Below are 144179 nucleotides of genomic sequence, written 5' to 3'. Positions count from 1 at the left end.
AGTCTGGGTCGCCACCTATCTAACAGCCTATGTGCAGAAATCCCTGACGTTCATTCATTTAAATGGCTCACTGGTGGTGGTAATTAATAGGTCTGTCAGCAATAACCAGTGAGTCCTGGACCAATGTTCTCAGGACTTTTTTTCTGGAGTGACTCCCTCTCTTGAATCATGGAGTCATAGAGAGAGAGAGAGAGAGAGAGAGAGAGAGAGAGAGCGAGAGAGAGAGACCAACACAGGTTCTTCCAACCCTCTGGGTCCACACGGACCATCAACCACCCATTCACACTATAATCCTATCTTATTTTCCTGACATTTCCAACAATTCCGAATCAGGTATGACATGTGACGTGAAATTTGTTGTTTTGCGGGAGCAGTACAGTGCAAAGACATAAAGTTACTATGAATTACAAAGAGAAATAAATAGTGCAAAAAAAGAAATAACGAGGTAGTGTTCATGGGTTCATGGACCGTTCAGAAATCTGATGGCGGGGGGGGAGAAGCTGTTCCTGAAACATTGAGTGTGGGTCTTCAGGCTCCTGTACCTCCTCCCCGATGGTAGTAACGAGAAGAGGGCATGTCCCGGATTGTGGGGGTCCCTAGTGATGGATGCCGCCTTCTTGAGACACCGCCTCTTGAAGATGTCTTCGATGGTGTGGAGGGTTGTGCCCGTGATGGAGCTGGCTGAGTCTACAACCCTCTGCAGCCTCTTGCAATCCCATGCATTGGAGCCTCCATACCAGGTGGGCAGGCACGGTAGCGTAGCGGTTAGCATAACGCTATTACAACACCAGCAGCCTGGGTTCAATTCCGGCCACTGTCTGTAAGGAGTTTGTACGTTCTCCCCGTGTCTGCGTGGGTTTCCTCCGGGTGCTCTGGTTTCCTCCCACATTCCAAAGACGTACGGGTTAGGAAGTTGTGGGCATGCTATGTTGGTGCCGGAAGCGTGGCGACACTTGCGGGCTGCCCCCAGAACACTCTGCACAAAAGATGCATTTCACTGTGTGTTTCGATGTACATGTGACTAATAAAGAAATCTTATGTGCAGGCAGAAGGGATTAGGTGTCATTAGCTTAATTAGTTCAGCACAACTTCGTGGGCCAAAGGGCCTGTTCCTGTGCTGTACTGTTCCATGTTCTATGTTCTGAGATGATATTTAAGTGTGACTTTACCACTTGTGAGAATGTAAACCAAGACCCAGTACCCTACGTGTCGTTTGCAGTGAAGTGTTTGCAACTGAGAGGTTAAAACCATCAAAGTTGAAAATACATTTAAAAACCAACAAAGCATACAGAACTCACGGGAAGGCATCATGAATACTTCCAAAGGATGTAACGGCAACCAAGGTTATCGGTGCATATCCTCTGTCAGTCAGCCACCCTGACTGATGCAGCAGAACTGGCACCTCATTTGGTTTTGAAACAAGTGGGAAGAGAAAACGGCTTGCATGTTTGCTGAAGAGGTGACCTTCCAGTAACGCTGGATGTAGTACCTGCATAAGAGTCATTGAGTCATAGAGTCACAGCACCTCAGCCCAACTGGTCATAGTACACAGATAGAGCATAGAACAGTACAGCACAGAACAGGCCATTCGGCCCACAATGTTGTGCTGACATAGCGAATCCCTCCTACCTACAGAAGGCCCATGTCCCTCCATTTTCCTCTCATTCATGTCCCCATCCAAACCCCCCTTAAAAGCCCCCAATGAATTTGCCCCCACCACCCTATCAGGCAATGCATTCCAGTCCATGCCAACCTTGATGTCTGTCCCAGCTAGTTCCATCTGCCTCTGTTCAGCCCATATCCCTCTAAACCTTTCTTATCCATGTACCTGTCCAAATGACTTTTAAACGTTCCTTATACCCACCACTCTCTGTGTGATAAAGTGTCACCTCAGGCCCCTTTAAAATTTTTCCCCTCTCACCTTAAACCTATGCCCTCTCATTTTAGACTCCCCTACCCTGGGAAAAAGACTGTGCCGTCCACCTTACCTATGCCCCTCATGATTTTATAAACCTCTACAAGGTCACCCCTCAGCCTCCTACACTCCAGGAAAGAACAGTCCCAGCTTCTCCTTATAACTGAAACCCTTCAGTCCCAATACCATCCTCGTGAATCTTTCCTGCACCCTTTTCAGCTTAATGACATCTTTCCTATAGCTGGGCGACCAGAACTTCACGTGGTCCTCCAAGTGCGGTCTCACCAACAACTTGTAACGGGACGTCCCAACTCCTGTACTCAGTGCACTGACCGACGAAGGCAAGCAAGGCAGATCTTTGCTGAAAGATTGGGACGTATTTCTCCCAGCCATCGTGTGCTGTGGTGGAAGTACCGGAAGGCCAGCTGATTGCTCAGTTCCACTCAGCCTGGGACTTGGCAAGTCAGCTTATGAGGGCAGTGTTGCTTCGAACTGTTAGGTTATGTGAGATGGACGGTGGCATAACCTTACTGAGCATCAGCTTGTAATCTGAGTTCACCAACAGGAGGTACAGATGTTGTCAGCTCTGGATGATTGTGATCGGAAAATACAAACTGGAGCAAACTGGAATCACCAGTGACGGTGCTACAGGTCTGATGGGTGTAGTGTTGGTATTGGTGTCAGTGTAGTTGCTGGGACAGCTCCTACACTGTTTCTGCAATCACTGTCTCATTCTCCCAACAACATTGGCACCGCACCCGGGCTTTGTTCCCTGATCCGGTGAAGCGGATGCTGTGAGCTGGGAGTGGGAGGTGCTTGTTTGTCATCACTCTTAAGCTGGGATGCTTCCATGGGACAGGGTGACTCCCGGGGGATCAGCTCAGCATGAGAACCGTGCTTTCTCCGGAAGGGGTACGATGTAACCCGGCAAATTGTTTCGATGATGCCAGTGGTGAAGTAGACCTTTATTCTCAGCTGACACTTCCCCACAGGTTCATGGAGTCATGCAGAGCAGTAACAGGTCCTTCAGCCTACCATTGCACTTATCTGTACTAGTCCCATTGACCAGCTGGTGATCCATCGCCTTCTTTGCCTCAGCGATTTGAGTGCTTGTCTAGATGGTCCTGAAACATTGTGGGAGTCTCTGCCTCCACCACATCCTCAGACAGCATGTCCCAGAATCGAACCAGAAAAAATTCCCCCTTAGATCCTCTTTGAACCTCCTACTTCTCACTTTATGCCTTTGCCCTCTTGAAACCCTTACCAAGGGAAAATGGTTCCTACTACCTACTCCCCACATAACTTGGTGTACCTCTATAAACCTCTTCCACTCCAGGGAAAACAGACCCAGCCTGTCCACTCTTCCCAATTTTAAATGAACTGGATTTGAAGTTACAAAGCGGGGTACGATTTGTTTCCACGATCTGACTGGGTACAGACAATCCGGAGGTCATTGACACCGAAGCAAGCACAACAGGAAAGTAATCAGCCTGGTTATGACCTGTCCCCAACATGGTGGGACAGACTGCAGGTAAACCTGCGATAACACCCCGGAAACACAGCCAGAACTTGAGCAGCAGCCTCTTCAGATACACGAAGGAGGGGCTGCAACCTCTCACATTCCATGTACACGTGGTACACCGTCTCCTCCTGGCTGCAAAAGGGACAGGCGGCTGGGGTGTTGGTGATCTGGCTCAGAAAATGGTTGCGCGGCACCGCCCGGTACAGCACCCTCCACCCCCAGGTCCCCCATGTAAAGGGGGAGGACTCCCACAAAGAGAGACCTCCACCGGGGACCCCCCTCACCGCCCAACAGCAAGACGCTATCATATCTGCTTCCACCACCTCCCCTTGCGTCCCAGGCACCCATCACTCTCTGTGTGTAAAAAAACTTGCCTTGCACATCTCCTTTAAACTTGTTCCCTCTCACCTTAAACCTACCCCCTCCGGTATTTGACATGCTCAGCGTGGGAAGAGGAGACCGACCAACTACCCAATTTGTGCCTTTGATAATTTCAATCTATGGGAGCAAACTAAGGATTTAGTTGGGTTTAAACCCGCGGGGATCCAGGGGGAGGCAAATCGAAGTGGGACACTTGTGAACAATGCAGAGGAGTGCAGACTTGAGAGGACGGGGTCTTTGCGGCTCACAGCTTCAAGGTCAAGTCCAGGTTCAGTGCCTTGAGCTGGGTCACCCCCAGGCTAGAGGGTACGGCAGGAACAGGATGCCAAAGTACCGAAGTCCTCCAGCTGTGACCTGGACCGAGGCAAACTGTGCACATTAATCAGGATCAGGGAGGTCTCCTGTTCAAGAGTTAATCTTTTGGTGGGGTGGGGGCAGGGGGGAAGGTGTGAGGGGTTGTCACTGAGGAACTACCTGTATCTCACCCTGTCACTGGGCTTTTCCGAGATTCTCCTATTTCCTCATTTTTTCCTGATGTAGGAGACAATTTGCTTCATCAAATCCACTCTCAGGGAATCCCATCAGCCCCTCCCCCCAGTCACTTCCCTGGAAACTATTCCTTCTCACGCGCCCTCCTGTCACCCAACCCCGTCATGGATAGTTTGCAACCCCCCCATTAAACCACCGACACGCCTTTGGGACGTGGGAGGAAACTGGAGCACCCAGAGAAACACAGGGAGAACGTGCAAACTCCACACAGACAGCACTGGAGGTCGGGATTGAACCCGGGTCACTGGAGCTGTGAGGGAGCAGTGCTCCCTGTTGTGCCTCCATGACACCCTGTTCTCACATTCGCGTCTATATTTGACTCTTTCTTTCTCTCTACCCACATCCTAGGGGATGGGTGAGCAACCACTATCCATGACAAGCCACACAGGCTCCCAACTGCTACCCTGACAAACCTTCCTCCCACCCTGCTTCCCGCAAGGACTCCCTCCCCAGTTTTCTGCTGATGGCGCTTCCCACGCCGGCATTCCCAAGCTGCCGACCTTCTCCCTTAGCCATGGTTTTACCTGTGCCCTCAGCTTTCCCAGGGGAACAGGTCTTGGGTAGGGTGCGCAGTCTCCCACCACAGTTGGAGGAGCAGCCTGAAGGGGGCAGGCTTTTCCCTCTCATTCAGTGTCTGCCTCAAACACTCAGCCACTGCTGGGGATTAGCAGCGCAACGATCAGGAGGTTCTATAAAATCTGTGGCCCCAGCCTGTCACACACAAATGGCTTCTGCTGGCAGCTCAGTGTAGTCGAAGTTATAGTTAGACATTCCCCTTTAATCTCATTTAATACATTTCAGGAACAGCTGCCTCTCTAAATAGGCCACTGTCCTTTCAGGATTAATGGTGTTGTGCATCATGCTGAGCAGCTGTCCTCCACAGCAGCAGCGTCCCACTTCCAGGGACAAGATTCCCTGGTGCTCTTCCCCTTCAGATGACAGGCAGGGATCGCTGCCTCTCACCTCTCCCAAATCTCAGGCGAGTGTACCAACTCGCCACTCTGTCCTGAGCACAGTGTCCAGAATGGTACAATGGGTCCAGGGTGAGGGAGAGCTGTCCGTTCAGTGACGCCGTCTGTCAATGAAGGCTTGAAGCAAGGTCCGCGTTACCCACACAGGTCAACCTGTAAGATCCTGTGAAAGTTTTGGAAGCACAGCAGGGAGGTTGTCAGGGTGACCCTGGTCAGCAGAAAAGTTGTCCAGACACCATTTACTTCTTAAGCCATGGGAGCTTGCTGTGCAGAATCTTGCTAATGTAATTGCTACATTACAAAGCTCTTCAATGCTCTTCATTGGCCATGAAATGTCTTGAGACTTCTTTCCTGTTTTTATTTATTCATTCAAGGACTTCGCAGGCTAAGCCAGCATTTGATTACCCATCCCTAGTTCCCCTGAGAAGGTGGCAGTGAGCTGCCTTCTTGAACCGTTGCAGTCCTTGAGGTGTGGCTGTTCGGGAGTGAGTTCCAGGACTTTGACCCAGCTAGGGTGAAGGAACAGTGATATATTTCTAAGTCAGGATGGCGTGTGGCTTGGAGGGCAACTTCCAGGGGGGTGGTGTTCGCCGTGCTTTTCCTGCCCTTGTCCTTCTAGCTGGTGAGGTGGTGGGTTTGGAAGCTGCTGTGTAAGGAACCTTGGTGAGTTGCTGCAGTGCGTCCTGTGGACGGTATAAACTGCAGCTACTGTGCATCAGTGGTGGAGTGAGTAAGTGGTTGGGATGTGGTGCCTATCAAGCGGGCTCCTATGTCCTGTATGGTGTCGAGGTTCTTGAGTGTTGTTGAAGCTGCACTCATCCAGGCAAGTGGAGGTTGTTCCCTCACACTCCTGACTTGAGCCCTGTCAATAGTGGACAGGCTTTGGGGAGTTAAGAGGTGAGTTACTTACTGCAGGGTTCCTAGCCTCTGACCTGCTCTTGTAGCTACGTTGTGTATATGGCTTCTCCTGGTCAATGGGAACCCCCAGGATATTGATAGTGGGGGATTCAGCGGTGGTGATGCCGTTGAATGTCGGGGGGTGAGAGCTGGATTTTCTCACTGTTGGATAGCGTCATTGCCTGGCACTTGTGTGGTGTGAATGTTACCTGCCACCTCTCAGCCCAGGCCTGGATATTGGGACGCAGAATGGAGTGAACTCCCCAGTCCGTCACTGATAGTGTCACCAGGTTTACTGTGTCCGCCTGTTACTAGAACGTCTGATCTGAAATACCTGCCCGCCCACCTCAGTGACAATGAGATCCTCTCACCGTACTCAGCCTCATTTACGTGTTCATCCCCAGATCCTTAGCCTTCTGACCCAAAAGCTGGGAAGCAACCATTGAGCTGTGCTTGACCCTACAGAGTGTTGCCAAGACAGAAAGTTGAGATCTAAAATGGAAAGTACTGTTTGATTTGCACAGCATTTAGCCACACTGGGGATTTCTGTGTACGTTGGTGCACAACAACCATCACTCTAGTACACAATGCCACAATGGCCATCTCCTGTTACATTGTGATCATCCACTGATACACAGTGACCAATCCCCCAGTGTATAATCACCATCTTGTGCTGAACATTGATAAGATAAGATACCTTTATTAGTCACATGTACATCGAAACACACAGTGAAATGCATCTTTTGCGTAGAGTGTTCTGGGGGCAGCCCGCAAGTGTCGCCACGCTTCTGGCGCCAACATAGCATGCCCACAACTTCCTAACCCGTACGTCTTTGGAATGTGGGAGGAAACCGGAGCACCCGGAGGAGACCCACGCAGACACAGGGAGAACGCAGAAACTTCTTACAGACAGCGGCCGGAATTGAACCCGGGTTGCTGGCGCTGTAAAGCGTTACGCTAACTGCTACACTACCGTGTCCGCCTTGTACGTCATGACCACCTCCTGGTGCACCTTGTCCTGCTACTGGTACACTTTGACCACCTCCTGGTGCACAATGATCACATCCCAGGTAGGCTCTGGGTATTTTCTAGTGACCATCTGACTACGTTCTGACTCCCTTGCTGATGAGTCAAAGAAAACCACTGATGCCAGAAATATACCCGTGTAAAAAAAGCCCACAGATGCCAGAAGTACAAAATAAAAGCTGAAAATGGTAGAAATACTCAGCAAGTCACAGAGTTAATATTCCAGGTGAATGAAAGGTCATTAATCTAACTGGCTGCTTCATACATAATACACTCGTACTGTCTCCCAGCTATCAAATGCCAGCAGTTGGAATTAATTATAACTAATTAATGAAATGCTGAGCTAGATTTCCAGCGTCCACACTGTCCCAAGGTGTGTGACCGCTGTGGCTCAGTCTTTATTATACACTGCACAGCTCCCAGATGTAAATGAGCCAAAAGCAATGGAACAACACACAATCTGCTGGAGGAACTCAGTGGGTCAAGCAGCATCTTGGGGGGGGGGGGAAGGAATTGTTGATGTTTCAGGTCGAAACCTTGCATCAGGACTGAGAGTGGGGAGGGGAGATGGCTGGTTTAAAATGGACAGGGGCAGTGGGTGAGAAAGGGGCCAGAGGTGATCGGTGGACTGAGGAGGGGTGTTGGATGACGGGCAGATCGGGTGAGGTAGGGGAGGAGAGAGGGTGGAGTTGGGAGACGGAGGCAGGTGGATGATAGGTGGAGACGGACAAAAGAAGGAGGAAGCTGGATCCAGGATGGAGGGAGGGAGGATGAAAGTGGAGACAACAGCTGGAGCTCCATCCACCAATTGGTCCTGATGCAGGGGTCTCGACCTGAAACGTCAACGATTCCTCCTCTCCCCACAGAAGTTCCTCAACCCACTCAGTTCCTCCAGCAGTCCATTTGTTACTCCAGATCCCAGCATCTGCCGTCTCCTGGGTCAACATCGGAACAATAAATGGTTGCGTCACGTGGAGCTCAGCTGAGAATGGGGAGTGTATGATGCACGAGGTGTAGGAATTATGTAGGATGGTTTAGCGGGATTCCTCCATGGAACTGGCACTTGTGTTTCCAGCAGTGTGATGTTGCTTGGGCTTCAACAGTGATTGTCAAGCCTCCATTGTCATTGGTGTGGCCACTGATGAAGCACTGCCCTGCTGTTGTTCAACAGTATTCGAGGATCTTTATCGGAGTGAAAAACACTCTGATGCTGGAGGAACTCAACAGGCCAGGCAGCATCCGTGGGGAAAAGCAGGCGGTCAACGTTTCGGGTCAGGACCCTTCCTCAGGTCCTGAAGGTAGGAAAAGGGGAAGCCCAATATTTAGGAGGGAAAAGCCGAGCTGTGATAGGTGGACAGAAGAGGGGAGGCGGGGTGGGCACAGGGTGGTGATAGGTAGATGCAGGTAAGAGATAGTGATAGGCAGGTGTGGGGGAGGAGGGGAGAGCAGATCCTCCGGGGGATGGGTCAAAGGTAAGGAGAGAGAGGGGAAAAAAGAGAGGCTAGGAAAGGGAAGAAGAGAAGCACGGTGGGGGTGGGGGTGGGGTGGGGAAGGTGGGTGGGGATTACCTAAAGTGGGAGAATTCAATGTTCGTGTCGTTAGGCTGCAAGGTTCCCAGACGGAAAATGAGGTGCTGTTCCTCCAGTTTGCGCTTGGAATTCTCCTGGCGGTGAAGGAAGCCGAGGACTGACATATCAGTGATAGTGTGGGAGGGGGGAGTTGAAGTGACCGGCAACGGGGAGATGCAGATCGTGGTTACGGACGGAGCGCAGGCGTTCCGCGAAAGTGTCACCTAGTCTGCGTTTGGTCTCACCAATGTAGAGGAGGCCACACTTGGAGCACTGAATGCAGTAGATGATATTAGGGGAGGTGCAGGTGAATCTCTGTCTCACCTGAAAAGACTGTTTGGGTCCCTGGATGGAGGTGATGGGGGTGGTGTAGGGGCAGGTGTTGCACCTATGGTGGGGGCAGTGGAAAGTTCCTGGGGTGGGAGCAGGATGAGTGGGGGGAAGGGAGTATTATCGGAGTATTGGTTTACTATTGTCACATGTACCGAGATATTGTGAAAAATATTTATGCCATCCAGTCAGATCGTGATATACTTAAGTACATCGAGGTAAGAGGGTTGAGACCTTCAAATTCCTGGGAGTGAACATCACCAACATCCTGTCCTGGTCAAATCACATAGATGCCACAGCCAAGAAAGCTCACCAGCGCCTCTACTTCCTCAGGAGGCTAAAGAAATTCAGTTTGTCCACTTTGACACTCACCAACTTTTATCGATGCATCATAGAAAGCATCCTATCTGGATGTATCATGGCTTGGTACGGCAAATGATCTGCCCAGGACCACAAGAAACTGCAGAGAGTTGTGGACACTGCCCAGCGCATCACAAACACCAGCCTCCCCTCCTTGGACTCTGTCTTTACCTCTCGCTGCCTTGGCGAAGCAGCCAGCATAATCAAAGACCCCACCCACCCGGGTCATTCTCTCTTCTCCCCTCATCCATCAGACAGAAGATACAGGAGCCTGAGGGCGCGTACCACCAGACTTAAGGACAGCTTCTATCCCATGGTGATAAGACCATTGAACGGTTCCCTTATACGATGAGATGGACCCTTGACTTCACGATCTACCTTGTTGTGACCTTGCACCTTATTGCACTGCACTTTCTCTGTAGCTGTGACACTTTGTACTGTTATTGTTTTTACCCTGTACTACCTCAATGCACTCTGTACTAACTCAAAGTAACTGCACTGTGTAATGAATTGACCTGTATGATCAGTATGCAAGACAAGTTTTCCACTGTACCTCGGTACAAGTGACAATAATAAACCAATACCAATAGTAAAAAGAAAAACAGAATGCAGAATATAGTCTTGCAGCTACAGAGAAAGAGCATTGCAGATAGCATTGAAAAATGACTACAAGACATTGAAATCCCTATACAATAGATACACTAATAAAAAAATACAATGCTGGAAACACTCAACTTCTCAGAGAGCAGATCTACTGAGTACTTTCAGCATCTTCTGTTTTTATTTCAGATTTCTAGAACCTGTGATTTTGATTTTCATTTACAAGTTGCTGTCTTTATAACCCTGACTTGTGCTTGCCTCCTCCTGCCCCCACCACCCCCCTCCCCGCCGCCCACTGCTCCCCGAGGTGCATGCTGTGACTCGGTTCCCTGACCCAGGTGGAAGAGAACCGGGGTCCCAGCTCCATCCCGAGCTTCGGAAACCGACAGCCGCTTTCGAATTAAATGGGAGCAAGAGGATTGTGATATCTTGTGGATTACTGTCAAGTGGCTTCGTAGGAGGATAGAGCTGAACTTGACCTTGCTAATCAGATTAGGACACTGGTGATAAATTAGTGTAATTAGATGATAAATTTCCAACAGTCCTACCAGGCTTTTCGACTCATCCTTCTACAACTGCACCATGAGTTCTGTGTGAGAGCCTCACCGAGAGAAGACACCACCTTGGGGCTTCTGTCTACCTGTTTTGAAGAAAGTTTCTCTGGATTCTTTCAGGGAAGTCCTAAATCTCATAGGAGATCGATACAGGATGCAAGAAGGCCCTTCGGCCCGCTGAATCCATACTGACCACCAAGCACACTTTTTTACACTACCCCTACCCTAACCCATTTTATTTTCCCACATTCCCATCAAATCCCACCCCCCACCCTCCACCCTCCAGATTCTCCCACTCATCTGCACATAAGGTCAATTTACAGTGGCCAATTAACCTACCAACCCACACATTTTTGGGATTTGGGAGGAAACCGGAGCAGCTGGAGGAAACAGGGAGAATGTGTAAACTCCCCACAGGCAGGACTGAACCTGGGTCACTGGAGCCCCTTGCCTCTGAGGGCATAACCCAATTTTTCCTGAGCTTTGGATCAGATGGATGGGGTTTGCTGAGTCGCAGACCAATGTTTAATGTGGGCCAGTTGTAAGCCTGACCTTGGGGCTCGCTATAAACATTAACTGATCCCTCTACTCAACCCATTTATTCAGATACAAGGGCACCGTTCACCTTGCCAGGGAATACCACGGTATAAAGGAGGGGAGATATGTGTGCATATTCCTGTTAATGACAAGCAAGGACCAAAGATTCAGAACCCAACACTGAAATTAACCTCAATGAGCCCAAAACCTACCTTCCCCCAACAAATCACAGCTGGGTGTGGCTCCTGCTGTGTTAGAACCATGAGCTACAAGATATATGGAGATTCATAGTGTTATATCATACAGCATGAAAACAGGCCATTCAGCCCACAAATCCATGTTGGCCATCAACACCCATTAACCACCCCCATGTGCAAACAAGAGCCACAGTTCCAGCACTAAATCATCTCCAGTAGGTGATATTATCCCTTCAGCATTGAGCTTCCTGGCTTATCTCAGCTGCTGTATCTGAAGTGCCGTCAACATTCCCAAAGTTTGGACACTCAAGGACTGAGTCTTGATAACACTCAGAGGGAGATGCTCCAAAGCTAGACTGAAGATTTGAGTTGGTTCCTGGGAGAAGGAAAGACCTGGGGTGCAGAGACCAGCTGTGCCTCAGAGCAGCCTCGCTGATCCATCCTCGGCAATGGGACATTGGTGTTTAATGAGAAGTTTAAAACCTTTATTTTGAAACTGGTCTCACCCACACATTGTTCCCTTACAACATGGAAGGAGGCCATTTTGACCCATCTGTTGCCTCTGTTGTGTAGGTTGTCACAAACCAGCAACAAAAGAAACACACTGAGCATGATTCAGTGTTAAAAACTATTTTATTAATCACTACTTATGATAATATGTAAAATAAAAGTAAAAATGTTAGTATGTTAGAATTCAAAAATGTTAAACCTTGAACGTTAACCCCAAAACTAAACTCTTCGTGTGTGTGTGTGACAAAGTCCCAAACTCCAAGTTCCGGAATGGTTCTTAAAGTTCAGTTCCGCAAGCCATAAGGTGAAACATGAGCAAGGGCTTCTTCAACAACCACCGTTGTCTGAAGATAAGATGTAGACGTAGAGGAACATAGAGAGAGTAAATACGAAATCCAAATGTTCCACGATGGAACCCAAACGACACTCCAGTGTTTACTCGGTAGTGACTTCCTCACCCCGAAAAGTATCCGAATCGTGGTCGTCCACACACAAGTACCTGTTTCCTTCTACAGGTCAGTAATAAAGTGAACTCCACCGGATTACTTCCAACTTCCATACATGGATTTCAGTGGCAAACACAGTTATTGTTTCTCATCCATTGATAGAGAAAACTAGCAGGCTGGTGTCTCTCTCCCTTCTCTCTCTCTCTCTCCTTCTTCTTCTAACTTCAACAACGTCATTACGTCCTTTATCTTCTATTGACGTAAGCACGCCCCACACACACACGCGCGCACACACACACACACACACACACACACACACACACACACACACACACACACACACACACACACACACTCTATCTTAAAGGGACATTCACTGAGTCTGTAACAAGGTGAGGGGTAGATTCTGAGGGGATTGGATGTGAATGTACAGTTATAGAGTCATACAGCACGGAAACAGGCCCTTTGGCCCATCTTGTCCATGCCAACCAAGATGTCTACCTGAGCTAGTCCCATTTGCCTGCGTTTGGCCTATATCCCTCCACACCTTTTGGATCCACGTTCCTGGATAAATGTCAAAGTCAGAGTTTATTGTCATGTGCACAAGTCCATGTGTGCACAGGTGCAATGAAAAACTTACTTGCAGCAGCATCACAGTCTTTTAAACATTGTAATTGTAACCACCTCTACAGCTTTCTCTTGTTCCATGTATGTGAGGAGAATTGGTCACAGGGGATATTAGTGGGAAATGGTATTGATCTGTGAACTGAACATGTTGGAAAACTGCTGGAAATCCGAAATACAACAGAGAGTGCTGGAAAATCTCAGCAAGTCAGGCAGCATCTATGGAGGGAAACACAGCCCCGTTACTCTCTCCACGGACGCTGGCTGACCTACTGAGTATTCCCATCGTTTATATAGTGGTTTTCCTATCCTTTTTCAGAAGCACTCGTGCCTGGACTCTCTTCCTGGAGAAGTCATGGTTAGAAGCCTTTGGATCATTCCAGTTTTAGCGGCTGATTCCTTCCTCCTACCCCAGCTTGCTGTGCTCTGTGCCCTTCAGGAGTGAGTGCTCTCTCAGTCCCCTACAGCAGGGAATGCCCTGCACAGCGGGAAGGTGGACACGAGAAGTGTGGCTTCCTCTCGGTTCTGGGAGGGGGACACTGCCTTCAAGTGGGGCTCCCCTTAAGAACCCAGAGTCCCACATGATCAGAGGTCCTGTCGTTCTCAGAATGTACAGCTCCCCTGTGAGCCTGATGCTTCTCACGGACAAGGCCATGTGTTTGGGGAATCTTTAGGACTCTTTGTTGCCCACCTCTATCCCACTCTGTAATATCAGCGCTCACCCTCCGACTTTTCCACTTATCCAAAGTTAAATATCCTGGAAGAACGTTTTTAATCTCCTTGGACCTGAGGGCACAAGAGACGACCTGCTTCCTCCAGTGCTTTAGCCCATTCTCCTTGGGTTTTCCAAGACGTAGATTCAGGTACAACGTGAGCCAGTGATAAGCCTGACCCTGGGCCTGCAGGGTGCAATGGCTGGTCTCGACATCCAACTACAGACAAGAGCTATTCCTGCCCTATCTCAGTTGCCAGGTTGCATGGAGGTCTGGAGCCTGGGAACAAGGGCTCCCCACTCATTCCTTGCCCCCCTGATCACCAGAAATGGTTTAGTCATTCATCAATGGTTTATTCAAGGATCACTGGTTTAAATACATATTCTGGTATGGTTTATAGATCACTGATTTCATGCACAACGCTGTTTAGTCTACCCAGCACTGGTGTAAACACAAAGCTCTCATTCAGTTGCTGGTCACAGACTGAGCTACACAATGAGGGTCTAGTTGTGCACTGCTTGTTTAACTGCATATCACTGGTATAATTAAGTTGCTCTGGTTTATCACATTTCCATATTTCCTTATGACGTGGCCCATTGAGCCCATGCCAGCTCAGAAAACAATCCCATTTCCCACTAATTTTCCTTGTAACCAATGCTGTGTGACTAAACCATTGTGTATTTAGATCAGTGATGTGCAACTAAACTAGAATAAGCAGGTAAACTAGTAACCCGTTATTAAATCGTTGATGAATGACTAAACCAATGACATGCAACCAGACCTATGCTTCATGATTAACTAGTGCTGTGAGATTTTAGTCATAGAACACTGGTTTAATTGCACGTCACCGGTTTAGAATAAACATAAAAAAATTCTGGAAACACTCAGCAGGTCAGGCAGCATCGATGGAGGGAGAAACAGATTTCACATTACAGGTCAAAGATCCTTTATGAAAACTGGGGAAGACAGAAAACACACCAGGATTGAGTCGTAGAGAAAGTGGGGAGGGGTGGATAGGACAAAGGGAATATGTCTGCTAGGGTGAGGCCAGGGTTGCTGTGAGGATAAGTTGGTAGTTAATGGGTTAATAAGGGTAGCAAGAAAGTGAAACAAAATGGAACAAATGCTCCTAAGGTGGGTCAACTGGAGATTGGGAATACAGATACAGGAATGTGGGAAGGTGTGAGGGGCAGGGTTGTGGGACGAGCCCAGTGGGATAGGCTATGCTAATGGAGAGAAAGTCAAAGCCAGGAAGCCAGTATCACAGACAGATGACTTACCCCTCCCTCTCGGCTCCATCTCTTTCTCCAACCCCTATCAGTTCCTTCCCCTTCACTTCCCCTCCCTCCCTCCCCTTCTCTGCAAAATTTCAAGTCAAGTCGAGTTTATTGTCAGATGCACAAGTCCATGTGTGCACAGGTGCAATGAAAAACTTACTTGCAGCAGCATCACAGGCACATAGCATCAGAGATACAACATTCAAAAGAAAAACATAAATTAAACATAAATTATACAAAAATTATACAAGAAACAATACAATTAGACCAAATAGAATCAGAGTCCATTGTAGTGCAAATTGTGGTCTAGTATTGCTATGCTGAGGTAGTGATTAAGGTTGTGTAGGTTGGTTCAGGAAGTGAATGGTTGAAGGGAAGGAACTGTTCCTGAACCTGGTGGTGTGGGGACTTCAGGCTTCTGTACCTCCTGCCCGATGGTGGGTGTGAGAAGATGGCATGGCCCGGACTTGTTTCTCATGTTTCCAGCTCTGATGAAATGTTCTTCTCTCCACAGGCACTGCCTGACCCACTGAGTATCTCCAGCAGTTCCTGGTTTTATTTCAGTGTGGGCCTCCTTGACTGTGGGGATGTTAAGTCAGTATAGAGGGAGGGTTGGCATCATGAGCTGCTGTCTCTGCACAGCTCTGGGGGGATGAGAGTGCCACACACACTAGGTAGGGCTCCTCCCAAACAGCAGTAGGGACACGGAGAGAGTTCATGGCACAGCGCTGCTCAAACAGGATACAAATTGGACCTGCAGCATTGAGAGACTTGAAACACAGCCAAACATTGCAGTCCTGGGCTTAATCACACAGAGACCACGGGCTTATTGGGTTACACTGCTTTTAGATATGGCTGGCAATGAAATATTGTGAAGGAGATTAGAAAGGACACCATGAGTTTCTGAACACACCGTCTCCCCCTCTAAACTCATTCATTTTCCAGGCTCTCAGAGCTGGAGCCCTCCTTCTCTTCTTCATCTAGAACCCAAACAGGTCAAAGCTGGAGAAACAAAGGACTGCAGATGCCGGAATCTGAAGAAGGGTCCTGACCCGAAACATTGACCGCCTGCTTTTCTCCACGGATGCTGCCTGGCCTGCTGAGTTCCTCCAGGTCAAAGCTGACAGCAGGGAAGCTACAGCTGTGACCACAGCTGCAGTGCCAGTCACAGCTTCACCTTTTCAAAGAGATTTCCTGCCTCCAGCTTCAATGATGTCATTCGGCAACTGACTGTGAGGAGTCACTCTGTACTTTTAACTCTTTCTCTCCACTTTTAACTCTTTTTCTACCAAAGCGTTACCTCTTTATACATCATCGTGGCTTGACTCCACAGCAAGAGACAATACTATTCCTGAATGCACAGCGCAGGCTCACAAAAGACAAAGAATTTGTTAAATGACTCAGATTTCCAAAGCACCTTTTGTTTGCTCAGTCTTTGCCAATGCAGGACTTGTGCTGTTTCTCCCTCCTTGTTCCCACCCTGACCTTGCTGAGATCTTCTGTTTACGTTTCATATTACAGGTGATGTGGTGGGCTGATTCCGGTTTCAGTCCAGTAAAACTGGGCCTAATCGGATTAGGTCAGTCTAGTTGATTGGGTCATCATGGAAACACAAAAGTAGAGAAGATCAGAGCAGGAGGTCAGCCATTCGGCCCTTCAACACCATGATGCCTGATTATTCATTGGTCCTGCCCTCTCCCTTTGGCATTAAGAAATAAATCTGCCCCATTCTTGAAGATATTTAATGACAGCCTTCTGCGGTAGAGGATTCCACAGGTTCGACAATTCCTTCCCCCCTCCCTGCTCGACCCGATGAGTTCCTCCAACAGATTGCTTGTTGCTCCAAATTCCGGCATCTGCAGTCTCTTGGGCGTCTAGTCTCGGCTGTCCAGTCCTGTCGGTATGGATGCAATCAACCCAATCTCTCCTCCTGCCACCCCAGGAATCGGTCTGATCACTACCCATTGAACATGGGAGCCCAACGCCAGTGTCCAGATAAGGACACCACAACTGCACTGCACACAAAAACCCCAGCTGTAGTCTGAATGGCTGAAGACTTCTCATCACAAAGGGTCGTCAACCTGAAACATTAACTCTCTCTCCACAGATGCTGCCTGACCTGCTGAGTGTTTCCGGCACCTTCCGTGCTTATTTCAGATTTCCAGCAGTTCTGTAGTTCTTTTGATTTTTTATTTAACAACCTCTGAGTTAATCTATAAAACCAATAAAAGGAACTGTGGCCTATGAATCAGCCAGCTTCTCATTTGTTGACTGCCTTTAAAAAGTGCCCCTTTTTCTTTTTGACAGCAGTTCAGATCAGCCTTGTTATCAGTGTAAGCAAACAAGCTGAAAACATAAATGTCAAACATATTTATCAATTTGAAACTGAGTACGTTAATCTTCCTTTACAGTCCTTAATCCAGGTCGTTAGAACGTGCTCAGACATGTCCTGGGTATCTGGTTGCATCAGAGTTCTCTTGGATTTCCATTCACACTTTGGTTAAGCAGCTCAGGCGTGTCTATCTGAACTGAAAGATCCCAATCTTGATTCATGCTAAGGAAACTTGTTAACCAAGGTCAATTGGAACCTAAGGAGCTGGCCTCTGAACCCTGGTAGCACTGACCTTTCACCTACTCAGTGGGGAACTGCATGGAACATGGTCTATTGGGGCCTGAGGGAACTTGGTGAGGTCTTCGAGTGTGGAGGTAGTGCTGGTGGGGACGGAGTGGCTGGTGGAAGGCTTGGCAGTGTAGGTGGGGGGAGCAGAAGAGAAGTCAAAGAGCCCTCACTCTCTCTTCACTCCTCCTCTCTCTGCAACCTAAAATACATTTTGATTTTTAACTTTTCCCAGTTCAAATGCAAGGCCTTTGACCTCTACCCCGGCTGCTGCCCGACTTGCTGAGTGTTTCAGAGTCAGGTTTATTTTTGAATTTATATAACACCTTCAACAACTTTTTAGTGATCCTTTGAGGCAAATGGAATTAGTGTAGGTGGGCAAAATGGTCTCACCACTCTCTCTCACTTCTATATATTGCTATTTTCCCTCTACGCTCTTAGTCCTGATCTTGACTCGAAACATCGACCATCCCTTTGCCTCCATAGATGCTGCTCGACCCGCTGAGTTTAATTCTAGTCCGGGGGTGGATTGTATCCGTGTGGAACACCAGACTGGTCGTCTGGGTGATGTTGCCAGGGAAGCGAAGGAGGCTGAGGTCAGATCCACCCTGGAGAAGGCATGGATGAGCCACCATCTTCACCCGTTGTAGCCCTCCTGGTGAAGGCGCTCCCGCGATGCTGCTGGGGAGAGAATTCCAGGTTTTAGACCCAGTGACGAAGAAGGAATGTTTGTTTTTACAAGTCAGAGTGGTGAGTGATGTTGGTTTAGAGTCCAGATGGCTGTTTTTCTTGTTTTAGCTACCTTTACACTTGCTTATATGTTTTGTATACTCACCTGTTTGTCTGTAAACTTTTAGTAACTTCTAGTATATTTGGTTCTATACGCCTGTAGTTCCTCTGTCATTAAAATGGAAGTGTAACTCGGACAGTACCTCTTCAGAGGCTGTTATCAGAAGATTCCCTTATCTAACCAGTCAAACCAGGTTCCAATATAAAGGGAGAGCACGAGGCATGTTCCCTTTTTATTTCTTATTACTTGCCTTACTTGCTGTTACAAGTGGACACTGCAAGCTTGACCTGCACTGTGATGAACATCTAATAAAACGGCTTTAGCCATAAGATTTGCGCCTCATTCTTGGCTTCCAAAGAATCTTCTGGACAACATTGTCTCCAGATCCAACAAGGATTGGGAGGGGAACCTACAGGTGGTGGTGTTCAATAACAACAGAAGAATTTCGAAGAGGGGAGGAGAACATCTGACTTCTCAAACCTGCCTTACTGAGATTCCCTCATAATTCCCTCAATATCCAGAAATCAGCCAATCTGTTTAGGATGAACTCAGTGACAGCCCTCTTGGGCAGAGAATTTCACAAGCTCATCCTCCCACCATCCCCTCCCCCACCAACTCTGTGAGTGAAGAAGTTTCTTCTGAACTCATTCCTAAGTGCCCCCCACCCTACCCTCCCGCCATTCCGAGATTGCGACCCCTGGTTCTAGGTTCTCCAGCCAGGGGAAGCATCTTCCCTGAATCCAGGCCATGCAAGAATTCCCTGTGCCTCCTGCCTTCGTCCTTCCTGCTGGAAGAGGTGGTGGGTTTGGGAGGTGCAGTCAGAGCAGCCCCGGGGGAGTACCTGCAATGCGTGTTGGAGATGGTGAACACTGTCAGTGGTGGGAGCGAGGGGGTTGGGGGTGGAACGAAGGCTAAGGGCGATGGATGGAGTGCTGGTCAGTTGGTTGCTTTGCCCTGGATGAGGTTGAGCTTCTTGAGAGATGGAACTGCACTCACTAGACCAGTGAAGAGCACGCTATCATTTCTATTTGCATTTCAAAGTCAAAGTCCTGTTTATTGCTATATGCACAAGTCCATGTGTGCACGGGTACAGTGAAAAACTTGCAGCAGTGTCACAGGCACAGAGCATCAGACATGCAACGTTCACAAGAAAAACATAAATTATATACAATTTTTATAAGAAAGAACACAACTAGAACAAAATTGTAGTGCAAAGTGGTCATAGTGTTGCTATACTGAGGTAGTATTAGGGTTGTGCAGGTTGGTTCAATGAGCCAAATAAGTCAATAAGTCAAGTTCAATAAGTCAAAGTCGAGCATTGTCAGACGCACAAGTCCACGTGTGCACAGGTGCAACGAAAATGTTACTTGCAGCAGCATCACAGGCACAGAGCATCAGATAAACAGCATTCACAAGAAAAACATAAATTATACACAATTTTTACAAGAAAGAACACAATTAGAACAAAAAAAAACAAAGTCCATTTTAGTGCAAAGTGATCAAAGTGGTCATAGTGTTGCTAACCTGCAGTGATTAGGCTTCAAGAACCAAATGGTTGAAGGGAAGTAGCTGTTTTTGAACCTGGTGGTGTGGGACTTCAGGCTTCTGTACCTCCTGCCCGATGGGAGCTGTGAGAAGATGGCATGGCCTGGATGGTGGGGATCTCTGATGATGGATGTTGCCTTCTTGAGGCAGCGCCTCCTGTAGATACTCCTGATGGTGGGGAGGGATGTGCCCATGATGTATGGGGCTGAGTCCACTACTCTCTGCAGCTTCTTACGTTCCTGCGCATTCGAATTGCCGCACCAGACCATGATGCAACCAGCCAGGATATTTTCAACTGTAAAAGTTGTTATAAATAAAGTGTAACCGTGGTTTGAAAAGAGTGTGTCTATGCAGCTAAGTGCAGGTGAAAGAACAGGTGTAGCACAGAAGAGGGCTACTCAATTATAGACTAAAATAATTCACGTCCTTACAGGGGCACTGGGACTGAGTTGTCCCAATCACACATCTTGACTTCCTTAATTGTTGGCACAGGACGACAGCTGATGGCGAGCTCTGTGAGCCAGGCACTCCGTTGTGTGACGTAGAAGGTCATGGGGTGAAATCGCTGGTCAGCATGCAGAGCTGCTCAACTGGTACACGAGCCTGAGGAAATGGCACGGGTTGGGTGGAGGAAGTGTGACTGTCACTACAGACACAGCCAGCTCTCTCGTCCCAAGTGCGTTTCACCAGACAGTGAAGCAGAGCCCTCTGTAAATAGAGAACACTTCAATGAGCGGACAAGAAGCAGAGATTTGCCGTTCACACACAGCTTTGTTTTCACTACTTCCTGGAGGTGGAACAGACAGTTATTGCCTGTGCTTCTGTTCCCTGCCCTGGGACGGTCCAATGGGACAGCTTTACTCTAACATAGAACATAGGACAGTACAGCACAGGACTTTCAGCCCAGTGTGTCTGTGCATCAAACAACAAACAGTTAAAACATTACCCCCTTTGTCCAGGATGCACTCCAGCCCCTGCAGTGCCCACCTGTCCCGGAAGGGCTCCTGTGAGCAGGTGCTGCCCCTGCCCTGGGACGGTCCAATGGGTCAGTGCAGAGGGAACTTTACTCAGTATCCAACCTGTACTATCTCTGTCCTTGGACTGTTCAATGGGGCAGTCTAAAGGAAGATTTACCCTGTATCTAACATGCCCCTGCCCTAGGAGTGTGTGAGGGGGCAGTGTAGAGGGAGCTTTACTCTGTGTCCGTCCTGTGCCCTGGGAGTGTGCGATGGGGCAGCGTAGACAGAGCTCCCACATCAATCCGTTCCGATACTAGTTCAGGTTGTCACCTGGAATTCCCCACATCTCCCTGTTGTATCTTTTCCTGCACTTTGCTGATGAAGCAAGAGACGTCTGCAGGAAATCCTGAGCTGATGGAGCCAACCTGGAGGAGCTTCGGAAGTGTTCCACGGAGACGAGAGTGCTGGGCCAAGCTGCTGTTGAATTCACGACAAGATTCTTCATCCTTCCACTGCCCAACTCTGCCAAATGTCCCACCCGAACTCCATTGGATAAATTCCTCTGCCAGGGTTCTGGGGAAGGAAGGTATCATTCTCAATTGAATTATTAGGATTTCTTCTTTATTTCCTTTTGTTTCATCTGCTTTCCTTATTATTCAGAAAAGGCAAAGATACCTGTTAACTAATTGATAAACAAAGCGCTCTGACCCATTCTGAAAACCATTCTGACCCATTTGGAACTTTAACGTAGCGCTCTCACTTTTCCAGATTGGGTTTGGGGTTGAGCTTGCAGGTGGGGGCTTTCTAAATCAAGGCATGCAAATCTCAGCACTGGACCTTGGGCAGGGGACCAGGGGTCATGCCTCACTGGTAGACCGTGTTAAAGAGGAAACAGGCAAATTTCACAGGAAGCCTCAGATCTAACTCATACCCAGAGACCAAATCCACTCTCTGACAAAGGCAAACCTTGCAGACAGGCAGACTGAAACCAAAAGACTCCCATGTGGATGGACAGATGGAGGTAGACTCAGATGGAGTGATAGACTCAGGGGTGGTGAAATAGAGAGACACACAGGCACACAAAGAGACGGCAGAAAAAGACACACAAACTGATACACACGGGTGCATAGAAAGAGACAAACATCCAAAACGGTGGACTGACTGCGACCGGTGGGGTACTGCAGCGATTGGTACTTGGTCCCCAGCTGGTCACACTCAACATTCACAGTTTGGCTGTGGGGACAACATGTCCATGTTCCCACACTTGATGATGATTCCACACCAGGTGAGATTGTTGGTAGGGTGGACAATGTAAAGAGGGTTTGAAGAGAAAGAGACAAGCCAATGGGAGGGGAACATGGCAGATGGAATATCATGTTGGGAAATCGAGGTCGTCCACTCTGGTGGACAAAATTGAAAATCAACGTATTTGGTAAATGGTGACGGAGCCCCAGTGTCCTTGTACACAAGTCATTTGAAAACTAACATGCAGCAAGCACACACACACATGCACCCACACACACACACACACACACACACACACACACACACACACACACACACACACACGCGCGCGCGCGCAGACACACACACACACACACAAAAAATGTAGTGTGAGGGGGCTGGACACACTCCTGATGTTATATTGCCTTTACAATGAAAACCACGATGATGCGGGAGGAACTCAGCAGGCCAGGCAGCATCCGTGGAGAAAAGCAGGCGGTCAACGTTTCGGGTCAGGACCCTTCTTCAGGACTGAAGGTAGGAAAAGGGGAAGCCTGATATATAGGGGGGAAAAGCAGAGCAGTGATAGGTGGACAGAAGAGAGGAGGTGGGGTGGGCACAGGGTGGTGACAGGTAGATGCAGGTAAGAGATAGTGATGGGCAGGTGCGGGGGAGGAGGGGAGAGCAGATCCACTGGGGGATGGGTCACAGGTAAGGAGAGAGAGGGGAAATAAGGTAGAAAAAAAAGAGGTCAGGAGAGGGAAGAAGAGAAGAAGCCTGGTGGTGGTGGGGGGGGGGGGGGGGCAGGTGGGGAAGGGGAGTGGGGATTACCTAAAGTGGGAGAATTCAATGTTGATTTTGCCATTACAACCCTGGACACATTCTCAGAGCAGATACAAGCCTTACCTTCCACTTCAAAAGGGAGTCAAACCATCTACTCTGGACGTTCAATGGAATGAACATCGCCGAGTCCTCCACCATCAACGTGGGGTGCCACCACTGACCAGGAACAACTGGACCAGCTACAATAATGCAGTGGCTATGAGCAGAACTGTGGACACGTCTGCAGTGAGTGACTCAGCTCCCGAAACCCTACACATCAGGTGTGATTAAGTACTCTCCACTTGCCTGGATGAGTGCTGCTCTCAAAGCACTCAGGCATGACACCATCTAGGACAAGGTAGGTTGTTCAACAGCATCGACCATCTGAAGCATTCATTTGCTCCACTCCTTGTGAACTGTGGCTACAGTGTGCACCGTCTACAGTGCACAGCAATTACTCGCCCAGGCTTCCCTGATAGCACCCCCTAAAGCAACAACCTCTACCACCAAGAGTGGTGCAACCTACAGGCTTCCTTCCCAGTGGCACACTGTACTCACTGCCCCCCCAACCCAGCCCCTCTCCCTCCCATGCCCACCAGACAAGCTCCTTTGTGAACTCTCCATCCTTTCCAAAGCAACAGAAAACTCCCACAGTGCTGGGGCTCATTGGTGGCACAAAGTTCTACCTGCCCCTCTTGAGGCAGCTCTGGGACCTGAGGATAAGGTAGTAACGGCCAAGTCTCATTGGCCCATTGACCCGCAGACAAGAACGAGGTAACGACCGACCCACCTGGCAGGGCAGGCGCCTTGGTCTCTTACCCCATCTCCAGCCCCGCAGTCAGACCCACGCCGGGCCGTTGCTGTGGGCACTGCTGTGGACAAGCCTCAGACCCGTGACTTCCTGTCAAGAGTATAGTCACGGAGCCATGGCTGCCCATGGGCTGACGAGCTTGTGGCAGACATCCCCTCCTCCAACAGAGTACATTCTGCAGAAGCTGAACCGCTGCAGTACATCATGTGTTTTTCGACCTTAAGAGAGGTATTCCTTTGTTATTTTATCACGGGCACCTGCTCAATGTTTGCACAGTTGCCATGTTACACAATCCTTCTGTTTAATGACTGCTCCTCTGGCTTTACACAGACTGAAGGCACGCACAGGGCCCAATTGTACATAAAGGGCCCATACTGGAATGAGTTATAGCTCCTGGGGATCACCATGTAACCAGACCACCTAGTGTGGAGCTGGTCTTTACTGAGGAGAGGCTCAACAGGCAGCTCGATAAACAAACCGCCAGATACGAGGATAACCGAGGTTCAATGCGGTGGTATCAATCATCTCCGGCACAGTTATGTTGTAGACTCTTTTCACTTTTTATTCCAGCCCTCCTCTCCTTTTGATCAGACCCTTTGTAGTTGCACCGACTCTCCTTGTCAGTTTTGTATCTACAACAATGTGCACACAACCTGGTGGTGCAATGTTTAGATGTGCCAGATAAAAGCCATATGTTTAGGCATATAAATAAATAGCCAGCAATTCTCAGCGGGAGGGGGTCCTGTATCTCTGCTGGCTCTTCAAGGTTAGTGTTAGTTTGTGCACCGTGTGATAGGGAGATCAGCAGTGCTGGAATAGTTTTTCCATGACTTCCCTTTCCCTTCCTACTGAAATTATCTTAAAAGAAGCCTAACAATCCCTCCCCTCAGCCTCACCCTAACCGCTAAACCCAGATCCAGTCAAATTTCAAGAGGCAGGCAGTCCTAAGACCCCCAGAGCAAAATATTTTAATGAAAGGTCAGTGACTATCAGTGAGCAGGTAATCGCCCTGCCCCTGGGCTCTACATTAGCACTGCTACTTTTTGGTCCAGTTCATTGCCAATGGATCCTCACTGGTAATTCCCATGGTTATTTGGAATGTTGTGAGCAATTTTGGGCCCCTTATCGAAGTAAAGATGTGCTGGGCCTGGAGACAGTCCGGAGGAGGTTCACAGGAATGATCCTGGGAACGAAAGGCTTCGACATATAAGATATCTTTATTAGTCACATGTACGTCAAAACACACAGTGAAGTACATCTTTTTTGCATAGAGTGTGCTGGGGGGCAGCCCGCAAGTGTAGCCAGGCTTCCGGTGCCAACATAGCATGCCCATGACTTCCTAACCCCTACGTCTTTGGAAGGTGGGAGGAAACCGGAGCAACCGGAGGAAACCCACGCAGACACAGGGAGAATGTACAAACTCCTTACAGGCAGCGGCGGGAATTGAACCCAGGTCTCTGGCGCTGTAAAGCGTTATGAGGAGCGTTTAATGTCTCTGTGCCTGTACTCGATGGAGTTCAGAAGGATGAGGGGGACAGGGGGATCTCACTGAAACCTACAGGACACTAAAAGGCCTTGATACAGTGGACGTGGAAAGGATGTTTCCATCAGTTGGAGGATCTAGGATTCGAGGACACAGCCTCGGAATAAAGGGACGTCCCTTTAAAAGTGAGATGAGGAGGAATTTCTTCAGCCAGAGGGCGGTGAATCTGTGGAATTCATTGCCACAGCCGGCTGTGGAGGCCGAGTCGTTGGGTGTATTTAAAGCAGAGATTGACAGGTTCTCGATTGACAAGGGAGTAAAGGTTACGGGGAGAAGGCAGGAGAATGGGGTTGAAAAAAAACACAATGATTGAATGGCAGAGCAGACTCGATGGGCTGAATGGCCTAATTCTGCTCCTACATCATGGTCTTATGGTCAGGGATCATAAGAGATAGAAGCAGCACAGGCATTCAGCCCACCATACCTGCTCTGCTGAAAGGTCATGGCTGATCTGTTCCCCATTTTCCTTGATTGTCTTCATATTTAACAATCTGTCAAACATTGCTGGCACATTTCCCTGTTCACTGGCATGTGTGGGGGAAATATTTTGATACAATTCATTGGTATCTTAGATAATGGTAGCTAAAAGTGTAGTCTTACCTTGTAGAGCAGCAGGGACAATAGAACCTGTCCCTGTGGTAACACCTCAGTGGTAATCAGTGATGTTTTATTGGGTAACTTCAAGGATGGTTGATGCTTCAGGTCGAGACCCTGCATCAGGACCCGAAGTGTCGACCTGCCTCCACAGGCGCTGCCTGACCCGCTGATTTCCTCAGGCAGTTTGTTTTTTGCTCCAGGTTCCAGCGTCTGCGGCCTCATGTGTTTTCAGACATGCCTGGTGGGTCAGGCTGGGCGCTTCCTCCACTTCCAGAGAAATAAAAGGAAAGTAAATGAAAATAAAACAAACAAGCCCAGGGCACCAATGCTCAATACAAGAGGGCATGGCTTGAAAGTGATGGGTGGGAAGTTCAAGGGAGATATCAGAGGAAGGTTTTTCACCCAGAGAGTGGTTGGTGCATGGAATGTGCTGCCTGGGGTGGTGGTGGGAGGCTGATACGTTGGTCAAGTTCAAGAAATTGTTAGATAAGCATATGGACGAATTTAAAATAGGGGGATATGTGGGAGGAAGGGGTTAGATAATCTTAGGTGTGGTTTAAAGGTCAGCACAACATGGTGGGCCGAAGGGCCTGTATTGTGCTGTATTGTTTTATGTTCTATGTTCTATGGTAAGCTAAGCCAATGTCCCAGAAGGACGACTGATACAGACCGAGAAATCAGAGATTTACCAGGATGCTGCCTGGATTGGAGAGCATGTCTTATGAGGATAGGTCGAGCGAGCTAGGGCTTTTCTCTTGGAGAGAAGGAGGATGAGAGGTGATTTGATAGAGGTGTACAAGATGATAAGAGGCATAGATCGAGCGGACAGTCAGAGACTTTTTCCTAGGGTGACAATGGCTAAAACGAGGGGGCATAATTTTAAGGTGATTGGAGGAAGATATAAGGGGGATGTCAGAGGTAAGTTTTTTGCACAGAGAGTGGTGGGTGCATGGAACGCACTGCCGGCAGAGGTTGTGGGGGCAGTAACATTAGGGACATTTAAGATACTCTTAGATAGACACATGAATGATAGAGAAATGGGGGGCTATGTGGGAGGGGAAGAGTTAGATAGATCTTAGAGCAGGGTAAAATGTCAGCACAACATTGTGGGCAGAAGGCCCTGTACTGTGCTGTAGTGTTCTATGTTCTATATTAAGATTGATAGCTGCCTCCCAGCGACTGAGAACCTGGGGTTTTCAAGATTGGGATCAGCATTGCTTTGTCGGTTAAGGGATACAGTGCAAGAGTGGATACATGGATCTGAGGTGCAGGGCAGTCAGGATCTGAGAGGACAGCAGTACAGAGTTAAGGAGCTGAATGACCTCCTGCCTGTAAAGTCACAGAATCGTAGAACTGTAATGGCTGGTGAGGAGGCCATTTGGCCCATCAACTAGCCGAATGGGTCATGGGGGTCAAAGCTCCAGGAATGCATCCAATCAGAGTTGGCGCCCTTATTGTCTCTCACTCCACAACATTACACAGTTTCTGTGGTGTGCATGTCCCTCACAGCACCTTCACCGATCCTACGGTTCCTCCTGATGTTTGTGGAAAGCCGTTGTAAGCGGCCAACTTTGATGGATCAGGAACGTAATCCAAAACTGGAAAACATAAAGGAGATGGGGATCTCACTGCCAACTGTGACGAAAGGACTTGGTCTGGGAATACTAACTCTCTTTCTCATCCCACAGACAGTGTCTGGATAGAGCCTGTGGTAAGTTATTCCAGAAAACAAGAACTGAGGATGGTGATAGATTGAAAAAAAATAGAGAGATTTAGTGCTGGAAAATCTGCCAGGAGTTTTGATGTCATTGTGGGTGGGTTTGGATCAGTCTGGTGCAGAGCTCAACTGTCTCAAGATGTGGTCTTCACTAAAACCTCCAGCGCAGTTCTGGTACAAGTTGGAGACTGCAATCTAAAGGAGTAAAATGTTGCAGATGCTGTCAGTCTGAAATAAAACCAGAGAATGTAGCTGTGGGGGGAGAAAGATAGAGAGAGAGGGGGAGGGGGGAGAGAGGGGTGGGGGAGGAAGAGAGAGAGAGAGAGAGCAAGAGAGAGAGGGGGAGAGAGGGGGGAGAGAGAGAGAGAGGGAGGAAGGGGAGAGAGAGAGAGGGAGAGAGAGCGAGAGAGAGAGCGAGAGAGAGAGAGGGGGAGAGGGGGGGAGAGAGAGAGGGGGAGAGAGGGGGGGAGAGAGAGAGGGGGAGAGAGGGGGGAGAGAGAGAGGGGGGGAGAGAGAGAGAGAGGGAGGAAGGGGAGAGAGAGAGAGGGAGAGAGGGGGGAGAGAGAGAGGGGGAGAGAGGGGGGGAGAGAGAGAGGGGGAGAGGGGGGAGAGAAAGAGGGGGGAGAGAGAGATGGGGGAGAGAGAGAGGGGGGGAGAGAGAGAGAGGGAGCACATGTGCATATGCAAGAGAAGGAGAGAGAGAGTTAGTGGTTCAGGTCAACGACCTTCTATCGGGAACGGGAAAACTTAGAGATAAAAAAGCATTTAAAGTTGAAGAGAAGGTTGAGTGGACAAGGGGCCCAGTCCATGACAGGGTGGAGCCCATGAGATTCTAAGTGGCGTAAATGGTGGTGGTGGCTGGGGGAGGGAGGGATGGGAGAGGGTTTGGAGGGGGTAGGAGAGAGGTGGGAGAGAGGGAGAGGGGTGGGAGGGGGTGGGAGGTGTGGGAGATTGGTGGGTGGGGGTGGGAGCTGTGCTGGAGGGGGTGGGAGGTGTGGAGAGGGAGAGGGGTGGGAGAGGGTGGGAGCGGACTGGGAGTGGGAGTGAGGCGTAAATCTGAAATAAATGGAGAGGGAGAGAAGTCTGAATTGTGGAGGTGTGGGATACAAACTGAGGTGACTGCGCGTTGAGTCCCTGTGGCTGTTGTGGTTCCAGTCAGCGGTGTACGAGTGTAATCCCTCCCTTTCATGCAGTTAAATGCAGTTTCATTTCAGCGAAACTTCCCGTCGAAGCTCCTGTTTGATTGATAACATGAACCTGTTCAACCAACCACTGGAGTTGATAATCCTGTTTCTCATCCAGAACATGCCCAATGTTTGTTTTTTTGTGTACACTGCTAACAGATCTGCAGGTTTTAAATCCCTAAAAGGTATTACTGGACAATTAATCCTACAAACAAAACAAGGCCAGCTCAGGGGTGTCGCTTGGCAAACAGGGACACATCCTCTTGACCAAAGGTCCACGGCTGGTATCTTCAGCGTTGGTGTCGGGAGGGGAGGTGGGCAATGGTACCCCAATGTCTCCGTGCCTGCGCGGTGAGTGTTGCTCACAGTGAAGAGGGTGGGGAGGTCAGGGCTCACCCCCTGATCACTTTGTTTGATCAATGGCTTGCAACCATCCTGGATCAGGACAAACCAGTCACCTCTTCCAAACTGCTCCCTGCCGGTGCAGACATGTTCCCGGACTCTTAACTCTACCTCCCTTGGTTAGTCCATGATAGGCACCTTAGCATTTGGTTTTGCACTACAGATTGCACTACGTTGTGTTGTTTTGTGCTCATCGCTGTTTTTATTGTGTTTTTATTAACACGTACACTGTTTACTCTGTGAACATCACACGAGCAAAGAACTTCAATGCACCCTGGTGTAGGTGACAATAAACTAATCTAAACTAATAAGGCTGGAAATTGTCTTTGTAGGCTTTGAAAGTATCCTGACTAGTTGCATCACGGTCTGCTACGGCAATTTGAATGCGCTGGAGCGTAAGAAGCTGCAGAGAGTAGTGGACTCAGTGCATGCATCACGGGCACATCCCTCCCCACCATCAGTAGTATCTACGGGAGGTGCTGCCTCAAGAAGGCAATATCCATCGTCAAAGGTCCCCACCATCCAGGCCATGCTGTCTTCTTGCAGCTACCATTAGGCAGGAGTCTGCCCATAGCCTGAAGCCTGAAGTCCCTGAAGTCCCTTAGAAGCCTGAAGTCCCACACCACCAGGTTCAGGAACAGCTACTTCCCTTCAACCATACGGTAGCGTAGTGGTTAGTGCAACGTTATTACAGCGCCAGCGATTGGGGTTTGATTCCCGCCGCTGTCTGTAAGGAGTTTGTACGTTCTCCCGTGTCTGTGTGGGTTTCCTCTGGGTGCTCCGGTTTCCTCCTACGTTTGAAAGACGTACGGGTAGGTTAATTTGGGGGTTTAAAATGGGCGGCGCGGACTCGTTGGGCCGAAAGGCCCGTTACCACGGTGTAAAAAAAATTCTGCTCTTGAACCAACCAGGCACAACCCTAATCACTACAGTCGAGCAACACTTTGATCACTTTGCACTAAAATGGACCTTTTGTTTGTACTAATTGTGTTCTTTCTTGAATAGATTGTGTATAATTTATAATTAATTTATGTTTTTCTTGTGAATGCTGCTTATCTGATGCTATGTGCCTGTGATGCTGCTGTATGTAAGTTTCTCATTGTTCCTGTGCAGACAAGTACTTGTGCACATGGCAATAAACTTGACTTTGGATTAGGCCCAGTTGCCTTAGAGAGTGGATGCTGCTGGTTTCAGGAAGTCAGTTCTATCACTATGCTGTGAGTAAACGACGGGTTTCTCAAGGTGTTGCTGCTTCTGTACTCCCTCACACAACCTCCCCCACCCTCCCCCACCCCCAAAAGCCTCTCACTCAGCCTGGAGCATCTGCACCCTGTCCGGATGAAGGGTCTCAACCCCAAAACATTGACTGTCCCATTTCCCTCCACGGATGCTGCCTCACCCGCTGAGTTCCTCCAGTGCTTTGTGTGTTGCTCCAGATTCCAGCATCTGCAGTCTCATGTGACCCCCACTCTGACCCACCAACACTGCCCCCATTTGTTCAGCTAAATCTCCTGAACCCACCCCAACCATTCTACTTCCCCTCTTCAGTCCCCTTCGCACTCTCTCTCCGCTCCACAAATAATACAAATTCTCTTGTAAGGTGTGGGGCTGTTGAGACAACCACATTATGCAGAGATGGGATCTCCTGATGACTCAGGTTTCCAGGTGGAAATCTGGGTGAAGAGCCTCTTCTGTCTGATGACTACAACTGCTGAAACCCCACACGGCCCATTACCAAAGCCAAGCTGTGCAGGGAGCCCAGTCCATCAAGTGCAAGACAGGCACAATCCTCTGCACACCCCTTTTCTCCCTCTACAGAGGAGCCACTTACATGCCCAGGTCCTTTGGAGACCAATTACTTAAATTGAAGGAACTGTAATGTCCAGTTTAGATACTTGGGAAGTGACTGGGTGATGAATATCAGAAAATCGTGACAGGAAGCAGTTGCTGGTTATCCCTCTGCTGCCAAGATGAGGCAAGAGCTGGTCATTGACTTCCGAAAGGGGGGGGTGGGTGTGCACACCCTCAACGGTTTACGTCAACTGTGCTGAGGTCAAGAGGGTTGAAATCTTCAAGTTCCTAGGAGTGAACGTCACCAATAGCCTGTCCTGGTCCAACCACGTAGACACCACAGCCAAGAAAGCTCACCAACTCCTCTACTTCCTCAGGAGGCTAAAGAAATTTGGCATGTCCCCTTTGACCCTCACCAATTTGTATCAATGCACCATAGAAAGCATCCTATCTGGATGCATCACAGCTTGGTACAGCAACTGCTCTGTCCAGGACTGCAAGAAACTGCAGAGAGTTGTCGACACAGCCCAGCACATCACAGAAACCAGCCGCCCCTCCATGGACTCTGTCTACACTTCTCGCTGCCTCGGTGAAGCAGCCAACATAATCAAAGACCCCACCCACCCCATACATTCTCTCTTCTCCCCCCTCCCATCAGGCAGAAGATACAAAAGCCTGAAAGCACATACCACCAGGCTCAAGGACGGCTTCTATCCTGCTGTTAAAAGACTATTGAATGGTCCCCGAGTACAATAAAACTGAATCCTTGACCTCACAATCTACCTCGTCATGACCCTGCACCCTATACTCCCTGTAACTATAACACTTTACTCTGCGTTCTGTTATGGTTTTCCCTTGTACTACCTCAATGCACTGTTGTAATGAAATGATCAGTGTGGATTGCACGCAAAGCAAAGTTCCTCACTGTACCTGCGGTACATACGACAATAATAAATCAGTTCACCAATTTACACCAGGGCCTTGTACGATAGTTCCTGCACATCCACTCGCAGACACAGGCTTTCACCCGACGATTCCTTCACCTATGCCAACCCACCCCCACCACGCATTCCTCGCTGAAACTCATCCCCACTCCAACCCACTTCTCACCGACCAGCCCCCACACCAATCCATCCCCCACTCAACCCATCCCCATCCCAACTCACCCCTGACTAAACCCATATCCCACCCACCAAGCCATCTACCTCCACCCATCCCCCACCGATCTCCATTAACCTGGCACACCACCCTATCCCCACCCAACCCACCCCCACCATCCAGCCCACCAATCCCCTCTACCCTTCCCACAACACATACATTCCCCTCCAACCATTCCCCACCTCAGCACGTACCCCTCCGATTTCCCACAGCCCCACCCAGACCAAACTACACAGCAACACCCCCAGCCCCTGGCCCAACCCACTGCTCACAGCATCTCCCACCTTCCCCTCAAACCCAAAACAACGACAATCCCGCACTTGCCTCACCCAACCCACAATCAGCCCCCTCACGCCCCCCTCTTCCCTCTGCACCCCTAAATCTCCATACCCCACCCACTACTACCCGCCAACGACAAGCGGGAGGGGGGCAGGGACCAGGCGAGGGGAGGGGCTGGTGACCGGGGGCAGAGGTGGGGGGGGGGGAGGGACCAGTGAGCAGGCAGGGAGAGGTGTGGGGGACGGGGTAGTGAGTGGAGGAGGGGTCGGAGATCTGGAGTGGCTGGTGCCTGAGTCAGACGTCAGCAGGACGAGTGTTTCCGTGCGTTTGGTCCCTACCTCAGCTTCAAGCAATATCTCCTCAATAACGCGAGCTGGGACTTTATGTTGCAACTTTACAAAACACTGGTTAGACTGCACTTGGAGTATTGTGTGCGGTTCTGGTAGTTATACCGTAGGAAGGATGTGGTTGCCGTGGAGATTCACCAGGATTGGGGGACCTTAGTTATGGGGAGAGATTGGCCTTATTTTCCCTGGAGGGAAGGGGGTTGAGGGGTGACCTGATCGAGTATATAAGAGGCACCGATAGGGTAGATAGTCAGGATGGTTGGGGCTTAAAAAGGTTTAAGGTGAAAGGAAGGAGTTTTAAAAGGGATCTGAGGGGAAAGGCTTTGGTTGATATCAGGAACTCACTGCCAAATGAGGTGGTGGAATCAGATCCAATCAACACGTTTAAGAGACGGACGCTTAAATAGGTAAAGAAAGATATGGCCCTAATGTGGGCAAGTGGGATTAGTGTAGATGGGCAAAAAGGTCATCATGGATGTTGTAGGCCTCAGGGCCTATTTCTGAGCCTGTACAATTCTATGAGTCTTTGATAGTGGTTATTCACCATCCGCGCCCCCCCAACACACCCCCGTGTTAAGTCCAATGTGTTGACTACTTACAGCTGGATTCTGCCACTCACTAGTCTACACGCCCAGCACTCATGACCAAAAGGACCAGGAGCAGGCGTAGGCCATTTGGTTCATCGATCCTTCTCCACCAATCAATACAATCACGGCTGATCTACCTCAGTGCCATTTTTCTGCCCGAACCCCACATCAATTAATTCTCTCAATATCTAGAAATCCCCAGATCTCTGTTTTGAGTTAGCCTCTGCATGAAAGAATTCTGTTTTGACCCTTAAACATAATCACTGTATCTGTACGTTCCATCACTTCCTCTGTATCCGCCACTCACTGTGGTAAAAAAAACTTTCCCCTCAGATCCTCTTTAAAGTACCTTCTTCTCATTAAACCCGATGTCCTTTCAGAACATAGAACATGGAAAACTACAGCACAGTACAGGCCCTTCGGCCCACAATGTTGTGCCGCCATTTTATCCTGCTCTAAGATCTAACCCTTCCCTCCCACATAGCCCCCCATTTCCTCATCATTCATGTGTCTATCTAAAAATCTCTTAAATGTCCCTAATGTATCTGCCCCCACAACCTCTGCCGGCAGTTTTTGACACCATACTATTCTGACGATCTCCACTATCTATGTCTCTTATAATTAATACCCTGTCAGGTCACCCGTCAGCCTCCGTCACTCCCAGGAAAACAAGCCCACCTCTGAGTGAAGAAATTGCTTCCCCTCCTTCAGCCTTAAATAGTGTCACCCCTTATTCTGGGACAGTGAGCATTGATTCTCGACTCCTCAGCCAGGGGATGTGTATCCTAGCCAAGGTGCACTTGTTTCTGTGGGACTGGAAGGGCCCACACTCACTGGAGCCCAAGGGTACTGTGCCTCAGGCTGGCAACACGTCAGAGTCCATGAAGAAGGGCCTCATCACCCTCATCAGAAGGGGGAGAGGGAGGAGAGCAGAAATTGGTACCCCATCTCACTCCTTAATGTCCAAAGTCAACGCCAACTGAGTCAAGTCTGCACGGGGACAGGTGATCCTCCTGGGTCAGACCGGTACTGAAAAATCTCTGACATCCTTGCACCACTCAGGGAGATGCGACAGAGAGGGGAGACATTTAAGATCTCTTTATTAGTCACATGTACATCGAAACACACAGTGAAATGCATCTTTTGCGTAGGGTGTTCTGGGGGCAGCCTGCAAGTGTTGCCACACTTCCAGCGCCAACATAGCATGCCCACAACTTCCTAACCTGTATGTCTTTGGAATGTGGGAGGAAACCGGAGCACCCGGAGGAAACCCATGCAGTCACGGGGAGAACGTACAAACTCCTTACAGACAGCGGCCGGAATTGAACCCGGATCGCTGGCGCTGTCATAACGTTACGCTAACCGCTACACTACTGTGCCTACCTGGGCAGCTTGGAACAGGAGAAGGCATTTGACAGGGCATCGCACGTGTACATGATGGACGTGCTTTCCAAAGCGGGCTTTGGGGAGGGAATCAGGAATTGGATCCAACCTCCCTACACAGACGTCCAAATTAATAAGTGAGAATCAGAAAGCTTCCCCATCAAGTCTGGAGTCAGGCAAGGTTGTCCACTCTTCCCCAGTCTTGTTTGGGTGTTGTATTGAGCTCTTTGCCGAATCCATCAGGAAGCATGTGGGCATTAAGATCTCTTTATTAGTCACATGTACATCGAAACACACAGTGAAATGCCTCTTTTGTGTAGAGTGTTCTGGGGGGCAGCCCGTTAGTGGGATGTCCTCTGCTTGGACCCAGGGACAGTCTGCAGATTAACCAGTATCTGCGACCAGTTAAAATTGGCCTCAGGGCCAGAGTCAACCGCAGCACAAGCAAGGCCATATTCTTCTGTAACTGGTTTAAGAGATCTCTCGTTCCTTTTACCGTTCGGGTCCTTATTATCTGAAGGTGCTGGGAATCTGGTTTGGAGGAGTTTGGGCTTTGGTTTAGGAATATGGAGCAGATAACCAAGCTAAGAGTGAGGTTGGGAACGTGGGAACGGATGCCCCCTGGATGGCGGGCAAGAACCTGGTCATCAGGTGCTCTCAGTGTTGCTGTACGTGGCACAGATGTGGCCCATAACCCTGCTCCTACACTATGGCAGACACCTGAGCCATCTTCTGTTTCACAGGATGCATCATGTCTGTTCGATCATGATGTACAAGTCTCCAGAGAAAGGGGTGGGGGTGAAGTACCCTATATAGCCCTCACCCTGATGACCACCTCTGTGTGTGCCTGCATCGAGCAGTGTGTAGAACCAAAGTGTGCAAGTACCAAGCGTCACTGTGTGCTGAGGTTCTACCCGTCCCCAGCGTTGTGAAAGATGGGCCCGGCCTCGTTGTCGCACAACGTTCCACTCAGTTGGACCTTGCCGCACTGCATAGGGAAAGTTCCTTCAGAAAGGCACCTTTGACCACAAGTCCATCAGGCGGTGGTCAGCACAGAACGTCCTGCAGGCCTTGTGGGAGAGACAGTGGATCCTGTGGGACGGTTCCCCGAGAAGACCGTCGATGCCATTTGTCAGAATGCCTCATCGCCAGAACTCTCAAACAAGCACTAAGACATCGCTTGGCTGGTGGTGAGAACGACCCTCCCTATCGGATCCTTCCTGTACAACCGGACCCTCACTCCCACCGCACGCTGTCCTCGAGGTGGCTGCAGTGTGGATGGGACGGTTGCCCACCTCCGTGTGGACTGTGCGTTCGCTGAGAAGGCCTGGGAAGAGATGCAGTGGTCTTTGTCGAGGTTCATCCTGTGTGGCTGTGTAACCTCTGGTCTGTTCCCAGGGACACACACCGAGGCAAAAATTGACCGCTGCTGGAAGGTCATCGACTCGGTGAAAGTCACACCCTGCTCTGCCCAAAACTCGTTGGTCTTCACGCAGGAGGTGTCGACCGGCACATTCCAGGGTGCAGGGGTACATGCTGAGGGAATGCACTGGTTCAGCCGCCACAAAGGCTCTGTGGGGGCAGGACCACAGTCTGGGGTCCAGTCACCATAGAAAGAAACACCCTTCTTCCCATCAAGCTTGTGAGAATTTTGTTAGCTTCAATGAGACCGCTTCTTATTCTTCTAAACTCTGCAGAATACAGTCATGATCTACTCGAGCTCTGCGGGACAGATGATCAAAACAGTTGGCCACCCATCTCCCCCGGCAACAGCTCAGATGATTTGCGTGTCCCGTGATACAAACTGCACGGGGCGAGCACTGAGCAACTGGGCACTCGTGATAAGGAGTGAGTGAGGAGCTCTAACCCCTGACTCATCAACAATTCTTGGCGCTCGTGTGTTAACAAGCCCTCTGGTCGACATAGATGCCGGGTTGTGAGATGGCCAAGTGCCTCCTGATAACTCTCACTGTGCTTCTCCATCTGCATCCCATCCAGCCACTATCTTCAACCCGGAAAAGTGTGAAGTGATTCACTTTGGGAGATCAACTTTGAAGGCAGAATACAAGGTTAATGGCAGGACTCTTAGTAGTGTGGAGGAACAGAGGGATCTTGGGGTCCACGTCAATAGATCCCTCAAGGTTGCCACGCAGGTCGATAGGGTTGTTAAGAAGGCGTATGGAGTGTTGGCCTTCATTAGGTGGGGGTACTGAGGTCAAGAGCCACGAGGTGATGTTGCAGCTCTATAGAACTCTGGTCAGACCACACTTGGAGTATTGTGTTCAGTTCTGGTCACCTCATTATAGGAAGGATGTGGAAGCTTTAGAGAGGGTGCAGAGGAGATTTACCAGGATGTTGCCAGGATTGGAGAGCATGTCTTATGAGGATAGGTTGAGCAAACTAGGGCTCTTCTCTTTGGAGAGGAGGATGAGAGGTGACTTGATAGAGGTGCACAAGATGATAAGAGGCATAGATCGAGTGGACAGTCAGAGACTTTTTCCCAGGGCGACAATGGTTAAACATGAGGGGACATAATTTTAAGGTGATTAGAGGAAGGTATAAGGGGGATGTCAGAGGTAAGTTTTTTTTACACAGAGAGTGGTGGCTGCGTGGAAAGCACTGCCGGCAGAGTTGTGGGGGCAGATACATTAGGGACATTTAAGATACTCTTAGATAGACACATGAATGATAGAGAAATGGAGGGCTATGTGGGAGGGAAGGGTTAGATAGATCTTAGAGCAGGATAAAATGTCGGCACAGCATTGTGGGCTGAAGGGCCTGTACTGTGCTGTAATGTTCTACGTTCTATGCTCTTTCCTTCATCCTGGAATATATAAATCCGGCTACATTCCTACACGGTATTGGGAGTGCTGTCTGGTACCCGGACTGACAGTGATCCATCAGGAAACCACGACAGATTCCCCACTCATTACCGCATTGCTGTTTGTGGGATCTTGCAGGTTGGGGAGGGAACTGCCAGCCAGAACGTCACACACTGGGCCACAACCCTCACACCAAGGATGGAGCTCACTCTGCTCGGCGGTGGCCTCCCCTGATGTGGGGTGCTGCACTTAGCAAGGATATCCTGGAATGGTGTGAGGTTTCAAAGGCTGAAGTTCCAAGTGCCGGCTACATAATCCTGGCTGGTATTAAGACTGGGCTGATCTGAGGAAGGTTATATGAACATTGCACAAATATTTGAGAAACAAAGGACTGCAGATGCTGGAATCTAGATGAAAAACACGATGACGCTGGAGGAACTCAGCAGACCAGGCAGCATCCGTGGAGAAAAGCAGGCGGTCAACGTTTCGGGTCAGGACCCTTCTTCAGGACTGAAGATAGGAAAAGGGTAAGCCCAATGTATAGGAGGGAAAAGCAGAGCAGTGATAAGTGGACAAAAGAGGGGAGGCGGGGAGGGCACAGGGTGGTGATAGGTAGATGCAGGTAAAAGATAGTGATAGGCTTGAGTGGTTACAGTGAAACTATTTCCTCTGTTGGAGAATCAGCAATGAAGAGATATAATAAAATTTAGAGCTGGGATTATCCAGGAATAACTTCAGGAAGAACTTTGTCCACACAACAGCCAGAAGAAATGCAAAATCCTTTGAAAGGCTGTGAATGTGAGGGGTGGGTGTCAGCTTTCCAAGTAAGGGACTCAGGGACACACAGCTAACTGAGGGAATTGGGGGCCAGTGCACACTAGCTCCACTCTCCCCGAACACTGAAAAATCCAAGGCTCATGTGCGATGGACGATATCCGGGACTGGTGATGGGACGCTGTTACAAATCACGCAGCTTCATTCAGCATGGTATGGCCTGGGAGGGTCCGGAGGTTGTCTGCAGAGCCCAGAGCCGAGGAGGGAAGCAATTGACTGGCAGTCTATCCAGTAACAGGACACGGGACCTTAGTGTCTTCCAGTCATAGAAGCAGCATCAGAAGAAAAAGAAAAGGCAATTTGATGTTTTATGCTCTTTTAATATAACATTGAAAACATTTCTCCCAATACCAGCTACAGTCCAAACTGAATGTTGTTTTTATATAATTGTAGCTTTGAGCCCTAAAATACTTCTGCTTTTTTAAAAAACCTTCCTTTAAAAAAAAATTAAAAATTGCATTTATAACTTAAAATGTCTCATTCATTCCAGGTGGGTTTAAAACGTTTGATATCCAAATTTCAAACTTCTGGTCAGGTTGCTTCTCAGTGTAGGAGGTCTCCTTAAATAAGTCGTTTCAGTACCTTATTTGACATCGCATAGATTGCGATCATTAAAAATTACTGACCTTTTCACAGATAAGTAGATTTTTAAAAAATATATACCCAAGTTGAGATGATTTTAAGATTAATTACAAAATTAAGAAAATAGAACAGTGTTCTGACTACAGAAATATTGCTTCCCTTCCAAGTTTTTTTTTGCATATTGAAATTAGTTAGCGACCTATTAGTTTATGATTTACCAAGAAAAAATTTATACAATGGTAGCTGGACAACTAAACTTTGCATCCTCTTTCCCCAGGTTTTGAGCATAGATCATCACAATAAATATGAAAAAGTAGTTGCAATTTTTCTTCTCTGCAAGATGTTGATAAATAATACTTTTTTTTATACATCAAAAATAGCATTTAGCGTGTGTTCTTTTATCGTTCTGTTGCAATTCGTACCTTACAATGAACAATCTGCTACTCAGACATGGGGAGAAGGAGGGAATTGGGGAAGGCACGGGGGGCAGTACAGAAAGGCAGGAAGAGGATGAGAGGGAGGAGAGATAACTGCTTTCCTGACTTGATCAGTTCCCGTTTGGAGGAATTTCCTTCCAGCCATTCCTGTTCAGGTGCCAGGCTGCTCCCATCCCTGTTAACACTTGAAGCAGCTCTCCGCGTTGAGCCACTCAAAGATCCGATAGCAATATCCCATTTGTCACCCATGTGCCCATCCACCTCAGTCCTGAGCGGATGGTCTTCCTGCTTGGAGACGGAATCCTTTCTCCCTCCCTCCTGTTGCTTTACTGCAAGCGGTCAGGCTGCAGGGGCTGAGAGGGGTACTGGATGAACGCGGTGGCGGCAGCAGCGGTGGGGTTGCCTCCCTCCACGGGCTGTGGCACCGCCGAGTAGCTGAAGCCCAGGTAGCTGGCGGCGGGCGAGAGGGCGTACGGGTACTGCTCGTAGGCGGCGTACTGCGTGTAGGTGGCAGAGGCGGCGTAGTCAATGAGGGGAGAGGCCATCGAGTGAAGCTGAGTCGGCAGCACCAGGCCAGGCTGCACGATCGCCTGCGGGTAGAGATACTGGGCGGTGAGCCTGCAGAACACAGTGGCACAAGTTAGCACGGGAAAAGCATCAAGGCAGTGGAATCAAGCTACACAAACTGATAAGAAGAAACACTTCAGGTATCTGTTGGAAGAGTGGAGCAGATTATAATCAACTGCATTACTGAGAGGCTTTCTTCCAAATGAAAAACGCTGCAGATGACAAACATCTGAGATAAAATCGTAGTGTAGGGCAGGCACAGTAGCATAGCAGTTAGCGTAACGCTTTACAGCGCCAGTGACCCGGGTTCAATTCCGGCCGCTGTCTGTAAGGAGTTTGTACGTTCTCCCCGTGTCTGCATGGGTTTCCTCCGGGTACTCTGGTTTTCTCCCACATTCCAAAGAAGTATGGGTTAGGAAGTTGTGGGCATGCTATGTTGGCGCCAGAAGCGTGGCAACACTTGTGGGCTGCCGCCAGAACACTCTACGCAAAAGATGCATTTCACTGCATGTTTCGATGGACATGTGACTAATAAAGATATCTTATCTTATCTAGGGTCATACAGCCCGGACAGAGACTCTTCGGCCCAACTCGTTACCAAACTGCTCTCTGTGGATCTAAGATACGATATCTTTATTAGTCACATGGACAGTGAAATGCATCTTTTGCGCAGAGTGTTCTGGGGGCAGCCCGCAAGTGTCGCCACGCTTCCGGCACCAACACAGCATGCCCACAACTTCCTAACCCGCACGTCTTTGGAATGTGGGAGGAAACCAGAGCACCGGAGGAAACCCACGCAGTCATGGGGAGAACGTACAAACTCCTTACAGACAGTTGCCGGAATTGAAGCCGGCTCACTGCTGCTGTAACAGCGTTACACTAACTGCTACACTACCGTGCTGCCCCACGGTACTCATTACTTTTACTATAATTGTTCTACTCTTTTAAATCTAAATCCTATGTCTCTAAGAATTCTTTCCCTGTGGCTGTGACACTTTACTCTGCATTCTGTTTTACCCCTGTACTACCTCAATGCACTATATAATGAATTGATCTGTACGAAGGGTACGCAAGACAAGTTTTTCACTGTACAAGTGACAATAATAAACCAATTCCACCAATTGCCATTTGGCCCATATTCTTCTGAACCTTTCCTACCCACGGACCTGTCCAAGTGTCTTTTAAGTGTTATTGTACCTGCCTCAACCACTTCCTCTGGCAGCTCGTTCCACATACGCACCACCCTCTGCATGAAGAAGTTGCTCTTTTAAATCTTTCCCCCCTTACCTTAAATCTATGTCCTCCAGTTTTTGATTCCCTTTCCTTGGGGAAAAAAAGACTGTGCACATTCACCCTATCTGTGCCCCTTACGTGATTTTATTCAGGTCTGTAAGATCACCTCTCAGTCTTCTATGTTCCAAGGAATAAAGTCCAAATCGGCCCAATCTCTCCCTATAACTTGGGCCCTCAAAGTCCTGGCAATATCCTTATCATTCTTTTCCGCACTCTTTCCAGTTTAATGATGTCTTTCCTATAGCAGGGTGACCAAAACTGTACACAATACTTCAGGTGTAGCCTCACCAATGTTTTGCACAACTGCAATGTAACATCCCGACTCTTATACCCATTGCCCTGACTTATGAAGACCAGCGTGACAAACGCCTTCTTCAGAGAACGTTGGACGCAGAGAGACACAGTTCTGACTACCTGAAACATTCACTCCGTTTCTTTCCCCATTGACGCTGCCTGACTTGCTGAGGGGTTCCAGCATTCTCTGCCTTTGAATCTTGATTTCAACTTCCGGTTTTTAAAAAAACACAATTTCCGTCTATATTCTGCCTCAGAGTTTTCTTTCCAGTTGCAGAAATAACCAACTTGCATTTATACAACTGCCTTTCATGACCGCAAGACTGCCGGGGGCCACAGACAAGGTTCAGCAGGTGATTGACAACAGTCAGTTCAATGAACACCATCACTACAACTAGTGCAGAGAAGCAGCCAGTTGCTTTGGAGAAGTACTTAAGTGACTTCACCATCACAATGTGAAATTGGAACAGTTTACCTGGGACTTTACCCAGTCAGGTTGATGTATCTCAGTCTGGAGGCTAGACATCAATGTGGTGAAACCAGTTCCAGACACGGCTGACAATAACTTAAAGGCCTCACATCCAGAGAACGGCGTTGAGCTCCTATGTTCTAGGAACGGCTCAAAGTTATTCCAGAGAAGGCATCCTATCTGATGCATTGCGGCTTGGTACAGCAACTGCTCTGCCCAGGACCGCAAGAAACTGCAGAGAGTTGTGGACACAGCCCAGCGCGTCACGGACAACAGCCTCCCCTCCTTGGACTCTTGTCTTGGTGAAGCAGCCAGCATAATCAAAGACCCCACCCATCCAGGTCATTCTCTCTTCTCTCCTCTCCCATCAGGCAGAAGATACAGGAGCCTGAGGGCACGTACCACCAGGCTCAAGGACAGCTTCTACCCCACTGTGATAAGGCTATTGAACGGTTCCCTTATACAATGAGATGGACTCTTGACCTCACAATCTACCTTGTTATGACCTTGCACCTTATTGTCTACCTGCACTGCACTTCCTCTGTAGCTGTGACACTTTACTTTGTATTCTGTTATTGTTTTTACCCTGTACTACCTCAATGCACTGTGTAATGAATTGATCTGTACGATCAGTATGCAAGACAAGTTTTTCACTGTACCTCGGTACAAGTGACAATAATAAACGAATACCAATACCAATTCTTGCCCCAATGCTAACACAGTTGCAGCAACTTCGTGAGGAGGATAAATGGAATTGACTGATGCGCAACAGAAAGTATTTAGTTAATGTAATCACAATCTGAGCAGCAAACCTTGACTGGGCCAGAACTCTGAAGCAGAAATGCCACGGTCCCCATATACTATCATCAGTTACAGGCAATGGGTGGGTGCAGTCTACACCATTTGCTCCATGTGTTCTTACAAAACCACAGGCTGTGAGAAGAAATTCCCTCACTGTTTACTGGGAATACCCTTTGCTATTAAAGTTAGAGTCATACACTTGGTCCAACTCACACAGTTACTGCCAATCCTGGGTTCTAAAGCAACAGGGTGCAGAGGAGCCTAGTTGTCCTGTCACAGTATGATCATATCATTGTGAACCATTTATCAAACGAAGTGCAATTGCTGATGCTTGCTCTTTGTTACCTCAGGAGTCGTCTAATAAATTAGAGGAGAGAACAGTGGGACGGTAATTGCAGCTAAGGGCAATTACTTAAGGCAAAGGAAAGCAAACTTGAGTGAGTGGGAGAGTTAGTCCACCAGGCCACTGAGCAAGTGGGGGACTCAGCATAGAGACCTTGGTGGGGTAACCCAAGTGTGCCGTGCCTCACAGAAGTCTCCATGCCAGTCAGCTGACCAGAGCCAGCGACGGACTGTGGAAAGGTCATAGAACAGCGGTGGGTTAGACCAAGAGGCTGCAAGTCCTTCAACTTTGAGGAACTAATAGAACATCAGATACCAGTGCATGGCCAAAGAGATAGAGTCGACTGAGGAAGTCAGTCAACAGGCTGAATCTGTCGTGACCTATTTGTTTCAAAGAGGGACGAGTTCTGTACTATGACACATGGCACCTTAATCTTGTGTACATATAACAGTGGCTGCACATGTTGGTCTGCCTTCCTGTTACACAAGGTGAAGTCCACAGCCTTGTTGTGCAGATGTAGATATTACTGAGGCTGGAGCTCGTCAGAACATGACATTGTTAGATCTGATATAAATGCCCAGACGTACCGTTTCATTGCACTGAGAAATTTTTGCCTGCAGCTGTTGCTCATTTCACGGTCCCAGGGCTGCCCAAGCACTCTCTACTTCAGAGCATTTTTCTCCTCTGCTCTCCCCTCCCAAGATCTCTACACTTTCAATTTTAAATACAGATAAAAACAAATACATTTATAACTGTGTTTTTATTCTAACCTGACAGAGGCCCAACTCAGTTTGAAAACAAAGACAACATTCAATTAATTCTCTATTTCTTCCTAAAATTCAACAGTGCTTCCCCTAAATTCTCTTTTTGCTCTCCACAACTTCCTCATTGTTAATGTTCTCTTTGCTGGTCTTTACTCCAGTGAGTTTAACTCATATGTATCTTAATGAGCTGACCAAGAGTGTGAACTCCCTCAAATTCAGGCAGTGGTTTGACTCTCACCAACTTTTACTGATGCACCATAGAAAGCACCCTATCTGGATGCATCACGGCTTGGTATGGCAACTGCCCTGCCCAGGACCGCAAGAAACTGCAGAGAGTTGTGGACACAGCCCAGCACATTACAGACACCAGCCTCCCCTCCATGGACTCTGTCTATAACCTCTCGCTGCCTTGGTGAAGCAGCCAGCATAATCAGAGATCCCACCCACCCAGGATGTTCTCTCTTCTCCCCTCTCCCATCAGGCGGAGGATACAGGAGCCTGAGGGCACATACCACCAGGCTCAAGGACAGCTTCTATCCCATGGTGATAAGACTATTGAAGTTCCCTTATACGATGAGATGGACTGTTGACCTCACAATCTACCTTGTTTGACCTTGCACCTTATTGTCTACCTGCACTGCACTTCCCTGTAGCTGTGACACTTTACTCTGTATTCTGTTATTAGTTTTACCTGTACTACCTCAATGCACTCTGTACCAACTCAGTGTATCTGCACTGTGTAATGAATTGATCTGTACGAACGGTATGCAAGACAAGTTTTTCACTGTACCTCGGTACAAGTGACAATAGTAAACTAATACCAGTACCAAAGAGATTATAGTCAGGGTGGTAGGGCCCTAAGCACTACCAGTTCACCATACCACAACCAACTGTTAAATCCAAGGCCACTCACAATGTCCCACAGGACAGCATGAAGGAGACCACCTCGCAAGTTGGGATCTGCAAGGCATTGTGCACAGAGTGTCAAGGATGGGACAGTAGAAAGCTTGCACTTATGGTGACAATCAGACGTCCTTGCTTTAGAAGGTCAAAATGAGCTAAAGCTGGAACAACAACTAGAAGAGAGCGGAACTGCATTCAGTACAATAAAAGCAGGAGATCACACTGAGGCAACCTTGCTGGACAGAAATATTGAGATGTTTGCCCTCACAAGGTGCTGGTGAGGCCACATATTGAATACTTACACAATTCTGGTGCCCTTCAGGAAGGATGTACTAGCATTGGAGGCAGTCCAAAAGGGACTCACTGAGCTAATTCCTGGGGACAAGAAGATTATCTTATCAGAAGTGGCTAAAGAAATTATATATCGGCAGGCATGGTAGTGTAGCGGTTAGCATAACGCTATTACAGTGCCAGCGACCCGGGTTCAATTCCGGCCGCTGTCTGTAAGGAGTTTGTACGTTCTCCCCATGTCTGCGTGGGTTTCCTCCGGGTGCTCCGGTTTCCTCCCACATTCCAAAGACGTATGGGTTGGGAAGTTGTGGCCATGCTACGTTGGTGCCGGAAACAGGGCGACACTTGTGGGCTGCCCCCCAGAACATTCTACCCAAAAGATGCATTTCACTGTGTGTTTCAATGTACATGTGACTAATAAAGATATCTTATTCTTTGGAATTTAGATTGAAGTGCATAAGGTCCTTAAGGGATACGACAGGGTAGATGTTGAGATGTTTTCACCAGTGGGAGAATCTCAGATGAGGGAACAAGGTTACAAGATTCGGGAGAGGTCTTTCAAAACAGAGGTGCGTAGAAACTTCTTCTCACAGAGGGTAGCAGGTCTCTTGAATTCTCTTCCCCAGAAGACTGTGGAGGCTAGATCAATGGAGGTTTTTAAAGATAAAGGAGCAGATACATTTTTGAAAGATCGGGGTATTGAGAGCGATGGGTTACCGGTAAAGAAGAGGAGACGAAGGCTATGGGAGGTTTGAGGGGCCGAGTGGCCTACCCCTGTTCCTATCCTCTTGCGTTCTTGTGTTTCCACCTGATATAACGCCACCCCTTGCCCAGTGAGAGCTGCCACTGTCATCGCACTCAATGGTCAGCCACCTGGGGTCAAGACCCACTCCATCTTGGAGCAAAATCGATGATCTCTTGATGGGTGTCACAGAGCTGGCCCTCGGTCACCAACCCCTCACCACTTCTCAGCCCACAGCTAGCTTCTGGCACTCTCTCACCCACTCCTCCTCAGGGTCAAACAGCACCCTGTCCGCCTGGTCACTTCAGGGGCCATCGGTGCAGAGTGACGCAGGAGAAACCCTTCTTGCCCCTCTCAAGATGAGCTGACAGCAGCGCTGGGGAGAACGATGGAAACTAAAGATTGTAGATGGTGGAATCTGGAGCTGGAGGAGCTCAGTAGGTAGAGCAGCATCTACAGGGGCAGAGAGATGGTTGACATTTCTGGTCGAAACCCCGCATCAGGACCCGAAGCACTGGCCACCCCTGCCTCCACAGATGCTGCCTGATCCCTGGTGTTCTTCCAGCACCCTCGGTTTTTATTTCAGATTTCCAGCATCTGCAGTGTCTTGTTCTCTCTGGTCCCTCTGTCCCAACGAAGCAGCAGAAAAAAAAAAGTTCTCCTCACTTCTTTCAGCGCTTCGCACCCTGAGCTTTTCCCTCGCCCTCTCTTCAGCATGACTCCCTGAGGCGGGCCAGGAAGAACTAATAAAACTGCGGATGCTGGAAGCCAAACAATGCTGGGAGAACTCAGCCAGTCAAGCAAACATCTGCGGAAAGAGAAGCCAGTCAACGTTTCGGGTCAGGGGCCCTCTCTCTGAACTGTGAGGTGACAGGGAACCTTCCCAGAACAAGCTGGGGAACTTGGAGCTGTGTCAGTCTGTGTGGAGCTACACAAGGTGCTGTCTCTCCTGAGAGCGGCAGCTAATAAAGGAACAGCGAGGAATCTTTCCACTCGACACGACAAGTGGATAAGATACAAGATGTCTTTATTAGTCACACGTACATCAAAACACACAGTGAAATGCATCTTTTGCGTAGAGTGTTCTAGGGACAGCCTGCAAGTATCGCCACGCTTCCGGCGCCAACATAGCATGCCCACAACTTCCTAACCCGTACGTCTCTGGAATGTGGGAGGAAACCGGAGCACCCGGAGGAAACCCACGCAGACACGGGGAGAACATACAAACTCCTTACAGACAGCGGCCGGAATTGAACCCGGGCCGCTGGCGCTGTAAAGCGTTACGCTAACCACTACACTGCCGTGATTGCACCTGACGCAAAACGACAGCTGCTTCTGCCCCCTCTTAGACCTAGTGACAGTAACACAGACATCCCCTCGGTACTCAACATCCATTTCCCATCTCCTCGGTGTTACTGCTCTAAGCAGGACCCCTGCCCGACCACTGCTGGAAGTTAGAGAGAAGTTGATAATAGATGTCTGATTGGATCTATTCCTGTTCAAAACTATCACGGCGATGCCGGAGGAACTCAGCAGGCCAGGCAGCATCTGTGGAGAAACGCAGGCGGTCAACGTCTCGGGTCAGGAGCCTGCTAACAGTTACTTTGGCTTGGGCAAGAAAGGGGGAAGCACTAACAAAGAGTTAAAAGCCTTCACAGCTCTAGTTTGCCAGTATTGCCCCAACTGCTGCAAATTCAACTCTTCTTATTTAGTTCTTTTCTCAGATATGATGAGAGCAACCCCAAACAGCTGAAAAACACTGACGCTTGCCTGGAAGTCATTTGCTGAACTGAAAGTCAAGGTTATACACAGGTCACTCACATTACTGCTGCATCAGTAATGGATCACAAGCCGGCATCACAGGCACTTTCCCAGTGCCAGGGTTGGTGCAGTTCATCCAGATACTGCGCTGGGGCCTTAGTTCCCACGTCGCATGCTATTTACAAAGTAATCAAACCACTAAGGGCTCGGGATGCTTTGTCACAGCACAGAATCAGGCCCCTCCACTCTCTGCCAACCATGTCCTACATTAATCCCTCCTTTTAAAAGAAATTATTTTCCCCACATTCTCATCGGCTCTCCCCAGGTTCTCCCAGTCACCTACACACGAGGGGCAATATAACCCACCAAGCCGCACGTCTCTAGGATGGGAGAGGAAGCAGGAGGACTCGGGGGGGGTGGGGGGGGGGGGGGGGATGTCCACGCAGTCACAGAGGGAACATGCAAACATGCTCTGTGCCTGTGATGCTGCTGCAAGTAAGCTTTTCATTGCGCCTGTGCACACATGGACTTGTGCAGATGACAATAACTGGACTTTTGACTTTAAACTCCACACAGACAGGACTGAAGGTCAGGACTGAACCTGGGTGTCTAGCGCTGTGAGATGGCAACTCTACCAGCTGTGCTGTCTCCTTGGATTGTTCAAGGATATCCCAGCACTCAACCCTGCTCTTTCCAACTAGTGTCATCTAATAAATATAAAACTCGATGCACTACATCTCAAAGAAAACTTTCAGTTACAAACAGTGCTGTGTACTAAAAGAAGTTACCCAGAACTGCTGGCCATTTCTTTCACTGGAGGGGTAGAGAACATCAGGGGTGGTACCACATTCTCAACACAAGTGGCTCACAAGTGGAGCAACACATACAAAATACTGCAGGAACCCAGCAGGTCAGGCAGCATCCACGGAGGGAAATAAACAGTCGAGGTTTCGGGCTGAGACCCTTCATCAGGACTGGAAAGGAAGCCAGAGTGGGGAGAGGGGGAGGAGCACAGGCTGGCAGGGGATAGGGGAGTTCAGGTGAGAGGGGGAAAGTAGGAGGGTGGGGGGGGGGGAGATGCAAGAAGCTGGGAGGTGATAGGTAGAAGAGGCAGAGGGCTGAAGAAGGAGGAATCCGGTAGGAGAGGGCAGTGGACCATGGAATAAAGGGAAGGAGGTGGGGAATAGATGGGCAGATCATGAAGGTGAGGGAAGGGGGAAAGAGAAGGGAAGAGGGCCACAGGAATGAGGGAAGACAAAGGAGGGGGAGAAGTGGGGGGGTGGGGGGGGTGGAGAGAGAGAGGGAAGTGGTTACCAGAAGTTAGAGAAATCAATGTTGAGGCCATTAGGTTGGAGACTACCAAGGCGGAATATGTCTCTCAGCAGTGGATCAGTGGATTTTCCATTGTCGAGGGTACAAATACTGTATAAAAAAGAGAAGCAATAGCGACCGGTGCTTGTAAATTTACAAGAGACCTTTTGTCCTTTCCTAGGGAGAAAAGGAAAGGATTCCGAAATAACTCATTGTTTTATTAAAGGGGGAGAAGAGGAGAATATAGTGCCTTTACTGTCGTAAAATGTCCCAGAACTTGGGAGAATTACCAATGAAAAATTAATAGCATGCAAGGAGAAACGAGGCCTTTGAGGAGTTCTTAAAGTAAAGAAAGCGAGGCAAATATGCCTCAGTAGGGAATTCCAACGGCTTGAGTTTGGCAGCGTAGAGCAGCGCTGTCAATGGTGGAGAGATTAAATTCAGAGGTAAAGTGGTCAGAATGAGACTCTTTGGAGGTTTACAGAGTTGGAGGACTGGCGGAGAGAGAGGAGGGAGTGGGAGGGGAGGGAGGGGCAGAAACCGTGGAGACGGGGAGGGAGGGTCCATGATCTGAAAGGAGGATGGGAATTTGAACGTCGAGGTGCTGGTTGATCAGCAGCGATCAGGATCTGCTGTGAGTTGATACTGGAACCAGATCCCCTCGGAATGAACTGGGAAACGGAGGTGGCAGAAAACAAGGAGAAAAGCACAGTGGTGGTGACAGGATTGATATTCTAGGCCAGTGAGCAGGTCCTCAGGCCTTTCCTCAATGACCACATTGTTACTCTGCCATGCTGTTGTACAGCACACGGCTGCAGCACATACACTGACCCACAAAACATGCCATTATTCTTTCTGAGCAGCACAATAGCCCATTGAAGAGAGAAATAAAATGTATTGCGACCTTTGTGCCTGTGACATTGGCGCAGCATCGAGAGGCAGCCACACAGCGCGGTGTCCACACGTGGGTGCAGGACAGGAGGCGACATTTACAGAGGTGGGCTTCAGGCTCCCCAGTCACCAGAGGGTGAAGGACCCGTCCCACCAGCCTAAATAAACCACCCCTTATGTTTGGCACAGAGCTGGCGCTCCACCTGTAGGGTCAACTTCATTGAGCTTACAATGGTGAGGTTCTGGTTTTGCCACATCAAGTCTGGCAGTACCACAGGTGAGCAGTCAGCTGGACATTGCCGCACTACCCGTCCTTTACGGAGAAATTCTTCTAGACTAACACCTCTGACCACAGGTCCATCAGGCAGTGGTCAGCACAGAGTGTCCCAAGCAGACTATCTGTATCACCTGGCAGAACGCCTTATCGCTTGGCTTGCAGTGAGGGGAGCCCTCCCTGTCAGCTCCTTCCAGTACGGTCCAAATCTCACTCCCAATGCACGCTGCCCTTGGGACGGCCGTGATGAAGAGGAGACGGTTGCCGACCTCTTTGCGGATGGTGTATTTGCAAGTAGGTCTGGGAAAGGATGCGACGGGCCTTTTCACATTCACCCTGACCAACATAACAGAAACGTCTCCGATCAACGGGCTGTTCCCAGGGACACACACCGAGACAGACATCAAGTGCTGCTGGAAGGTCATGAACTCGGTGAAAGACGCTCTTTGGTCTGCCCAAAACTTGTTGGTCTTCCAATACGAGCAGATGTCCGTAGGGGAATGCTGCCAGCTGGCACATTCTGGGCTGCAGGAGAATGTGCCGAGGGATGCACTGAAGCTCAGTGCAGCCAATGCCAAGGCTCTGTGGGGAAGGACCTCAGTCTAGGGTCCTTATGCCATTGGACATTGAGAGGTTGGGTCTGGGCTAGAAGCCTCTCAAACACTTGTAGTTTGTATCAGCCCAGGAGGCTACATGAGTGGCAAAGGTGCTCTGTACACAGAAGGTCAAAGTCGAAGTTGGGTTTATTGTCATGTGCACAAGTCCATGTGTGCACGGGTGCAATGAAAAACTTACTTGCAGCAGCATCACAGGCACATAGCGTCAGATAAGCAGCATTCACTAGAAAAACATAAATTAAGCATAAATTGTACACTATTTTTTTTACAAGAAAGACCACAATTAGAACAAAAAAAAATTCCATTTTATTGCCAAGTGGTCACAGTGTTGCTAAACTGTGGTGATTAGGGTTGTGCAGGTTGGTTCAAGAACCGTATGGTTGAAGGGAAGTAGCTGTTCCTGAACCTGGTGGTGTGGGACTTCAGGCTTCTGTACCTCCTGCCCGATGGGAGCTGGGAGAAGATTGGTGCTAACGCTACCAATGTATAGAACTGATAACACTACGAATGTATAGATTGCATAACAGAATGAATGTAAGCAGAGTCATGCACTGTTTTTTTGTACGTTTTATGAATAAAGTTTACTTTTGGCAGTAGCTCTGAGCGAGATTCTTGTGTACAATGCTGGCTGTGCAGGAGAGCTGGCGGAAAGGTACATGGCAACGCAAGACCACGTGGTAGGAGGTAAAATGGTCCCCAAACCTGCAGCACAACAGAGTGACAAGTCATGTTTAGTCGAACAGGAATAAGTGCGGAGGGAATCACTCCCTCACAGAGACATCCATTACAGCCAGGGCAAACACAACGGGCAGATGATTATTTTCAACCTGCATAAAAAAATCAGATGAGCAACTGTAGTCTGGATGTGTGTGTTTCAAGGATAGTTTCTTTGAACAGCATATTCTGGATCCAACCAGAGCACAGATTTTACCAGACCTGGTACTGTGTGGTGGGTGGGATTAATCAATTACCTCATCATGAACGCTCCCCTAGACAACAGCAATCATAATACAATGAATTTTACAATCCATTTCATGGAGAGAAGGGCTGTCACTTTAAACTTAAATTAGCACAAATACGAGAATGAAAGCAGAGCTGGAGAAGAACACAAGAAACAGGAGTAGGAGAAGTCGTTCAATAAGATCCAATCTTGGCCTCAACACCAGCTTCCTGCTCTCCCTCCAGACCCCTTAACTCCCTTGTAGTTCAAATGTCCATCAATCTCCAGCTTGCACATATTCAATGACTCCACCTCCACAGCTCTCTGGGGCACTGCTTTCCAAAGGGTCACAACCCTCTGAGAAGAAATTCCTCCTCATCTCCATCTTAAATGCACAACCCCTTATTCTGAAACTATGCTTCTGCCCCAAATTCTAGGTACCTTCTTAGGAGAAATAACCTCTCAGCAGCCACCCTGTCAATCCCCCTCAGAATGGTAAGTTTCAATAAGGTCACCTCTCATTCTTCTAAATTCCAATGAGCAGAGTCCAAACTATTTGATCTCTCTTCATACAGCAACCTCTCCATCCCAGGAACCAACCTGATGAACCTTCTTCACACTGCCTCCAATGCAAGTACAGTATATCCTTCCTTAAATACAGAGACCAAAGCTCCAGGTGCATGCTCACCAGTACCCTGTAATATTGCATCAAAACTTCCCTACTTTTATTGGTATTGGTTTATTACTGTCACTTGTACAGCACCAGTGACCCAGGTTCAATTCCGGCCACAGTCTGTAAGGCGTTTGTACGTTCTCCCCGTGTGTCTGCGTGGGTTTCCTCCGGGTGCTCCGGTTTCCTCCCACATTCCAAAGACGTACAGGTTAGGAAGTTGTGGGCATGCTATGTTGGCACCAGAAGCATGGCGACACTTGCGAGCTGCCCCCAGAACACTCTACGCAGAAAGATGCTTTTCACTGTGTGTTTCGATGTACATGTGACTAATAAAGATCTTATCTTAACTTGTCATACTCCATACCCATTCAATAAAGACTACCATTCCATTAGCTTTCCTCATTACTTGCTGTACCAGTGTGCTAATTTACTTCATGCACTGGTAATCCCATAGTACATTCTGTAGTCTTGCTCAGAATAATTAATAGTTTGTCATTTCATTCTTTCTTCCAAAGTAGATAAGCTCACATTTTCCCACATTATACTCCACCAGCTAATGTCTTGCCCACTTACTTAAGGAACAGGTCGATCGAGATTCAGTGGCAGAGATCGAAAGGGATCTTTCAGAATACACAAACAGATACATTCTACGAGAAGGAAAACATCCAAGGGGAGGATCTGCCATTTATGGCCACTAAAAAAAAATTAAAGATAGTATTGAACTTAAAGGCATATAATGACAAAGACAGATTGTACAGAATATATAAAAACAGCAATGAATGACTAAATGATTAAAAAAAGGAAGAACAAGAAAGAGCTAACTTGAAATATTAAAGCAGATAGAGAGAGTTTCAATGGATATTTAGAGAAGAGTTGTTCCTATGGAAAGTGAGTTTGGAGAATTAACAATGAAAAACAGGGAGATGGCATATAAATGGGTCTTCACAGGGAGATGGCAGATAATACACCAGTCTTCACCACAGAAGATGCAAGTGACATCCCAGAAGTAGGTGTACATTGGGAACTGAAAGGGAGGGAGGAACTCGGGAAAATTACAATCACCAGGGCAGTGGTACCCAGCAAGTTACTGCAGTAGCAGACTGATGGGTCTCTGGGTCCTAATGGACTTCATCATGGAAGAAGTGGCTGGTGAGATTGTTGATGTGTTGGTTTTATTTTTTTTCCCCCCAAAATTCCCTGGATTCAGGAAACATTCCATTGGCAAAAGCAATTCTTTTATTCAAAAATAGAGGGAGTCAGAAAGCAGGTAAAAGACAGGCCAGTTAGCTTAACGTGTGTCATTGGGATAATGTTATGAGCTATTTATAAAGATGTTATAGCAGATCACTTAGCAAAGTCCAAGCTAATTAGCAAAGTCAACACGGATTTCTGAGAGGTAAATCAGGTGTGGTAAATTTATTGAAGTTCTTTGAAGAGAGTAACAAGTGCTGTGGATAAAAGGGAACAAACGGGTGTATTGTACACAGATTGCCAGAAGGCGGTTGCTCAGGTGCTACATCAGATCTTGAAGATCAATATGTTACCTCCTGCACCATGAAGGGGATGGGAGGTTGGGGGGCTAGCAGGAAACAGAGTGGGCCTTTCTCAGGTGGGCAAAATGGGATCAATTGCACATCACGGGGATTGGTACTGGGGCCTCAGCCTGTTATAATCAATACAAACGACATGGTTGAGAGTAACACAAAGAAAGAGAGGAAAACAAGTTATAAAGAGGGAAAAAGGAGGTTACAAAAGGGATGTGGACAGGTTAAACAAATGAGTAATTGTCTGGCAAATGGTGTACAATGTGGGAAAATGGGAAGTTACCTATTTTGGCAGTGAAATATATAAAAGAAGTATATCGTATCTAAGTGATGAGAGACAGCAGAACTACGAGGAAAAGGGATCTGGAGGTCTGGGTGCATGATTCACAAAAGGAGAGTACACAAGTAATTCGGAAAGCTAGGAGCGTGTTGTTCATTGAATACAAGATCAGGAGGTTGCACTTCAATATGGAGAGCATCAGTAAGACCATATCTGTGTACGGTACTGGTCTCCTTATGCAAGGATATAAATGCATTGGAAACAGTTCAGAAAAGGATTGGAGTGACGGGTTGCTTTCTGAGGAAGGACTGGAAGGCTGGGCTTGTATCCACTGGGGATTCGAAGAGCAAGAGGGCATTTAATTGAAGCAAACAAGATCCTGAGGAGCCTTGACAGGGCGAATGTGGACAGGGTGCTGTTTCCTCTTGTTGGAGAGTTAGAACTAGTGGTTGTTATTTAAAAATAAGGGGCTGTCCGCTGAAGACAGAGATGAGGAGAATATGTTTCTCTCGGAGGGTTGTAAGTCTTTAGAACTCTTTCTCAAAGGACAGTGGAAGCAGAATATTTGACTATTTTTTAGGGCAAAGGTAGATCATTCTTCATGAGCAATAGGGGTGCAAAAATTACTGGGAATAGGCCGGAATGCGGAGCCGCAATTGCAGTCAATGATTTTGTTAAATGGTGGAGCACGTTTGAAGAGCCTTCTCTTGCTCCCAGTTCATATGCTTTTAAAAAGTAATTAAACATTAGTATCATGGTGGCTGCTTGGTGCCTGGTCCTGGAGGGAAATGGTCAGTGACTGACCCAATCTCCTGACACCCTCTGCAACTTCACACAAACGTGGACCCCCAACCAACCCCTTCCCACACATTCAGGGCTGCCTTGCTGCCAGAGAGCCGAGCAGCTTCGGTGCACAACTGGCAGGATAAAGGGGGTGCAGAATCCCCCCGGGACACCACACCAGAGCCGGGACCAGGTAACTGCAAGTCCCTTCACACCTGGGAAACTGGCAGCGGTTGTGAACACAAACCCGACACCACATCTGCCTGGGGAACGTGGATGGAAGGGAAGGGGTGTGGATTGGAGAGCTGCCTATACCAACAACGAAGAGGAAGAACTTGCCACAGTGGGAAGCCCCATATTCTCCCTCCCCCATTCGACCCGCTCACTCTCACGGCAAAACAGGCTCGTTTAATTTTTCAGCCAGATGGTACTTCTCTATGGTGGTTTTGTGACAGTGTAAAAAGTTACCCCACATAGGGACTTTACGGAAGTTAAATTTTGGCACAAGTGTCTAAACCACCAAGTGTCCCGGCTAACTGAGTATTCATTGTGATCAGATTATATCATCTTCTGTAGCAAATTCAGTAGGAACATCAGAAATAGAAGCAGGAGGAGGACATCTGTCCTTTCGTGCCTTTTCTGCCGTTCGATGGCTTACTTTACCGCAGACCCACCTCCCTGCACTATCCTGCACACTTCAACATACAAACCCAATTGGTCTCTTGCCAAATACACTCAGTGACTGAAGCATGACAGCTCTGAAGGGCAGAGAGTCACAAACGTTCACTGCCCTCAGGTGAAGACACTCTTCCATCCCCATTCTGCGAAGCCTTAAACCATCAGGTTTAAAAAGCCCACCTTGCCAGGTTTAAAAACACCTGGACCATCATTTAAAATAAGTCAAGGTATCTTTATTAGTCACATGTACATCGAAACACACAGTGAAATACATGTTTTTGCGTAGTAATTTGGGGGGGGCAGCCCGCAAGTGTCGCCACGCTTCCGGCGCCAACATAGCATGCCCACAACTTCCTAACCCCTACGTCTTTGGAATGTGGGAGGAAACCGGAGCACCCGGAGGAAACCCACGCAGACACGGGGAGAACGTACAAACTCCTTATAGACAGTGGCCGGATTTGAACCTGGGTCACTGGCGCTGTAAAGCGTTATGCTAACCGCTACACTACCGTGCCTGCCCCATAGTTGCCCATAATCTGTGCACAGCTGGGTGTAAAACAGCCTGCTCTGTGACAATTAACAGAGAGAGAACCACAGGGGCTCGTTCATCTACATGCAGCCATTTCCATTTTCCTTCCCTTAAATCGCCCTCGCTGGTAAAAACAAGGTCAGCAAGCACAACAGATCGCACATTATCTCCGTTCCCCTCCGTTTACAAGAGTAAACTGGTTATAGCTGCTCTTCAACACAAAACATAACAGTTCCCACTTCCTGGCTGGAGTAAACCCCAGCACAAGCCCAGGCGATTATTTTGCTCAGTTATAGAACTCGTTGCCAACCAATGAATCACAGTCAGATATGTCCAGTTTAAAGTCAGGTCTCTCTGGCAGCTTCTGTTACAGCATCAGCAGTACTGGATGCTGGCGAGGCCTGTGGGATAGCTGCCACTCCAGGCTCACAAGCAGCAGCAAAGTCCTCTGTGTATCGGCCTCAGTGGCAGAACAACTGCGGGTGGTGTTGGAACTTGAGAGGGTGAGAGGTGGGATGTGTGAGGGTGAGAGGTGGGCATCACTATGTCTGTACTTCACTTGTACTAGAATAGGACAAATGTCCTTATGCTTAACAACCCACAGGTGCTTTAGATGTCTGAAATCCCAGATCAATATCCTCTCCCCAGGACAGAACATCCGGACATTATTTCTCTCTTGCTCATGTTGGATGGGGTGGGGGGGGGGGGTCCCTCATCTGAAACGTTAACCATTTCTCTCTCCACAGATGCTACCTGACCTGCTGAGTCTTCTTGTTCTTGTATCATGTTGGCTGAGTTTTTCTTATCCTACTCATCTGAGTCCCACCACCTTACCATTAACGACACATCACACAGACTAAACAGCTTACTGGTAACTGCTGCTAGTAAGCCATTTCAACTTATCCTATCACAGACATTCCCTTTGTTCTATATATTCCTCCCCCACCTTCTCTCCTACTGGAAACGCACTGGCTTCCCTCTTTTTCCCAGTTCTGACAAAGGGCCACAGACCCAAAACATTGACTGTTTCCTTTCCCACAGATGCCGCCTCATTTGCTGAGTGTTTACAGCACTTTCTGTTTTAATGTCAGGTTTCCAGCATCTGTAGTGATTTGATTTCCCATTTTGCAAGCTTCACTCCGATTCCATCTCACCGCAATATAGATTGGACTTTCTCCAGGGGGATCAGTTGCTCTGTTATTGAAGGTGCTGGAACCAGGATGTTATCAATGAAACATACAATGCAGCCCAACTCCATCACAACCTTCCTGTGACTACAGCCCTTTGTGATAAGCTTTATCTCAAAGACCCATAGACAAACCGATCTCATAGTACATCACTTAGGAACACAACACAATCACAGGTGTGACAGATACTTCACTGCAATGATGGTGTCAGTAAGGGCTGCTCTGCCCTCTCAGTAATTATGAAGGAATCCGAAACATGCTGTAGTGAGAACGGGATAGCGCTTGATCTACTCACGACTCACTGAAACTCTGTCAGTGCAAGACAAATCCACCAATTCCTTTAGTCCAACCAGACCGTTAATACGCCCAAAATAGTGAGGAATACATGGTGCCTTTTCACTCATTTGTCACTGATCACCATTCAGAATATTTCACATAAAAATCAAAGTCTTCATTTTACCCCTCAGCTGTGGTACCAGCCCAGTTGTTGGCATTTTATTGCTCTGCAGATCTTTTTTTATTTAAACGGAATGTTTGATTGCAAAAACAACACGTTGCGGGTAACTTGGGTTACTTGTTGTACAGGACGTTCACTGTACCCCGATGGGGTCAGTTATACCTTGTCACCGCTGTAACAAACATCACAAGAACAGAACAACAAGTACTTGTTCCTCTGTGTGCAGGCAGATAAACCCCTCTCCCCCTGCTGGTAAGCCAGCATTATGGCAACCCATGACAGACAAACTTAACCTGTCACACAACCCGATGCACCACTGTCGGGTTTAAAACATCTGCATGGGCAGGTTTAGAAATGGCTCCGCAGTCAGGTTTAAAACATACGCAAAACCTGGTTAAAAACGTCCACTCAGTTGGTCTTAAAGAAACCTTGAACTATTAGGTTTACAAAGCACACAGTCATCTTTGAAACACATTCAAACCGCCAGCTTAATGCCTGTCCTGTAGGTTTAAAGCTGTCTTGTATAATCACTAGTATTCTCATATTCAAAAGCCAGCATTCAAGGCATACTCCCACATTAAAACTGACGGTGCTCTCAAAAGTACCATGCATTGACAGCCTCAAGGAGAGAGAGGGTCAGACCACCTCTCCATGACATTCAGTGACATTATTCTCGCCAAGACCCCCGTCATCAACCTCCAGAGCATCACCGTTTACTATGGCCGGAACAACAGGTCAGGAGCTGGTGTCCTGTGCAAGTGACTCACTCCTGACACCACAAATCCTTTCCACTATTTACAAGACACAAGTCAGGAGTGTGAAGGAACACTCTCCGCTGGTGCGAATGAGCGTGGCTCAACAATATCCAGAACAGAGGCCTTTACCACTCATTCTGACCACTGCCAGCACACTGTTAGGTTTGAGAGGCCTGTACCGTCAGGTTTAAACACTCCTGCATGGTCAAGTTTAAAACACCGATGCACTGCGCAGAACAATAATCCCATAATAGGGCTTCTATCACAATCAGATTACATCAGACAGCGATTAAATTTCCATCCTTATTGAAACTTATTTACACCTCACTACTATCTCCTGGGTTCATACGGTTCCGCAAATGTGTCTGCAAGCTCCCTGCAAATGGAACAACGTGCCTTTGACGAGGGACATGAAGCTTGGGATTGTTCAACGTTTCCTCACGGAAAATGGAGTCATTGTTGAGACAGGTCGTGATTCAAACAAGAACAGGATTTCGCAGACAATTAAGTCTTCTTCGACTCAGTGAAGAAGGCACCGAATGCGGGTTAGGCCAACGTGGTATCAGTGCCGGGGTTTACTGCTGTTCAACAAGCCAAGTTTTCTTCTTCCATCCTCTGGGAAGCGAGGGAGATTTTAGTGCCTCAAACACACAGCTGACTCCGCTTAAAAACTGGTAACTGGATGCAAGAGGCGAAGTCCAGTGCATAAAATTCAGCCGCACAAGTCGTGATGTTAATGAGCACAGAAGCAGGCCTTTCGGCCCATCAAGTCCATGCCAGCCATTGTGCACCCTTTTGCACTAATCCCATTTTATTCTCCCAACGTTCCCATGAACTGGCCACAGATTTTACTGTTCACCTGCATACTGGAGGCACCTTCTGGTGGCCATTTACCATTGAGGGTTGAGGCAATAAGCCACATCTGATTCTATTTCCACCAGTGCTCTGGACAAGCAGGAGAAAAACTGTAAGCCAGTCAATGAAGCAAACAAACCCAGAGACATCAATAAGCAATAATCTATATAAAAGGACCGGACTTCTCCTACTGGGTGGCACAGAGACGCAGCAGGCAGAGCCGCTGCCTCACAGCTCCAGCGACCCAGGTTTGATCCTGACCTCGGGTGCTGTCTGTGTGGAGTTTGCACCTTCTCCCTGTGACTGCCTGGGTTTCCTCGGCCTGCTCTGGTTTTCCCCCCATGTCCTAGAGCGCAAGTTGGTACGTTGATTGGCTGCCATAATTTACTCCCAGTGCAAGGGAGTTGTAGGAGAATCAGGGGGTGTTGATTGTCCTGTGAGAGAGAACAGGTGACAGGGAAATTGGAGGACTGATGGATTGCTCCCAGAGCTGGTATAGGCTTAATGGGCCAAATGGCCTCCATTTCTGTCATAAGGGTAGATGCATATGAGTAATTGTCACTTGCATTATTGGCGTTCTTGCATTATCCATTCCCTGGGTAATTAGAACACCATTATCCCACACACCGGCTCCTCAATGAATCTTACCCGTGAATAAAAACTATCGAACTGATGTACTAGAAGAGTGCAGGGTGTCAGGGTGCGGACATTCTGAAGTGAGGCAGAACCCCACAAACTAGGGGAGTGGCTGTCCCCTCACCTCCGCCCCTCCGTCCCCCACTCCCTCACCCCTCTGGATGAAGGCTCCCACTGTAAACCCTGCCTCATTTTCCCTCTCTTGATTTCACCAGGTGGGTTGGGATCAGGTTTAGGCTCTGCAGAGCAGGGGGTTGGGCTCACTGAGGACACCAGGTACACATTCAGCCCCTCACTCCCACCTATCCCAAAGCTGGCTTCCACTGAACCACACACTCTAGTCACTTTGGAATGGCGTTGTTCCTGTGATGTCTCAAGCCTATCCATTGTAACTGTGGTTTATAACCTCGAACTGCTTGCTGAGGCACCCAGAAAACTGGGAGTATTGATAAAACTCACCCTTGAGGAGACAGGAAAGCAAGGGTGGGGCTGAGGCATGCTGTCTGATGATGGCATGAACCATACGTAGCCTGGGATAAACCAGTGGCTGATTCTAAGAGACAGGAGAGGGATCAGGTTGAGCGGCGCAGCGGGTAAAGCCACTGCCTCGCGGCTCCAGCAACCCCCGGGTTCGATTCCGACCTTGGGTGCTGTCTGCCCGGAGTTTGCACCTTGCTGCTGTGAAAACCTGCATGCTCCGGTCTCCCCTCCCACATCCCAGTCAGTAGGTTAATTGGCCGCTGTGAATTGCCCCTAGTGGGCAGGTGAGAGGTGGGATTGGGGGTGGGGGGAGGAGTTGAGGAGAACGTAGGCAGAATAAAAAGTGACAAGTGTAAATAGGTGGTTGATGGTCACATGAACTCAATGGGCTGTAAGACACCGTTTCTGCACTGTTGGACATGGGAAATATGACCTCTTCAAACGATAACTAAATTATGAATAAATGCCCTGACAATACGAGTGACTGCACCATACAGGCCCTGAGCAGGGGCCTTCAGATCCACAGACTCTGTACAGGCACAAGGAAGGTCAGACTGACCTTTAGTGGAGAGTCAGGAAGGCGCTGCTAATCCACTTGAGAAGGGACCGGATGGCGTTGACAGGGAATAAACAACAGATGTCCGAGAGAACAGACCGGGTGGGGAAAGGGGATGGTGAAGGAAGGTTGGGGGGGGGGGGGGGGGGGGGGTGTGGGTGGTGGTGGTGGTGGGGTGGAGGGAGAGGAAGATTTTGGGAGGGAAGGTGGTGGTGGTGTCATGGGGGGTGGGGGGAAAGAAGGGAGAGTGAGGGGGCCTGGGGAAGGGAGAGTGAAATGGCGTGGAGATGGTGACAGGTAGAGTTACCCATCCACAGACACTGGGATGTACTCTGTGGGATATAACGGAGGAAAGCAGGGAGCCCCTGCAGAACTTAACTCCCTAATGGTCATCAGAGGACTACGTGCCTAGGCCTACACAGCACATCTATGGGCTGCTTTGTGTTGTAGGAAACACCCCCCTGAATGTTAAACACGTGCGTGTGAGATTCACATATCCGTCCCTCCAGAGACACGGTTGTTGGTTTAGGAGCCGGAGGGGTACGACCAATGCCCACGAGCCCACTGCGATGGGGCTGGACCCCTCCCCAAGTGAAGGGGTGAGTCTGGGTGTGGCGGGGTGTCCTGGCTTGGGGGACCACGCCCCACCTAGTCTTCTGCACCCCATAGGCCCCCCCTGAGCTGGGGGAAGTCACAGAGCCACCAATGACACAGTGGGACCCGGCACTGTCCCCACCGACTTCCATTGGACGCAAGGGCCTGGGATGGGTGAGGTCTCCTGACCCAGCAGACGGCAGTCACAGGAACATTCGGACACCGAAGGTGACCAGTCCAAAGTTGGGAAAGCTCAGCACAAGTGGGAGGGGGCAGAGACAGAGACTGAACACGGTGAGGTTGACGGGAAGGGTTCAACAGTGAGGGAGGGGGAGTTGAACACAAAGGGGTTAGTGGGGTGGGAGGGGGATTGAACGGTGAAGGGAGTGCCCCCGCCCTGTGTTCAGAGATGGTGAGCAGTAGGGGTGGATGGACCACAGGGGAGGGGGAGGGGGATGGGTTTGGCCACACTGAGGGGGGTCTGGGCAGTGTGAGGGGTGGGGGGGGGGGGTGGGGGAAATCCCGGGCAGTGTGAGAGTGAGGAGTGGGGAGGGAAGGAGACCAGCCTGGGAGGACGGAGTACAGGGACCCCCTCCCCCACTGTTCTCTGAAGTAGGTGCCCCAGGTCAGTTTCCCTTCATCCCACAGGGCACCAGAGACGGTGGATCGATACCTGGTCCGCAAGGACTTGGATCCAGGTTCTGACGTGAAGTTGGAAGCCTTCACCACACCGAGGTTCAGGAGTGTGGACATCCCGACTGAAGCATAGCTGACACTTCACGAGCTCAGACACGTGCCCAGCAGCCTGACACACAAAGTGGTCTTATCTACTAGTGACAACTGACCCTGCCAGGCCCGACCCCAGAATGATCATTCTGGCACTTGGGAGCAAATGGTCCCACAATAGTCAGGCATTAACAGGTCACCTCCCGGTTCACCAGATGGAAAACCATCCTTCCATCAGGGACACTATAGACAGCAGTCAGACACAGCAGCCAGAACATGATAAACCACAAAGGACAAAGTTCAGATAACCAGCCTTTCCAGTTTGTGACAACTGGCCAGTTTCAATCCAAGGTCAACCACATTACCTCAGTTTTTCTCTCTCCACAGCTGCTGCCTGATCCACTGTGTATTTCCAGCAATCCCCTTATATTTCAGATTACCAGTAAGCTACCTTGTCGTGGCCCTTGCACCTTATTGTCTGCCTGCACTGCACTTTTTCTGTAACTGTAACACTATATTCTGCATTCTGCTATCGCTTTTTGCTACCTTCCTGGACTATGGAGTGATCTATCTGGATGGCAAACAAAAGCTTTTCACTTTATCTTGGTACATGTGACAATAATAAACCAATTCCAATGCCATGTTCTCACACTTCTACACTCTGTCTTCACTCACCTCCTTCTATTTACACTTCTCTAGAGAGATCGGCTGTGATTAACAAGCACTGATTTCCAAGTTTTACAACAAAGGCAACAGTATCACTGGGACCACCTTAGTCTCCACCCCTCCCTGCAACTTAAAACACACTCATGTCTCCACTCTTCCAATTCTGATGAAAGGTCTTCGATCTGAAACACGTCTTCCTCCACAGATGCTGCCTGACCTGCTGAGCGTTTCCAGCATTTTCTGTTTTTATTTCATGACGGATCACCACTGCCCAGTATGGGTTCCCACATTCCCGAACATCTAACCTCATGCCCAGCATCCACAGACACCAGCAGACCAAGCACCGCAGACACCTAGTCAGGGAAAAGATCGCGGGCAGGCCATCCATCACAATCTGACATGAAAAGCTCTCAAAAAAATGTTCAGCTGGTGGAAGCGGCTGATGACCAATAACTCAGTCATTCACATCAGGACCCTGAGGGGTTAACTGGGGTAATTCTGTATGAGCAGTTGTGTAAAGGGAATCTGTTTCTCTCACCTACTTCAACTTCACAGGAGCTAGTAAGAAGTTTAAACAGATTCATGATCAATGCTTTACGTTGACTTCAGGAAGAGGGGTAGGTGCGGTGCACATGCTCCCGCTTACATCAACAGTGCTGAAGTCGAGAGGGTTGAGAGCTTCAAATTCCTAGGAGTGAACATCACCAGTAGCCTGTCCTGGTCCAACCACGTAGACTCCACGGCCAAGAAAGCTCACCAGTGCCCCTACTTCCTCAGGAGGCTAAACAACTTTGGCATGTCACCGATGAACCTCACCGATTTTTAATCGATGCACCACAGAAATCATCCTATCCGGATGCATCACGGTTTGGTCTGGCAACTGCTCTGCCTGGGACTGCAAGAAACTGCGGAGAGTTGTGGACACAGCTCAGCACATCACAGAAACCAGCCTCCCCTCCATGGACTCTGTTTACACTTCTCGCTGCCTCAGTAAAGCAGCCAACATAAACAAAGACCCCACCCACCCCGGACATTCTCTCTTCTCCCCTCTCCCATCGGAAAGAAGATACAAAAGCCTGAAAGCACGTACCACCAGGCTCAAGGACAGCTTCTACCCTGCTGTTATAAGACTACTGAATGGCCCCTAGTGCGATAAGATGGACTCTTGACCTCACAATCTACCTCATTATGGCCTTGAACCTTATTGTCGGCCTGCACTGCACTTTCTCTGTAACCATGACTTTATTCTGCATTCTGTTGTTGTTTTCCCTTGTACTACCTCAATGCACTGATGTGATGAAATGATCTGTATGGATGGCATGCAAAACAGAGTTTTTCACTGTACCTCGGTACATGTGACAATAATAAACCAAGTTAATTTATGTTATGGAATGAATGGAAGTTGCTCTGCAGTATCTAGTTATCAGCTACAAACTGTGCACATTCACATGAACGGGTAATGCAAGGAGAGTAGAGACATCCTTTCACAGAAAGCAGCTTCCGATGCAGAGACGGAGGAGATGCCACTGAAGGTCAGAGGCAGCTCTAGGTATCAGAACCTTGCTGCACTCAACAGGGAGACTGTGAGGTGAATCCTGGACCCATTCCCCCCACAGTGTGCGCCCCATCCCACCGACCCATACCCCCCCCCCCCACAGTGCGCGCCCCGTCCCACCGACCCATACCCACCCTCCCACAGCGCGCACCCCGTCCCACAGACCGATTCCCCCCACAGTACGCACCCCATCCCACAGACCCATCCCCCCCCCACATTGTATCCACATCTTTGCCCAGAGTCCACATTACGTTAACATATCCTCTACCCCCCACATATCCCTCTGTCAATGACACCGTTGGGGTGATTACGTGCCAGGCACACCGAAAACTAACAGAAACAACAGGAGCGAGACCAGACCCCTCGAGCGGATCTGTACTCAGTAAGATCACAGCCAGGCTCTCCCCAACAGCTCACAGTGCTTGTGAGATGATTCTCTCCCTCCTGGGTGCTCGTCTACCCTTGCTCAGATCTTGGGGAACGTTTCGTTTCCCCATACTTCTGCCCCAGGGAGATGAGGATGGTCCCGGTGAAGCCGGGCAGGCAACAACCACGGAGCCGTCCCATTCAGCGGGTGCCAGTGGTAGATGACAGCCAGGGGGACGAGCTAGGAGGGATCCCACTCAAGACCTTCCTCACTTCTGAACCAACTGGAACTAAAACCAATGTCGATGCACCATAGAAAGCATCCTATCCAGATGCATCACGGCTTGGTACGGCAACTGCTCTGTGCCCATGACCGCAAGAAACAACACAGAGTTGTGCTGCGCTGTGTCCACATCATGGAAACCAGCCTCCCCTCCAAGGACTCTGTCTACACTTCCTGCTGCCTTGGTAAAGCAGCCAGCATAATCAAAGACCTCACCTACCCCGGACATTCTCTCTTCTCCCCCCTCCCATCAGACAGAAGATACAAAAGCCTGAAAGCACGTACCACCAGGCCCAAGGACAGCTTCTATCCCGCTGTTATAAGACTATTGAACAGTTCCCTCGTACGATAAGATGGACTCCTGACCTCAAAATCTACCTCGTTGTGATCTTGCACCTTATTGTCTGCCTGCACTGCACTTTCTTTGTAGTTGTTACACGTTATTCTGCATTCTGTTATTGTTTTACCCTGTACTACCTCAATGCACTGTGTAATGAATTGATCTGTATGAACGGTATGCAGGACAAGTTTTTCACTGTACCTCGGTACAAGTGACAATAATAAACCAATTCCAATGGCAGCAGAGAGTTCAGCTACACTGTGGAGAAGCGAACCACTGTCCTTAACCTGGTCTGTAAACACTTATATCTCTCCTCAACAAGGTCCAGCAACCACCTTGGACAAGTGGAGACACAGGGGACTGCAGACGCTGGAATCTGGAGCAAAAAACAATCCGTTGGAGGAACTCAGTGGGTCGAGCAGTAATCTGTGGGAGGAAAGGAATTGTTGACGTTTCGGGTCAAAACCCTGCATCAAGGCCAATTCCTTTCCTCCCACAGATGCTGCTCGACCCACTGAGTTCCTCCGGCAGATTGTTTGTCACTCTGGATTAGTACTTGAAGAATCTACAAAGTTATGGGGAAGGAGGGAGGGGCTGAGTAAAGGGCCAGCAGTGGTATGGTGGAGTGAATGGCCCACTCCCCTGCTGGATTAGAGACAGGCAGTAAACACTGCCCGTGCCAGCAACACCTGTTATCTCCTGGATAACTTTTTTAAGAACTTATCTAGTTTGAAAGACGTGATCCTCCCCGAGCTGAAACAAAGACACCCACACACAGCACCGGATGAATCCCTGGTTACAAAAGCACAGCAGCTTTAAACAGCACAGACACCCACCCCATAATAGTCTTGGTTTGCCCAGAGTTTCCCCTTGTACTCAGCATGCAGAACTGAGGGAAGGGGGTGGGGGTCAAGGGAGAGAGCAAGAGAAAGAGAGCGAGAGAAACAGAGAGCGAGAGAGCAAAACAGAGGAGATGAGGAAGGAGAGAAGGATATCGGAAGCTTTCAGCATGCAGGTGGAGAAGGGAGTTGCTGGGTGAGATCTTCACGTGTTTTGATCTGAACTCAGGAATGCAGGGCACCAAGGGATGAGTCGCAACAGCCCGGACCTCCCGGTGGCCGCCCATTTCAATCCCACATCCCACTCCCATACTGACGTGTCTATCCACGGACTCCTCTACTGCCAGGTTGAGGCCAGGCGCAGGTTGGAGGAACAACACCTCATATTCCGCCTTGGGAGTCTCCAACCTGACAGCCTCAACATCGATCTCTCTAACTTCTGGTAACCCCACCCCTTCTTTTTCTCCCCCCCCCCCCCCCACTCTTTTGTCTTCCCTTATTCCTGTGGCTCCCTTCTCCCACCTTGATGACCTGCCCATCTCGTCTCCTCCCCTATCCTTTATTCCATGGTCCACTGCCCTCTCCTACTGGATTCCTCCTTCTTCAGCCCTCGGCCTCTTCTACCTCCCACCTCTCAGCTTATTACATCTTCTCCCCCTCCCACTACCTTCCCCCCTCACCTGATCTCACCTCTCCCCTGCCTGTGTGTGCTCCTCCCCCCACCTTCTCATTCTGGCTTCTGCCCTCTTCCTTTCCAGTCCTGATGAAGGGTCTCGGCCCGAAACGTCGACTGTTTATTTTCCCTCCACGGATGCTGCCTGACCTGCTGGGTTCCTCCAGCGCTTTTTGTGTTGCTGAAGGGATGAGGAAGGTTGTCCAGTTCACCAGCTATCCACAGACTTGGTGGTAAAATCCTGATCAAAAGCACTCTGAACGTGCAGAGACCATAAACATCTGGCCAGGAGCCTTCCTCAGCCTAGGCAGTGTCACATCCATCCTTCACCCCCACCCCCCCAAAAAAAAAACAGCTGGATTAGAGAGCCTTAAGCAACATTCAGAGCCAACAGCCCCTTGTAGTCAGGCTCTGACCCCTAATAGAGACCCACCAATACCTCAGATGCATCTTTGTGGTTGATTTCAGAATGGTGGCTGGTCAAGGCTGGGGGAACAAAGAGTGGCAGAGAATCTGAGCGACTCCGGCCTCGAACTTCACCCTGGTCAGGTGCATAAACACACTGCAGATCCCCGTGTCCTCTGCGCCTCAACTGAGTTCAAACTGAAGTCAGTGCAGCTGAATTTCTGGGCCAGAGGTCACTGCGTTCATCTTGCTGCCTTTCATGCCACTACATGCGATTCAGCGTTTAGCCAGGATTCAGCACTCCCACACTGCAACCAGGCCTCAAGGCCCAGAACTTTCCGGATATTAAAGAAAACAAAACGTCCGAGGTAAGCGCAGGAAAGTGGGGCCGAGGTAAAGGGTGAGCTCAGTGAGGGGAGAGCAGGTCGAGGGGCCAAATGGCCTTCTTTTGCTTCTGTTTCTTGGGGCTTGTGCTTAAGGACCCTAGAGGTCAAATGGCAACAAAATGCAGATGCTGGAGATCTGAAATAAAACGGAAACTGCTGCAAATACTCAGCAGGTCAGGCAGCAGCGGAGAAGGGAGAGGACGAATCACCACTTCAGGTCAATGAACTCTCCTTGGATTCTGATCAAAGGTAGTTAGTCTGAAATGTTAACTGCTTCTACATCTACAGGTGCTGTCTTACCTTTCTACTTCTCCCTCCCCAGATGGGTAATATGCATAAAGTCATTAAATAAAAGGCCAGCAAAAGTTTGCACCATTTATTTATTTTTGTAACGTATAGTAATTTTTGCCTTGCACTGTACTGCTGCCACAAAACAACAAATTTCACGACGTGTCAGTGATCAATTTACCTTGTAAATAGGAGCACCGCATACAAGATTTAAAAAGCAACAATAAATTTAGGCTATAGTACTGTCTTACACCATTCTGCAGGGATAGTGTAGCTACAGAGTGTGCACAATGTAATGTACAGTGTACAAGTGCAGCCAGGAATTGAACCTTGCGAGGCGAGACAAGATAATGTGACTATTATTTGCACTCATCATCAGCAGAGAGAGCACTGAGGAGATTTAATTGGAGTTTCCTTCCTTTGAATTACTTAGTACTGTAGTGTGCACAAATAGATTAGTTGGCCTGTGTGGAATCAGTGACAAAGAAACAATTTAAAATTATGACACTATACAATGCATCAGTTGCACAGAGAGCACTTGAGACAAACTATCCAACCCCAAAAAAGGACAAACAATCAAACAAAAAGGAAGATACAGTGAAGTTAGAAGAGAATGTGGTTAGTTTTGGATTGTCTGGCACAGACATAGTGGACCGAATGGCCTCCTTTTTGTAAAAATGTAATCAGAGGAACCCCGACTTCAGGAGCCACTTAAAGTCAGCTAGCATAGAATTCATTTTAAAAAGGTGGACCCAGGTTCCAAAGCAACTCGCTGTTGTCATGGAAGCTGCAAGCACAAGACGGAGCTGGGCTGAATGAACTCAATCTTTGACTGGTGTTGGAAGAGAATACGGTCCAGTCCACCAAAACATTTGTACAGGAATACTGCAGTAACATCTGCCCGACTACTGCTCCACAATACACAAGCCCATCACTGGGAATTAAAGCAGGAAATATTCAGCAAGCCAGGCAGCATCTGTTGGACAGCGTGAAATAGGGCAGGTCCACAATTGGAAGCAGGAAAGGTTTGAAATTTGCCACGGTAGAAATGCTTGCAGGATTACCACCTTAATGACTCCGAGGGAAACGGATCTCAGGTGCAGAGCACAGCACTCCAATTCCTCAAGTTAACACACATGACAGAGGATTCATTTTTAACGATTATAACCAGTAAGTATATGGGCGGGGCAAGGTCGGGAGGGGTGGAGGGAAATGAGGAGGAAGGAAGAACAAAAGGGAAGGTTTGTGTTACGCACAAGTGATTCAACTGACAATAGCAATGATGGTGCTGCTTAAAGTGGGGTGAAAACGGATCAAGAGATAAAGACCCCCCACCCCGTCTTGCAGCATCATGCATTTTGTCACTTAACGTCACCCGTCGCCTCCCTCCGAAGCCTTGCTCCACTTCTCAGGGCACTTCCCTCTCGCCCCCATCCCCTTTTCCCGGTTCTGAGGAGAGACTATTGACCCGAAACGTTGACTCAAGTGTCTCTCTCCACAGCTGCAACCTGACCTGCTGAGTATCCTCCCCCCCCCCGCCCCCCCACAGTGTTACCCGTCACAGGACAAACATATTCAAAAATGAAAACCAGACAAATGCAGATTTCAACCCGAGCATCAGTGAAACTCAACCCTCACCTCACTACATTTAATACTTCTGTGATTGGAGGCTTGCCAGCTCATTTCCATGGCAACGGTGGCTTTGACTGCAATAGCACAGTGCAAAGCTACTTCCTGTACCTTTGGGTGTGTTACAAAATGTGAAGGAACAGTGAGACGGTACTAGGAGCACATATAAAGCCAATGTTGTTTGCGACTGGTGCAATCCTTCACTCTGAGCGTGAAGCACTTACTCGCACTCCCTTCACTTTATCTCCGTCCCTCCCTGCAAACTTCTCTCCCATTTCAGCTCTAACATGGCTTCCCACCAAAGTTTACTACAAACCCAGTGGGCCACAAAGGTTCCCAGCATCACATTCCTTCCCATAAAGAACTCTATTCCTGTCTCCTACTTCCCTAGCGATGTACCTTTTCCATGTTAGAACCTCACACGTTGCTCTCCTCACCCACCCCACATCAACCAAGTACTCTCCCCCCCCACAAGCAATAGCCACCAGCACTCAACTGCCAAATCCACTCCATTCCCTTGTCTTCACTCCACTCAACGATGACAAAATCTCTGGGTCCTCGTCTTCCATCACACCAACCTCCCCTTCACTGGATCCCCTGCTAAATTGCAAGTCAAGGTCACAGGGGAGAGAAAGGCCCTAAAAAGTTTCTCTGCAACACAATCCTGCCCCACCAACATCTCCCAGCCTTTATCAGGAATGGTTCTGCCCTTGTTTCCATCCGCTCCTTCTCCAACAACCTTTGACCTCTTCCGACCGGGTGAGGCAAAATTCGTCCACTCGCTTTTCCCCCGACCAACAGCCTTCACACAAGGAGACTGATTTATGTCAAAACTTGTTCATTTCACACAGGGGTTCTCCCCTACACCGAGAAAATGGATGCCAGACATGTAATGTCTGCCCACACTCCCAATACTGAAAATATGGCAAACGATAAACAGAAATATTATTTGAGCACATTAAGAAATATTAAGCAAGCTTCCACCATTCAGGAAGTAGGCACTATCTATAGTCTGGAGGCACTAACAAATAAAGTGCACTGCTCAGCTCCCTGAGAATACCAACCAACGGCTTCAATCCGGCCTGGGATGAAATAAAAAGCAGAGACACAAAGAGGCAGAATTATACCCCTATGGCATGTTTCAGGAGCTTACAATGTCCAAAGCAATGAGGTGCTTTAATTGAAGTTACTGCAGCAATGTAGGAAACACATCTGCCAATCCTGAGCAAATGAGGATTCCACAAAAAGAAATGTGCCAAGTTCCGGATGTTTTAGCAATATGTAAATGCTGTCCAGGTCACTGGGAAGAAAGGCCCAAAAGTTCTTCAAAGTAGTCCCAGGCAGAGGCTCAGTTTAACTCCTTGCCTGGAGAGCAGTAGCTCACGGTGCAGCATTCCCACATTGATAAGGTGGTTGGTCAGTCTTTTTCCCAGGGAATCAAAACCTTGAGGGCATAGATTTAAGGCGAGAGCGGAAAGATTTAAAGACAACCTGAGGGACCACTTCTTTACACAGATGGTGGTGTGTAGATGGAATGAGCTGCCAGAAAAAGTGGAAGGGGCAGATGCAATAACAACATCTAAAGGACATTTGGACAGGTACATGGATAGGAAAGGTTGAGAGGGATATGGGCCAAACGTGGGCAAATGGGACTAGCTCAGGTAGGTATGGTCAGTATGGACAAGTTGGGCCAAAAGGCCTGTTTATGACTCTCTGACCAACGTGCTGGAGGACCATTCTTTGATGTTGAACTGACCCAGAAGTCGGGATGATTTCATGGCCATGGGCAGGCTACAAAGTCAACAGGGAACGGCAGGGTGGGGGATCCAGGAGAACTGTTGTGCAACTGGAAGATGTCTGGATGTCAAAAGTGCCATTGGCCAAAATCCAACCAATATTACGACCCTTTAAGGTATATGTAATCTAATAAATCCTGTTGATGCCACAAAGTACTTCAGGGTCAACAAATTACTTCTAAATCCCTTGTCCCAGAGAGACAAATCAGCAATCTCTTTTGTTTTTAAAAGAACCAGCGTTTATTGCCCATCTGCATTTGTACTTGAGAAGTTGGCGCTGAGCTAGCTCTTCGCACTAATGCAGTCTTTGCATGACGGTGCTCCCACAGTGCAGCTGAGGAGGGAGTTGCAGGATTCAGACCCAGCATTGATGGAGGGCTGGCAATACATGTCCAAATCAAAATGGTGTGCGGCTTGGGAGGGACCTGGTGCTGGTGATGCTCCAAAGTACCTGCTGCTCTTGTCCTTGGTGGCAGAACTCACAGGTTTGGGAGATGCTGTCAGAGTAGCCTGGATGAGTAGCTGCAGTGCACTGTGTAGATGCTGCATACTGCATCCTGTGCACCAGCAGTGGGGGGAAATGAGCGTGTAGGATGTTGGACGAGTGCCAATCAAAAGGCGTATCAATGAACAGGTTGTTGGTTCGTAAATGGCACTTAATAACCCTGTTAGTGACACCTTCCTTCACTTCCCTGGAGATTGAGAGTAGTCACATTGGGCAGAAAGTAACCGAATTCAAATGTGAGCAGTTAACACTTCGGATCTTGACCCGAACCGTCGACTGCCCATTTCCCTCCACAGATGCTGCCTGACCCACTGAGTTCCTCCTGTACCTTGTTTGTTGCTCCAGATTCCAGCATCTGTGTCTCTGAATTCAACATGTCCTGATTTTTGTGAATTAGCATACCAGGTAACTGTACAGGTATAACTTGGCTAGATCTGGAGTGAAAGTCTTCAGACCACCACGTTACTGAACTCATAGTATATTGCTAAAATGATTGCAAGCTTCCAACACTAGCCAACGAGATCTAGAATTAATGAAGAAATATTAGCAAAGGATTACCTCAACCAACATGCACACGCCTGTCCTCCGCGAAGACACAGCTTCAGTTTACTTCCTTCTCTGTTAAAGAAACTAGAGTGTGTAACCTCATCAGCTTACTCACATCTCCAGGGCAGGTGCATAGACATCACCAGCATTTAAAGGCCACCTCACCAAACCTCAAGCCCTCTAGTTTCTTGGTTTGGTCATCTTTGGCTTTCAGTGAGGTTACATTATGTCAGAACATAAATAGGAGCTCAAGGTTGGTTACCTGGGTCGGTTTGCATACCCAACATGCTTCTGACTGCCAATCCGTCTGCTCCTACTCCAGGATTAGCAATTCTAAAGCCACGATCCAAAATCCTACCCGGACAGATAATGAAACGGCACAAACACGCACATATCCGATCCACCGCATTCCTTGGGGCAATGGAATTAGCTGCCCTCTTCTCAGCCTGACCCCTGCCACACACACTGACTCCAGAGATGGTGATTAAGTCCAGCTATGGCCTTATCTCAAGATCATATTAAACAAAAAATAGGCTAAATTATCAGTGGAACATCATGTAGGAAAATACCACACAGGAAGAGTCTGAGGTATCCCAGTGATGAGAGAATTTGCAAATCTCAGGTAGAGGAGTCGGATGAAGACAGCCCACCCTTTGCTCCTCCAATGGCAGTGATCCATTACCTCATCAGCCTCTGTCACTCTGGCTCAAACTCTGTCCAGGACAGGGTGAGAATGGTCTGAAGGTTCAGACTCATTCTGTTTTTACAGCAGCCAAACTTCACCTCCAGTCAACAGCAAAACCTCTGGAACAAAACCTGGACGTGCTTGGCACAGTACAACTCCAGCTTAGTAAGTAATAGCACTCTGAAGGCAAGGTAAGTTACAGGAACCTCGAGCTGGCACACAGGGGAACAACGTACACCTTAAGGTTGGGTTTAAGAAACTAGATTCGCTACACAGGTTGATAAGGTGATAAAGAAAGTGTGTGGCATGCTTGCCTTTATCAGTCGAGGCACTGAGTTCAAGACCCAGGAAGTTATATTGCAGCCTTATAAAACTCTGGTAAGGCCACATCTGGGGTATTGCATTCAATTCTGGTTGCCCCATTATAGGAAGGACATGGAGGCTTTGGAGAGGGTGCAGAAGAGCTTTACCAGGATGCTGCCTGGATTAGAAGGCATGTGCTACAAGGAGAGGTTGGACAAGCTTGGGTTGTTTTCTCTGGAGTGGCAGAGGCTGAGGGGAGACCTGATAGAGGTTTATAAGATTATGAGAGGCATAGGTAGAGTAGATGGCGGGTATCTTTTTCCCCCAGGGTCAAAATGTCTAATACTAGACGGCATGCATTTAAGGTGGGGGCGGGGAGTTTAAAGGAGATGTGCGGGGCAGGTTCTATGTTCTAGATGACAAACCAAAACCCACTATGCATGGAGGAAAGAATCACAATTGGTGGCATTGAACTTTTATTTCAAAAGCCTGTGGATTGAAGGAAGAGGGAAAGATGACCTATTTAATTAATATACTGCCAAGCGAATTCAGGCCATTTTAGTACACCTTAGCTCACTGACACCAATCCTTGATCTGGTTCTTAAAGGCACAGCTTTGAGTGGGAGCAGGAAGAAGTCTGGGACCTTCCTGATCAGAGCAGCTCAGGACCTCAGTGTGTTAATCTGCAGAAGCTTCCCGACCTGCTCTGCAGCAGCCAGACTGATAGAGAGCTATGGATTCAAAGCTTTCGAGAAAGAGCACAACATGAAAGGAAGGGAGGATTGATTAGACAAACACACAAGAAACTCCCTGGCAAAGCCTCACTGAATTCAGCCCGTACATTCCTTCCAGCCAGGAATCTAATGCGATGTGAAAGATTCAGTTCAGTGTGAACTCATCCAAACAACACTCAAAACAAGTGATTATCCAGGGAATGGGAATTCAGCTCACTGTACTCAGGCCTGGAAATTCTTTATCAGCTATGAGGTTGAGTGCAAGATCCAATCTCAGCAACCCCATCCCACAAGGCCAAGGCACAAGACAGGTCTTACAGGTAAAAACATAGGCAAAGATCTTTCCTCTAGCTGCAATACTGGGAGCCAACAGAGTTCTTAAAGAGGACCTACTTGTCCATCAACAGAGACTCCCCAGCCACAGACCAGGTAAGGCTGTGTGTGCGAGTGAGAGTGAGACAGCCCTTGTTCACAAGCCCCGGACATAAATCACACATCACCGTGCGCTGTCACTGCGTGGGCCCGTGGCCCCGACCAGCATATTCATTGGAGGTTCCAGACTCTCCAACTGTGCGAACCACAGACAGAAAACCCAACTGTACCCAGAGCTGGGTCTCACACATGTACTGTACCCAGGAAGACAGGGAATGGGAGGGGAGCAACTGAACGTTCCAACTGCAAGATGAAGAGAGTTTTGCCACAAGAGCGCCATGGGTTATGGAGTTACCCACCCACAGCCCATCTGATTGGCAGCCGGCCCTTTCTGTGCTCTGGGGATGGACGGTTTCAGCACATCTCCTCATCCAGAGACCCCTGGCTCTGCTCAGCAAGACCACACTTCACACTCATTGGCAGGGGCTCAGTTGGCAGCATACTCATTTCTAAGTTCAAAGGTCGCGGGACGGAAAGGCAGTATATAAACGCAAGACTTCAGTACAAGGGGTCCTTTACAAAGCAAACACTCTTCTCTTACCCAATGGGACGCTGGATCAGAGCTGGGTGAATCTGCTGGACTCCCAGCGCAAACCCTGGAAGGAAAACAGATTAAGAGGAAGTAAATCGGGTGCAGGGAGGAAGAGGCGGGGCTCCGAGGCAAACATGGTCAACGCCTGGGCTAAGGCTCGGCCTCCTCACCTTCTATCCCATGCTGGGCCACCTTCCTCATCTGGTTGGCTGTAAGGGTGAGGGGTGCAAGGCCACAGTGCGGCCCCCTCCAAGCACAGCCCACCCCGGAGTCAGTGCTGGCTTCCTGTCGGACATCTGCGGCCAGGAGAGGGTGTTGTGCCAGCCCAGGCAGTTGCTCACCTGATCCTCACTGCCGTCTCGGGCAGTGCCCCCGGAGCAAGGGTGGTGCTTCTCCTCTGGTTCCAAGGTGGGAGCCCTGGGCTCTTCCACAGACAGGGCAGGATGTGCCTGAGGGCTGGGGAGTTTGTGAGGGGTGGCGCTGCTTTCACGGGGTTCCTGTGCGCTCCTGGGATATGGCCTCGTGGTGCCCAATCCCACCCCGAAGGCTCCTTCCCCCACCCGGGGTGGTGCCCTCCCCAGCCGGTCGGACACTCGAGGCGGCTGGTCACCGCCACTGTCTCTCAAGCCCGGGAGGTGGCAGTGCCACACAGGAGGGGACTGCCAGCAGTGGGCATGGTGCCAGACAGATGGCCAACCCCCAATCATTGGCACCCACACACGCTCTGCTGCAGATCAGCGGGTCAATTGTCGACATTTCGGGTCAAAACCCTGAGTCGGGACTGAGAGTGGAGATGGGAGATGGCCGGTATCAAGAAGAGAGGGGCGAGACAGGGTCCAGGGGTGGTCGGTGGCCTGAGGGGAGGTGAGGGATGCAGGGCAGGTGGAGCCAGGTAGGGGAGGAGGAGGGGATGGACTTGGGAGACAAGAGGCAGGTGGAGGCAGACATAAAGAGGGAGATGGAGCTAGGAGGGTGAAGGTGGGAGGCGGATAGGAGGGAGATAGGCAGGAACAACGCAAGGGGTGACCAGAGCTGGAATCTGTGAAGCAAGGAAGGAGATAGTGGGAATCATTAGGGGAGAGGTGAAGGGAAGCTGGAACCAGAACCAGGTGGGGTGGGGAGAGACAGTGGGTGGGCGAAATGTGCGGGTAGTAGGTGAGAAGGGGAAGGGGGACCAAAATGGGTGTTGAGGGCGGTGGTGTCTGGGTTAATGGGAAGGGGACAAAAGTAGGGAGATTGGAGATGGATCGGAAGGGGAGAGCGGTTGGGGAACCGGAGGTGAGGGTTCCCCTCTTACGCCCAGGACCAGGGTCAGTGATCAGGCCAGAACTCCTTTACCTCGCTCCAGCTGTGTCACTGGGTTGTGGTGCTCCATGTTCCTTCAACCAGGGAAGTCCGTTGAGTTAATCCAACTGGAGCACTGGGGCATGACAACTAGAGGAGAAACTAACCGATTCTGATCAAATTCCACGGAAGATACGGACACGGGATTGGTCAGGAGCAAGTTAGAATCCCCTGCGTAAAGAGGGGAGTGGGCCTGACGCAGGCGTTAGGGACCCATGTCACAGAGAGGATACAAGGTCCAGGTGGTCAGTGTGTGGCCTGGCTCCTCCAAGAACAACACAGTTGACAGGGGAACACACTTCCAAGTAGGTCAGCAGAGTAAGAGCAGCACTAACCCTGTAAGGAGACAGGACACTCACCCGTTTGAATGGCTCTTGGCTTTGCCCCCAGGTAGGCCAGGTTGACATTGGCTTTTCTGCCGTCGATGATGGGATTGGGATCTTTACATGCCCGGTCTGCGGAGATCCTGTCTGCCATGGTGACCTACCACAGATGGAGAAATCAGTGAGGCACAGCTCCCTGAGTGGATCAGCTAGGTCGTGGGGTATGCAGAAGGGAAAGGCCTAACCCGGGTTAACTGCCCGAATCCCAGCTCGGGAACCAGGGGCAACTGTGCTACACCCGGACCCCGGGCTGGAGAGGCACAAATCGGACAGATACTTTTGCCGATACTGGCCCACCCAACCAGAGTGCTCATTGGCCAGGGGTTCAGGGAGACCCCACACTTGAGCTGGGGTTGGGGTGGGGCTAAAATTAATCCAAACAGTCAAAGGGAGCCCCAAATTATATGCGGCTTTTCCCATCCTCAGAGCCCCAAAGCAGCAGCGGCCATGTTGTGCACAGCAGTATACCACAGACATAAATAGAGGATTGGTTACAAGGGCAACACACACAAAATGTAGGAGGAACTCAGCAGGTCAGGCAGCATCTATGGAGGGAAACGGACAGTCCACGTTTCAGGTCGAGACTGATGAAGGGTCTCGGCCTGAAACGTCGACTGTTCATTTCCCTCCACAGATGCTGCCTGACCCGCTGAGTTCCTCCTACATTTTGTGTGTGTTGCTTCAGATTCCAGAATTGTGCTGTAGGTTTTCTATGTTTCTATCTGCAGAATCTCTTGTGTCATTGGTTTCAAGGGTACAAATTGGAGGTTTTGAATTGTATTGGTTACTGTTATTGGCAAGTATTGGCTAGGACATCCTCCCCCCTCAATGTCCCCTCCTCCTTCCCCCAAAACCCTCCCATGTCCCTTCCTGCCCCTTCTCCTACCCCCTGCACTGCCTCTTCTTCAGAACAGTTCCATGGGATCATTCACATCAGCCTCATAAGGCATCAAGAGCCTTCACTTTCAAAGGTGGCTCGAGAGAGCACTCAGCGCTCCCTCAGAACCGAGCTGGGCCAACAAGCTAGGGTTTTGCACGCGAATCCCTGGAGTGGAACATAGAGCAAAAGGTGCTTTGGGATCAGGACAGAATTGCTTTAAGGATCATTCAGTTGGATGGGACTGTGTTTGTAGTATTCAGTTCTGACACGGAGCAAGTCAGAGGACGACCCATTCATCCAATGGAAACAGGTCCTCAGAACCTCCAAGTCAAGTCACAGCCTACCTTTTGCCACAACGGCCCAGTGATTGAACACTTTGGTTCATCGACAGCTCACAAAGGCCAGTAACAGTGCTGGATGGTGCACTGGGACATAAGGAACGTCTTCTGTTCCTGACAGATAATGAGCACAGAAGTGGCGACTCCCTTCGACAGTCGGTACCAGGTGCCATTAGCCACAGCAGGCGGTGAATAGGATGAGGCTTTACTTCACCATCACAACTCCTGCAGTCTCCCACCTTTAGAACTATTGCAACTTCAGAAGCCAGGCAGCTGGTTTGAGCTGTGACAGATTTCGCAAACAGCAGCAAAGTGCTTTAATTCCACCCCCCTTCCCCATTTCTTCCTTCCGTTACCAGCAAACAAAGCCAGCAGTAAGGTCTCGTCAAAGCCCATCAAACTGGCGAGATCCCCAAGCAAGCAACTGCTGGGATCTTGCTGTGCACACGCTGACCGCTACTACGCCCCACGCCCAAATTACAACAGCGGAGTGGGGTGCAGTCTGCAGCAAGGCGCTCGGGGATGCCCCGTCGTACCAGAAACACAAGATGTGCGAGATCTCCCTGCAGCAGGGTCCCCTTTAAAAAGGAAAGGAGCATCCCACTGCATTTCTGGTGGGGTTAACCCCTACAGCAGGCAATTGGTACTCTGGAAGGCAACATGAAAAGAGGGCACAAGAGACTTTGCAGCATTCACCAGCTCAGTAGATTCAGCTTTCATAGCGGAAAACAAAACAGGTTGGGCTGCGTCTAATCTTCAGCCCCAGGAGCCAATCCCTGATAACCATTTAATTCTAAATGTTAAATGGACAGAGGAAAGATAACTGAAACACAGAATCACCCTGGCCGCTGCTGATACTGAGCTCACAACTTCAAAAACAAATCCAACCAGCAGCAACATTCCTTTGTGTTGGTGACTTAGTGTCCCAGTGGTGAAAGGTGGCAACACAGAGCAGGTAAGATCAGAGTCGGGGGGAGGGGGGGCGCTGCAAAAAGAAATCAAAACACCGCAGATGCTGGAAATCTGAAATAAAAGAAACAGAGAGGGCTGGAAACACTCTGCAGGTCAGGCAGCGTCTGTGCAGGGAGAAACAGAGTTAACGTTGCAGGTCAGTGAACCTTCTGAAGGATTCTGAGCTGCTGAGAGGTTCCAGCATTCTCTATTTAATTTCTCCAATGGGGGAAGAGGATTAAATGTGTGTGGTTAACCACAAAACAGACAGTGCTGGACTGATCTCTCCTTTCTACTGACACTTACCAAGCACCAGCACCCCAGCTAACCCTGCCTCTCCTTCTGCATCAATGCAAATCCCTGCCATCGGGCCCACCTCATTTCCACGGAGCTGATGTCACAACAGGAGATTGGCGGAGGCAACCCCACTCACCACATACTTACTGCGAAACTAGGAATGGATGCTTTTCTTTAGAGAGACTGGAAATGCAGTAATCATCTAATTCAATTTGTGTTCTACCGCACTCAAGCAGTGTGCCTGAATAAAAAAACAGGAAATGCTGAAAATGGGTCCTGAAACACTGACTCTTTTCTCGATCTCCACGGATGCTGCCTGACCTGCTGAGTGTTTCCAGCATTTATTGTTTCTATTAGAGATTTCCTGCATCTGCAGTTTTATTTTTGGTTTTTAATGCAAATCTGAAGAAACAGTTGTGGGAAAACTACAAACAACCAGACTTCCTTATTCCAACTCTCCCTGAGCCTCCTTCCATCTCCTCACCTCTACCCCTAGAGCCAATCGCGTTCCAGCGGCCTTTTGTCACACACAAGTTGGGGCAATGCACCCTGACGGGCTATCCCACTGTGAGAGGCATCTCATCCCGGACTAATCTCAGCCAGCAAGATGCTGTCCAGTGGGAGGCCACCACTCAGGTGCTAAAACCCTGGGAAAGTTAGGCACCCCCACCCCCCCACCACCACTGCCCTATGGAACTCAGTGCAATCTGCACACCTCCCAGGACAGCCCCAACATGGAGTGACCACCCAGGATGGGTACCAGCCACCCTGGGAACTGATGCCCAGCCACTGGGCACTGGCACCATTAGGCAATGGCACCACTGGGAACCCAACAAGTCACCACTGGGCACCAGTGCCAGTGGGAACTGATGCCCAGCCACCACCGGGCTCCAGTGCCAGTGAAAACTGATGCCCAGCCACCACTGGGCACTGATGCTAGTGGAACTGATGCCCAGCCACCACTGGGCACTCGCGCCAATAGACAATGGCACCACTGGGAACCCAACACCGTCACCACTGGGCACTGGTGCCAGCATTCGTGGTCACTGCTTCCACATTAGGGGCCAACATGCCCCCACAATACACAGGACCCCACACTGCTCCAGAGCAGATCCCCACCCCTTCCCCCAAACCTGCAGCCTTTCTCCAACCCTGCCCCTCACCCCCAGCCTTTTCTCCCTCCCAACAGTTCCAGCTATTCCCCAGAGCCTGCCCCATCTCCTCCCCAACCCTTCCAGTGTCCCTTCCTGCCTCTTCTCCTGACCCCCTCCTCCCCAACCCTACCCACAACCCTTGCCCCAATGCCCACTGTCATCACCTCCCCAGTGCCCCAACCCCTCCCATCTGTTCCCCACCTCCCCCCTCCCACTGCCTCTTACTCCTTCCCCAGAATGGGTAATTAATTTATGATTGTCACATGTACCGAGATACAGTGAAAAGCTTTTGGTTGTGACAGACCATTCCACAGACAAGTACATTGAGGTTGTACAAAAGGGAAAAAACAGAGTGCAGAGTATAGTGTTACAGTTACAGAGAAAGTGCAGTGCAGGTGGACAAATAAAGTGCAAGGGCCACGACCAGGTAGATTGAGAGATCAAGTGTTTATTTTTATTGTATAAGAGGTCCGTTTATGAGTCTTTCTGCAGCGAGATAGAAGCTGTCCTTGAGGCTGATCGGAACTGCCCACTCCCCTCTGGGGGAATGGGCATTAGGATGCACTACCCCCCACCCCCCCCCCCCCCCACACCCATCCCCACCCCCTCCACACACAGCGGTGAACTGGGACCAGGAACTACTGGCTGCCAACTCTGGGGGCGGGGACATTGACAGACGGTGCAAATTGGAATAAAAAGCCTCACAGTGCACCACTGGGAACCCAACACCAAGTCACCACTGGGCACTGGTGCCAGTGGGAACTGATACCCAGCCACCACTGGTCAGGTCAGCCCGGGCAATGTTTGAATTTGATGTATATTTGTAAATACTGAATTGAGAACGACGTAAATATTGTTAATGTATAAATGCAACTCTTTGCAACAACAAAGGAGTTAGCAATTGAGGGGTGGTGTCGGCGGGAGGGCACCGAGTCGGGGCGTCTCCCGGGACAGGCACCTGTTGACCGGGCGGCGGCACAGACTCGGCGCTCCCTGCCCGCACCGGCTGCCCCGACGCTTCGAGCATTTCCCTGCCGAGCAGGAGTTCGCCCAAAACATACTCGGCGTCGGTTGAGAAGCGACCCGCTACTTCTGCTTTTACCAGCGATAAAAAGAGGAAGGCCGGGTTTTCAGTGGGACTGCAGGTGCAGAGAGGGGAGAGAGAGAGAGAGAGGGAGGGTGGGGGAGAGCCGGCGGGATAACGAGGGAAAAGGGCGGGAGGGAGGGGAGGAGGGAGGGGAGCTCCGGGAGTCAGCGGCGGCGGGCACAGTCGAAGGCTGCCGACCGGGATCCTGGGGCAACGCTCCTCCACACTCCCCAGGGCAGGGGTGTTGACTCCCCCCCCCCCACCCCCGGGACCCTAAGGCGTTGCTCCCTCCCCGACCCTGGATTATTGTCCCCGTGAGGCTGGGCTATTGCCTCCCCGGACCTTCGACAATCACCCCCCCCCCCCCCGCCGTGAAGCTCTAGTTTTGACTCCCCCCGACCCTGGGGTATTAATTCCCCCCGCCCCCGCCGGATCCTTGGGGTATTTATCCCCTACCCCGGACCCTTGGGGTATTTATTCCCCCCCCCACCCCGGACCCTTGGGGTATTTATCCCCCCCCCCACCCCGGACCCTTGGGGTATTTATCCCCCCCCCCACCCCGGACCCTTGGGGTATTTATCCCCCCCCCTACCCCGGACCCTTGGGGTATTTATCCCCTACCCCTACCCCCGATCCCGGACCCGGACCCCGCGGCGGGCGGGGAGCTCCGCGCTCTCCCGGGGACTTACGAAGCCGTATCCGCGGGACTTGCCGGTCTGCCGGTCGGTGATCACCACCGCCTCCTCGATGTCCCCGAACACCTCGAAGTATTTCCGCAGGGACGAGTCGGTGGTGTGGTAGGGCAGGCCGCCCACGAAGATCTTGGTGAAGGTAGTGTCCTTTTGCAGGGTGTGCATGCTGCCGGCGGCTGGAGAGGGCGGCTGGCCACGGGCAGCGGGATGTCCATGCAGACACACCGCACGCAGCGACTCGCCCACAACCAGCCGCAGAACCGGCCTTTTAGCCCGAGCCCCTGTGGCCCCTCCTCGCTGCCGCTCCATTGGCCCGGGTTTAACCCGCCCCTGGCTGTCTGGGAGCTGTAGTCTTTGCTCAGCCTGCTTGCGGGTGGGTGGAGTGTGGAGCGTTGGTGTACGTCCCCAACCAGAGGTCCCACAGCCCAGGCACAGTAAACCAGGGCTTTCCCCAGGCTCCCTTTTAGCTCTTGCAATAGCCCAAAGGAAAGGCAACATACCTGCAGGTTGTTTGGACCTCAACTCAACTCCTCCCCTCCTCCTGTACCCCCCCCCCCCAACACTTTGGACAATCTGAGGATGGCATCTCCAGAGGTGAATTCAAAAGATAAGATTTCTTTATTAGTCACATGTACATCGAAACACACAGTGAAATGCATCTTTTTGTGCAGAGTGTGCTAGAGGCAGCCCGCAAGTGTCGCCACGCTTCCAGCACCAACATAGCACGCCCACAACTTCCTAACCCGCGTGTGGGGCGGGCACGGTAGTGTAGCGGTTAGCGTAATGCTATTAGAGCGCTAGCGACCCGGGTTCAATTCCCACTGCTGTCTGTAAGGAGTTTGTACGTTCTCCCCACAACTGCGTGGGTTTCCTCCGGGTGCTCCGATTTCCTCCCACATTCCAAAGACGTACAGGTTAGGAAGTTGTGGGCGTGCTATGTTGGCACCGGAAGCGTGGCGACACTTGCAGGCTGCCCCCAGCACACTCTTAGCAATGCAAAAGGACGTATTTAAGATAAGATAAGATAAGATCTTTATTGGTCACATGTACATCGAAACACACAGTGAAATGCATCGTTTGCGTAGAGTGTTCTGGGGGCAGCCTGCAAGTGTCGCCACGCTTCTGGTGCCAACATAGCATGCCCACAACAGTGGAGGAGCAGTACAAGGCCTCCACCCCTCCCTCACCCCCCACCCCCTTCCTCCCCACACAGCCACCAGTTTACCTCTCTCCAGGACAAGGACACTCACTTCCTCCAGGTGAAGCAGCACCTCTCCTGCAATGTGCTCAGAACGCGGTGTTTACATCGGACAAACCAACACGCAGACTGGCCGACCACTATCCAGGACATCTCTGGAGGTGGGGTAGTGACCCTGAGCTTCTGACCACCTCTCACTCTAATCCTCTGTCCTTTGGCCTCCTTCCCTCACTGTTGCAACCATGCCCGATGTAAACTCCACCAATATCATCTCACCAAACCCCTGGGCATGTTACAGGCCAAGCCAGTGAGAATTTGTTTCCAAACCAGGGTAATAGAGATAACAGAGTGAGATGGGGGAGTCTGGGTCCCAGGGTGCTGTACCCCAACATGACCCACTGGGCACACCCTGGGAACCAGTGGGTTTCGGTCGGGGTGTTCCGATTTCCTCCCACGTCCCAATGACGTGCAGGTTGGTACGTTAAGGGGCTGCTGTAAATTGCCCCTAGTGCGTAGATGAGTGGTGGAATCGGTGGGGAGTTGCTGAGGATGTGGGGAGAATAAAATGAGATTAAGGTAGGGTTAGTACAATGGGTGGTTGGCATGGATGAAGGGCTGAATGGCCTGTTCCATGTGGTATCTCTCTGTGACTGGGGCCCTGTACTGCTCCCCCACTGTACCCCAACACACTTGATATGTGGAGGGTTACTCCTGCTGGGGTACCCCAGCCCAATGTGCTTCCACCTCTGGAAGAAACTGGACAGCAGGGCCCTGTATCCCAACATGGTCCTGATATTAGGAGACAAATAGAACCCCAACTTTATTCCAGCCCTGTGCCCCAACTTGGCCTTGCCCCTAGGGGAAACTGGCTGTTGGGTCCTGTACCCCATCCCAGCACAGCAGCCACCCCCCCCCTTTGTTTTCCCCTCACCCGCCCTCACGACCTGCCCAATTCCACGGTCCGCTGCCCTCTCCTAGCAGATTCCTTCTTCTTCAGCCCTTTGTCTCTTCCACCTCTCACCTCCCCAGCTTCTCACATCACTCCCTTTCACCCCCCCCCCACTCCCCGACCTACCTACCTTGCCCCCTCTCACCAGGACTCACCATCCTGTGCTCTTCCCCCTCCCCCCTACCCTTTTATCTCAGCTTCTGCCCTCTTCCTTTCCAGTCCTGATGAAGGTTCTTGGAACAAAACATTGACTGTTCATTTCCCTCCAATGGATGGTGCCTGACCTGCTGAGTTCCTCCAGCGTAATGTGTGGGTTGCTGCAAATTTCCAGCAACTGCATTCTCTCTTGGGTGTCAGAGTTCCAGATGACCAGCCCACACATGGGCCCTGAGGTGACAATGGATGAGAGTGTAAGGGCCTAAATTCTATTCCCTCACTTCACCATCTCCACTCCCTTCACTGCCACGTTCAGCCCAAGGTCAAGGCTGAATGTGGGATGTTCCTCGTGCTTGAACCAAGCAGAGGGTCCCCTGGCGTCAGTGGGTGGGAGGCAGCCGAAGGTCAGGTCACTAAAGTCAGCAAATGTAGTGGATCATATCTGCGACCTCCCACGACCCCACCCTCAACAGAATAGTCCCCTGAATTTTCAGGACTTCCAAAATAATCCAATCCACAAAGTCACAAGGAAACATGTTGGTAGTTGAAAGGATATGTCACCAAACACTGGACGTGGTCTCTTAAATGAGATGGGCAGAAGAGAGAGTAGGGAGCCCAAGAGTACGGTGGTCATTTTTTCACCAGCTGTTTCATCAATGACCTTCGTTCTGTCATAAGGTTGGAAGCTAATTGCACAATGTTCAATTCTATTCACAGCTCCTCAGCAAATGAAGGACTTGCCTGAATGTTGTCTAGGTCTTACTGTGTGCACATCAATAGTGCCAGACAATGACATGTCTCCAAGAGACAATGTTCTCCAAGAAGAGAACATCTAACAACTCTTCCTTGATCAAAATAAACACAGGAAATACTGGAAGGACCTACCCTTGACATTCAATGACATTGCCATTGCAGAGTTTCCCAACATCAAGACCGCCATTGATCAGAAGCTCAACTAGACAAGCCAGATAAATACCACAGGCCACAGCAGTGGGGCAGAGGCTGTGTACCCTGTGGTGAGTCACTAACTTCCTTACACCAGAAGGCGCAAGTCAGAAGTCTGATAGAACATTCTCCACCTCCCTGCATCAGGTACAGCTCCAGCAACACTTGAGGATAAAGCAGGCCACATAACTGGCACCCCATCCACAACCTTAACCACTCGTTCTCTGCATCACTAACACACAGTGGCCGCAGTCTACAAACAAACGGCATTTACTCACCCAGGCTATTGCAACAGCACTTCCCAAATCCCTCACCTACAGCTTACAGCATTACTTACAGCTTCCCTCCAAGTCACGCTGAATCCTGTCTTGGAAATATAACGCTGTTGTTTCATTACCGCTGGATCTGAATCCTGGAACTCCCTGTGCAACAGTGTTGTGGGAGTACCTTCGCCGGAATGACTCACCAGCACCTTCTCAAGGGTGATTCAGGATGGGCAGTAAATGCTCGCCCTCGATCTCGCCAACAGGTGAAAAGTTTACACCTTTTCACTGTTTCTCCAGGTATCTGAGGAGAGGCAAGAAAATGGGTCAGAGCAGGAATTATTCCAGAATCACCAACCACAAGATTGGTGCTGCTGCAAGTAAGTTTTTCATTGCACCTGTGCACACATGCACTTGTGGATCTGACAATAGACTCGATTTTGACTTTGGTGATCATAAAACCGGATGAATTTCAGAATGTTATGTAGAAAAGCAACTTAGTTAAATTTGGGCAGTTGTTATAAGTCAATGTGGGCTCATTTCAATGAATTGTTTCTCTTTCCTTATCTCAGGTCTTTGTGTGTGTGGGCACGACTGTGTGTGTGTGGGTGTGTGATTATGCGCCTGTGTGTGTGTGCCTGCATGTGGGTGTATATGCGCCTGTGTGTGTGTGTGTCTTTGTGTGGGTGTGCATGCACGTGTGTGTGTGTGTGTGTGTGTGTGTCTATGTGCCTGCATGTGTGTGCCTGTGTGTGTGCATGCACACCAGTGTGTGTGTGTGTTTGTGTATGTTTGTGTGTGCGTGCACGCGCGTCTGTGTGTGCGCTCTACTGTGTGTGTGTGCACGCGCGCGTGCCTGCGTGTGTGTGGCGCGTGCCTGTGTGTGTGTGGTGCACGCCTGTGTGTGTGTGCACGTGCCTCTGTGTGTGTGTGTGTGTGTGTGTGTGTATATACGCCTGTGTATGCATGGTGTGCGCCTGTGTATGTGTGTGCATGTGCGTGTGCCTGTGTGTATGCACGCACATGTGTGTTTGTGTGCACCACCTTTGTGTGTGTGTGCACGTGCCACCTCTGCGTGTGTGTGTGTGTGTGTACGTGCGTGCTGTGTGTGTGCGTGCCTCTGTGTGCCTGTGTGTGTGTGCATGTGCACCTCTGTGGGCCTCTGTGTGTGTGCATGCACACCTGTGCGTGTGTGCCTGTTCCTGTGTGTGTGTGTGTGTGTGCACGCCACCTCTGTGTGTGTGTACACGCTGCCTATGTGTGTGTATGCCTTCGTGTGTGTGCCTGTGAGTGTGCATACGCACCTGTGTGTGTGTGCATGCACACCTGTGTGTGTGTATGCGCGCCTATGTGTGTGTGTACAATCGCCTGTGTGTATGCACTGCTGTGTGCGTGTGTGCGCGTGCGCCTGTGTGTGCGTGTGTGTGTGTGCATGCACCTGTGTGTGTGTGTGTGTGTGTGTGCGCGCGCGCGCGCGCTGCCTGTGTGTGTGCACGTGTGCCTGTGTGTGTGTGCGCACGCAGCTGTATGTTCAGAGGAACCTGTGTGTCCTTATATGTGAATCATGGAAAGTCATGCAAACGTGCGCTGGCCTTTGTTGCAGAGCGTAAGTGGGAGAGTTCTCTCTTCCAGTTATACTGGGCTCTGGTGAGACTGCATCTGGAATATTGTGTACAGTCTACGCCCCCCCCCCACCCCACCTAAGGAAGGGTAAATTTGCAATGGTGGGAGGAGTGCCATGGAGGTTTGGATTGATTCCCAAAATGATGTGCTTGTTGTATAGGAAGAGGTTAAACAGACTGGGTGTCAAATGATTACAGAAAGTATGAGATACAGTAGGGATCTTACTGATTCTCACAGGGCTTGGCGGACGAGATGGAGGGATAACGTTTCCTTTGGTTGGACCCTCTGAAACCAGGGGTCAGACTCTCAAAACAGGGGGCCAGCCGTTCAGGATAAAGTTGAGAAGGAGCTTCTTCACCCAGAATCTTAGGAATTCTTCATTCAACAAGGCGCTCAGCCACTGTGTGTATTCTAGACTGAGGTTGTTAGATTTGTAGATATTAAGGGAATCAAGGGATGTGGGGTTAACGCAGGAAAATGGAGCTGAGGTGCAAGGCACATGTGGCCTACACCTACTGCTATCTTGTATGTGTTCTCTTTAACAGCGTTAGTGGATGGTGGTTAATGGTGGGCAGTTTTCTATTGACATTGAGCCCAGATTTAAAATAGTCCAAGGCAAGTGGATTGTGACCAAGATGAGATCCTCTGGGAAAACAGAAAAGTTTGAAGTGGATAAATGACTTCAGATAACAGCAGACTAATGGTAGTCCTATCTATCTGTAACTGCTAAAGTGCTCCCAAGATTAGCTCGGCCCCTCTCACCAGCAACCTACTAGTGCAGCTGCCACCCCCACCCTTGCCATGGCCTTCCCCCCCCCCACCCCCCAGCCCTCTGCCCTCATACCCTTCCCCCACCTTCCAAATGTGAATTCTGACTGTGTTCAAGCTTCATTTTGTCCCATACAAAGCAGTTCTCTCCCCTTGAGAAGAACATAGTGCACTAAGGTGGTGTCTCACCCTGAGAAGAACGTAGTGCGCTAAGGTGGTGTCTCACCCTGAGAAGAACTTAGTGCGCTAAGGTGGTGTCTCACCTTGAGAAGAACGTAGTGCGCTAAGGTGGTGTCTCACCTTGAGAAGAACGTAGTGCGCTAAGGTGGTGTCTCACCTTGAGAAGAACTTAGTGCGCTAAGGTGGTGTCTCACCCTGAGAAGAACTTAGCGCGCTAAGGTGGTGTCTCACCTTGAGAAGTACTTAGCGCGCTAAGGTGGTGTCTCACCTTGAGAAGAACGTAGCGCGCTAAGGTGGTGTCTCACCTTGAGAAGAACGTAGTGCGCTAAGGTGGTGTCTCACCTTGAGAAGAACGTAGTGCGCTAAGGTGGTGTCTCACCTTGAGAAGAACGTAGTGCGCTAAGGTGGTGTCTCACCTTGAGAAGCACGTAGTGCGCTAAGGTGGTGTCTCACCTTGAGAAGAACGTAGTGCGCTAAGGTGGTGTCTCACCTTGAGAAGAACGTAGTGCGCTAAGGTGGTGTCTCACCTTGAGAAGCACGTAGTGCGCTAAGGTGGTGTCTCACCTTGAGAAGAACGTAGTGTGCTAAGGTGGTGTCTCACCTTTCCCTACATCCTGCACATGCTCATTGGGTTTTGCAGCTGAGATTTCTCCTCATCAGGGTGAAAGGATTCAGTCTCTGTGTCTACTAATAATGCTGCAGACGATCGTACACAGTCGCAATGAATCATCTGCAAACAATCACAACTCAAAACAACAAGCTCAAACTGTAGGTACTGGAACTCAGGAACTAAGATGTCAGGGAACGCTGGAACACTCAGAAGGTCAAGCAGCATCTGTAGAGAGAGGGAAAGGTGAGGTTAACATCAAACCAATGAGCTTAATGATTGATTATAAAATTCCCCATTATTCAAGCATGGCAGTGTAGCGGTTAGTGTAACGGCCATACAGCGCCAGCGACCTGGGTTCAATTCTCGCTGCTGTCTGTAAGGAGTTTTTATGTTCTCCCCATGACTGCGTGGGTTTCCTCTGGGTGCTCCGGTTTCCAAAGACGAATGGGTTAGGAAGTTGCGGGCATGCTATGTTGGCGCCGGAAGTGTGGCGACACTTGCGGGCTGCCCCCAGAATGCTCTACACAAAAAGATGTATTTCCCTGTGTGTTTCGATGTACATGTGACTAATAAAGATATCTTATCTTAATTCCTCCATGCCCAGCCCTTCAATCTTGGCATCCCCTTGCTTCTGGCCCCTTGCATATCTCCAGCTCCCTTCACACCATCATGAAGGCAGCCTCCTAACCCTCAAGATCTCCCCTCCCTCTCTTTCTTCAAGGAACTGCCCAAAGCCTCCCTCTTTGACCCAGGTGTCAGGTGTTTGTTTGAATACCCTGCGTTGCTTGGTTTGAGAATGTTTTTCATCCTGGGACACTTCATTATGTTCAAGTGCTACAGCGGCAAGTGGTTGTTGAACCATTTATTAGACGCAGACACGGTGAATGGGCGTGGAAAGAGAATGGTCCAGGATTAGGTGGAGGACAACAGACGACTGAATGAGGTGATAACAGAGTAAGATACAGGAGCCATCTGAGCAAAAGTAGACAATGAAATGGTTTGTCCACAATCAAGGACTAGAATCTAGGAGCAAGGATGTAATGCTGAGGCTTTATAAGGCAATGGTCAGACCACATTTGGAGTATTGTGAGCAGTTTTGAGCCCCAAAATCCAAGGAAGGATGTGCTGGCATTGGAGAGGGTCCAGAGGAGGTTTACGAGAATGATCCCGGGGATGAAAGGGTTAACGTATGAGGAGTGTTTGATGGCTCTGGGCCTGTACTCACTGGAGTTTAGAAGGATGGGGGGGGGGGGGGGATCTCTTTGAAACCTACTGAATCTTGAAAGGCCTGGATAGAGTGGATGTGGAGAGGATGTTTCCATCAGTGGGAGAGTCCAGGACCAGAGGGCACAGCCTCAGAATAAGAGGACGTCCCTTTAGAACAGAGATGAGGAGGAATTTCTTTAGCCAGAGGGTGGTGAATCTGTGGAATTCATTACCACAGATGGCTGTGGAGGTCAAGTCATCGGGTGTATTTAAAGTGGAGGTTGATAGGTTCTTGATTAGTAAGGGCGTCAAAGGTTACAGAGAGAAGGCAGGAGAATGGGGTTGAGAGGGAAAAATAAATCAGCCACGATCGAATGGCGGAGCAGACTCGATGGGCCAAATGGCCTAATTCTGCTCCGATGTCTTACGGTCTAATCCAGAAGATTTGTGAAGGACCTGAGCAAATCATCAGAGGAAGGACGCACGGAAAATCTGGAAAGGGCTGTTGTGGCTTTGGGGTGTTGTGGCAGAAAAAATACAGATGGGACCAGGGGTACAGACCACCCCGAGAGCAGGGCACCTATTTGCTCACTCTCAGACTCCACCTCTCCTGAAGGTACTGACACGTCCCCCAGTGGACTCCTGACTGCCACCAACACATAAGAGATGTCCGCATCCACACAGGAAATTCTGCCCACCCTAATTGCTTCCTCTGTGTACGTATGGTAAGAAAATGCCTGCTCCGTTACCTTCCAGATAACGATGCAAGTACCTTAGCTTGAAGACAATGAACTGGAGAACATTCAGGAACTGCAGCATGTCAGTTTAAAATTCGGCGTGGGAGCGGTAAAAGAACAACCGATGGGTTTTACGAGCAAAAAGAGACTAAAAGTATAATCACAGAAGTTGCACTCCAAGTCAGGGAGAAGATGTCGGCAGGAATCAGGCACAGGACATGGCATGAATGGAGTGACTGTCTGAGATGACTGGGAGGTATTTTTGGGAAAAGGAAGGTTGGTGGGAAGAAGCAGGGGTGAAATCACTTGAGAGGGAGTGAGTTTGTCACGAAAAGGGTTTGTCAACTTGGCCAGTGTTTTCTCTCCCCACCACCCCCAGTGACTTCTCCATGGATTGTCACCTTGTGGTGGTGGAGAAGCTTGTGTGGTCCTGAGATCCCGAGAGCGATGCCGCCTGGAGCTATGCTCCTAGTAGGGTCACCCATGGCGGTAAGGTCGATGGTGAGGTCCCTGACAAAGAACAATCCAACCAAGACCTCAACGGTGGAACAGGCGGATGAAGTTACTTCGAACTCAATGGCTGTGAAGGCGGATGAAGGCTGCAACAAATCCATCAGCTCCAATCATCGTGGTTTCCATGCCGTTAGAATCATTTGGTTGATTTGTGAAGTCCCGTGTGCTTTTTGTAGTACAACATCAAGTACACGTTAAGCAAATACACGCACAGGCGTCTTCACTCTGTAGGCTAGAGCCAAGATTGGACTCATAAGCCACTTGAGAGCCCATAAATAGATCAACGGAACGAAGACCATCATCCTCGACCTCGAGGGATAGCCACGACGACGACCCCCAGTGAGTCACTGGTTCAAGACTCACGCCAGAGATTTGAGTGAACATTGCAGAACGACACGGGTGCTGTGGGTCTCTGAGTTGCCCTCCTTCAGGCAAGCTGCTAAACCCAGCTCCCATCTCCTTGGAGAGTGGAGCACTGCTCAAAGGCCAGTGTGAGAGTTTACTCCAGCAGCCTGCCCGATGTTTATCTCTCAATCAGCACTTCCCCAGCTACATTATCTGATCACATAGCTCAGTGTTCAAGGCATCTTGTTACTTGCAGCTATGACTACTGCATTTTCTACATTACAACATGACAATTCAAAATGTACTTCATTGCAGCTGTGTTCTCAGGGCCCTCTGAGTATGTAGAAAGTGCTTTTATTTTGCCTTTCTTTAAAACTTCTTTGCCTCTCTAGGGAAGAACTCTCCTATTTAATGTTGATAAGCCTTCACTTATGAAGATTTTACCACTTGCATCGTACCAGCTCTCGTCGATACGAATGTATTGATTTTAAAGCACAACATTGTTGTAAAGTTGTTGTTTAATCCTCGGCAGGAAGTATGTTGCAGCTTTGCAAAGTTGCTGCAACTTTCTATTTATAACAAGTGCCGCCACCACACAGACCTTACAATCCACTGATCTTCACAGGGTCACTGGTGTGACACAGAACGGTTTCCTTACAGCTTGTTGGTGAAGAAAATGGATACTGAAAGTCCCTTGCTCCTTTTCCTCTCTCCAGTCACTGAACACATTCTATTCCCACGAGTGAGTTGATAGCAAGGATCTCATCATGGTCTTTGGTTGTTACGTTCAGATAAGCAAAATTAAATATAGACTGCTATCTACTCAAGTAGGTTAACAGATAATGAGGTGCAGGAGCTCCCTCTCCTCATTTGTTAACCAGCTAATCCCCTTTTCAACACATTCGGAAACACAGAACATTCCAAATACCAGCAGTCGGAGGCTGAACCTTGACTACTAGTTTGACCCTGTGAGCTTCTAACCCGCCACGTCCCAAGCCTTTGAGCTCAATTATAACCAAGTGGCAATGGTCAACATTATCCAGCACAGCAGCCCTTCATAATGTTGAAGGTCTCTTTGGGGGTCTTCCATAATCTTCTCAGTCACAATAAAGCAGCTTTAACTTCCAAGATTACTCTTTGCAGTCCTAGAATTATAGTATACCTATCACATAGAAGGAGGAGATACAACCCACTGTATCTGTGCCAGCCAAGAAAGGACTACCCTGTGTCATCCCATCTTTCAGGCACAGGATCCATAGACCTGCAAGTTCACATCTGATGGGTCTTAACTCCAGTGAGGGTTTCTGCCTCTCCCACCCTTTTAGGCAATGAGTTCCAGACCTCCCAGTCCTCAATGGATGAACAAAAGCTGTTTCCTCACCTCCCCTCTAATCTTTCTAATCTCTGTCCCAGGTTTATGATCTCTCTACTGAAGTAAATAGGTGCTTCCTGTTTACTCTACATCCTCCGTCATTTTACTCGCCTCAGTCAGGCCTTCCCTTAACCTCCTCCACGCCGAAGAAAACACATCGAGCCTCCCCAACTTTTCTGCACAGCTAAAAAAAATTCCAGTCCTGAATTTTCCTTTTTAATCTCCCCTTCACCCTCTCCAATGGAGCCATATCCTTTCTGTTGTGTGGTGACCAGAACCACACACAGTACTCAAACTGTGTCCTCACTGGCGTCGTGTACAGTTCCAGCATTATCCTCCCTACTAATGTATATTTATGCATGTCAAGTCAAGTTTGTTGCCGTGTGCACAAGTACGATGAGGTACAGGTACAATGAAAAACTTGTTTGCAGCAGCATCACAGGCATGGAGGTACAGACAACTCACAGAACATAAATTATACAAGGCAGTGAAGAGAGAGGAAAACAAGACAGTGCAAAAAAAAAGATGCAATCCCAGATAAGTCTATGATAGTGCTCTTATGCCTCAGATAATAAAGGAACAAAAATTCCCAGGTACCTATTTAACCACCATTATATACACATCATCTTTAAGCACCTGTTGACATTCACTCTCTCTGTTTCTCCACGTCACTCAATGTCCTGCTATTTATTTTATGTTCCTTGGCGTTGTTGCACCTTCCCTCACACTCTCTGGACTAAATTCCATTTGCCACTTCCCTGCCCAGCTGCCCAGACCACCTGCATCTTCCTGTGGTCTGAAGTTTCCCTCCTCACTGCCAACCACAAGGAATTGTTTTGTGTTGTTCTTTATCATGACCCCGACACAGAAGTCTAAGTCATTAATATATATTACCAAAAGCAAGGACCCAGGTCCTGATGTCCGTGGTACCCTGTTGGTAACAAGCTGCCAGTCACAGAGATACTCACTGACCATTACCTGCTGCCTCTCACCCTCCTATTTATTTCCTCAAAATATTCAACTATTGTTCAGGCCCAACCTTCCCTTAACAAACCCTGATTACTCTGTGGACTTCTGAATAGGGATTCACACCACCCCTTCGAATCGATCCCACCAACCAACCTGAGATGACTTGACTTATACCTTCCTCCCTTTTTTTAAACAATACATCAGAAAGTGTCCAGATCTCCAGCACCTCCTGTAACAGGGCTGATTCAGAAGTGAAGGTCAGAACTTCACCAATTTCTCCCTTTCAACAGCCTGGGATATATTTCTTCTGAGCGTGGCAATGTATGCACTTTCAAAGATGCAGAGCCCTCTAATACTTCCTCTTTTACTGTACTTATCTAATATTTCACAGACTTTCTCTGTAACTACCACATCAGCATCATCTTTTTTGGTGAACGCAGCTGCAAAATATTCATGAAGAACCTTACACATACCCTCCACCTCCACACACAGGTGGCCTTTTGGTCTGCAGCAAGCCCTCGTCTTTTCTTAGTTGTATTTTCACTCCTTATAAGCTTAAAAAACATCTTCAGACTTTATTTACATAGTCATAGAGCACTACAGCACAGAAACAGGCCCTTCGGCCCATCTAGTCCTTGCCGGCCTGATCTTCTGCCTGGTCCCATCTACCGGCACCTGGACCATATCCCTTCAAACCCCTCCCATCCACGTACCTATCCAAACTTCTCTTAAACATTACAATTGAACCCGCATCCACCACTCCTGCTGGCAGCTCGTTCCACACTCGCACCACCCTCTGAGTGAAGAAGTTCCCTCTCAGATTCCCCTTAGATATTTCACCTTTCACCCTAAACCTATGACCTCTAGTTCTAGTCTCACTCAGACTTAGGGGAAAAAGCCTGCATGCATTCACCCTATCTATACCCCTCATAATATTGTATACCACTATAAGATCTCCCCTCATTCTCCTGCGCTCCAGGGAGTAAAGTCCTAACCTATTCAACCTTTCCCTATAGTTCAGGTGCTCAAGTCCCGGCAACATCCGTGTGAATTTTCTCTTCACTCTTTCAAGCTTATTGATATCTTTCCTGTAGGTAGGTGACCAGAACTGCGCACAATACTCCAAATATGGCTTCACCAACGTCTTGTACAACTTCAGAGTAACATCCCAGCTCCTGTAGTCAATGCCCTGATTTATGAAGGCCAAAGTGCCAAAAACTCTCTTTATGACCCTATCTACCTGTGACGCCACTTTCAAGGAACTATGGATCTGTATTCCCGGGTCCCTTTGTCCTACCGCACACCTCAGTGCCCTACCATTCACTGTGCAAGTCTTACCCTGGTTTGCCCTCCCAAAGTGCATCCCCTCACACTTGTCTGCATTAAATTCCATCCGCCATTCTTCAGCCCATTTTCCCAGCTGGTCCAGATCGCACTGCAAGCTTTGATAGCCTTCCTCGCTGTCCACTACGCCCCCCCCCCCCCCCCCCCCCCCCCCGTCTTGGTGTCGTCCACAAATTTGCTGATCCAGTTTACCACGTTATCATCTGAATCATTAATATAGATGACAAAAAACAATGGGCCCAGCACCGATCCCAAATTTGCCAGTATTTTTATGCTCTCCTTTTTGCTTTAATTTTCCCTTTCATACCACATCTTTTATACCCTTTAGATATTAATTTTTATTTTATGTTATACATTTTATATTTATTAGTTTATTATCCTTCTATATAATATAATGTATTATATTATGTATGTATTATATCTGTGTATATATTAATTAAATATAATTAAAATTATACACTTGCTACACCCTTACAGGCTTTCTGCTGTATTGAACTCTTGATATCTGACATAAGCTTCCCTTTCCCTTGTCATTGGGGGGTCTAGATTTGATGGACCCCCCCCCCCCTCCTTCTTTGTGGGAACATGTTTACTTGAACTCCTTGCGTCTCTTTCTTAAATATCTCCCGCTGCTCCGAGACTGTTTTACCTCCAAGTAGCCTTCTCCTGTCCACTTTTGCTAAATCACTTCTCAACCTAGTAAAATCAGCCTTACCCTGATCGGAATCAGAGTAATAACCCAGCATCTTACAACATTTGAAATCCCCCTCTGTGAATACCCAAGCAAACCTGCCCGCAAATTTGCTCAGCCACAGATCCTGTGCCTCAGTCCAACGCTGTCCCAACCTGGCTGTCTATAACACTGAGATAATGCCCAACGTCACTCTCAAACCTTTTCACTACAAGCAGAATGAAGGCAAAGTTATCTCATCACTCACTTCGGTAGTGAAAACACTCAACACTAATAGAATAATTCAGAACTTTCACTTTCATTATTATTGGCAAATGACGTCTGCTTCTGTTGCGTTACCTAAATCTTAACTCTTCCCTCGTTCTTTCCCGTTTCCCTCAACTCCCTTCAATTTCTCCTTCTTTCCACCAGTCTCTCTCTCATCCTCCCTTCTCTCTCTCATCCTCCCTTCTCTCTCTCATCCTCCCTTCTCTCTCTCTCCTTCCCTCTCTTTTTCTCTTGCTCACCTATGGGAGATTGAGAATGAGTGTAAGAAAGAAAGAAAACCAGGCAGAGAGCATTCATACCTCTTCAGCAGAAACTTTTGTCTCACAGGAAGGATCCTACAGTATTTAGCGTGGATGGGTGACATTGATATTGAGACTGGTTGCAGATCGGAACTACATCTCCCAGCAGCCTCTGCATTATCTCGTTGTATCTGTCTTGCTGAGATCTCAGAATAAGAATCAGATTTATTATCACTGACCTATGACGTGAAATTTGTTGTTTTGCAGCAGCAGTAAAGACATAAAACTACTATAAATTACAAATATAAACAAATTGTGCAAAAATAAGGAATGACAAAGTCATAGCTGTGGTTTGAAGGTCGGCACAACATGGTGGGCCGAAGGGCTGCTGTATTGTTCTATGGTTCTAATGGTTCTATGTTCATGGGTTCATGGACCATTCAGAAATCTGATGGCGGAGGGGAAGAAGCTGTTTGTGAATCATAGAGTGTGGGTCTTCAGGCTCCTGTACCTCCCCCCTGATGGTAGTAACGTGAAGAGGGCATGTCCCGGATGGTGAGGGTCCTTAGTGATGGATGCCGCCTTCTTGAGGCACCGTCTCTTGAAGATGTCCTCGATGGTGGGGAAGGTTGTGCCCATGATGGAGCTGGCTGAGTCTACAACCCTCTGCAGCCTCTTGCAATCCTGTGCATTGATCTTTTTCAATCAGATGGCAATGTGCAATAAGATTTCACCAACTCAGGCCTCGTAAAACTATTCAAATGATTAAGAATGAGGGAGAATTACAGTCAGGGAGCAGGACCACTCCCCACAGCTCAACCCTAGTGTTAGCTTCCAGTGCACTGGATCAAGAACACTCGAGGGGACATGGGTCTGGCTTCACATTAGAACCACACACCCAGACTACAACCCCATATGTCTCCCCAAGACCCAGTACAGACTCATACATGTACTCTGCATATATGCAACAGCTTCATACATGTATCCAGCACATCGAAAGTTAAAAAATCCCAAGGAGCAGAGAATCTACATGTCAGAGCTTTGAAGATGGTGGCTTGAGAGATAATGGTCGCTGTAGGTTCTGAAATTGCTCCTGAGGAATAGAGGAGGCAAATGTGGTTCCATTATTTAAGAACGTCAGAAGAGAGAAAACAGGGAACTAATGACCTGCTAATCAGTGGTCAGGAAACAGCTGGACTCCCTGGTGAAGGATGAAATGATAGGTTGAGCGAGCGAGGGCTTTTCTCTTTGGGGCAAAGGGGGTGAGAGGTGACTTGATAGAGGTGTACAAGATGATAAGAGGCATAGATCGAGTGGACAGTCAGAGACTTTTTCCCAGGGTGACAATGGCTCACACGAGGGGACATAATTTTAAGGTGATTGGAGGAAGGTATAAGGGGGATGTCAGGGGTAGTTTTTCACACAGAGAGTGGTGGGTGCGTGGAACGCACTGCCGGCAGAGGTTGTGGGGGCAGATACTTTAGGCACATTTAAGAGACTCTTAGACACATGAATGATAGGGAATTGGAGGGCTATGTGGGAGGGAAGGGTTAGGTAGATCTTAGAGCAGGATAAAATGTCGGCACAACATAGTGGGCCGAAGGGCCTGTACTGTGCTGTAGTGTTCTATGTTCTAACACCTTGAGAAAAATAATAGGATTGAGCAGAGTTGATATGGCTTTATGAAAGAAAATCAGGTTTGACTAATCTTCTGGAGCCCCATGTGGCTAGTAGAATAGATGAGGGGAACTGGTGGAGGGAGTATATTAGGAATTTCGGAAGGTGTTTGATATGGTCCCAGTCAGGTTGGTGAATAGGATTGGAGTATGTTGGGGGGTAATATGATGTGCTTTGAGCATTGGTTATTGGGCAGAAAGGAAAGAGTGGAATAAAGGGATCATTCTCAGGGTGTCAGGCTGGGATCTGTGGGATACAACAGAGATTGGTGCTTGAGTCCAGCTTTTCACAACCTAGGTCAATGATTTGGCCGAGCGAAACAGATGTCAAATTTCTCAGCTTGCTGGTGGGAAACTAGGTGGGATTGTGATTCGGGATGGGGATGTAAAGGGGCTTCGAGGGGATACAGACAAATTGAGTGGATGAACGAGAACATCATGAATAGACTGTCCTGGTCCAACCATGTAGACACCACGGCCAAGAAAGCTCACCAGCACCTCTACTTCCTCAGGAGGCTAAAGAAATTTGGCATGTCCCCTTTGACACTCACCAACTTTTATCAATGCTGCATCGAAAGCATCCTATCTGGATGCATCAGAGCTTGGTATGGCAACTGCTCTGCCCAGGACTGCAAGAAACTGCAGAGAGTTGTGGACACAGCCCAGCGCGTCACGGACACCAGCCTCCCCTCCATGGACTCTGCCTATACCTCTCACTGCCTGGGTGAAGCAGCCAACATAATCAAAGACCCCACCCACCTAGGTCATTCTCTCTTCTCCCCTCTCCCATCAGGCAGAAGATACAGGAGCCTGAGGGCACGTACCACCAGGCTCAAGGACAGCTTCTATCCCATGGTGATAAGACTATACAATGACTTTACTTCCCTTATACGATGAGATGGACTCTTGACCTCAAATCTACCTTGTTGTGACCTTGCACCTTATTGACTACCTGCAATGCACTTCCCTGTAGCTGTGGTACTTTACTCTGTATTCTGTTATTGTTTTTACCTGTACTACCTCAATGCACTCTGTACCAACTCAGTGTAACTGCACTGTGTAATGAATTGACTTGTACGATCGGTATGCAAGACAAGTTTTTCACTGTACCTCGGTACAAGTGACAATAATAAACCAATACCAATAAACTCGACTTTGACTTTGACTTTGGTCTAAGTGCTGGTGAATGGGATTGGTGTAGACAGGTACTTGATGGTCAACATGGACATGTTGGGCCAAAGGTCTGTTTCTGTGCTGTATGACTCTGCGGGGATCACCATCATTGCCGTCTCCCAGCACTGAGACTCCAGTTACATGAAGTCAGCTGAAATGGGCAGGCCATGTCATTCACACGCCCATCACCCCACTGCCTATGCAGACACTATCCCGAGCTCCATCACAGAGAGAGATCACCCGGGCACAGAGGTCCTCCACCCCCTGAGAATTTACAGCAGCCACCAACCCACCAACCTGCATGTCTTTGCGATGCGGGGCAGGGGGGGTGGGTGAAATCCAGAGCAGCCAGAGGAAGCCACGCAGTCACAGGGGGAACGTGCAAACTCCACACAGACAGCACCCGAGGTCAGGATCGAACCTGGGTCTCTGGCGCTGTGAGGCAGCATTGCTAACCACTGCACCACTGTGTCTGTTGCAGGTGCCATGCCATGTTCACTGTATCTGGGTGCCTCCCTGTAAAGGGCCAGAGTGGCAGCCTATGTGGTGTTCTGCAGAGGGGCCCCATTCAATTGGTAAATTAGTTTATTATTGTCACATGTACCGAGGTACAGTGGAAAATTTTGTTTTGCTTTAGGGTTAGTGTTAGGCCACCCATACAGATCATTTCATTATATCAGTGCATCGAGGTAGTACAAGGGAAAACAATAACAGGATGCAGAATAAAGTGTTACAGTCATATAGACTGTAGACATACATACAGTCATATAGATAGTCATATAGGCCACATAGAGGTAGATTGTGAGGTCAAGAGTCCAGCTTATCATACTAGGGGATCATTCAGTTGTCTTATAACAGTGGGATAGAAGCTGTCCTTGAGCCTGGTGGTACGTGCTTTCAGGCTTTTGTATCTTCTGCCCGATGGGAGGGGGGAGAAGAGAGAATGTCCGGGGTGGGTGGGGTCTTTCTGTTCTCTCGAGGAGCTGTGCTGCCTGTAGCCTTTGAGTCTTTTTATTTCAAAAATAAACTTTATTCATAATAAAATATATATACAAAAAGAATAAACACAGTGCAAAAACCTTTTACATTCTTAGTGCCATTTGGTCAATACATTCAGTAGTGTTCACACTTTATTTTTACACCAGAGCACCATTGCCAGTCATGTCACCCTCTGGGGTGATACACCCTTTCATTGTTCGAGGGGCTTCCCCACCTCACTCAGCCCCTCCATGTGAGGTAGCGGAAGGAGCCTCAACGGTGGTCCTGCCCCACAGAACCTTCGCGTTGGCTGCACTGAGCTTCAGTGCGTCCCTCAGCACGGACTCGCTGCAGCCTCTGAGTTCTCCTCGGCTTTCTGCGCCCTGTGCTGCTCCTCAGAGGGGCTGTTCTCAGTCACCTGGTGCCGCTCCCGATCCCACTGCTTTTGATGAAACGTCGGGGAGTCTCAGCGTGACTGGTGACCTCACTCGGCAGATATGCAGGTTGATGGCCAGAGTGGGAAGCTGTTCCCGCCATTCCCACAGGTGAGGGTGGTGAAGTGGCGGCAAGAGGAACACACCTGTACTCTCCTGGGAACCCAGCCAGCTCATGGAGGTGTGGATAAGCACTTGGCTCTGTTTCACCAGCCATTCATCTTCACTAAGCACCTCCCCACTCTGCATACAGTTGCGTTCATTTGCTGATGACGTCAGTGTGTGTTGGAGCGCCAGGTTAATCTTAGTGCCTGTCAGACTGTCAGTGACACCGCAAAGTTAGTAATGGTGTCAATGCTGCTACTAAGACCAGAGTTAGCCTCACTTGCAACTTCACAGACCCTGTTCATGGCAGTAACACTATAACTGACGTTCAGGTTGTGATGTTCACACCAGCTAAGCTGTTAGTTGTGCATCATTTAGTGTTAGTGCTCTGGTCAGTACAGTGCACTCCCGCATTACCAAGGGACGGTTTTCCTGGTAAACCGTCCGTACCGCGATTTTCCGTAACGTGAACCCTTGACAAAAATTAACAAAGTGTGTTTGTTTCTTTCGCATTTTGTGTTTATTTGGTTATTTTTCTCACAGAAATTCCATCAAAGCACATTTTTATCCTGTGTTTCAGATTCTTTGGTGGTGATTTGTGAATGGTGTAAGGGAAAATTTCCATCACCCAAACGGCCATAACGTGTGTTAGTTAGTGATGGTGTTGCACATTTCATTGAGTTATTTCATACTTTTTAATCACAGGAGGACTTTCAGCCCATTGATTCTATGCTAGCTCTCAGATTATTCCCTTTCCTCACTTATTTCCCAGTAACCTTTTCTCCCTCCAACTCCTGCCTCCTGATTCCCCTGTCACCCATTATACTAGGGGCAAACTACAGGAGCCAGTTAACCTACCTACCAACCAGCCTGTCTTCAGGCTGTGGGAGGAAGCCAGAGCACCCAAGGGAAACACATGTGGTAAACGAGAGGACATGCAAACTCCATGTAGACCGCACCCAAGGTCAGGATTGAACCTGGGTCACTAGAACTCTGAGGCAGCAGCTCAGCATACTGTGCCACTGTGCTGCTATTTTTAAGTCAGTGTTCAGATGAATGTTTATTGCTTGGTTAATTTTAACACTGAGGTTAGCACTGATGTGGAGTTTAGTGCTAGTACTGCTCTTATTGTTAGTATTAAAATCAGCATTAGTGTATTGTTAGTGTTAAGTTTTATATTCATGTTGGCCTTAGTATATCCAGTACATGGTTTGATATTTTAGTATGAATTCTGGTTATGGTTGTACAGGAAGTCCCCGACTTACGAACACCTTTGTGGTCGGTTCGTAAGCGGGCCCGGCCCCCGATCCTACCACAGCGGCAGTACACCTTCTTTGGACCAACCCCGGGCCAAGTGCGCACGTGCGGCTGGGGCCATGTGTGGCCGCGATCCCCGGCCCAAGTGCGCATGTGCGGACACTGTTCCGAGTTACGTACAAAATCGGGTTACGAACAGTCTCAAAAACGGAACTCGTTCGTAACCCGGGGACTTCCTGTATTGGAATTTACTGTATGTGCTACTTTTGTATCAGTTTTGAGGTTATTTTTGGTCTTTGTACCAAAATTAAAATTAATAGAGTTAATATTAATGGCAAAGTTACCATTGCTGGTTGTTGCTGGTAGAATTAACGTTGCTGTTACTGCTGCAGATTAATGGTCGTGTTAATGATAGGATTCGTTCTAGAATTAGTAATGTTACAAAATGTTTAGTGTTACCCTTAATGTAAAGGTTTGTTTTGGATTAGGATGTATTAAGTTAGGGATGTTATAAAATGTAGGATTATTTCTTGAGTTAGTCTTGGATGAAGACGCACGGTAGTGTAGTGGTTAGCGTAACGCTATTACAGCGCCAGCGACCCAGATTCAATTCCGGCCGCTGTCTGTCAGGAGTTTGTATGTTCTCCCCGCGACTGCGTGGGTTTCCTCCGGGTGCTCCGGTTTCCTCCCACATTCCAAAGACGTACGGGTTAGGAAGTTGTGGTCATGCTGTGTTGGCGCCGGAAGCGTGGCGACACTTACGGGCTGCCCCCAGAACACTCTACACAAAAAGATGCATTTCACTGTGTGTTTCAATGTACATGTGACTAATAAAGATCTCTTATCTTGTGTTAGTGTAATATGGAGAGAGGTCAGAGCGAAGATTGGGACTGAGCCTTGGATTGGCTTCAGGCCCCTACCTCTCACTGGGTTGTTCTCCCTGTTCTGCAGCATCAGGAACCTTTGGGACCAGTCGCCAACCTCTCTGGGGCACTGCTGAGATTGGCAGCTGGGACAGTGACCCTGTTCCTTAACTACAGCTCCGGGAAGCAGCACTCCTCTATGCTAAAAGCACCACAAAAACATAGGTTGGCACTGTGACTGGACGGCAGGATGCGTCAACAGTAGTCCTGAAGATTAAAGCAAATGAGGAAAATCACAAGTCCCTTCTGTCAAGCTCTGAGCGCTTTTAAGGGAGACACAAATTAAACTTCAAACACTGCTTTATCTGGGTGAAGATGTACCTGCTTTAGGCATCTCTCGCCCCTCTCCATCTCTGTGGTCTGCGTGTGGTCTCTGATCTGTGTCTACAGGCATTGAGCATCACTGAGGTCTAATGGTGAATTACTTCCCAGCTACAACACAGGAGACCATTTGGCCCATTGGGCCCATGGCGGCTTCCAGCAGGGGAATCCCATCGCTCCCATTCCCTCTCATTTCCCTCTCCGATGCTTTCTCCCTCATGTTCCCAGTGTTCCCATCAACTCCCATTACATTCCCAGGCTCAGGGGTAAAACCATCAGCATGTCCTTGGGATGCGGGAGGAAATTAGAGCTACTATTGATATCCTATTTGTGTGCTTGTTCCCTTAATTTCAATTTTCCTGCAATGTTTTAAACCAAGTGTGGACACGGTGCAAGCCCAGTGTACGGAAATACGGACAATCAGGAGCAAGGAGAAGCCAATCCAACCATTGAGCCAACTCCTCCCGTTCACATCATCACGGCTGATCATTCGGACTCAGTTCCCTCTTCCTGCTTTCTTCCTATATCCCTTCATCTCTTTAACCATTAGTACTGCACCTGACTCCTTTTGAGTATATTGAATGGCTTTCCCTCCACTGCCTTCTGTGGTGGAGAGTTCCACAGGTTCACCACTGTCTGGGTGAAGAAATTCCTCGTCCTCTCCACATTTCTTCATGTTATACTGGATCTGCCACGGAATTGCTCACTCCCAATCAACCTGTCTGCATCACTCGGAATTCTCCTCACAGCTCACTCCCACCCCGCAATCCGTCCTCCACAAACTTGGAGATATTACGTTTAATTCTCTCATCTAAGTCTTTAATTATATGTTGTGAATGAGATGCGTTCTGAGCGACGAACTCTGTGGTACCCCACTGGTCAGTACCTGCCACTTGCAGTGTACCCCACTCTTGGTTTCCTCTCTGCCAACTGGTCTTTGATCTAGATCAGTACATCACCCCAATCCACGTCCTTTAGTTTTGGGCACTGATCTCTTATCTGGGATGTTATTGAACACCTTCCGAAAGTCCAAATACACCACATTCACGGGTCCCCTCCATCCACTCCGCTTCCTGGAAATTCCAGTGCATTTGTCAAGTACGCTCTCCCTTTCAATAGTCCATGCCGACTCTGACCGATCCTGGCACTGATTACCAAAAGCTCTGCTGTAACATCTTTAATAATGGACTCTAGCCTTTTCCCCACTACTGATGTCAGGCTAACTGGTCTGTTATTTCTGTTTTGTCTGTAGCTCTTTTTTTAAACAGTCGGGTTACATCAGCTACCCTCCAATCCATTGGAACTAATCCAGAGTCTATACAACTTTGGAAAACGATCGGTAAGGCACCTATTATTCCCAGAGTCACTTCCTTATGGACTCTGGGATGTGGGTTATCAGGCCCCAGGGGTTTAATCAGCCTTCATTCCCGGCAATTTCCTGATTTACTTCCGTTCCTCACTCTCGTTAGACCCTAGGTTCCCCAACATCTCTGAGAGGTTATTTGAGTCCTCCATTGTGAAGACACAAAGTGTGTGCTTAATTGGTCAGCCTCTTCTTTCTTCCCCACTCTAAGTTCTTCCACTTCGGACAGTCCGGGACGTACATTTGATTTCAGTCGTCTTTTTCTCTTCATGTACCTACAGAAGCTTTTACAGTCAGTTTTTATTTTTCTCTGCAAGCTCACTCTCATACTCTGTGTTCCCCTTCTTAATCAGCCCCCTTGTCCTCTTGCTGAATTCTAATCTGCTCCCGATCTTCAGGCTTGCTGCCTTCTCTGCCTGTTTTATATTTCTCCTCTTTGGATCCAATACTATCCCTAATTTCTTTTGTAAGCTGTGGTTAAGTCTCCATTCCTGTTTTCTTTTTGGGCAGGGATGAAGGATTGTTGTAATTCGTCGCTGGACTCTTTAAGCGTTTGCCATTGCTCTGTTACTGTCAATCCTTTAAGTCACATTCACCCCTCTACAATCGTCCCGATATCTCACTCTTTATAATCAGCTCTTGTTCCTTATTATTGCCTCGGGGAGAATGTGCAAACTCTGTACTTCTAGCACCCAAGATCAGGATCGAACGAGGTCCCTGGGCTCTGAGACAGTAGTACTAACCGCTGCGCCACTGCGCTGCCCACAGAGGCGGAACGCTTGCCTTGTGACCTTTGGGAAGCGGCAAGAGAGGCTGCCTTCACCACACTTGGCCCCCTTTCTTCAAATCATCCCGTTCCCTCCCCCGTCCCCCCAGGAGACGGTCTTGTGCAACGTTACGAGGTCGGCAGTTGTGGGTTTAATCCTAACACAAGGATTTCAGTGCCTGATCCATTGGAGTAGGTCGAGAGAACTGCCGCAGGCACCAGCTTCCAGGTGAGATCCTATCTGCTCCCCACAAGATGTAAAAGAGCCCCCCAACCCATTCTCAGAGGATCAGGGAATTTGCGCTGGAGATTATATACTCCTTAATCAGCCTGGGTACAGAACAACAGAAGGGTGCAGCACTGAGGGAAGGCTCTCAGCACAGTGTTCCTCTCAGCTCTATGAGATGTCCTTCCAACTACTCTGGATCCAGCATTGACCGCCTGCTTTTCTCCACGGATGCTTCCTGCCCTGCTGAGTTCCTCCAGCATCGTCATGTTTTTCAGCTAGATTCCAGCATCTGCAGTCCTTTGTTTCTCCAGTATCACTGCTCCACTGCGAGGTCTCTTCAAGGATGCCCGCTTTGAAGAAGTTTTCTTCCACTCTTCGACGGGAGCTCCGTGACTCCTTCCCTCACTGCTCCCCCTCCGCCCTCCAGCTCCTCCACAATAGACAATAGACAATAGGAGCAGAAGTAGACCATTCGGCCCTTCGAGTCTGCACCGCCATTTTGAGATCATGGCTGATCCTCAACAATCAATATCCTGTTCCTGCCTTGTCCCCATATCCCTTGATTCCCCTATCTATAAGAAACCTATCTAGCTCCTTCTTGAAAGTGCCCAGAGAATTGGCCTCCACTGCCCTCTGAGGCAGTGCATTCCACAAATTCACAACCCTCTGGGAGAAGAAGTTTTTCATCCCCTCTGTCCTAAATGGCCTAGCCCTTATTCTTAAATCATGCCCCCTGGTCCTGGACTTCCCCAACATCTGGAACATATTTCCTGTCTCTATCTTGTCCAATCCCTTAATAATCCTGTATGTTTCAATCAGAGCCCCTCTCAATCTTCTCAATTCCAGCGTGTACAATCCCAGTCTCTCCAACCTCTCAGCATAAGAGTCCCGACATCCCCGGAATTAACCACGTAAACCTATGCTGCACGCCCTCTATAGCCACCATGTGCTCACTCAGACTCGGTCCCTGCATTTCCCTCCTAGATATCAGGCTTCCCCTTTCCTTATCTTCAGTCCTGAAGAAGGGTCCTGACCCGAAATGTTGACCGCCTGCTTTTCTCCACGGATGCTGCCCGGCCTGTTGAGTTCCTCCAACATCATCGTGTTTTTCACCTCGATTCCAGCATCTTTACTCTGGACCCCCGTGACCCTGTATAACTCTTTCTCTTATCCCACTCCGTCTTGAGAGATACCATGCATTCACTTTCACACTCTCAGTGTGTTAGCGTAACACTTTACAGCGCCAGCGACCCAGGTTCAATTCTGGCCGCTGTCTGTAAGGAGTTTGTACGTTCTCCCCGCGACTGCGTGGGTTTCCTCCGGGTGCTCCTGGTTTCCTCCCGCATTCTAAAGACGTACGGGTTAGGAAGTTGTGGACGTGCTATGTTGGCGCCAGAAGCGTGGCGACACCTGCGGGCTGCCCCCAGAACACTCTACGCAAAAGGTGCATTTCACTGTGTGTTTCGAGGTACGTGTGACTAATAAAGATCTTATCTTATCATTAGTTCATGTTGCTTGTGAGTAAGTTAGCACCTGTGATTCCTCCCATGTGACACTTCCAAAGCACTTTGCTGGGGTAAAGCATTTTTGATATCCTGAGGTAGTGACGTTATAAATTGATGTCCTTTCTTTATTATTCACAAATGAGTAATTGGTAATTGGTTTATTATTGTCACTTGTACCGAGGTACAGTGAAAAAATTTGTTTTGCATACCATCCATACAGATCATTTCAGGTAGTACAAGGGAAAACAATAACAGAATGCAGAATAAAGTGTTAGTTACAGACAGAGTGCAGTGCAGGCAGACAACAAGGCCATAATGAGGTAGATTGTGAGGTCAAGAGTCCATCTTATTGCACTAGGGGACCGTTCAGTAGTTATTAACAGCAGGATAGAGGCTGTGCTTGAGCCTGGTGGTACGTGCTTTCAGGCTTTTGTATCTTCAGCCCAATGGGAGGGGGGAGAAGAGAGAACGTCCGGGGTGGGTGGGGTCTTCGATTATGTTGGCTGCTTTACCGAGGTACAGTGAAAAACTTTGCTTTGCATGCCATCCATACAGATCATCTCACCCACATCAGTACATCGAGGTAGTACAAGGGAAAAGCAATAGCAGAATATAGTGTTACAGTCATAGAGAAAGTGCAGTGCAGGCAGACAATAAGGTGCAAGGCCACGATGAGGTAGATTGTGAGGTCAAGAGCCCATCTTATCGTGCAAAAGATACCACATGTCGTTCGCTTTATTCAAAGCGAGGAGAGTGTTCTGTCATTTTTCACTATTCTGCCCAACATTAGAACAGAAAAGCCACGGGAAACACTTCCCCCTCTGGTCCTGCCCCGCCTATCGCCGCAGTTACTGCTTACAAAATCAATCAGCCACGACCATTTCCTGCTGCCTCTGATCCTGGTGCTCTCCACATCGCCAGGGGAGAGATCACTGTTGATCAGGGAGCCCATGGAGTGAGATAATCATGAGAGGGGCTGGTGGAGATGTCCCGCCCCTTCCACACTCTCCCACTGCACTGTCCCACCACTGGTCACCTGTGGTTTGGGCCGAAGGTCTCCCGGATGTTACTATGTGTTGCTGCCCTCCCTCTTGCATTGCCCGGGGCAGTCATCAGAGTCTGTCTGCGACGGGAACCCATTCCCATCCCAGAGCGGCAGGAGAAGGCAGCAGGTCGTGTTCTCAGGCGAGGTAAGGGGTTCAGACACAGGCTCCAGCACAGGCATCAGACTTTGCGCGCGTCAGTTACCTCTGGGCGCACAACCGAGCTACCTTTGGCATTACTTAACTCCCTCCAGACTGGAGGACACCTCATGCCCACTCCGGTGCCGAGGAGAGGAAGGGACCTGGACGTGAACTCTTCCAGTGTGAGCTGGCCGTGACGCATCTGTTACCGCAGGGGGTTAACAGAGCGAGGTCACAGGCTAAGGACAAGGAGGACCAACAAACAATCTGCTGGAGGAACTCAGCGGGTCGCAATGCACACATATACAATTGTGAACACACAGCCACACATACATGCGCACACAAACATACACATGTACATACATAACACATATGTACACAGGCATACATAATGTACATGCACAGAGACACACAGACCCACTGACCATGTGCACACACAGACACGCACACAGAAATACAGACATGGGTACTCAGACATGAACACAGATAGAAACACGTGCACATAGACATACACAGACACACAGAGAGGCACACATACACATTGAGAAACGCATGCAGAGGTGCGCGCACACACACACACACACACACACACACACACAGCCCTTTCTCTTCATCCTCCCTCCACTGGGTGTCACTACTGATCCCTCTCCCAGACCGCCTGCTACCGTTCAGTTACATTCCCTCACTGATTCCCCTTTCTATACACAACAATTTAATCTGAAATGACCTGCCCCCCTGCCCTGAGTTTCTTTCCCTTTTGCCCTCCCTACACCCCATTGACCTACATCTGGCCCAGCCCCCGGGCCTGTCCCTCACTGACCCTCGGTCATTCTCAAGGCTGGGGCCAAACCCCAACTTGGCCCACACCCCCTCCACCACCACCACCCACCCCCCCACCTCCCACAGCCTCACCCGGCCACCCACACTTCTGCTGGGACAGAAGGCACCACCCTGGGCGTGCTCCCAGCCCCTGGAGTTCATCAGAAGGACACAGGCCTAATTGCTTCGATAAGCCACGAGCCAGCCTTCCTGACGGGATTGACGGATTGTTGTCAATCAGCCAGGTACTCTTTAAATGTCTGCCATTGCCCATCTACTGTTCACATTTCCCAATCTATCTAATTCTTTATAATAAATTCTCGTCCCTCATAACAGTCTCGGAGAATTTGCAACCTTCACACAGACAGCGTCCGAGGTCAGGATCGAACCAGGGCCCCTGGTACGGCAAAGACTTGAGCGAGTAACACAGGCTGGCACACTGCACTGCTGTGCCAAGACGGCGCCCCATTAGTCATCTACCAGAGTCACATTCAATAGTTATTTGTCAATCCAAATTGCTATAAAACAGATCATCCGGCCATTTCCAAAATGCTGTTTGTGGGATCTTGCTGTGTGGAGATTGGCTTCAATCTGTTACATCAGGGACACCACATCTGGGAGCTTACGCAGAGGTGCAGCAGACCAACCAAGGCAGTGTCAGAAGCTGCTCACCTCGCCAATGTTCAGTGAAGTGGAACGAAACTGCACGCCTCACACACTGTGTGCACTGATTAAAGTGTCTGTTTACCAAAGAAAACAAGGTAATTACATGGTTAAAAGGCCACGGAGCAACCGTCAGTTGTCAGACTCTGGAATTACAGCCTCTGAACCGTATTTATCTCAGCTCAGCTTCCTTGTGTTGGAGTAGCTTTCCAACAAAGGCTGGTGTGAAATCCCGGGCTGGATTACTCTTTGGGAATCCGCAGGTGGTGCTGGGTCTAGAATGGTAGCAGGGTAGAGTTAGACCTGGTGCTGAGGTCTGTTACTGAGTTGGGGTGCACCATTGGCTTAAACCCCTCTTGCATAGAAATAAGAGGGAGGGTGGACACTTGGGTACAATTTAAAGATGTATTCTTGGTGGTGAATCGGCATTTGTTTCCCATTCCCTGTGGAACCTGCCACCATCCTTCTCCACTACTCGAATACTTGCCTTGGTCAACACTACCATTTAATTCCAGCCACATCTTTCCACATAGTTCCAGTCAGGAGTATCGGATGCCCTAACCTTTCCCACTTGGAGCCATAGGTCTGTCGTTGCCACTATACCTTGGATGATGACTACAATCTTACTTATCACGTACTCTTCTGATCACGCCGAGAACTGGAATTGGAATTGGTTTATTATTGTCACATGTACGGAGGTACAGTGAAAAACTTGTCTTGCAAACTGTCCTATTCATTGCACAGCACATTGAGGTAGGACAAGGGAAAATAATACAGAATGCAGAATAAAGATTCACAGCGAGAGAGAAAGCGCAGTGCAGGTAGACAATGAGCATTGAGAGTTCCAGACCACTGCAGCTCTCCAAGGAGGAGTTTTTCCTCACCCTCTGGACTCTCCCCATCCAGATTTTCCAACCCAGACCTACAGCCAGATCCTCTCTGCCACTCAGACTCCCCCTCCCCAGAGGCCTTCTCCCCACAAACTCTTCCTGTCCTCACACCTTGCCCAGACTCTTCTGCTCAGAAGGTTGCGGGGGAAGGTGGGGTTGGTGCTGGGCAGGGGAATGGGGACAGAGAGGATTGCTCTATGAAGTATCGGCATAAAGCATGAAGTTGATGGGTAAATTGGTCTCCTTCTGTGCCAGAATTGGTCTATGATTCGGTGACACAAAGATTTACACGTAACCTGACCAGGCACCCCACCAAGACCCTCTCCTCCCCACCCAGACTCTCCCCTCACCCAGTCTCCCTCCATCCACCCTCCCTCCCTCCGACTCCCCGCATTCACTCTCCCAGTTCAGACTTCCCTGCCCAGACTCTGCAGAGACCCCTGGTACAGACACTACTCCCCTAGACCAGACTCCTACCATCCAGTCTCCCCATATGCAGACAGCCACCCTGTCCAGCCTTCCCTGCGTAGACTCCCCTGCCCACACGCACCCATCCAGTCTCCTGCCATTCAGACTCCCTGTGCGTAGACTCCTGCTCAGTGACACCCCGCCCGTACAGACTCCCCCCTATCTAGACACCTCTCCACACAGATTCTCTCTGTCCAGACACCGCCCGTACAGATGACCCATCTCCAGACATTCCCCCCCAACAGAGACTCTCCTCACCCAGCCTCTGCACAAAGATCGTCCTGTCGAGACATCCAACCAGACCTCCCTACCCACTCTGAAGCTGTTACTACACTCATTAAGAATGTTTCAACCATCTCCAGGATGTAGCTAATTGGTGGGGATAAACTGTGTCCAGCAGACACTGTGGATCTGCTGCCACACCAGCAGAAAACTTCGACGGTCACTGGCCAGTTCAGACAAAACTCACAGCTCAGGTGGGCTCCGTCTGACTTGGCCTCAGCCTATTTTGTTTGACAGCCTGGGGAGTGAAAGGTGCTGGGTCCCACAATACTCCACCACAGACACATTCAGAGGGGATGGAGAGACTTTGTGTTGGGTAATTTGAATGGCAATTTCCAATATGATCTGATTTCGTTATTTATCCCTCTTGTGTTCATTAATCTCATTACTGGACATTCAGTTTCACTGGACCCTGCCACTTTGATTTGGTCTTCATTATCCTGGTCCCGCTCCACTCGCCTTTATTGGGATCTGTGCCTTATCCTTTATTCCATATCTTAATAGGGTAGGATAGGGGGACCCAGGTATTGTAGTTGTGCATGTGAGGTGGATTTATTGGGTTTGTGGAGGGGTTTGGCTTGTGGGGGTGTTGGCTTGGGTTTGTTGAGGTGGCTCAGTTTTGTGGGATGTTAGGGTTAGGGGAAGGGCTGGAGGTGGTGGTGAATTTTGGACATGAATTTTTTTCCAGCTTTCCACAACGTACAGGGGAACATGGCTTCGGCTGATTTAACTGAAGGATCAGGGAATGGGGACACGATGTGCAGGAGTCTTGTTTACCAGGAGCAGTGAAACAGTGGCAGCAAATGGCCGGCTCTTTACAGTCCTACAAAGAGATGTACTCTTCATGATCAGGGGACTAACAATGGAACGGAATGGAATCACATTACTCTGGAGACTCCCAAGTGTGGGAAGGCTTTTGACTGAGGATTCTGGAACTATTCTGGGACGGGGTGCAGACAACGGTTGGTTGGCAGGGATGACGTGAGAAGAAGAGTAAGCATGCCTCGACCTCAGTGGCCTTTCCATATGTTGGCCTTTCTCCAAGGCAACAACCAACAAACAATACTTGCATAGCTTAAGTTTTTGACTGAACTTGCAGTCCTTTTAGATTCAATGGTGTTACTTTGCCACCTAGTGTTATGTCTCTAAATGGCAACATGTTGTCACAAAAAGTATATGATGGAAGCCACTTTGGCCCATTGAATGCAGATCTGCTTAACCAGAGACCTATCTAATTAGTCCCTTTCCACTGTTTTTCCCATATTCACGCAATGTTTTTCTTCTAAAGTATTTCCCTCGTTCCCTTTTGAAGGCTGCCATTGAGTCGTATCCACTAAGGTCATGGATTCTAAATCCAAACACAATAGAAGTTACTTGTGGCCATTGGAAGTCAACAACCCCAGTGCCACAGCAGTTCCTCAGGGCGATGAGAAGAGGCCAGGGCTCCGACACTCATGGCCTGGATTGGGAAGACGACATCTCGGAGGCAGTCTCAGTATCGGCGCAAATATGACATGGGAGATATCTGTGGGTTTGTATTGGACATTTGTTGCTAACCTGCTCCTTGTGATGGGGGACAGGGAGACCTAGAATGGGAAGGGTTCAGTCAGGGATGGACTACACGAAGGAGAGAGCAGGGTGGAAATTGAGAGAAAAAGGGAGAGACCAGCAGGCACAAGAACAGAGTCAATGGTCTTCCTGCAGGAGAGACACATATCTGAGGGATTACAGTTCCTGGGAGTGAATATCACCAAAAGCCTGTCCTGGTCAAATCATGTAGATGCCACGGCCAAGAAAGCTCACCAGCACCTCTACTTCCTCAGGAGGCTAAAGAAATTTGGTTTGTCCCCTTTAACACTCACCAACTTTTATCGATGCACCATAGAAAGCATCCTATCTGGATGCATCATGGCTTGGTACGGCAACTGCTCTGCCCAGGACCACAAGAAACTGCAGAGAGTTGTGGACACAGCCCAGCACGTTGCAGAAACCAGCCTCCCCTCCTTGGACTCTGTCTTTACCTTTCGCTGCCTTGGTGAAGCAGCCAGCATAATCAAAGACCCCACCAACCCTGGACATTCTCTCTTCTCTCCACTTCCATGAGGTAGAAGATACAGGAGCCTGAGGGCACGTACCACCAGGCTCAAGGACAGCTTCTACCCCACGGTGATAAGACTTTTGAACGGTTCCCTTATACAATGAGATGGATTCCGACCTCATGATCTACCTTGCTGTGACCTTGCACCTTATTGCACTGCACTTTCCTGTAGCTGTGACACTTTACTCTGTACTGTTATTGTTTTTACCTGTACTACATCAATGCACTCTGTACTAACCCAATGTAACTGCACTGTGTAATGAATTGATCTGTATGAACAGTATGCAAGACAAGTTTTTCACGGTACAAGTGACAATAATAAACCAATACCCTGGCAACCCCAAGCCCGAGAACTGTACAATGGGGAGGCCCAGGTGGGATGTGGTGCCTCTGAAGGTTCTCTGGGAATCAGCTGGTGGGCATCTCTCTGCCTCCTGAACCCCAATCCAAAGCCCACAGTCATGAAGACCAGGCAGCAGCGTCACCACTGAGACTCCCACTGAATGAGCAACAGCACCAGCTGTTGTTAGCACCTCCGTAGACCACGAGAGGCATTTGAGGCAGCTGCAGTTACTTCTGAAGATGCCCGGTCACGTCTTCCAATGTCGGCAGTTTGTCCCTTTAAATACAAGCAGCAAATGAGCACGAGGTGCCCCAGTTGCACTGGGGATAAGCACAGAGCTCGTGTGGAATTTTGAGCTCCAATTTACATTGGTATGTGTCACTGGGAAAAGCTCAGATGTGCTAACGTGGATCGTGACCTCGTGTCGAGTCTAAATTCAGGACTGCTATGATTTCACCTAGAAATGGTTCTCTAATACACCTGCTTGGATTAAATGGATTTTTTGCACATCTAGTGTTCCAATTTCAAGGCTACAGCACATGGCACGGAGTGCACACAGGGAACATTTACAAGGTCAACTTGCAATTTTGGAGAAAAAACAAAGGGCTGCCAACTGTCTAAGTTACCCACACAAAGTGGTCATGAGCAACAGCACAGGAGACACCTGGTCCACACACACACACCTGCATGAACACAGCCACAACCTCCTGCTGCTGGGTGTGTGTAAGTCACATGCAGACCACTGCAGTGCCGCAGTGGAAATCTCCGGAATATGGCAGATGAGCAAACCAAGACGGCCAGAAAACTGCCGTTCTTTTTGTCCTGAGAGGTCAGGGGAGGAGATTAGGATCATTCATATACTCCTCCAAATTGGAACTGTCAGCCAGCACACTCCATTCAGTTTAAATGGAGTGAGTGCTTCAATCTGAAGCACAAAAATATACTGCAGAAACCAGAGGTTTGTAGAATACTTACCTTGCCAATAGCATTTAATTTTAATTTCTATCCTGGTTAAAATATTTTGCCATAAAAGGTGATTAATTAAACCAATGCCGAAAACATTGCACCTGATCGGCAAAAGCAATGAAGGGCAGTGTTGTCAACGTTGCAATGCCTGACTACCTCTTCCAACAGAGTGTCCCTGATGCATCATAGAAAGCATTCTATCGAGATGCATCACGGCTTGGTACGGCAACTGCTCTGCCCAGGACAGCAAGAAACTGCAGAGAGTTGTGGACACAGCCCAGTGCATCACAGACACCAGTCTCCCCTCCTTGGACTCTGTCTTTACCTCTTGCTGTCTTGGTGAAGCAGCCAACATCATCAAAGGCCTCACCCACCCGGGTCATTCTCTCTTCTCTCCTCTTCCATCAGGTAGAAGATACAGGAGCCTGAGGGCACGTACCACCAGGCTCGAGGACAGCTTCTATCCCACTGTGAAAAGACTATTGAACGGTTCCCTTATAGGAGGAGATGAACTATGACCTTACGATCTACCTCGTTGTGACCTTGCACCTTATTGCACTGCATTTTCTCTGTAGCTGTGACACTTTGCTCTGCACTGGTTAGAGTTTTTACCTGTACTACCTCAATGCACTCTGTATTAACCCAATGTAACTGCACTGTGTAATGAATTGACCTGTACGATCGGTATGCAAGACAAGTTTTTCACTGTACCTCGGTACAAGTGACAATAATACACGAATACCAATACAGCACCCAAGATAACCAGGTAATGCATGCTGTGGTACACAATGGAGCGTGAGATGCCATTAAATTCTCTCCTTCGCCATCTCCATGTTTTAAATGCAAAACAATCAAAATGAAAACTTTATTAAGGGAAAATATACGAAACAAGAAAATCTAATACAAGACATGCTGTGGAATCCAGCAAAAGCAACGGAAATCATACAACAGCTGTAGCTATGGATCCGCGTGTTAAAATACCCTCCTCCGATCCTTTGCCTCCAAAGCTGTTTGGGAAATCACCAGCAGCTGGCACTCAAATCCTGAACAGAGGGGGAAAGAAAACAAGTGTTATACAAAGCTGCCGGCAGTGTGTTCTCCTCATTCTTTAGGGACAAACTTTTCCGGGCAAAGAAACATTATTACCTGGACACCAAGCTCTCCTGCATTCCTTACACTTTGTCAAAGGAACTTCAGCACAAGTTTGGCAGGAACTCTGATTAGGCTCATATAGGATTAATGTTGGCGGAGGGAAACGAGTGAGATTGGGCAGAAGGCCAATGCGCACTGTCCCTTGTTGTCCCAGTGTGTCCATCTCCCCCTTATGACTTAAACTAATTTCTCTTCTTTCCCAGATCTGATGATCTTCTACTTGAAACATTAACTATTTTTCTTTCCATAGCTGCTCCGTGGCCTGACGAGTGTTTCCAACATGTTCTGGTTTTATATTAATCAAGATTAAAAACACTACAACACTTTTTTGAAATCATAAACAGCAACTGGGATGGGAAAAACACACCGAGTGGCAGTAGGTCCACCAAGGAGACAAGAAGTGCAATCCATGTGGAATCCCCCAGAAAAAGGGTTAAACAATTTTCAAATAATAAACCCAATGGGTGCAGGTGGAGAAGTGGTTTTGAATTCTAATCCCGTGACAAGTGCTTGGTGGATTTGGCTGCAGGAAGTAAATGTGACACCTGGAGAGATTTCCAACACCAGGAAAGATAGGCAGCTCATGAGCCCCTGCAGGAGAAGTCCCACAACTGACAAAGGTCTCAGGGCTGGGTGGGAGACGAGAGCAGGGTCTGGTGCTGCACCAAAAGGAGTGGTACAGCGTACTTACTGTGCATTCTTCAACTCAAGAACGGGTATCACCAACTGCACGTCTTTTGAAGAGAAAAACAAACTGTTACAATGGCATCTGACTTGACCTGCTGTGTGCTTTAGGCTTTAAGACCTTAAGCATTTTTTTGGGGGTGGGAAGATCCAGTAGCTTAAATGGGAGCTTCTCAAGACGTACAATTCTCCCCAGCCCTTCTGAAGAGTCTAGCTCTGGCAGAGATAGGGTCCAACCTGCACCCTCCAACACTATACCCAAGCACCCACTGCTCAGTGTTAGCCTGGACAATCAAAGTTCCAGCCAATGCCACGTTCACATATGCACTGCACCAAGGATGCCATAAGACAACAGCAGAGACAAGTACCCTTACCTAACCCCAAACTCTGAAGTGTGCCCTCCTCAACTTCTCCATTGCCCATCTCCCTTCCAAATTTCTACAGATGTACCATGAGGAACATTCTGACTGCTGCATCACAGCCTGGTATGGAGGCTCCAGTGCACAGGAACGCAAGAAGCTGCAGGGGGTTGTAGACTCAGCCAGCTCCATCACAGGCACAACCTTCCCCACCATCGAGGACATCTTCAAGAGGCGGTGCCTCAAGAAGGCGGCATCCTTCACTAAGGACCCTCATCATCTGGGACATGCCCTCTTCTCGTTACTACTAGCGGGGAGGAGGTACAGGAGCCTGAAGACCCACACCCAATGATTTAGGAACAGCTTCTTCCCCTCCACCATCGGATTTCTGAACAGTCCATGAACCCATGAACAGTATCTCATTATTCCCTTTTTTTGCACTATTTATTCAGTAATTTTTAATGACTTTGCACTGTACTGTTGCCGCAAAACAACACATTTCACGACACACATGTCAGTGATAATAAACCTGATTTTGAACCCACTCCCACTCTGCTGTGCCTTCACAGCTGAGATCAGCCCACCCAAACTTAACTGAAGGGACATAGGGTCTAGTGTGTGCACAAGTCTTGTCTGAGCAGTGAAAGAAGGGGGCGTGGGGAGGGCCTTGTGTAGTCATTGGACAAGCTTTATTTGCACCTTTACCTCCATTGCAAGGCTGAGCTTAGCAACATTGAAGAGCCAGCCTCCTCTGATGAGGTGACTGACACTGCAGCTGAAGTACTTTTAAATTTAAATAGAACATTAATAATTCTTTGGAATGTTTGGTTTCATAAGATCCTTAAGGACACATCTTTGATTGAGAATCATTTCCACATGGGTAACTTGGGCACACATAGCAATATCTCCCATCGCCCTCAATGCTGCTGTCTAGACCCAAAGTGCTCCATTATAGGAAGGGTGCTTGGTGGTTTGAAGTGGACTCCAGAAAAAACATTATGAAGCAATGGCCTCAGAATTAGAGCTGCCAATCAGTTGCAGTTACCCATGCATTTCTTTTAAAATTGTATGTTAGTTTCATTCCTCTGAAAGATCTGGTACAGAATGTCTGTGGGATTAATTTTCCCCAGAGTCCTCTGGTCCATCTTGGCCCACAGTGTTCCAATCATCAGCCGATTATGGAACCCAGTAGGGGCTTGACTTGAAAGGACTTCAGATGCTGTATGTGACCAAAGCTGACCTATCCACTCCTAGGCAGAGTTAAGGACAATGCAGTCCAGCAAGACGCAGCCCTGGCTGCAGCTGGTGCACCCCAAAAACGTCAGTGACGGCATGAAAACAATATGGGGAAAGTGCGTGGCGATGAAAATAACTGCAGCCACATGGCCACAGCAGCAGGAGAGTTTGGAGGAAAATTATATCGGTCCTTGCTCAAGCAAGGAGCTGGCTCGAAACTTATGGTGAGACTCGTGCATTGATTGGGCTTTTGGCACGCTAAAAGCAGCAAAAAATATTGCCTTTTCTATTATTAACAGTGCAGTCAAAACTGATCAATCTCATCCCTAACTTTTGTTGTAATTGTTTGAGAGCCCTCCTCAGAATTATTTAACAGCAGGAGTTCTATATGTTCTAAGATGTTTTACAGCCAGGCTAATTCTCCTGTGTAGTACTCAAAGAGTGGTGTATTTGCAGAGGTGCAGGCCTTTGGCTGTGACATAGGTTAAACATTTTATTCAATCAGGTGCCCTTGGCACTACTTTGAAGAGGAGCTGGGAAGTTCTCCTGGGTGAGGTCTATCCCTCAAGAAACATTTTGCTACACAGCTCCAGCAGTCCGAGTTTGATCCGGACCTTGGGTGCTGGGTGTAGCTGCATGGGAGTTTGCCCGGGTGCTCCTGATTCCTACCACATCCCAGAGACGTGCTGGCAGGTTAATTGACTGCTTTATATTGCCTCTAGAGTATGTGGGTGGTAGAATTAAGGGGCAATTGAGTAAGAGAGAATAAGTTACTGGGAAATAGTGAGATTTATGGAAATGCTCTGAGGGATGCTATAGACTCGATGAGCCAAATGGCCTCCTATGTTGCAAGAAAATATGAATGTAATATTATATGAAATCAGTAAAACAGATAGTTTTCAACTCTCCACAGTATAGCTCCAACATTACTCGGGCAGTGCAGCACCATCTAAAGCAAAGCAGCCACTTCACCAACGACTATCTCCAATCAAAGAATGGATTTGCCTTCTCCAGGCATCCAAAAACTAAAGACACCCCACCAGAAACATACTGGGGACTCACCATTCACCAAAAACATTACTTATCAGCTACAGAAATGCTAAAATATTGCAACAAAAAGAACAGACAGGAGGTTGAGAATTCTATGACAGTGGCCAATAACCTCCACTACAAATACTGCCTTGATGTTGAGGATTAAATTAAATCGATGTTACCATCAATTTGCATGTAATGCACGGTTGCAATTTCAACAGACCTTGGTATTCCAATTGAGTTTTAATTTCCAGTAAGGTAAAGGAGTCAAGTAACATTCCTTTGCTCACTCACAGAATTCCAAGAGGACAAGGCAACATGTAACTCAGGTGTAAATGGGCTGTGGCTTGAGATCTAATGTAGGGGAATCAGGGTATCTGTGAAGGTGCAATAGCATATCTTGTTTGTTGGGCTTCTGTGGGCCAGATGCCGATCCCTGCATCTCATCTGGTGACAAGCTACAGCTGAGAGTGATTTGGAAAGGGAAACTATCAGCATTTTCTACCATGCAAAAGTTTGAACATTTTATGCACCTGTTGCATGCAAGTTAAATATGACGGCAAACAATTTTGGAAACCCATCCTCAGTTACCTGGATGATTACAACCTCAGCAGACCCCTCCGTTACTGATAACAAAGGCAACAGTCCGCAGGTTGAGAAGACTCTGGGACAGTTGGCGCCCGCAGAGGCATCCATGGTACTCACCCCTTCTTATTCCTGGGTTTCAGCTCCTCCGCAGCATTACGCAGGAAGATATAATTTTTCTTCTGTGGGTTAAAATATTCATGACCCTGAAAAAAAAGAGTCACTGTGTAAGTGATTAGTCATTTAAAATAGTAACAGCAAAGTCTCTGAGAATGAAGGCAAACAGTCCACGGTCACCAATCTGTTGGGCCAGTACATGCCCATTTTAACTAATCTCATACTATGAACCAGTTCTCTTCTCTCATTGAAAGTAAGATACAGGCATCTGCCTTTCTAGCAAGTGTCAGTCATAACTCAATGTGATATTCTCACTTGTGAGTCAATGTTTGTGGGTTCAAGTCTTGCAGCTGACACTTGAGCACTGAAATTCCAGTGTGGTACAGGGGTGGTGCTGGATTGTCAGAAGTGCTGCATTTTGCAAGAGCTGTTGAACGGAAAGCTCTGTTTGTCTTCTCGAGTGGACGAACAAGATCCTAAGGTGCTTTTTATTGGAGCAAGGTAGTTAATGCTTGTGTCCTGGCGAACATTTTCCTCTCAACTAGCATCATTAAAGCAGATTATCTGGTTATTGTCAAATATTGTTTGTGGGAGCCATCACCAACAAGCCCACTGCTGCCTTTTATACATTTCAATGGTGATTATGCTTCAGAAGTACCTCATTATCTGTAAAGTACTATGGGACAACCAGAGACTATGAAAGGCCTTATTGACGATCATATTAAATACTGGTCCACCTAACCATTAAACAATGTCATTACGTACCATGTCAAAATACTGAAAGCTGCACCACAGAGGCCAGGTAACAATTCATGCTCTATGTTTGTGGCTACATTACATTTAATGTACAAGTTGATAAAGGAGAGCCAGTGTGGACCTGTGAAAGGAAAACCGGGTTTAGCCAACCTGAACAAACTTTTTTTGTTGAGACAGAGAAGGTCAATGAAGGGAATGAAGTGTCATGTTGCTGGTTTTCAGAGGACTTAGAAAGAACTCCATTGCAAGTAGCTGATTAGCAACATTGAGAATGAAAGGGTCAGTGGAAGCAGACCGTGAAGGCAGGCAGCAGAGAGCAGGGGGGTAAAGCCTTGTTTTCCCAGATTGGAAGATGGTAGACAATGGCGACCCCTGTGGGCTGTGGCACAGAATACAAAAGCAGTGACATTAAGATGTATTAGGATGTTAGGGCACAGTAATTATTGCATCCAATTCTATTATATGCTTGCTGTTTCTCCCCCCAAAGCCTTTATAATCAGATAAATAAATTTTTTATTTATTAGATCCTACAATTAAAGAAAAGGGTGAAAATACTAAATTTAGTCTAGAAGTTGGAAGAGAAAGATTGACTACAAGAAGTCGTGGAGTCAATTCTGGAAGGGTACCTATGTCTGAGAGAGGATGCACTGAAGATTTACTGGAATTGTTCCAGAGATGGAGGGATTTCAGCTATCGGGTTAGATTGGAGAAGTTGAGATTGTCCTCCTTGCAGCAAAGGAGGTGGAAGGAAGATTTGATCCACGTGCACAAAATCACAACTGCAACTGGATTCTGGACTTCCTCTCTGAAAGGCTACAGTCAGTTCGCATTGGAAATACCATCTCAAATATCACCAGGCTAAGCACTGGAGCCCTCCAGGATTGTGTGCTCAGTCCACTGCTGCTCACACTGCTGACCCATGACTGTTCTGCCAACCCAAGCTCCAACCATATAATTAAGTTTGCTGATGATACAACAGTGGTGGGCCTCATCAGCAGGAACGATGAAACAGCTTACAGAGAGGAGGTGGCGAGGCTGGTGGACTGGTGCTCAGTCAACAATCTCTCCTTCAACGTGGACAAAACAAGGGAGATGATTGTGGATTTTAGAAAGGCCCAGGCTAACCACTCACCCCTGTGCATCAATGGCATTATTATACAGAGAGTCAGCTGCTATAAGTTCTTGGGAATACATATAGCAGACGACCTGTCCGGGTCAACTAACACCTCCTCCCTCGCCAAGGAGGCACAGCATTATCTCCACTTTTTACAGCAGCTGAAAAGAGCAACCCTGCCCTCCCCCACCCTCACCACATTCTATAGGGGTACCATCGAGAGTGTCCTGACCAGCTGCATCTCTGCCTGGTATGGTAACTGTAACACCTCTGACCGTAAGTCTTTGCAGAGAATTGTGAGTACAGCTGGAAAGATCATTGGAGTACCTCTTCCCTCCACCCTGGATATCTATAATACACGATGCACACACAAGGTCTGCAGAATCATAGATGACCCTTCTCATCCCTCCCACGACCTATTTGTCCCACTGCCATCTGGCAAGCGGTACTGGAGCATCTGGGCCAGAACTACTAGACTGTACAACAGCTTTCTCCCCCAGGCTGTCAGGCTCCTGAATACCCTGGAGACAGTTTCAGACAAATGCCGCGTCAAAAGCCCTGGTTTGCACAACGGCGTATAAGAACTTTGGCTGCTGCTGAACATGTTTATACATTTAGTGCAACACACTGAGTTCTGTATTTTCTTCGTCTAACTTGGTTTAGCACTAACCCTGCACTAAATTTGTATTCTGTATATACCTGTTTTTTGCACTATTGTACTTGCACAATTTTTTGTCTGCGTTTATTGTATGTCCTCTGTTCTATGTACGTCCTCTGTTGTGAGAGTCTGGGGGAAACGACATTTCGTTCCTCTAAGTGTTTTTATAGCATATGGGTGAATGACAATAAAGTAACTTGAAATGGTTAATATGGGAAAAGTTCGCATTAGTGAACTCTTCAGGCCCCAGGGACATGGATTTAAAATTTTGGGGAGAAGATTCAAGGTGTACACATGGAAGAGTTCAGATCTAGAATCACAACCCATAACGGCAATGGAAACAGAATCAATCTGTGCCTTCAAAAGGGAATTGAATAGACACTTGAGAATTATTTGCAGGGCTAGGGGATAGAGCAGAGGAATGGGACTGATGGAATTGCTATGGCCCATCAAGCATATGACTCCACAAACTGTAGTTGCTTCAAAGCTTAAGCTTTGGTCTATTATTTGCTCGCTGTTTCTCCCCCCCCCCAAAACCTTTATAATCAGATCAATAAATTGTATAGGTACTAGATCCTACAATTAAACAAAAGGGTGAAAATACTGAATTAAATTTAGTTGAGAAGTTGGAAGAGAAAGATCAACTACAAGAAGTCATGGAGTCAAAAGCTTTGGGCTAAAATGGCATTTCTCAAATTCTGAATGCAGAGGTTTCTCACGACACGATTAAAAACTCCCCAGCATTACCTGGACATTTGAGATGCACACACGACAGACATGTCTCTGGCCTTTTAGAGCTTGGTACGTTCAGTGAGAAATGTGTTTCCATTACTCCAAAACATGATGAATCAGGGCTTAGTCCAGGAATGCCTTGGACGTTGATCACTGCTGTACTGAATGAAAACCAGATGATGCTTCTCTAATGGATTGGTCAGTTTACTTGACAAGCAACAGTTCTCTGGATTTGATCTGCTATTTGTGCCATTAATGAATCTCAGGCAGTGCAGATATAGAATATGCTCTGACAAAAGTAACTAGTCAACAAGAAGTCCCATGCCTGGTTGCTGCGCAATATCTTGTATTATGCACATAGGGTAATCTTGGTCCAGACTGTTCCCCAATCAGTCAGGCAATTTTCACATGCAACTTGCATTGGAGTATGATCAGAGATTCCAGAGGTTCCGATTCCCCCTCACCCCACTGGAACCTGCTCTTTCCAGAGCTGTCCCAGGAGTATTACAGGCTCACAAGTTACTTGGTGAAAGGGTCCATCTTCCTCACCTGTTACCTCCTGCCCAGGTATCCTCACCAAGGAAAGGGCCTTAATACTTACTTTTGACCAGTCGTAACTTGACGAATACGCGAAGATGTTCCCATTATTGTTGAAGCAGCAGGCAGCAATCTGCTGGTCAAGCTGCTCTGACGTTTTCAGCTTTGTGCGAGCATCTTTGTCCCAGAAACTGAACCTGCCATCGGATCCTACAGTGGCGAGAGTGCCGTGTATTGGGTGGAATGCAATTCCATTCACCTGCGAGAGAAATGGGAGAGTTATATAGCAACTTAGAATACTCAGCATCAAATTACGAGCACATTGATAACAACCTGGGATTTTATTATGGAATCTAAATGGTTTCTAAATTCAAAGACCTGATGGGTCCCAGAGAACCCAGCACAACAATCTGCCCAGTGATTAATATTTAGGAACAAAAATACAAACTGCCGGAGGAACTCAGCGAGTCGAGCAGCATCTGTGGGGGAAACATCAGGACTGAGAGTGGAAAGGGGAGATGACCGGCATAAAGAGGAGAGGGGAAGAGTGAGTCTGGGGCCAGTAGGTGATAGGTTGTTAATTAGGAATCCAGATATGGTTAATTCCTGAATAGCAAGTGAAAATAGATGAACAATGCCATATGATTCTAAAATGCCTGTAAAGTTTAACCCCTTAATACGTTTGAAGATAAACCAGTAACAACAATTTGCATTTAAGCTGTGCTGTGCACTTAATGTGATCAAATGTTCAAAAGAAATAAACATTTGCCTCTGAAATTACAGAATGACAACAGTTACAGGTTTTAAGGAGCACCTTAGGAAGAGAGAGGTAGGAGAATGGCAAAGCTTTGGCCAAATAAAAAACTCAGCAGCCAGTGGGAAAATATTTAAAGTCGGCAGAGTGCAAGAAATCAGAACTGAAGGAGCGAAGAGATTCAGAAGGCATGCAAGGCTGGAAGAGGCTGCAGAGGTACAGTGATGATGGGGATTAGACCATGGAGGAACTGAAAGCAAGGATAAAGGAGATCGGGATTGGGATGATGCTGGAGAGGGAATCACTGCAGATCAAGAAGCGCAAGAACAACAGGGAAACGAAATGGCGCGAGTCAAGGTACAGGCAGCGGAATCTCATGTTGCACAGAGTAGAAGGGAGGCTGGTCACGGGAGCTTTGATGTAGTCTAACCTTGAGCTGCTAAAGGCATGGATGAGTGTTTCTTTAGCTGATGACCTCAATGATGTCATGGAAGTGGAAACAGGCTGTTATAACACAGCAGTGAACAGATGGATGAAAACACAGCTCGGTGTGTCAAGCACAACACCAAGGTCATCAGCTTCCTGACTCAGACAATTTCCTGGGACTGTCAAGGTGGCCAGGCAGCTGAGTTTATAGTGGGACCAAAGACCATGGATTCAATCTTCCCCGTGTTTAGTTTCAGGAAAATTCTGTTCATCCATTATTGAAGTCAGATAAACAGGTAAAACAAAAAGCATCATATTATAGAGTTCCTTATATTGTGGTGCTTTATCCCTTTGGTTACTAAATGATGGGAGATTTGTTAATAAATGAACTTACATTTACCTGCATTATTTGTACAAGATATTTCCTTTGCAAATTAGTAAATGCCAGCAATTCAATTTTATAAAGTGGTTTGAGAATACTACATTGGACCTACTGCTCTGGGTAACAGAGCCAGTTCCTGTAGAAACATCAGTTACGAGCTCCCTGCACAGAACTTCACCTCCTTCAAAGTGGACTCATGTTTTAAACCTTAAGTTATTTAAGGCATTGTTTCTTCAAAGTTCCTGCCAATTCTCATAGAAACCCGGCAAGTCCCACCCTCCTAGCACATTCTTTCCTCCAATTGTTATCCAGCTCCCCTTAAAATGGCTATAATTGAACCTGCCTGTGCTACTTCCACAGCAGTGCATTCCAGAACCCAACCACTCGCTGTGGGTAAAGTTTTCCCTCTTGTCACTTTTGATTCTTTTACCAAATCGCCTCCATCCATTTGTTCTTGATCCTTCCATCCACAGGAACATCAACATCTACTTGATGTCCCACATGATTTTAAATATCTCTATCGGATCCCCTCACAACATCCTCTGTTTCAAGCAGAGCAGCTCCAGATTCTCCAAGCTAGCCACATAAATAAAGGCCCCTATCCCTGGATCTCTTCTGCACTCCCTCTAAAACCTTCATATCTTTCCACAATTGTAACACCCAGGTCTGGACGCAATGCTACAGTTGTAACTGGTCGAGTATTACACGAAGGTTCATCATGACTTCCTTCTTTAGACTCTTTAACTCCATTCATGAAGTCTAGGATCCTCTGTGCGTTTTTTTAAAAGCCAATTTCTGAATCTGTCCTGCCACTTCCAATGAACTGCACACACATACTCCCAAGATCTCTGTTCTTCTACTACCTTTAGAGTTTTGCCATTCAGTTTACGTTGCCTCTTCTTATCCCTCCTACTAAGATGCAACACTTTGCATTTCCCAGTTTTAAAATTCCATCTTGCACCTATCCACTTATTCCACCAACCTGCCTTATTCTCCTTGAAGTTTAAAGTAATCCTAATCACAGGACATTGTACCTCCAAGTTTTGTGTCATCTGCATGTTTCAAAATCGTACCCAGCTCCAGGTCATTACTATACATTGACAAGAGCAGTGACCTAGTACTGATGCCTAGGAAATTCCACTATGTACTTTGCTCTGGTCTGAGAAACAACCTTAATATTACTAATTTTCTATGCATACCCTAACAGTCTTTTATATTCCATGGGTTTCAATCCTGATGACAAGCCTATTACATGGCACTTTGTGAAATGTCTTTTGGAAGTCCATATATACTACATCAACCACATTTCCCTCATTAACCCTCCAGTTACTTCAAACAACTCAAGTTTAAACACAATTTGCCTTTAACAAATCAACACACTCATCAATCTACACTTGGTCAACGCTAAGTCTGTCCCTGATTATCATTTCCAGAACCTTCTCCACCTTCAGTTAAACTGAGCAGTCTGTAGTTACTAGGTTTATCCCTACACCCTTTTATGAACAAAGGCACCCTTTTATGAACAAAGATATAAAATTTGCAGTTTTCTAGTCCTCAGGCACGTATAAATGTTTGAAAGATTATGGCCAGGATTATGGTAGATTAATTTGCTACTGTAAATGACCTCAATGTACATTAAGTGGCAGAAAGGGTAAAAACAGAATTGATAGGCATGTGAGAGAGTGCAAGTTGCAGGATTACAGGGAAATGAGGAGGAGTGGGAATGGGATTGCACTACTGGAAGCCAGCATGGGTCTGATGGCCTCCGCGTTGTAATAAGTAAGCTTCTGCAATTTCCTTACCAATCCAGGATGCATTGCATCCAGACCAGCAGGTTTAACAATTAACTGCAGCTAACCTTTCTGGTATTACCTTTCTATCAAATTTTAGCTCATTTGGAATCTCAACTACATCTTCCTCTGCTGAGACTCCTTGCTAAGGACTGATGTATTCATTTAGTATCTCAGCCATGCCCTGTGCCTCCATGAGCAGATTTTCTGATTGGTTTCACCACTCCTCTTTCAACCCTTTGCCTGATCACGTACCTATATAATACTTTTAGGTTCCCTTCTATGTTTGCTGCTGATAGTTTCTCAGGTTCTTCGTGCTTCTTTTAGTTCCTTCTTTACTTCTCCTCTGTACTTTCTGTAATCAGCTTAGTTCTCACATGTTAAAATACGCTCTTTTTCTTCTCGATTTTACTCTTTTTTTGGTCATTCATGGACCTTCAATCTCCCTTTAATCTCCCTACTCAATCAGTGAGGATAGGCAGCAATTCCTCTGGCACGATTATTCTCAACAGTGGTGCACCTCAAGGCTGCGTCCTCAGCCCTCTACTCTACTCCCTATACACTCATGACTGTGTGGCCAGATTCTGCTCTAACTCCATCTGCAAGTTTGCAGATGATACTACCGTTGTAGGCCGTATCTCAAACAGTGATGAATCGGAGTACAGGAAGGAGATAGAGAGCTTAGTGGGATGGTGTCATGACAACAACCTTTCCCTCAATGTCAACAAAACTAAAGAGCTGGTCATTGACTTCAGGAAAGGGGGCAGTGTACATACACCTGTCTACATCACTGGTGCTGAGGTTGAGAGGGTTGACAGCTTCAAGTTCCTGGGAATGAACATCACCAACAACCTGTCCTGGACAAACCACGTGGATGCCATGGCCAAGAAAACTCACCAGCGCCTCTACTTCCTCAGGAGGCTAAAGAAATTTGGTTTGTCCCCTTTGACTCTCACCAACTTTTACCGATGCACCATAGAAAGCATCCTATCTGGATGTATCACGGCTTGGTATGGCAACTGCTCTGCCCAAGACCGCAAGAAGCTGCAGAGAGTTGTGGACACAGCCCAGTGCATCACGGACACCAGTCTCCCCTCCTTGGACTCTGTCTTTGCCTCTCGTTGTCTTGGTGAAGCAGCCAGCATAATCAAAGACCCCACCCACCCGGGACATTCTCTCTTCTCTCCTCTTCCATCGGGTAGAAGATACAGGTGCCTGAGGGCACGAACCACCAAACTTAAGGACAGCTTCTACCCCACTGTGATAAGACTATTGAACAGTTCCCTTATACAATGAGATGGACTCTGACCTCACAATCTACCTTGTTGTGACCTTGCACCTTATTGCACTGCACTTTCTCTGTAGCTGTGACACTTTACTCTGTACTGTTATATTTTTCTTACCTGTACTACATCAATGCACTCTGTACTAACTTGATGTAACTGCACTGTGTATTGAACTGACCTGTAAGATCGGTTTGTAAGACAAGTTTTTCATTGTACCTTGGTACAAGTGACAATAATAAACCAATACTCTTCTCCTTCTTGGAAGTGTATCTAAAAATATAACTGGAATACAGGAAGTCCCCGACTTACGAACACGCGTACATACGAACCAACCTTTGTGGTCTTAACGACCTTCAGTTCGTAAGCGGGCCCAGCCCCCGATCCTACCATGGCAGCGGTACACCTTCTTTGGCCCAACCCCAGGCCAAGTGCGCACGTGCGGCTGGGGCCATGCGCAGGCGCGATCCCCGGGCCAAGTGCGCCTGCGCAGACACCGTTCCGAGTTACAGACAAAATTGGGTCACGAATGGTCTCAAAAACGGAACTCGTTCGTAACCTGGGGACTTCCTGTTTCTCCATCTTAAAGGCCCCTGCTGTTTAATTAAATTACCAATTTTTTTTACCTTTAAGTCAGTCTCTGTCCCCTGATCTGGTTGTAAATACATTGATTTGAGTAATTGGGTGTACAATGAGTGGGAGCACCGATAACCATGGTCAGACTGTCAAGTGCCGAGCTCATGTCAGACTAGTTTTCTTCTCAGCTGATGTCCTCAATGAACAGATTTACAAGAAAAAAAATGAACGAAAAGTACATCACTCACAGCATAAATATCTTGAGGCCCAGATGTGTTGGTTGTTCCGTTAGACCGATGGCACTTGAAGGTGAAGTTGTCTTTTGCACTAATTTGTATGAAGGAACAAGAGTTATTAAACAGGTCGTTCAACCAGCACACCAAGGAAACAGTGAAAGAGTAGGGTCACTTACGGGTTGGGAGGATTTATATAATGAATGGCTACTCGTCCTTCAATGCTTCCAAGTGCAAATCCTGTAGGCTTGTTCTGTTTGTCCTTGAAGATGGCAACACAACGATGCTGAAAAAGATTGGTGTGTTGATGTAGTTACGATTACAGCTCAGTGTACTGCAGGGAAAGAGAACCTGTACATAACTTCCTCCATGAATATCCTTTCTCAAGCTGACTCAAGGAAAGAGTGGGCTCAGACCCAACCGCAACCAAACTCGAACTCTCTGTTGGTTGTCTAAGACAGTCCAAATTATCAAAATATTTGACTCATAGAATACTGCCGGGCAGTTTAATTTACACTCAACTAATCAGTAAGTGGAAAGAACTTGTAATCTGAGTACACGTGTACACTTACATACAGCATCTAGCAAAAACTTCAATTGAATTTGCACCAATTTAAAGTTTTTCTTATAAAGACTGATTTTATAGATACAACTCCAGATTTAGGGTCAAGAAAAAGAGATAGGAAGGTCAGGCAGGGGAGGGAAAACTTGCATTTAAGTAGCACAGTTCATGGCCTCAGGTATTTGCATATCCAATGAAGTACTTTTTTTGAAATGTAGCAACGAATGTGATACTGGAAATGTAGCCAGCCGATTCTTTGTGCAGCAAGTTTCTAAAAGGAGCAGTGTAAAAATAACCAGATACTTGGCCAGACGGCGGCCAACACTGGTGCACCTTCTTCTACAGCATCATGGAATTGTCTCCATCCTACTGGGAGGACAGTCAGGGCCTCTGTTTAACATGTCATCTGAAATGAAGTACCTTGGAGTGCTGTAACACTTCAGTGTTGCCAAATCTCAAACATGGCTTGAATCTTCTGACTCACATGCAATATAATGGATAAATACTGAAAATTGTTAAAAAAAATGGAACAACAAAAAAAACAGACCCTACTTGTAAAGAGAAGGTGACACTTAACAACTCCATATAGCAAGTGCACAAGGTAAGTGGGCACCTAGGCAGGTCTAAATTAATAACTTCAAGGCCACGATTCCTTCTGTGGGCACTGTTCTTTTTCTGCTGCTGCCGTACCTGGTGCTTGAGGGGAGAGTCTATCCTCTTGAATTCGGATGGCTGGTTCTCAAGCTGGTAGACTATTAGACCTCTTTCTGCTGTGGCAACTACAGCCATGGGATACAACTGTTGGTCAAAACACAGAGAAAGAACAAGTCAGGGATCACGCATGTCCAGCTGAGTACTCTCCCTATTTGTCAATTACATCTTGAGAAAACACCAATGTAACTGTCACACATGATGGCTATGCTGTACTACTGGAAGAGCTTAAAAGCTGTAACAATAGCTCCGAAAGAGCACCTGGAACAAAGGTTACGCAGTAGCACACTGGGTGGCAGCATCAAAGTCAAATTTCCTTCCTTCCCCACCATCACACCTTGTATAAGAAAGATGGTTGGGGTTGCTGGAGGTTACTTATCCCAGCAGGAGTTCCTCAGGGCAGTGCTCTTAGCCCATTCATCTTCAGATGCCACTATAGAAACATAGAAAAACTACAGCACAATTCAGGCCCTTCGGCCCACAAAGCTGTGCCGAACATGTCCCTACCCCAGAGATTACTAGGCTTACCCATAGCCCTCTATTTTACTCAGCTCCATGTACCTATCTAACAGTCTCTTGAAAGACCCTATCGTATCCCCCTCCACCACCGTTTCCGGCAGCCCATTCCACGCACTCACCACTCTCTGAGTAAAAAACTTACCCCTGACATCTCCTCTATATCTACTCCCCAGCACCTTGAACCTATGATCTTCACCTTGGCCACTATTCACCAAGGAAAGAACCCAGACATTTGAGATAAAGGTTCTTAATTAGCGTGCCCTAGCTCGGTCTATAGCTATCCTGTCCGAAACAAATTACAATAATTCAAAGGGACAAGGTGAGCGAGGAGGATTAAAGTTTGCTCTTTCCAAAAGGATTACTAACAGACAACTAGCTACAAGTTTGCAGATGACACCACCGAGGAAGGCTGGGTCTCAAATTATGATGAGTTAGAGTAAGGGAAGAAGAAAGAGAGCCTAGTGACATGGTGTCATGACAACAACCTTTCCCTCAATGTCAGCAAAACAAAAGAGCTGGTCATTGACTTCAGGAAGCAGGGCGGAGTATCAATGGTGCCAAGGTGGAGATGGTTGAGAGTTTCAAGTTCCTAGGAGTGAACGTAACCAATAGCCTGTCCTGGTCCAACCATGTGGACACCATGGCCAAGAAAGCTCAACAGCGCCTCTACTTCCTCAGAAGGCTAAGAGAAATTCGGCAGGTCCCCATTGACCGTCACCAATTTTTATAGATGCACTATAGAAAGCATCCTCTGCAGATGCATCACGGCTTGGTACGGCAACTGCTCTGCCCAAGACTGCAAGAAACTGCAGAGAATTGTGGACAACGGTCAACACATCATGAACTGGTTGGCAGACAAAACGAGGTTTTTCACTGTACCTTGGTACATGTGACAATAATAAACCAATTACCATTTACAGACCACATGCAATGGCTCAAGACAACATTCCACTAACAGCTTCTTTGGGGATGGGAAATAAATGCTGGTGTGTTAGCAACACCCAATCCCGTGAATAAATATTAAAGAAATATATTTTTTAAAATTTATCCACCTACCACATCAGCACAGTAACACCTCTCAGGCAACTGCAACGTCAGCATGGGGTTTGGAGAACGCGTGTCCCAGAACTGAAATACAAGGGGAATAATTTAGTATTTCTGCCCCAAAATACGTTGTCCACCAGCAAAAGAACATGTAAAAAAAAATTACTGACATTGTGACCTTCAAACTTGGCTTGTTTCATTTAAAACCTTTTAAATGGACGGTTATTCAGATTTAATCCCAGATGATGAATTGGCTGATCTAAACCCAGACAAGGATGAAGGTCCTGCAAGGGGGCTCACTCCCACCCATCATAATCCATGTCTACAACAGCAGAAAGAGAAGCAAGCTTACTATGACTGGCACAGACTGCTGTATGAGGGCAAGGATGGCAGCTACTTAAGAATAGCATTACCTCCAAGTTTCTCTACAAATTACAATCCGACTTGAAAACATCATCATAGTTCTTTCATTGTCACTCTGCTGAAATCCCAGAACTTTCCCCAACAATACAGTGGAAGTGTCCACATTTCATGGACTGCAGCAGTTCAAGGCCACCAGCTTCTCCAGTGTAATTAAAGTTGGCCAATAAATGCTGATCTTTCCAGTGATACCGTGCTGCAGGAACTGAATGTCAGCAAGCTCAAGTCAGTTCATACCTTTAACGTCTTGTCCCAGCTTCCTGTCATTACACAACTGTAGTTAGGCGCTTTGATCCAGTGGACAGTTTTAATAGGAGCTTCATGCTGTGGTTCAAACACATATTATTACTTGCACTGCACTATTCATTCGGTCTCGCGCAGAAGGATCTTGCCCATGTCATGCAACCACTTTCAATTCATGCACCTCCATTTGTAAACAGGGGGAAGTTGCAGCCTAATTCCATGCCATTTTTACACATCTACAGACAGTGATATGAACTCCCAGAACTCCACCTCTATAATAATGATCTTGTGTTACAGAATCTTACTCATTTCCAGCTGCTGAGACTCCTCTAGTTTCCGTACATGGAAGCTGGAGACCATCCAGCTCACTGAGTTTTCTCCCCCTACTCAAATGTGAAATTGTAATATAGTTAATACTTGATCTATATCACAATTTCACATTTCTGCCTTTTCTCCTGATTCCTTGATCTAACGACAGGACAAAGTTATTGATCAACATTTCAATTCTCCCAGCATTATTTTGGGGGAAGGGTTACAGGTGTAGATTTTTTTTACTGCTGCTTGTGTGACTAGTGTTTTCACTTCTAAACTGTTACATCCTATTTTCCAAGACAGTATCCCTTTGTGCTGGATTTCTGTTTTAACATTTTAAACGAAAATATCCTGTTTTAACATTTTAAACATTTTGATTAGATCAAACCTTACCCCTCCAAACTCAAGGGGAAAAAAGCCAACAATGCAGTTCACTTAAACCCTACAAGCCCAAGTACCATTCTGTTGAATTCACTGGAACACCAATATCATTAGTTACTTCTCAAACACAGTGAATGTGCAAACATTACCAAGAAGATTGAGGTTAAATTGATTTTTGCCTAGAGATGCAATTGCATTTTTGGCACAGTTTTGTAAATTATGCAACAGCACTGGACACTCTGGATATATCTCCTGGCAGTGTCGTTCCTTCACATGAATCCCGTTTCCCAGAGGGATACAAGAAAATGATGTGGATTTTCCTTCGCATTTTTCCTTTGTGGGATTAGTCCCTTATTCTGTTCCACCAAGGTCAGAGCTCCTTCCCCACACTGTCCTATGACCCAGGTATGATAGCGTGCTGCAGCCACACAGATGACAGCCTAACTTGTAACTGACCAGAATTTCAATAATGGAGACACAAGAGACTGCAGATACTGGAGATGTGGAGCACCACACAAAGGAGTGGAGGAACTCAGTGGGTCAGACAGCACCTATGGAGGGAAATGGTCATTTCGGGTTGAGGCCCTTCATCAGGTGCTTTTGGCTTTACAAATTTTGTCAAGAGATACACATGATCCAAACTCAAGGGGTTCATTCTGCTTCCTATGGATCTGGTCCTGAGCACATTCATTTGTACTGGTGCCGAATACCTTACTTCTCACTTACTTGCGCAATCTGTATCGCCTGGTTGCTGTTGAGGTCCCACATCTTTGCAGTTTTATCACACGATGCTGTGACCACTTTGCTGCCATCCTTAAGAAGGTTCGACATATTAGGGTTAAAAACAGACACGTTAGGGATGTGAATAGTTCTTAACAACCATAATACAATGCATTGCAACACAGTTCACATAAGACTGTTCCCACTGTGAGTGTACATTTTACACACAAGGGCAACAGGTGCTTGACAACAGCATCACCTCGCTTCTTTTTGATAAAGGTTTCTGGAAGCAACTCTCCACCATCAACGCTGATAGCGGCACAAAGATCCACCACCATCTGAAGAGAAACCAGGGATAATAAACACTACCCTTGTCAGCAATATTCACAGAGCTCCTACAATGTACATTAATTTTATTTCACAAATCTCATTAAAAAAAACTTTATTGCTAACGGTAAACAGCTTTCCTGTTCCGATCCTTACTTGGTGTTCAACTTTTCAAATTTTTAAAAATTATTGGGATTAGTGGGAAGGTCTGTATTTGAAATGGAGGCGGATGCCTTCTTTGTTCAGTGAAGGTGCACCCAGTGACCCTAGGAGAACAGCAGTACGAATCCAAGGCAAGATGGTGCAGAACTTTGAAAGGAAATTGATGATCTTCCCTTGCACCCGGTACCCTTGAAGGTGGTGGAGATTGTGGGTCTTGGAATTGCTGCAGTGCTCCCTGTTTATAATGCATGAAGCAGCTGGTGAAGAGAGTGGATGTTTAAAGTAGAGGTTCATCTCGACTGGTTTGGTGTTGTGCTTCTCAATTTGTAACCTTAAGTCATCCAGAATGTCAAAGAATATTCCATCATACTCTCCCGATTTGTGCCTTGTACATTTTCAAGTTTCAGATTATCTTTGAAATTATGGCTGGTGCATCCAAGTACTGGTCATTAACTTACACCAACAAGTGGCCCCAAAGCAATCCCCAACATGTATCATTTATACTTCCCACTAATCCCACAATTGTTTGCCAAATTCTTCTGCTTCATCGCCTAATATAATTTTCATGCTCAGCCATGGCAATCACGTAGATTTAAATATAACGCAATGCCTATTTTGTGGTTCCTTATCAGAACTTCTGGAGGATGCACCACCACCTCCATCCAGCCTCAACATTGTTTTACCAAAAAGTTCAATTGTTACTTTTGTCAAGTGATATTTTTCTTACCAAACCCATGTTTTCTGTCATTGATTAACCCTATTAATTTTGTCCCAGATTTCATCACTAAGACTTTCCTGTTAGAGGAAAGAGCTTTTAAGCAGGGGTATAAGATTTACATCTTCCAGGCCTCTGACACCACTCCTGTGTGCAAAGAGATGGTTTCCACTCTCACTTACTCGGAGTGCAGCAGGGAGATCTTGTCGTGCAGAGACGCAGTTCGTTAAAAAATAGCAGCTTTAAAAACGGTGACAGCGTAAGTAGCCAAGGCCACAACACAGCTAACAGGAAATTGTGCATCTACAAACAGGGACTGATATAGAATGTGTGATATGAATGTGTCAAGAACCAACAGAACAATCGCAAGTTAAAACTAGGGTGCTAATTAGCCTACTCAAACTTAGTCTGTCATCCATCCTGGTTCAATAATTGGAAAGAACTTTCTTCCCCATCTAGACCTACTTTCATCACTCTCTCCAAACCTTTCAATTAGCTCTGCATTGACTGTCCTAGCAAGGAGGGAGAAGAAAAAGTAAATTTCCTAACAGTTTTCCTAATCGGAACTTCTGTTCAACAATACAGAACGAGAGAAATTTGCAATGAAAAAATAAGTTAATAACTTGACTTACATCACTCCAACAGACGTCCAACACTGGACCCGTGTGCATCTGCTGGGCCTTTGGAACAGTTTGCCCATTATCCTGAATCTCCCAGCAACGCACCTTCAAAAATAAAAACAGAGTTCAATAATGCTGCACGAATGGCAACAATTATGATGCTCCATCAGCTTAAGCCAGGACAGAACAGACAAGACAAATCACTGAAAAACTGTCATGGAAGGGCATTTCTGTATGGCGTGAACAGCTAATGAAGAACAAATAAACTCGAAAGCATATATTAAAACTAGAACAGTGGTTCCAAAAACCAGGGTCACAAAACAGACAGATCTACACCTTCTGTCAGTTCAACCAGACATGAGGAGTCAGTGCCAAATGGACTGTTTTCAGCCTATACTGGATTCTTTGCCAAACACCCTAGTTTACCAATTTACCCTCAAATATAGCGAGCAATCAAATGCTACTGGTTTCAAAAGAAAACATATAGGAATCCACAGAAGGCAATTCCTGATATAACTGAAATTGGGCAATAACATATCTTATTTGGTCAGCAGATATTAGTGTTCCCAATGGTTGGTAGATGGAATCATGCAGATTAATTTCCAAGTCACATTACATTTAATCATCCATGAGAGTGAAGGGAATTGTATATATATGGTGAGATATTCCCTGGAGCACAGGAGAATGAGGGGAGATCTTATAGAGGTATACAGAACTATGAAGGGTATAGATAGGGTGAATGCATGCAGGCTTTTTCCCCTAAGGTTGGCTAAGACTGGAACTAGAGGTCATAGGTTTAGGGTGAAAGGTGAAACATATAGGGGAATCTGAGAGGGAACTTCTTCACTCAGAGGGTGAAACGAGCTGCCAGTGGAAGTGGTAGAACCAGATTCAACTGTAACATTTAAGAGAAATTTAGATAGGTACATGGATGGGAGGGGTTTGGAGGAATATAGTCCGGGTGCAGGCAGATGGGACTAGGCAGAAGATCAAGTCAGCATGGACTAGATGGGCCAAAGGGGCTGTTTCTGTGCTGTAGTGCTCTATGACTCTATCTATCCTCCTGGTGGTGCCCACACACAGCAGGATGATGGCTCTCCACATAAGAGGCGTAGATGGCACCTGCCCCAGTAATTATAGGGTAATTCCACCTTGGATCGTTCCATCTGTAATTGGCTGGAACTACTATGCAGTTATGCCTGCCCTTGCCTAACATTGATGAGTGGGGTGATTAATCAATCTGGCACCACAGTTTGTTTAGTTCTAGCTTGCAAAAGAAAATAAACTGATTGGGGCCAATTTAAGGCTGGAAATTGGCATGAAGTACAGAACAACTGATTATTAGACATCACTTGTCACAGTCTTTTAAGAAACGTAACATCGAAAGATAAACTGATGACTGGAAATATACAACTGAATTGTTAGTCTATCTATGAAGAAGAAATACAACAAAGTCACTTAGCCTCGAAGTCTTTCCATTCAATAAATTAAACCGTGGCCAAACTCCACTTCAGCTCCATATCTCTCAGTACAATTGTACCCGTCTTGGGCTTGATATGTGCAACCATTCCAAGTGAAAAAGTGCCTCCCAATGTCACCCTTGAATGTCTAATCCTAATATCATTGGTATTGGTTTATTACTGTCACTTGTATCGAGGTACAGTGAAAAACTTGTCTTGCATACCGTGCACGAGTGCATTCCCTCACTCTGGTTAAATGAGTGTCAACCAGTAAACAATTGCTGTCCCCAAAACCATATTTTTTAAATCAGATGCCAGTGATCCTGTCCCATATTCTCAATATTTTTGTTAATAATCTCCTTCTAGTGCATGTAGAATTAGATTTACATTTTGAGCCAATGCTGGAAATCTGAAATAAGACAAACAGAAGATGCTTCAAGTAGTCAGGTGAGGCAGTATCTGCAGCAAGAAATAACCCTGTGTCAGAACTGGAAGTCAGACATACAGCAGTTTCAGACAGGCACACAGCCAGGGAAAAGGTGCTATGGTTGCAGGAGTGATCAAATGACACAAGGGAAAAGGGGATAGTGATGGGACAGTGTAAAGAAACAAACGTCTGGAAGAGCTGAAACTAGCAAGTGCTGAACAATAACCAGCACCTGCTTTTCCCAAAAACTGTGGTTATGATGGAAAACCATCAGAATGTAGAATGCAGCCAGGGTATAATAAGGTGGAATCTCAGTGAAAAAGACAGTGAATAAAGAGAACACTTGTAAAACGTGCAAGATTAAGGGCATCACCAGCAGAATTTGTCACTCACGTCGTTGGCCCAGGATCCAGCGATCAGGAAGTTTCCTGGTAACGTCGGGGGGCTGAACTCCAGGCAGCTGATGCTGTCGTCAGGAGGGGACGTCACTTCAATATCCTGGGGAAACAAAATGGTTAAATTTGGGCATAACAATTCAGATGCCGTCACCAAACATAGCCTGCTCCAGTTCAGACAGAATTAGTGCCTGGTCTAAAACTTTTTTTTTCTTTGCAATAATTCCTTCCTCAGAACCTGCTTGCTCCTTCTTTCGTAACTTCAACTAAAAGGCATTGAAATTAAATGCTCCATCAACCATCCCTCACACCACTCAGGCTCTTTCCTCCAAAAACAAGCTTTTGAAATCCAAACTTGGCATCAATAATCACTCTTGATTTACCTTTCAAGTTTTATGCTCATCTTAATAATAATTAGAAACGAAGAAGTCCATGCACAGTCACATACAATGCTTTCAAATCATCGCCACCAAATCAGATGGGTTATTCCAAAAGGAGTTAACTTCTCAAATTATTCATTGCGCCTTCTCCCTGATGTCTGTGTTGGGTTCTTCTCATTGTGCTTGCTCATCCTCAGCCTTTACAAAGACATCGCACCACATTAGTCAGAGTCCAGAGTCCCTTCCCAACTTTGCACTTTCCTTGCCACAATGGGACATCTTCATCCTCACCTTCCTTCTTTCTAGCTTCCACTTTACTGGTCTATAATCAGCCATCAAAACCAAAACATCCTCTTTGCATTTCCCAAACTCCACATCCAGCTGTCCATTTACTGACACAAATGCAAGTGCTGGAATCTAGAGCAATACACAAAAAGTGCTGGAGGAACTCAGCAGGTCAGGCAGCATTTGTGGAGGGAAATAAACAGTCGAGGTTTTGGGCCGAGACCCTTCATCAGGATTTACTGGCACTGTGTAACTGGAGGGGATAAAACACGTGCCCATTTATCACCTCATCAATTACTTCCAGCAATGCAAATGCCAACAATGCACAACTGCCGATAGTGGGAAAGGAAACTGTAAATGCACAATACGTCCAGGCTGGAGGACAGCAGAGATCTCGGAGGGATGCGCAGGATTGGACCAGAGGGCATTAATGGGAAGGAGAGATTCCAGAGAGATACCTGAGCACAGGGACAAGAACTTCAGACCAGTAGAGCGGGAGCCAATGCAAACCAACAAGTACATGACGGAGGGGCATGGATTGCAGAATTTGGAAAGAGGGAAAGTTTATGGGGTAGAAGATGGGAGGGTAGTCGGGAGTACAATGCAACGGTCATATCCAGAGGAAACAAAGGCGACTATGAAGTTTAAGTGAGAGAAACAAAGGACTGCAGATGCTGGAATCTAGATGAAAAACACTGTGATGCTGAAGGAACCAGCATCATAGGAGGCCTGCTGAGGTCCTCCAGCATCATACTGCCTTATAAAGTTTAAGCAACAGCTGAGCCGAGGCAAAGCCAAAACATACCCAACGTCATCACATGGAACCTGATGTTTTTTTGAACCATGTCACCAATAGGCAGATGAGATATGTAGATGCTGAGGATAAATCCTCGGGAGGCTTTTGAAATACATGCAGGAGCGAGAGGAGGGACCATTGCAGGGGCTTAGGCTAATAAGAATGAAACTAAGTGAGTGCAGTCCCAGCTGGATGGAGGAAGAGATCCATTGGAATGGAGTGGTGCAGTCAATCGTGGCTGCAGCCAAGTCGAGACAGAGAACAAGGGATAGTTTATTACGGCCAGAGAGAAAGACACCATTATTTTACTTTGACTGGGGTCACTTCAGTATTGTGAGGGTTAGAAATCTGAATGGATGGATTCAAATATGGGGCTGCAGGAAAGCTGGGCGCAGATATGAGGGGATCAACATATTTGAGGGTTTGGATACAGGAGATGGAATAATTTGGAATAAAAAGGGGACAATTTGAAGTTAGGAACAGTGCACCAAAAGAAACAGTCACATCAACTAGCTAGGGAAGTAAGCTGGACAAGTCAGCAGTTTGATGTGAATAGGATTTACAGACTAGGAAGCTGGTGGCATGTAAAGATGAGCTCAGGGAGGGCAAGTTGCTAGATAAGAGAGAATCTAGAAAAAGATGAAAATTCAGGGCGAGGGCAGGAGGAAAACTTAGGAGAAGTAAAGCAATGTGGTCCAGGATAGAGCAGCTGAGCAAAAAGGTGTTAATCCAAGTTTTTTTTGCTATTTGCTTTCAAAGAGATGAAGGTGACAGGGGCACAAAAGGCACCCTGGAAATACTTTGGAGAAATATGCTGGGAATACAAACCAGGCAGCAGTTGTGGAAAGAGAAACAGTCGCCTTTGCAGGTCGACGTCCTCTCAACAGAACTGATGACTCGATGTGTATTCGCAGCATTTTTGGCTTTAGCGCCTTCTGATGTACTTACCTTCATAGGATTGTGGTTGTCTGTAGCTGTCCCTCCAAACATGGTCCCTGTTCCAAACCCTGCACTTGATCCAAACAGGCTCATTTTAGACTCTGTGAACAATTACATTTTGACGTCAGATGATGATCATAGCAGCACACTTTAAAATAGAACAGAACCCAGTGAGCACTGTCATCTATAATAAAAAGGATTTGCTTGTAACGTTAGATCAGTGGTTCCCAGCCTGTTCAAAGTTCCACTTGATTTTACTCTGCAAGTCATGCGCCTGCCCAACTCCTCCACCCCAGTATTGCCTGGTGACATTACGGGTGGCTCTTTATAGGGCTGCGAGTCAAGCAATTTTCAGAATTCATTTTCAATACTTTTGTGAACTTTCCAACAAAACTACTTCAATATCAATTAAGTCTCATGGTATGCCTACCCACCACCACCCCAAGGTTGGGAACCTCTGGTTCAGAGATAATGTGGGAGAATGCTTCTCTGGAGTACAAACACCCACAGAGACCTGTTGGGCGGAAAGGCCTGTGTCTGTGCTGAGAAAGGTCTTCCAAACTACATCACCACACACATTCAAACCAGCGTAGCGGTTAGCGCGACGCTATTACAGTGCCAGCGATCGGGGTTCGATTCCCGTCGCTGTCTGTAAGGAGTTTGTACGTTCTCCCGTGTCTGCGTGGGTTTCCTCCGGGTGCTCTGGTTTCCTCCCACATTCCAAAGACGTACGGGTAGGTTAATTTGGGTTTAAAATGGGCGGCGCGGACTCATTGGGCCAGAAGGGCCTGTTACCACGCTGTAAATAAAATTAAAAAAAAAAATCAGCCAATCAGCAGGATCAATAAAATTAACATTGCATCAAACACACAAGATAATCAGGTGATAGTTTTATATATAAAAAATGATAGCGTTTGGAAACTTTGATCAACATCAACTGACTTAACTAATGAATAAAAGCAAAAACATCCATCAGCTGTTCCCATTGTATTAATTCTTGGGCCTGATCTAACTAGACTGGCCGGGTGTAGATTATTACTAAACATCATGCACAGTGTATTATGATACCGGGACAGTATACAAAGTGGCGGAATAGAAAAGCGGGAGACATCCCAGCAGAGAACCCGTGACATGGGTTAGCAGGCACGAAGGGTTGGTAAGACCGAGAGTGGGCGAGAAGATTCCAGTGGAGAACCCAGGGGTTAAGGAGGCAACAATAGATCTCAGCTGAGGGTTGAGGACCAGGTGAGGGAGATCCCAGCTCAGTCCTTGGGGCTGAGAGGGAAGGAGAGGTCGAGGGATGGGATGGGATGGGATGGGGGGGGGGGGGGGGATGATGGGGGCACCAGTGGGGGAGGGGGCAGTGTGGGAGAATGGAGGTCTGATGATGGACGGACGGCAAAGGGCTGGAGATGGGGAACAGCAAAGGCCTGGTAATTGAGGGGTAGGGGGTGGAAGGACCGCAGGGAGCTGGGGATTGGGGTGGGGGGAGGATGGGGGGACGATGGGGAGGGTGGGGTGAGGGGTGGATGGGGGTGGGGGGGGGTGGGGGAGGATGAGGCGGATGGGGGGGTGGGGTGAGGATGGGGGGTGGAGTGAGGGATTGGGGGTGGATGGGGAGGAAGGGGTGGGGTGGGGTGGGGTGGGAGGTGGGGGGGGTGGGGTGGGAGGAGGGGGGGAGGGGGGGTGGGGTGGGAGGAGGGGGGAGGGGGGGTGGGGTGGGAGGAGGGGGGGAGGGGGGGTGGGGTGGGGTGGGGTGAGGAGGGGGGGTGGGGTGGGGTGGGGGGAGGATGGACGGTGGAGTGAGGGGTTGGGGGTGGATGGGAGGTGGGTTGGGGGTGGATGGGGAGGATGGGGGTGGGGGGAGGAGGAGGGAGGGTGGGGTGGGGGGAGGATGGACGGTGGAGTGAGGGGTTGGGGGTGGATGGGAGGTGGGTTGGGGGTGGATGGGGAGGATGGGGGTGGATGGGGAGGATGGGGGTGGATGGGGAGGATGGGGGTGGGGGGGGAGGAGGAGGGGGGGTGGGGTGGGGGGAGGAGGGGGGGTGGGGTGGGGGGAGGATGGACGGTGGAGTGAGGGATTGGGGGTGGATGGGAGGTGGGTTGGGGGTGGATGGGGAGGATGGGGTGGGGGGTGGATGGGGGTGGGGTTGGGGGGTGGATGGGGGTGGGGTTGGGGGAGGAGGGGTGGATGGGGATGGGGGTGGGGGGGACTGAAGGGAACAGCAGAGAGAGCCTGAGGGTCGAGGGAGACCTCAGCTGAGGGTGGGGGGGGGGTGGTGGACACGACCCGAGGTTTACCCCACGCCCTCCCGCTCTGCTCCCGGCCGCTGCCCCCCACCCCGGGCCGCGGAGCCTCGCTGCCCACCTGGGTGCTTGAGTGCGCGCTCAGTGGCTCCCACCGCCCCTGGGTGGCGGGTGTGGGCCGGGCTCCCTCAGCTCCGGCTCCCCCCGGCCCCGGCTCCCCGGACCCCGACGCCCCGCTCACCGGACCCCGCTGCTCCGCCGACGGGCCTCGGACGGACGGACGGACGGGAGCCGCGGGCGGCCGCACAAAACGCGAATGTACTTCCGGATTCAAAACGGAGCCTCAGCAGCAGGGTTTCTATATTCCTCACCTTATTTTCAAATATAAACTATATTCATAATTAAACTATATACAAAAGAAGAACACAGTGCAAAGCTCTTGGTGTGGTGCGGCCTATACATAGGAGTGTCAGCACACTTCTTTTGTGCAACGTGCCATTAGTGCTGGGGTGATGCACCCTTGGGCTCAGCACCTCCACCTCCTGGGCTGAGCTCCTTCCCCACAGAGCCTGTGCATTGGCTGCACCCAGCTTCAGTGCATCCCTCAGCACGTACTCCTGCAGCCTGGAATGTGCCAGTCGGCAGCTTTCCCTTCGGGGCGGCCGGCAGTGGACGGTTTGGGGATTTTTCAAGTGCTTTGCAGGGTGTTCGATCCAGAGGAGGGGAGCGGAGTCAACGCAGGGCGCCTGGTTTACTCAAGGGTCCCCCTTGGAGTGACCACACACGGGTCACAGACATG

At 48.2% G+C, this 144179-nt stretch overlaps 2 protein-coding genes across 5 annotated transcripts; both read right to left on the bottom strand.

The window, feature by feature from the left end:
- Window positions 1-38691: 38691 nt before the first annotated feature.
- LOC127578848 (RNA-binding protein 38-like) lies at window positions 38692-82815 on the bottom strand. 2 transcript variants are annotated; one of them, XM_052031368.1, is made up of 4 exons: window positions 82489-82815; window positions 77069-77192; window positions 75375-75429; window positions 38692-40026 (listed from the first exon to the last, which is right to left on the bottom strand). In XM_052031368.1, exons 1-4 carry the CDS (start codon window positions 82798-82800, stop codon window positions 39735-39737), a joined length of 783 nt encoding a protein of 260 aa, XP_051887328.1. In that variant the 5' UTR covers window positions 82801-82815; the 3' UTR covers window positions 38692-39734. The 2 variants fall into 2 exon arrangements, with proteins under 2 accessions (XP_051887328.1, XP_051887327.1); XM_052031367.1 differs by having other exon boundaries at window positions 38701-39998.
- Window positions 82816-116143: 33328 nt separating this feature from the next.
- rae1 (ribonucleic acid export 1) lies at window positions 116144-143868 on the bottom strand. Of its 3 annotated transcripts, none has more exons than XM_052031366.1 (13): window positions 143752-143868; window positions 141143-141234; window positions 138732-138836; window positions 136464-136556; window positions 134634-134720; window positions 133209-133295; window positions 132564-132635; window positions 130968-131075; window positions 129895-130001; window positions 129731-129809; window positions 124336-124530; window positions 120478-120563; window positions 116144-116352 (listed from the first exon to the last, which is right to left on the bottom strand). In XM_052031366.1, the coding sequence occupies exons 2-13, from the start codon at window positions 141224-141226 to the stop codon at window positions 116346-116348; spliced, it is 1110 nt and encodes a 369-aa protein (XP_051887326.1). In that variant the 5' UTR covers window positions 141227-141234; window positions 143752-143868; the 3' UTR covers window positions 116144-116345. The 3 variants fall into 3 exon arrangements, with proteins under 3 accessions (XP_051887326.1, XP_051887323.1, XP_051887325.1); XM_052031363.1 differs by lacking the exon at window positions 143752-143868 and adding an exon at window positions 143622-143744; XM_052031365.1 differs by lacking the exon at window positions 143752-143868 and adding an exon at window positions 143502-143648.
- Between the last annotated feature and the right edge of the window lie 311 nt (window positions 143869-144179).

Source organism: Pristis pectinata, chromosome 16, assembly GCF_009764475.1.
Source record: "Pristis pectinata isolate sPriPec2 chromosome 16, sPriPec2.1.pri, whole genome shotgun sequence".
NCBI classification, from domain to species: domain Eukaryota; kingdom Metazoa; phylum Chordata; class Chondrichthyes; order Rhinopristiformes; family Pristidae; genus Pristis; species Pristis pectinata.
The sequence above is the reverse complement of the archived record's forward strand: the minus strand, read 5'-3'. Positions and strand labels throughout refer to the sequence as shown.

Bases quoted from the DNA above. Each gene is read 5' to 3' on its own strand.
- LOC127578848 (XM_052031367.1), bottom strand. From the start codon at position 82,800: ATGGAGCGGCAGCGAGGAGGGGCCACAGGGGCTCGGGCTAAAAGGCCG. The intron at 77,193-82,488 runs GTAAGTCCCCGG...CATCTGTGGTAG, and splicing joins AGTCCCGCGGATACGGCTTC to GTCACCATGGCAGACAGGAT. The intron at 75,430-77,068 runs GTGAGTGTCCTG...TTTTCCTTCCAG, and splicing joins GCCAAGAGCCATTCAAACGG to GGTTTGCGCTGGGAGTCCAG.
- rae1 (XM_052031366.1), bottom strand. From the start codon at position 141,226: ATGAGCCTGTTTGGATCAAGTGCAGGGTTTGGAACAGGGACCATGTTT. The intron at 134,721-136,463 runs GTAAGTCAAGTT...AACCTTCTTAAG, and splicing joins TGGACGTCTGTTGGAGTGAT to GATGGCAGCAAAGTGGTCAC. The intron at 131,076-132,563 runs GTAGGTGGATAA...TTTGACCAACAG, and splicing joins GGTGTTACTGTGCTGATGTG to TTGTATCCCATGGCTGTAGT.